Here is a 121,936-nt window from a genome sequence, read left to right on the forward strand (position 1 = left end):
TCCAAGAACCACTACTCTTCCATCGCCACCCTCTCTGCCACCGCCGAGACAACCCAGCAGCACAAGTACCCCTTAACTCTCTCCCCCACCCACCTTTCCTCAAAGAACCACCACCACGACTACCTATATTTCAAAGCTCAAATCTCAATTTCTCCATTTGCTCTCTCCAATTTTCTCCTAGAGATTCTGCAACATTACGCGGGTGTTGGCAGAAATAGGGCCAATTATCACTACAATTTGTCAATTAGCACCATCGTCGGAATGGATCTCAACTACGGAGACATCGTTGGCTATTTACCAGAGGATTTCGGCCTCCTCGAGGAGGCGGAGCCCCTCCTAGAGCTTCTCGATTGGGAAGGCAGCGGAGCCGGAGGAGAGGACGGAGGACATAGGAGTGGCGGCGATGGCGGTCTGGAACCATAGGCATGAAACAGACGGAGGATTCTCGCCTAAAATCGAACGCCTCTGCTCATTATCTTCAGAGATCCGCCGCGCCAGTAAACCCTAGCCTCTTGCCCCCAGATTCGCCGCCTTGCAAACCCTAGCCACTAGAACTAGATCCGCCGCGCCTGCATACCCTAGCCCCCATATCCGCCGAAGAAGAAAGGGGGATGGGTGGCGGCTGTTCGGCCGGATAAGGCAGCGGAAAGGAGGAGGCGACGGCGGCAGACATAGAGGTTTAGAGCGAGAGAGATGAAGGAGAACCGAGAGGGACAGAGAGAGGGGTCGGACAGGGGCGGTCGCGGCGTCGGCCGAAGAAGGCAAAGAGACAGAGAGAGTGGCGCCTGTATGTGAGGGAGGTGGATAGGCCGAGAGAGAGAGTAGAAAATAGATGTGGGGTTTTATTTGTTTCTTATTTATACCTTAATTAAGCTACAATTAATTAGTGTATCTTAAGCCTTAATTATTTTCTTATTTGGAAGTGTGTCTTTATTATTGAGACAACCCAATAAGGAAAGTGTGTCTTCATTAGTGGGACGGATGGAGTATTATTTATGTCCTATTAAAATTTTCTGACCACCGGAAATCGACGTGAACTACCAGAGAGCCTACATGGCATGCCTATGTGGACTGAAAGAAAAAAAATAAAAGAACTAAAATATACATAATTTAAAATGCCATAGTTTTGAATTAGTAAAAGAAAAAAGAAAAAAGACTAAAACACGATTTATGCCTTTTCTTCTCACTATTTGTCGTGCTCTCCCTCTGTGTTGTCCACCGGTCGCCGTCGCCGTCGCCACCGCCCCCACCTCCTCCGGTCTCCTGTGGCCACGGCCTTGCCGCCTCGAACCTCTCCGTCCAAGCGGTGCAACCTGCAAGCACCAAACAGTCAGCACAGCAGCAGTACGCAGGCTCGCCCGCTCCGCCTCCTCCGTCCGCAGTGGTCAGTGCCACGCCACCGCCCTCTCTACCTTTCTCTCTCTCTCTCTCGTCTCCGTCCTCTCTCCGCAGCCCCGCCTCTGGTCCCGTGTGGCCACCCTTGGCCTTGAGACTATCGTCGTCTTCTTCATCAACTAAGCTCGAATCTGCCAACCTAGATTTGCTAACTAAATCGAGAGCTTCTGCTTCTCGAGCTCCGATTTTCTCAGAACCTACATAGCTCGAAGGTGATTCGTCGTCAAGGGGAAAGACGACATCGATAATGAAATTTGTTTGATTTGATTCCAGCAAAAAGCATCCAATTTTGCAAGGTAATTGAAACGAGACATACTAACATTAGGGAGAATTTCAACTTCGAAAATCAAGATCTCGTCGTCTAATCTTCAGATTTTACTAATTGAAGACCAACACCGAAGGAAGGCGGCGATGGAGGTGGCGTCGCCGACGCTGTGGTGGTTCGAGAAGCATATGCAGACGCCGCGATCGAGACACAGAGTCACTTGCAGAGCTAGAACTTGGAGCAGTTTGGAACATCAAAACGATGTCGTAAGGGTTTTTTATTTCTTGCATATGAAAATGATTTTTCCAGGTGGATAAATAATTTCACATAGATAAGCGCTATGCAGGCTCTCCGGTAGTCCACGTCGATTTTCGGTGGTCGGAAAATTTTAATAGGACATAAATAATATTTTTTTGATAGGTTGGGTATCATTTTGATATTATCGTTAGGTTGAAACATTTTTGAGAATTCGCTAAAACGATGGGACATAAGGTGACCTTTAACCAAAATACAATATACTATATATATATATATATATATATATATATATATATATATGTCAATGATAAAATAATATTTAATAGGGGATAAAAAAAAGGGTAAATATCACTTTAAACCCTAAACTATTTTCACACTTTCAATTATATTATAAACTATAAAAAATGTTTTTTAAACCTTGAACTATCTTCTTTATATATTGTATCGTTTATTCATTTTTTACCCTTTAAATTTTTAATTAGTAAGAGCATACAATAACGTTGTTTTGTATGATGTAGATTGAAAAAAGAATCCAAAGTAGTAACATTAATTATATTGCTAAGAGGTTCGACATGAAATTCTCTACAACTGTGCACTAACGTGATGGGGTTGTGGGAAAACTATATGTGGAATTAGTAATAGAATTTTCAAGTTTCAACAACACATTGAATATTTGTCTTCCATAAGGGTTTTAACTCTTCATTTAGTAAAAGACGTGCTTAATTAATCTTCACGTGTTCTCGCTTTTTAACGAGAAATGTATGAAAATTTCTGTTTGCCAATCAAATTTCAGTAATTTTATAATCTATACTATATTAAAAGAGCAGTTTTCAATTTGAAATTGATTTCAAATCAATTTGAAATTGATTTGAATGGCGATTTTGTGATTCCTTCAAAAAATAATGTCATATTATATATACACAAAAAATGGATTAAACTAACTTAAATTAAATTACAACTTACAAATCCCACGTCTAAAAAAATGGAGCATGCACTAAAAACTGCATTTTTTTACGTGCAATGCATTACTAATTTATTTCACACTAATTCAACAAAATATATTAATTACTTAGAAAACACTATTCAAATATATTTATTCAATTTGATTTTCTTTTAAATTCATCAACTTTAATTTATAAAAAAATATTCAATATGGATGTTAAATTAAAGATAATGACGATATCTTTAATTTGATGTAAAAATTATAAAAAATAAATTTAAAACCAATAAGTTATTATAGTTTAAAGTCACCAAATTATTTTTTTCTCTCTCCTCTATCATCTCCTCTCTCATTTCTCATTTTTTAAAATTCACGGTTCTTTCATTCCTTTTTCCATATTTTTTTATTTTATTTTTTATGTTTTTACTATAGATCAGTATTTTTTATATTTTACTATTTATATTTTTATTATATCAGTTTAATGCAATTACAATGATGAAACTTATATTTGTTCATTTTAGAAATCTTTAGCTTAAAAATATTTTTTTAAAGGTCAACTTTATATTAATATTTTTTAAGCTTCAAAATTACTCATTGGAAAATCAGTAATTAGAGAACCATTATCGATTTTCTTTAAAAATAAAAAATAAAAGTAAATTGAAGAGTTTAATTTTTTAGTAGCACATTTATTTAAATTTACTGAAATTGTATACATTTTATTTTGGAAAATGAACGACACATATCTCATGTTAAACCCTTTATTTTTTCACTTTCCAATTGAAAAAAAAAATGTATACATTGTAACTTTATTTTAAAATTTGAGCATAAACAAAATGACCTCATAAATATGCATTCGAAAACTATATTAAACTACAGTTATACTATATGTAAATAAATAGTTTTGTACATCTTAGAATATTATATGATCCATAATGATACTCATTATCATCTATACTTGCTTTTGATATTTCATAATTTATTTATTTATAAATTTATACACATTATCAATTAAATCAATTAATTGCTATTTCAATAATTGAAAATTTGAATGTTTTCAGATTGATATTTTTATTGAGATTATATTGTGAATAATTTATTTTTTATTGAGATCATTTATGTTTATATTTACTTATATATATATATATATATATATATATATTATGTTTAACATTTTTATTTATTTATTTAAATTATCGTTCAATTTCGATGATGGTCGTGCATCGCACGAGCGGGCACATACTAGTTAATTATATATGTGGCGTGTATACAATTGTCTATCCAGCCATAGTGGAGTAGTAGGAGACCATTGAAATTATATTATACAAATAAATCATGACAAAACTATCAGGCAAAAATTTTAATGCGGCCGTCCTAATTAATTAATACTAATTATATTGATATATAGTTAGGGGTTAATTAGAGTTTTAATTATAATGATAATTTAATTAATTTTTATTAAGATTTTAGTTACAGTTTATTTATTTCAATTATAATTTATTATTAAATTTGTTAATCACAATTAGAGTTTAGAATTTAATTAAGATGGGAGCACTGAAGTCTGCCTCAAATTATATATAATTGTATACAAATAAAAATTTGAACAAATTTCAATGTTTTTTTTTAAAAAATAGTGTTGCAATTCATACACTCACATTTACACTAGATGACTTAAACCTCTAACTTATTGATTGAAAGAAAAGTATCTTAAGTTAGGATAATTAGCAAAATTACCAATTGATGAACAATGCATTATCGTCAGTAAAGTTCCACGGACCATAGAAATAACTAGGCCGCGCAGACCCTGACATTTTGGGTGCCTTAGGCGAAAAGGATAATAAGAGCCTTATTGAAGCAAAATTCTAATGATAAGAAGTATCTAATGATAAAAAGAAAAAAAAATGGTCCTCTGAAATTTGAAACTAAAGATGCGAGAGACTGAGAGAGCATAGACATGAGAGTGAGAATTGAGAGACAATTCCATATGTAAGAGAGAAAGAGAAATAATTTTTACATGTTTTTATTTTAGCGCCCTAGGCCGTTGGCCCTTGGGCTTACTTGAAGGGTCGGCCCTGCAAAAACATTGATAAGTATTCAATAAAGATAGGTTGGTAATGTAGGTTCCATGATGATGGAAATAGGGTGTTGAGGAATGGTGGTGAGTCCATATTGTTCCTCCATGCTTATATCTTGATGTCTCATGCCCTTCTCCAATTTCAGCTCAAATCCATGCAACAAATTAGCCAACATTGTTGGAACAGTCTTAAGTGCGAGATTGATTCCCGGGCATTTTCTTCTGCCTGAGCCGAATGGTAAAATAGCAAAATCAATTCCTGTTATCATTTCGATATCTTTTCCTACAAACCTTTCTGGCAAGAACTCTGCAGGCGCATCCCATAAGCCTGGGTCTCTCCCTATGCTCCACGCATTGACGAAAACCACTGTCCCCTTGGATATGTTATAGCCTGCAACGTTGCAATCCTCAATGGCGCAATGAGGGGCTAATAATGTAGCAATTGGATGTAGACGCATTGTTTCCATGATTATGGCATTTATGTATGGCAAGTGAGTCGAGTCACTCTCCTCTACCCATCTATTTCTTCCAATCACATTGTTCATCTCTGCTTTAGCCTTTTCAATAATGTGCGGTTGTTTGAGGATTTCGTGTATAGCCCATTCCACTACAGAAGCTGAGGTATCTGTAGCGGCAACCAACATGTTCTGCCACATTTAAAGACAAAAAAGTATCACCGATTTAAAATATTTAATTAAATTGGGCTCTTTTTTTAGGTTAATTGTCATTTAATGCACTCAACTTTCACCCATTTCCCAATTTTATTTAGCATGATCTTTGAATGTGATGTGATATTTGAAACTTTTATTTATTAAGATACTCTATTGTCAATTATTATGCGACAATTTTATTGTATACATAAATAAATGATGTGTGGCAATCTCAATTCCTAAATATTCAAAAATGCCATGCTAAGGTCTATATTTTCCTAATATAAACTATATATATATATATATATATATATATATATAGGGTGTGGTTCTAGAGAGAACTACATTATTTGTGAGAACGGGAGAACCATCAAATCTAATGCATCCGCTGTAAAAATTAATGCATTTGCTGTTAAAATTAATGCACTAAATTTTTTTTAAAAAAATGCTCCCTTCAGGATTCGAACCCAGGATCTGCATTCATCCAACAAGATGATGCATCCACCGTAGATCTTGATGATCGAATGGCTGAAAATGGTTCTCCGGTCTTCTTTTATTTATGGTTCTTTCTTGAACCTCTCCCTATATATATATATATATATATATATATATATATATATATATATATATCTTAAACTTTTAGTATATTGTATGTCAATCATCAATGAATTTAATAGGAGATGTCATATTAAAAGACAATAAATTATTTGAATTAACGTGGCATGACTTACTGAAGTTGGCCCCTCCATAGTTAGGTTGCTTGGTCTTAGTATTTCTGATTTGATCATATTACCCTCCACACACACAAACACACACACACACACACACACACACACATATATATATATATATATATATATATATATATCTTAGTATTTTCGATTCATTTAGTATTATGCTCCACATGCCAACCCCTAGTAATAGGCCGGTGTAAATTAATTGTGTTAACTTTGCAACATACTGACAAATAGGGGCGAGCAGAACCCGAATCGGCCGAAAAATGACCAAATCAATCGATTTTTGGTCGGTTTTGTTTTTTTTTTTTTTTTATGGAATTGGTCAGTTCAGCCCAAAATTCTTAGAAAATTCGGTTTGTGCGGCCGGTTCAGTTTTTCGAAATTGGTTGGTCGAAAATCGAACCGACTGAGTAATCATTATTATTATTATTATTATTATTATTATTATTATTATTATTATTATTATTATTATTATTATTATTATTATTATTATTATTATTATTATTATTATTATTATTATTATTATTTTTTCTTTTTTTTTACTACCCTAACCCTAAATCTTCTCCAACATATTACACTGCACACACGGAACTTAGAATTCATATTAGCGGCGCTCGTTCTTCTCCAACACATTACGCACCCTACGTCCCTACCCACTCGTCGGCGCCTCCAGCCAGACCACCCCCAGTGCCTCCGGCCAAACCAACCCCAGCCTGACCACCTCCCTCCCGTCTACAGTCCGCACCTATACGGCCCTACCCAGTCGCGACTCGCGATTCCGTCGAAGATGCACCAGTCCAGACTCCAGACAGCCGCAGCTGTCCGCCGCGCCAGAACCGCAACCTTCCACCTTACGCCGCGCCAATCCAGACGGCCGTAACCTTCCGCCGCGCTGCGCCGCAGACTCCAGCCTTCCGCCCTACGCCGCGCCAGAATCCTCCACCTTCGGTTAGTTTCCCGTTCATATGTTCCGTAACTTCCATTTATTTCAGATCTGTTTGCTTATTTAGGTTTGAAGTTAATTGTTGGTGAGAAATTGTGGTCAAGTCTTGTGTTAAATTGTTGTGGGCCTGTGGCTAATTTGTGTTTGAAGTTAATTGTTGGTGAGAAATCGTTTCTTTGCTGTTTCAGTTTGATAATTTGCTTTATTCAATGGGATTTTCTTATTGTTGGCTAATTTGCTTATGTTTGGTGATTGGAGAAGTAATTGTGAATGAATTTGTCGAGAACTTGGTAGAAAATAGAAAGTAGCGAATCATTAATTTATCGATAACTTGGTAGAAAAGAGAGAGTAGGGAATCGCCTTGTCGAAAAGTTGGTAGACTATTGAACTTAAGACTTATTTTGTTTACAATTCTTTGATTTAGATATGTCGCAAGTTGAGGGTTCGAGTGAAATGCCACCACCCCCACCACCATCAAGTGTTCCATGCAAACCCTCGTCTCAACCAACCTCAAAGAAAAGGAAAAGCGATAGGAAGAAGTCGGATGTATGGAAACAATTCACCATATTTGAAGATGATGAAGGAAACAAGAAAGCAAAGTGCATATATTGCGGTAAGCAATACTATTGTGATCCTAAGAAGAATGGCACTTCCTCACTTTCGGCACATATATCTAGCTAGTAAAAATGCAAGAAACTCAACTCTTTTTCGGATGCGATACAAACACAATTGTCTTTGCATCCGGTTCCTCAAGAAGGGGTGTGTGATAATGGGCAAGTTGTGGATAGTTTAAACACTTGGATATTTGATCAGGAATATTGTAGATTGAAATTGGTTGAGATTGTAATCAAAGATGAACTCCCATTTTCAATTGTTGAAGGTGAATGATTTAAAGAATTTGTGAGAGCATTGTGTGCAAAATTTAAAATTCCTTCACGTTTCACCATCTCGCATGACATTTATAAAATGTATACGAGTGAGAAGGTAAACAAAGCAAAGTGTATGTTCACATTCTTAATCTTGCGGTGCTAGATGGATTGAAAGAAGTAGGTCTTTCGATTAAAAAGATTAAAGAAGCAGTGAAATACATTAATAATTCTTGTGCTAGAATTGCAAGATTTAATGAGTGTGTCAAAGAAGAGAAGATTGAAAGCAAAAGTGGATTATGCCTCGATGTGCCTACTAGGTGGAACTCTACTTATACTATGTTGGAGTATGCTTGTAAATTTAAAAAGGCCTTTGATTTATTTGAAGTAAGATATCCTTTTTATGAGATAGAACTTGGGGAAACGCCTCATTATGTAGATTGGAATAATGGAAAGAAAATGTGTCAAATGTTGAACACATTCTATGAGTTGATGGTTAAGATCTCTGGGTCATTGTATGTAACTTCAAATGTGTTTTTCAATGAGATTGCTCAAATGATGATGTTGCTGAAAGGATGGGTAGGAGGGTCCGCCTTAGATGTAAGACCAATGGGGGACAAAATGACAAAGTTTGACAAGTATTGGGGTGAACCAAAATGAACAAGTTCATTTTCTTTGCTGTGATTGTTGATCTAAGGTATAAGTTTAAGTTCTTAAAGTTTATGCTTGAAGAATCATATGGCAAGAAAATTGGCACAACTATGGCGGCTTGTGTGAAGGATTATTTGTATGCTTTGTATGATGAATACAAATCCTTGTATTAACCATCAAATGATGGTGCCATGAAAGTTGAATCTTCTTCACAACAAGGGCATGCCACTCCTTATTTATTGGTGGACAAGTATGAGAAGCAAGTAATGCTTGTGGCTAATGATTTGGATGTTTACTTGAATGTGAAAGAAAGAAAGGTGTCTAATGTGAAGAACTTTGATGTGTTGAATTGGTGGAAGGTTAAGGAACCTAGGTTGCCTATATTCTTGCCAAGCTTGCCCGAGATGTATTGTCGGTACTCGTTTCTACGGTTGCATCCGAGTCCGCTTTTACCACCGGAGGAAGGGTGGTGCTCGATCCTTTTAGAAGTTCTTTGAGTCCTACTATAGAGGAGAGCCTCATTTGCGCCCAAGATTGGTTGAGGAAAGGAAAGGATCCCATTAAAGTTGAAGAAGATTTGAAGTCCATTCGAAAGCATGAAGAAGGTTATTTATATATCAAATGAACAATTTCTTATTATTTTATTTATTATGATTAGTTTGTAACCTATTACATTTATTTTGTAGCTTTGAAGATCCTTGGAGTTGGCATAGATGAAGAATCAAATCAAGCCGTGTAGAGTAAAGATTGAAGAAATGAATGAAACTATTTAACTTGCAAGACTTTGAATTTTTGGAATGTTGGATTTGGATATTTGTTGGATTGTTGAAACTTGGATTTGGAATGTTGGATTTGGATTTTTAATTTTCGATCATGTTTTTGGTTTAAATGTTGATTATTGAATTGTTGAAATTTAATTTAAGGTGAAATTTAATTGTCGGAGCGGTTCGGTCGGCCGAAAACCGAACATTGATCGGTTCGGTTTTCGGCCGGTTAGAAATGTCCAAGTCGGTCGGTCGGGCCGATTTTTTCCAGACCGATCGGTCGGTTCGATTTGTAAAAAACCGGTCGGTCGGTCGGTCGGCCGAACCGACCGATGCTCACCCCTACCAACAAATAATGACATTTTTGCAATGTTCAAAGGTTGTGTTAAAATTGTAAAATATGTTAAAAGTTTAAACATTAATATATGGAAAATTAAAACTCCACATTTTTGTACTGCTTTGTGAGAGAAATTAGTGAGAAATTATTACCATTATCAACGCCTTGACACAATCCATGGTGAACTCAACTCCATCTTCCTCAGCAGCTATCTGCAGCAAAGCATCCACAAAATCTTTCTTGGCAGCGTCGTCTCCTGCCGCAACCCTTTTCGCCAAGTGATCATCAATCACAGAGTCGCAAAATCTATCCATTTTCTTGCGCAAAGCCTTCATTTTCTTGATGTAACCCTGCAAATCAAGGGAATCGAGCCACGGTATCCAATCTCCGATATTGAAGGCTCCATTAAGCAGAAACCACTCACGCACCATCACGCTCACTTCATCCATGTCTACAATGGAGTCCTCCTTGAAAAGCATCTTACATATTATTGATAGAGTGAAACGCAACAAATGCTCCCTCAGCTCAACCGGCTTCCCCGACAGTGATTTGAGACGCGAGAGCAAGAGACGCCGCTCCTCAACGCGAGTGTGCTCGAAGGAACCTATCTTTCGAGCACTCAGCACCTTTGTCACGGCTATCTTACGCACCTCTCGCCAGTAGGGGCCGTAGGGAGAAAAAGCTACGTCCGAGTATTCGAAGCTGACGTGTTTGTAGGCAGCAAACGTAGGCCTCGAGGCGAAGGCCGCATCGTGCACCTTCAAGAACTGTCTGGCCATCTCAGGCGACGATGCAACCACGACTGGGAATTTTCCCAACTTCAGCAGCATGATTTCGCCGTATTTTTGGGACAAATGGTGAAGGGATCGATGTGGAGTCGACCCAAGAAGGTTTAAGTTGCCTATTATAGGCCATGGTTTTGGACCTGGTGGAAGGAGTTTTTGCTCCGGCCGCCATCCTCGTGATTTGATTATTTTTGAGATGAAGGCTGCAGCAGCTGCAGATATTAGGCCTAAAAGCAGCCATGGAATCTCCATTGTAGTGTAGTGAATTATGAGATTTTAGTTTTTAGAGTTTCTCGAATTTTGATTTCTTAGCCATTTTATTAAACTTCTTAACTAAAATTTCTATCAATCCGGTCAAGTGAGAATGCTACTCTTGTGAGGAATAATAATAATAATAATAATAATAATAATAATAATAATAATAATAATAATAATAATAATAATAAATTATTTAATTAAAATAATGCACGAATAGTTGTATTTAGTTAATGTGGTGAAAATTTTGTCTCTCTACAATTGGAACTCATAAATATTCGTGCATTATTAATTTATCTATGAATTTTATTAATTAATTTATTTGTTATTCTCATTTTTCATAATTAATTCAAATATATAATCATAAAATTTGAATATATAATGTTCTAAATTTGTTTTTATTTCTCATCATATTTAGCCATTTTTATTGTATCATTTCTCCATTTTTAATTTATTAATATACAAATTGTTGCAGATAACTTTGTTTCATGTGCTAAACGAGAGTATGTGGTTGAGATGCAATAAAAATTTAAAAAATCATGTTCTGTGAGACGTGGATAAATGCAATCGACTAGATAACAATTGATTGGTTGCGGTGTTTCCGCTGCGGCGGCTGCCCAATTATTTTATCAAAATATCTAAATAATGTAGTCTAGTGCTGGCATTCCTAACGTTAGGCATGAAAAAGACTCATTTTGTGTCATTTTGTGCGGGTGTACGCAGATTCAGATCCTCTGACCCCAATTAAATACTTTTTTTTATCAGAAAAAGAAATTTATTAGAAGAGAAAATGGTACCAGAGGTACCACCAAATTACACAAGAGCAAGAGGAAATACACAAGAGAACCAAGCTTGAGAACTAATTTTCTTAGCAAGTAGTCCAAAAATCTTGTTCCAACTCCACATCCTCACTTTCACTTCTTCGATCACGTCATTGATATCCCAATTCTTGCCCTCAAATACTATGTATTACTGTGTCTTCTTTTAATTTATTATATTTTATTATAATAAAAAATATAGGATATATATATATATATATATTTCTAAATTTCAATTTTTAGTGATAAATATTAATTAGAGTTCATTATATAATAAAAAAAATTAAGAGTGCGACACAGTGATACACACTAAATTGTGGGACAGAAGATCTCATCTGAGGTGTATGTTGGTCTAATGATATAATGATTAATATCTTGGACCAAACCTTTATACAAATAGTATAGATAATATTTATTGATCAAGCAATAAGAAATCAGTAAAGATAGTTTGATAATGTAGGTTCCATAACGATGGAAAGAGGATGTTTAGGAATGGTGGTGAGTCCATATGGTTCCTCCACGTTTATATCTTCAGCCCTCATGCCCTCTTCCAATTTTAGCTCAAATCCATGCAACAAATTAGCCAACGTAGTTCCAACAGTCTTAAGTCCGAGACTGATTCCCGGGCATCTTCTTCTGCCCGACCCGAATGGCAGCACAACAAAGTCAATTCCTGTGATCATTTCGATCTCTTTCCCTACAAACCTTTCTGGCAAGAATTCTTGAGGCACTTCCCACGAGTTTCGGTTCCTCCCTATGCTCCATACGTTGACAAGGACCATTGTCCCCTTTGATATGTTGTAGCCTGCAACGTTGCAATCTTTAATGGCGCAATGAGGGGCTAACATTGTAGCAATTGGATGTAGGCGCATTGTTTCCATGATGATGGCATTTATGTATGACAAGTTAGTCAAGTCATTCTCTTCTATCCATCTATTTCTTCCAATCACGCTGTTGAGCTCTGCCTTGGCCTTTTCAATTGTGCGCGGTTGTTTGAGGATTTCATGTATAGCCCATTCAATTACTGTAGCTGAGCTATCTATGGCGCCAACCAACATGTTCTACAACAATATAAGACAACAATGTTTTTAAGAATTGAGAAATCAACAATATAAGACAACAATGTTTTTAAGAATTGAGAAATTTGTAATTTTTTTTGGGTCGATTGGTGATTAATGTACTAACTTTCACTCATTTTGTAATTTATCACGATCCTTCAAACATCACAATAATATATGTCATCACATTTAATTTCAATTTGTCGTCTCAAAATTAACACCCTCAATTTATTTTATAAATAATGACCAAAGAGTTGTCGTGTCATGCCCTACTGAATTCGTTGCTAGCACAGTTCGACTGCAAGGCCTTAGTACTTTTGACTTGGTTAGTATTATGCTCGACGTGCCAATCCCTCGGGGAATTAATAGAATTAATGGAGCATTAATTTTGCAACATTGAAATGTGATGATATATATATTATTTTCAATGCTTCTAAGATCGTGTTAAATTCATAAAATAGATTAAAGTTCATACATGTATTAACAACTAACCTCATTTCCTACTCTCTTTTTTTTTTTTTTTTTAAAAAAAAAAAAAAAAAGAGAAATTGCGGATATATGTGATTCTATGTCCAACAGTTTATTGTGTATTGTATCTCACTATTAATTTCACTATTTTATAAATATTTTACAAAAATAGAAAATATATTAGTATTATATGACGAACTTTAATTAATATTTTCCAGTAAAAATTAAATTTTAAAAACTTATATATCCTCTAACTTTGGATTAGTTAACCCCAATAATCATTATTAATTCAAAATTTATAAATTAAATATGAAAACTAAACTATAAACCCCAATTTGACTAGTGAACACTAGTTAATTATCCAAATAATTACATATTAAAACCTAATAAATTAAAATAAAGAAATAATTATTTGAAATTATAAAAATAAAATAAAAGTGATACTCGAAGGTACGTAGGGATTTAATATAGAGAAGTTGGAGAGAAACTACAAATGAAATTCAAGATCCCATAACTTTATGTGTGCCACCGTATTCGACTATTATATTTTTTTATTTTACCGATACTTTTTAAAAATAAAATTTATTACTAATATTATGAATTATATAATTTTAATTTATTTTCAAAATTTGATATTTAAAGAAGTTATACAGTCTTCGGAATTTATCAATCCCAATATAATAAAATTATTACCTAATAAAAGAGAAATTAAATGATAAAAATATTTAGATGAAATAAATCCTAATTAAATCAAACTAAAGCAAACGCAATAGAAATTGACAAAAAAAAAAAAAAGAACTGAAAAAATAATTGATCCCAGGTGGAGAAAGTAGTACCATTATCAATGCCTTGACACAATCCCTTGTGAATTCAACTCCATCTTCCTCCTCAGCTATCTGCAGCAAAACATCTACAAAATCTTTCTTGGCGTGGTCGTCTTCTCCTACCCTTTTCGCCAAGTGATCATCAATCACATAGTCGTAAAATGTATCCATTTTCTTGCGCAAAGCCTTCAATTTCTTGATATGACCTTGCAAATCAAGGGAGTCAAGCCACGGTATCCAGTCTCCGATATTGAATGTTAGCCAAAACATGGAGGCTCCACCACCACAACTTTGAGAAAGTTGTTTGCCACCACCACAACTTTGCCACCACCAAAGAGGAAAGTGCAGCCCCATTAACTTTGAGAAAGTTGGGATGTGAGGTGGAATCAACTTTGAGAAAGTTGGGATGTGAGGTGGAATCAACAAATGGAGGCTATAAATATGTGCATCGCAGCAACTTGAAGAGCATCCCAAAATTCACAAAAGAAGTCTTGTGAAAGAAGTGCTAGAGAGTGAGAAAATATTGTGAGAGAAAACTTCAGTGTGAAAGTTAAACACGAGTGATAAAAGTGAGTCGAGAGATAGCCTCTGTGTAGGCAAGATACAAAATACAGTGTGGTATTGTTGTACTCCTCATTTTGTGAGATTCTCTAATATATTGGGGTGGGTCCGTGGACGTAGGCAGTTTGGCCGAACCACGTTAAATATCGGTGTCATTATTTTTCCCGTCTTAGATAATTTATATCTTTGATATTGCTTTCGATTTGATAATGGGTGGAATTATTTGTGTATATTTCCCAACAACTGGTATCAGAGCCACGTTTGTGGCGGTCTGATAATTTTCTTGTGCTGTTACTATTCATCGTGAATAGTGATTTCGTTGTGAACAGTGATTGTTCTTTTGTAATTCTTAGTATGCTCTGTGGTTGCAGTAATTACTGAACCTCCACATCAGAAAAGAATTACTTTGAGAAAATTATCTTGTTTATCAATTGGGAGCAGTTAAGATGGGCGACGGAAAGATTACGATTGAGAAGTTCGATGGTACGGATTTCGGTTTCTGGAAGATGCAGATCGAGGATTATCTTTATGAAAAAGATCTACATCAGCCCCTCAAAGAAAAACCAGATAAGATGGATCCGGACGAGTGGGAGCTGCTGGACAGAAAGGCGATGAGTGCAATACGTTTATCGCTGTCCAGGAACGTTGCCTACCACACGACTGGAGCAAAGTCAACAAAGGAGATGTTGGCGATTCTGGCGGAGATGTACCAGAAACCATCAACTGCAAACAAAGTACATTTGATGAGACGATTGTTCAATCTAAAAATGTCCGAGAGCACACCAGTGTAGAATCATTTGAACGAGTTCAATATGATCACCACACAGCTGAGCTCGGTGGAGATCGAGTTTGATGATGAAGTTCGTGCCCTAATATTGCTATCTTCTTTGCCAGAAAGTTGGGCCGGAACAGTGACAGCAGTTAGCGCTTCATCGGCAAAGGCAAAGTTGCACTTTGACGAAGTAAGAGATCTGATGATCAGCGAGGAGATTCGCAGGAAAGAATCTCCATCTACTTCAGGGTCAGGGACTGCACTGAACACGGAATATCGAGGAAGATCGAAAGGAAGGCAGAACAGGGGAAGGTCAAAGTCCAGAGGAAAGAGCCAATCCAGGACGGATAAGGGTTCAATCCAGTGCTGGAACTGTGAAGAGTTCGGGCACTTTAAGAATCAGTGTAAAGCGCCACCGAAGAAAAAGGATCACAAAAAGACAGCGAACGCAGCCACAACAGAAGATGTAGGCGAGGCGTTGGTCCTGAGCGTGACCAGTCCGATGGAGTCGTGGGTGCTGGATTCTGGAGCGTCTTTCCATTCATGCAGTAATGAAGATATAATTGAAAATTATGTCTCTGGCGATTTTGGACAGGTGTATCTTGCTGATGATGAACCCCTGAAAATCGTGGGAAAGGGAGACGTGCGAGTTGTGACATCCAACGGATCCGAGTTGAAGCTGAATCAAGTCAGACATATTCCTGGACTGAAAAGGAACTTACTTTCAATTGGGCAGCTTGATGCAGAAGGCTACACAGTGACATTTGGCTGCAGTAATTGGAAGATAATCAAGGGAGCTATGATTGTAGCTCGTGGAAAGAAGGATGGCACGTTGTATATGACAACTAACTCCAAAGATTGCATTGATCTTGCAGGAGGAGTGAACAATGCAGATTTGTGGCATTGTTGGCTTGGCCACATGAGCGAAAAGGGGATGAAGATAATGTGTTCGAAGGGTAGGCTGCCTGGCCTGGAAACTGTTGAAGTTGGCCTGTGCGAGGATTGCGTGTTCGGAAAGCAGAAAAGGGTAAGCTTCTCGAGAGGCGGCAGAACCTTGAAGACGCAGAAGCTGGAGCTGGTCCATAGTGATCTATGGGGACCGGCGCCTGTAAAATCCCTTGGTGGCTCGGAATACTACATAACCTTCATTGATGATTCCATTCGAAAGGTATGGGTTTATTTTCTTAAAAATAAATCCGATGCATTTGATACTTTCAGGAAGTGGAAAGCCCTTGTAGAAACTGAAACAGGGCTGAAAGTAAAGTGTCTACGATCCGACAATGGAGGAGAATATGAACTTAAGGAGTTCAAAGACTACTGTGCTGAGAATGGGATTCGCATGGAGAAAACCGTGAGAGGAACTCCCCAGCAGAATGGTGTAGCAGAACGGATGAACAGAACACTAAATGAGCGAGCAAGATGCATGAGGCTGAAAAGTGGGTTGCCTAAGATGTTTTGGGCAGATGCAGTTAACACAGCTGCATACCTAATCAATAGAGGTCCATCAGTTCCATTGGAGTTTCGGATACCTGAGGAAGAATGGACAGGAAAAGAGGTAAACCTATCTTTTCTACGCATCTTTGGATGTGTTGCTTATGCTCATATTGATCATGTTAATAGAAGCAAGTTAGATGCTAAATCTCTTAAGTGTACGTTCATTGGTTATGGTGGAGACGAGTTCGGTTATAGGCTCTGGGATGAGCAGAACCGAAAGGTTATTCGAAGTAGAGATGTGGTTTTCAATGAACAGGTGTTGTACAAGGAAAGAGTGAAAGCATCTAGCCCTGGCAATTCTGATTCCCAAGTAGTCGAGTTAGACATCTCAAACTCGAGTGGGAGCAAGGAGAGCCAGAAATTTGAAGAGGTTCCAGATGAGGAGCCAAGAACCCCACCACCAAACAATCCGCTGCCAAGACCGGTTAGAGAGCGACGTGCACCTGATAGGTACTCGCCCTCTAACTTTTATTTACTACTTACTGATGATGGTGAGCCTGAATGCTATGCAGAGGCAGATACTGGTAGTAATAAGCGAATGTGGAGAGTTGCTATGGATGATGAGATTGCATCTCTTATCTTAAACGGCACTTGGGAACTTGTAGAGCTCCCGAAGGGGAAAAAGGCATTGCATTGCAAGTGGATCTATCGAATCAAGATTGAAGCTGATGGTAGCAAACGCTACAAGGCAAGGCTGGTTGTCAAAGGGTTTGAGCAACGATACGGTATTGATTATACCGATATTTTTACTCCTGTTGTGAAACTGACCACTATTCGTTTAGTGTTGAGCATGGTAGTTGCAGAAAACTTGTTGTTACATCAGATGGATGTAAAGACAGCGTTCCTTCATGGTGATTTGGAGGAAAACTTGTACATGACACAGCCCGAGGGATTCGTGGTGAAAGGAAAAGAAAATCTTGTGTGCAAGTTGAAAAAGAGCTTGTATGGCCTGAAGCAAGCTCCGAAGCAGTGGTATAAGAAGTTTGACAGTTTTATGTTGGAGATTGGCTACGCGAGATGCCACGCTGATCATTGTTGCTACTACAAGAGGTTCGACAAAAGTTATCTTATCCTTTTGCTATACGTTGACGATATGTTGATCGCAGGAGCTGATGCAAAGGAAATGGATAAGTTGAAGAAGCAATTGTCTGAACGATTCTCCATGAAAGATCTTGGAGAGGCCAATCAGATTCTTGGCATGAGGATCAAAAGAGACAAGGTGGCAGGAAAGTTGTATCTTTCACAAGCCAACTACATTGAGAAGGTATTGAAAAGATTTAACATGCAGAATTCGAAGCCGGTGAACATCCCGTTGGGTTGTCACTTCAAGCTGTCGAAGAAAGAGTCGCCATGTACAAAGGAGGAACGTGCCGAGATGATAAAAGTTCCTTATGCATCGGCAATAGGCAGCATTATGTACGCCATGGTGTGTACAAGGCCAGATATTGCACATGCAGTGGGAGTAGTAAGCCGATTCATGGGTGATCCGGGCAAGCAACATTGGGAAGTAGTCAAGTGGATTTTTCGTTACTTAAGAGGTACCACGGACAAGGCTTTATGTTTTGATGGCAAGAGTGCCAAGTTGGTTGGCTATGTTGATGCAGATTTGGCATCAAATGACCTGGAAGGTCGGAAGAGTACAACCGGGTATGTATTTACTTTTGGTGGTACTGCTATTTCTTGGTCTTCTAAGTTGCAGAAGATTGTCACGTTGTCTACTACGGAAGCTGAGTATGTAGCCGTGACGGAAGCAAGCAAGGAGATGGTATGGTTGCAGAATTTCTTGGGAGAACTTGGGAAGAAGCATGAGAATAGTACACTCTTTAGTGACAGTCAAAGTGCTATTTTCTTGGCTAAGAATCCAGCGTTTCACTCAAGGACAAAGCACATTGAGTTGAAGTATCACTACATCCGTCACCTGCTGGAGATGAAGATCTTACAACTTGAGAAGATCCAGGGAAGCAAGAACTCAGCCGATATGTTAACCAAGACAGTTGGCAAAGAGAAACTGGAGTTGTGCTCAACTTCAGTTGGTCTTCTACAGTGAAGACAGTAAGGCTGCTGCGATGATCAAGGTGTGAAGACAGATTAAAATCAGTCTTCAAGTGGGAGATTGTTAGCCAAAACATGGAGGCTCCACCACCACAACTTTGAGAAAGTTGTTTGCCACCACCGCAACTTTGCCACCACCAAAGAGGAAAGTGCAGCCCCATTAACTTTGAGAAAGTTGGGATGTGAGGTGGAATCAACTTTGAGAAAGTTGGGATGTGAGGTGGAATCAACAAATGGAGGCTATAAATATATGCAGCGCAGCAACTTGAAGAGCATCCCAAAATTCACAAAAGAAGTCTTGTGAAAGAAGTGCTAGAGAGTGAGAAAATATTGTGAGAGAAAACTTCAGTGTGGAAGTTAAACACGAGTGATAAAAGTGAGTCGAGAGATAGCCTCTGTGTAGGCAAGATACAAAATACAGTGTGGTATTGTTGTACTCCTCATTTTGTGAGATTCTCTAATATATTGGGGTGGGTCCGTGGACGTAGGCAGTTTGGCCGAACCACGTTAAATATCGGTGTCATTATTTTTCCCGTCTTAGATAATTTATATCTTTGATATTGCTTTCGATTTGATAATGGGTGGAATTATTTGTGTATATTTCCCAACATTGAACACTCCACTAAGCACAAACCACTCGCGCACCATCACTGTCACTTCATCCATGTCCATATTAATGGATTCCTCTCCTTCCTTTCCACTGAAATATTCCCCCTTGAACATATTATAGATAGAGTGAAACGCGACAAATGCTCTCTCAGCTCAACCGGCTTCCCCGACAGTGATTTGAGGCGCGAGAGCAAGAGACGCCTCTCCTCAACGCGAGTCATGTGCTCCAAGGAATCTATCTTTCGAGCACTCAGCACCTTCGTCACGACTATCTTACGCGCCACTCGCCAGTAGTGGCCGTAGGGAGCGAAAGATACGTCTGAGTAATCGAAGCTGATGTGTTTGTATGCAGCAAACGCAGGCCTCGAGGCGAAGGCTGCATCGTGCACCTTCAAGAACTGTCTGGCCATCTCAGGCGACGATGCAACCACGACTGGGAATTTTCCCAGCTTTAGCAGCATTATCTCGCCGTATTTTTGGGATAAATGGTGAAGGGATTGATGTGGGGTGGAGCCAAGAAGGTTCAAGTTGTCTATTATAGGCCATGGAATTGGACCGGGAGGCTGGAGTGTTTGCTCCGCCGCCCATCGTCGTGTTTTGATTATTTTTGAGAGGAAGGCTGCTGCGGATGCAGATATTAGGGCTAAAAGCAACCATGGAATCTCCATAGGTAGTGAAGAATATTGATGTAAAACTAGGTTTTTCAAGAGAATTTATCTGCCTTCATATATAGGGTGCAGTTATAGTGAGAACCACAATTATCGTGAGAACATAAGAACCAATAATATTACTGCATCTGCTATACAAATTAATGCATCCGCTATTAAATTTAATGCATCCGAAAAAAATAATTTTTTGCTCCCTTCAGGATTCGAACCCAGCATCTGCATCCATCCACCAAGATGATGCATCCACCGTAGATCTTGATGATCGAATGGCTTAAAATGGTTTTCCGTTCTTATTTTATTAGTAGTTCTTATTTGAACCTCTCCCTTCATATATATATATATATATATATATATTATATATAGGGGGCCGCTCCAATGAGACCCCCTAATTTTAGTGAGATCTAGGGCACGATCTGGTGCATTTATTTTATCAATCATATGGCTGATATTGTATCTGGAGGGTGATTTTTTTTCGCAGGGTTCGAATCCTGGAGGGAGCAGAATATTTTAAATTTTGTTATTCATCAGTATATACTGCATTGTTCATCAGTATATACGGCCTTGTTCATCAGTATATATATCTTATTCATTACGAATTTTTTAAATTTTATTTTTCATCAGTATATGCATCTTGTTCATTAGATATACGTTTTGTTCATTAGTATTATATGTCTTATTCATTGTACTCATGTTACACGAAAAATAGGGGGTCTTACTGGAGCGCGCCCCTATATATATATATATATATTGTTGATATATAGGATTACTAATTTGATTCTATATTTTCAGAGTCTTCCATTATTATTTTACTTTATACATATATGTCATGGTATAGTAATTAGTAATTATATCTTTAGGTAAAATATAGCTAGATGTCAAGACTCAAGATTTTGTTTGTGTGCATGATGGCATTTGCGGACTTGCAGTAGCCAAATTAATATATATACTGGCTTAATTACGACAGAAAAGTTTGAAAATATATTTCTATTTTTACTATGCTTAACCTATCGATAACTATGCATAATATTTATCAATAGATGATTCTAAACATAGCTTTTATTTTACTCACTATATAGCCTCCTATATAAAAATAAAAATGAAAATTATTAATCAATTTACTAGTTTATCTCTATAGCCCCCAATTACAAATTAAAATGTATAATTCTATCTAGAACACCTATTAATTTGTTGTGTAAATGTATGAATTGCGAAAATTAAATTTTTTGCTACCTATGAGATTCGAACTCAGGACCATGAATTCATTCGACAAGGTGATGAATCAACCGTAGATCTTGATGATCCAAGGGCTGAAAATGGTTCCTATTTTATATTTTAAGAAATGTTTTTATTTTAGCCTCCCTTATATATATATATATATATATATATATATATATATATATATATATAGGGGTGGGCTAGAATAAAAACACTCTTAAGTGTATAAAATATAAACGTTTCTTAATGTACGAATTTTATGTAGAACACGTATGAATTTATCCAACAGAGTTACGAATTGCGAAAAATAAATTTTTGTTACCTTTGGGATTCGAACTAAGGACCACGAATTCATCCAACGGGGTTACGAATCAACCGTAGATCTTGATGATCTAAGGGCTGAAAATCATTTATATTTTATACACTTAAGAGTGTTTTTATTCTAGCCCTTCCCTATATATATATATATATATATATAGGGTTAGGATCCTGTGAGAACTCATCTTTTATCTCCGGCGAAAAAGGTCAGAGAGAGAAGAGGCGGCGACCGATGGCGGTCGCTGTCGCCGGTAAAGAAGAAGAAGAAGGAAGCGTCGCCTGAGGCCAGCCACCGCACCCAGGACCAAATTTCCCCCTATCGATAGGGGTCCACCTTAATCAAAAATAAAAAAAATTATTTAATCTAACGGTGTTAACGTCCGTTAAGTGGCGGGTGGGAAATTGGTTCGATTTTGCCACGTTGAGGTAGTAAACAACGTTTATCCTAGCTATAGGGTCCTGTGCGCGATAGGGACGCCATCGATAGGGGGAATTTGGTACTTAACCCTATATATAACTATTACCTATAAACTATTTAAGAGATTAAAACTTACTAATGCAATAAATTATATTACTATGATTATATTATAATTAATTTTTTGGGATTATAATTGATACATAATCATAATGGTTGATTAATGGGTTAATTACGCTAAAACACACGAACTTTTGCTCGATTTTCAACTTTTCCATATACTTTAAATTTTGCATGCATTTCCCTGAATTTAGGCCCGCGTTCAATTTTTTCATAATTTTTGTGAATCCCTAATTGTAAAGCTGACATGGCATTTTTTGCTTGAAAGAAAAGTTGATGTGGACACGCCGGACGGGATATTATATGACGTCGTTCTAAAACACACGAATGACGTCGTTTTGTGTTGTTTTATCATCTATTTCGTGAGATTATGTTTTTGAACTCCAAATCAAATGAAATTCTGAGAATTAGGGTTCTCTCGATCATTCTCCTCTCATAACAAGTACCATGGCTTCTGCTAGATCTTTCTCCTCCGGCGGTTCGGCCATGGCCGACACGACCAAAAAGTGTTACTGCGGAAGCCGCGTTGTGCTTAGCACGTCGCAAACACAACAAAACCCTGGACGGAGGTTCATATGTTGTCCGAAGAAAGATGTAAGTGTCGATTTTCATTAATGGGTTTAGTTTAAGTGTCGATTTTTACAATGTAGAACCCTATTCTGCAGATTAAGGCTCAGTGTGTGTTTTTCGATTGGGTTGATCCTGAGACTCCGATAGGAGAGGCAGAAGAAGAAGATGATGGTGAATCGAAACTAACTTTCTGGATTGACGAATACTACCGACAACAACAGTATCTTGAAGCGGACATGATGTGAATCCGGCAGTTGGAGGTTGAGATTACGCATCTCAAAGAGAAAGAGAAAGACAACAAGAAGCCATTCATCAACATGAAGCAATTCATGTATTGTGCTTGTTTTGGAGTGTTGGTTTATGCAGTTTCGATGTCACTCATTGCCTAGAAATGGTTACTAGATTAGGCTATGGTTAGTGCTTGAACATGTTAGTGCTTCAACTTGTTGTTTAGTATCCTATTTTCAGATGCATATTGTATTGTCCAATTTTCAAGTGCAATGGACATTCAATTGTTGGTAATGAAAATATGAAAATCTGCATATATACTTGCATGTTCAAATTAAATTCAAATACTATGCTGGAATCTTGTATTAGACACATTGGCATCTTCAAAATAAATTATGGCCCCATTCATATAATATGGAATTTGTAGACATCAACAAAAGAAAATACAAAATACATAGTAATAGGAGTCTCATAAGTTTGAACTTCAAAAATAAGTTTCTGATCTAACTTTGGACATTTAAAACCACTACTAGTCTCTGGACAGCTTCAACAGTCAGTTCTTGGTTTGGGATTGTTGGGTTGGCACTTGAGATGATAGTTTTTCCCCTCTTGGCACTTGATGCACTATACTCCCGGAGCAAATGTAGGAGTTTCCTGTCTCCTCTCCCACAAAGTGCCCTACACCCTTTGATGCCTACAACAAGCATTAGAAACATAGTTAGAATCAACATTGAATCAAACAAATTCTGCATGATTGGAAAATATGAAAATGATGCTTGTACCTGTCCTCGTTCCATAGCTAGGGTCTTACTCTTACTCTTCTTCTTACTCTTACTTGCTCCACTTGAGTTCACACAATCTTCTGGCCTAGGGTGCTTCCTTGGTCTTCCTGGCTTTCTCTTTTCTGGCTTCTCTTTCTCCACAGTCTCATTCTTACACTCTCTGGAATTATGAACTGCCTGAAAATAATTTTGGCATGTCATAACAGTCCCTACCCTAGTCAGTCTAGAAGGATTTTTGGGATCCTTCTCATCCTTATCCCTTCTCCTATTCTTCTTTGGCCTCCCAGGCATCACCTTCACTTCTGGAGGTTGAACTGGATAGCCTACTGCCTTGGGCCATTGTCTTTCACCATTTATTGGCTCCAATGGATATGAATATGCTTTCAAGTAGGTCTCAGTGGTCAGGTACTTGTGGACATAATTGGCTGGATCTTTTTTCATGAAATGGACAGCAGAAATGGCATGGATACATGGGATGCCAGTGAGCTCCCAAACTCTACAGCTGCATGTTCTTTCGGGTAAAGAAACTATGAATCTATCATCCTTGTTCTCAACCTCAAACTTACCCCCTAGCCCAGGGTGAGCTGTACAGAACCTAGCCAAACTCTTCAATTTTTCAACTTTTTTTCTAGCAGCAGGTGTTAACACATCAGACACACTTTCAACATGTTTTAACTTCTTAAATTGTCTCTCCCTAAGATCACTTCTTATTTCTTCCAACATATCTATTATATGTTTCCCTCTAGCATTTAGTATGTACCCATTAAAGGTTTCAGACACATTATTATCTACCATATCACTCACACATGCAGTAGATATAAAGGCTTTACAGAACCTGGATGGGTCTCTCTCAATGAAATTCTCATAAGCCATCATGTTCTCTGCCTTCAACTTGTCCATTGATGCATCCCACTCCTCCTTGTATGAACTTCTAACACCTTCCCAGAACATGTGCTTTAGAGTTACTCATATGAACTGCTTTTTCCAATTCATATAAACATGGCGTGCACAGTTCCTATGCTCAGCAAAAGGAGTCATTTACAGCATTTGTCAAACCCTACAACAAATTCAATAACACTGTAATGTAAGTAAATGTAACCTGAACCATCTGTATATGTAACACTGTAATGTAAATTCAACAAATTCAGTATATGTAGAATTATTTACCTTTTGTTAATCCGATATGAATTTGTAACCTGAACCATCTGTAACACCAAGTTCTTCAAGCAACATAGAGATAAATCATGCCCAACATGCCTCATTTTCCACTTCAACAACCGCCCAAGCAATTGGATACATCTGGTTAATTCCATTCTTTCCAATAGCACAAAGAAGTTGCCCTCCTAGATGAGTCTTCAGGAAACAACCATCTAGGCCTATGATGGGTCTACATCCCTCCACAAATCCCTTTTTCAGAGCACTAAAATCTATATACAACCCTTTAAATATTGTACCATCCCCTACCAGTAATTCAAATCTCCCTTCTCTGTCAACTTTCATAAGCTCAGATATACAACTCCTCAGCTTTGCATAGTGGCCAGTCACTGATCCTTTCAGTGTCTCCAGAGCATAAGCCTTAGCCCTATATAATCTGCCATTAGGAATAGCAATATTGAACCTTCTTTTGACATCACTTCTCAACTCCTCCACCATCATTTGAGGCCTTACTCTAAACACCTCAATGTATTGTTCACCAATCCACTTGTAGCTTGCTTATCTATTCTGGACAACTGCGCAAGTTTGATCATCACCAAACACTTTAACTACAAGACTCTTCTCCTTCTGAACAGTGCTTGCATATACCCTCCACATACAAGGCTCTTCACAATAGGCCTCACATTGCTCTTTGTTGACCCTCCTGAAATGGATAGGATGCCCTTCACTATGCTCCAACTAATTAATGTCTTGCATTGAAAACCATCCTCAAATCTCATTCCTAGTACTAATTGCAAATCCATTTTGGGATCATATACCACCTTAGACTGCTTATTCCTAACTAATTGCCCTTCAGAATCACTACTATCTGAGTTCTCAGCCTCAAGTGACAATTCATTATCTGACATCTTGTCCTTCCCTTCCCCAGAGTTAGCCATATTATCTCCCAAGACACCTAAACCCTCTCTCAGATTCACCCTAGCTTGTTCATATTCATCATCATCAGAACCTAATTCCATATCTCCTAGACTGTCTTCAGATTCCACTAACTCCTCATCTTCCTCCTCTGGGCAATAATCATCATCATCCTCATCAGTGCTCCATTCTGCTGCATCTGTCAATTGGGAGTAAAGTGACACAACATCATCTTCCACATCTCCCTTTTCCCCTCCCTGTTCTACTTTACCCTTTCCATTGTCTACTTTCTGCCCTCCCACATCTACCTTCTTTTTAACCTTCTCAGACTTCCCCCTCCCTTATCAACACTACTCTTAGTAGTAGTGATTGTCTTTGTCACTCTCTTAGTAACCACTTCAGTCACAGCCTTAACCACTTCCATCTTTCCATCGTCTACATAAACAGAGATAGATCGGCAAGACCTGGTGATATGCTTCAACATTTGCATCACATGCTTATCCTCAGTCAATTCCATATAAACAAGAGTTCTAGGGACCTTATATGCTAGACATTTCAAAGAGACCTATCCTAATTTCTGTACTTCCTCCTCCAAATCAAGATAGCCAAACCTATCTCTATCTAAGCCATATCTAGGTGCCAATTCACCACCAGAATACAATCTGCTGCTGGTTCCTATGCTAGCGAACTTCCCTCCGTGATATATACACAACCCAAATTCATCGCTGCATTGCCAAAGAAACACAAAAAGAGGATTTAGGTCGAAATGGACTTGTAGATTTCAGAACTTCGAAACTCAACTAAACCCTAGACGCTCTCATGGACTAAGCAATAGGCGATGAAAACGAAGAAACAAATTAAATGAGTGAAGCCCGTACATGTCGTCCATTTTTCCCTCCAAAATCGAAATACCGAATCGCGAGATTCTCGAGCCTTCAACTCGCGATTCTTCTCGTCAACATTTGCTTCTCAGCACAACAACAACTTCTCGTCAACGTCTCATTTTGTCAAAGTTATCGTCGTCTTCTTCGCGTCAAAATCGCCTCCACAGTGCAAGTCAACAATGGTGAAATTGAATTTACAGCGAGAACAGTAATATGTTTAAGGTAAACCAGGACTTTTCACCTTCTAGCATGAAACGACGTCATTTAGGTTATTTACTATGTAAAACGACGTCTTTTAATATTGCCCGCAAAACGATGTCATCGTCTATACTGCCAGGTAGGAGACACATCAGAGACATGTCAGCTCGGCACTTGGCCGGAGCAAAAATTATGGAAAAATTGAACGCGGGCATAAATATCTTAAAGTCTATTTTGATCAAAATTTAAAGTATATGGAAAAGTTGAAAATCGAGCAAAAGTTCGTGTGTTTTAGCGTAATTAACCCTTGATTAATCTTAAATTTCAAATGTTTTACGTATGTTGATTAAATATTCAAGAAAGAAAGAACAAATTAATATCTTAAAGTCTATTTTGATCATAAATTTTATCAATATAAATATTTTAATAATATTATGAATATTTATTGAACATTTTATTTAAATTTTATACGAAATTAAGAATAAACAATTTATTTTTTAAAAAAAGTTATTTCTAAATATAATAAGATAATTTTGGCGTGAAAACATAACTTACTATTTATATAAGTGATTGTGCTTTTATATAAGGGTAAATATCTGTTTTTGACTCATGGTTTGAATGTTTTCTCAAATATATCCTACCCTAAGAGTAATTACAAAATAATACCTATCATTTCACTTTTTTCTTAAGTTGTGGTCCATGAAAATAATTCAATTACCGATAATTGAAGTATTCCGTCAAAGTGCCATATTAGCAATACGAGTCAGAGGGTGTTTTAGGACAATAACTTAGGTTGATTTGGAAATTAGGACAATAACTTTCGGATTTGTAAAAATATGACACTAATTAATAAGCGTTGCATCTGCAGGACATTTATGAGTCAATTATTGAATTTTGGGACTTTTTTGCACGAACCAAACACATGACAACCTGCACGGAGGGGTTGATTATGTGGCAAACACGTCATTTTTACGGCTCCAAATAGGATGTCATGTGCTTGGTCCATGCGGAAAAGTTCGAAAATTCGATAATTGGCCGAGAAATGTCCTGCGCGTGCAGCACTTATTAATTAGTGTCCTATTTTTACAAGTTCGAAAGTTATTGTCCTAATTTCCAAATCAACCTAAGTTATTGTCCTAAAAAAGCCTCTGACTCTTAGCAATACACTTAAAATTATAAAAGAAGAAAAACAAACGCATATATAGAATAAATAAAAGAACATTTTCTTCGTTGCAGTCTTGAAGAGAAGTTGCCATCATATGCTCTGCATTTATTTGTGGGATATATATGTCATGAGTTTTAAAATAAATATGACACTTGGACAGCTGAACCTTCGAATTAGGGATGTCAGTGGGTGGGTATTACCCGGACCAGAACCAGAACCGTTCATTACCCGTTGAGCTATAAAGCAACGGTTCTGGTTCTGGTTCTAGACCCGACCCATTTAGACCCAAAACCTGACGGGTCAGATACGACCCGACCCGTTTGTTATGGGTTCGGTCCGACCCGACCTGTTTTGCCGCCACCCCCACCCACCCCCACCACCTCCCCCCAATTTTTATTTTTTTATTTTTTTTTAATTTTTCCTTCCCAATCCCACCCCATCCCGCCACCCCCACCCATCCCCCACCCAAAAAAAATTTTTTTTTTAATTTTTTTTAAAATTTTTCCTCCCCAATCCCACCCCAGCCCCGCCACCCCCACCGAAAAAAAACTTTTTTTTTTATTTTTCCTCCCCAATCCCGCCCCAGCCCCGCCACCTCCACCCACCCCCCACCCCTCCACCATTTTTTTTTTTTTTATTTCCTCCCCAATCCCACCCCAGCCCCGCTACTCCCACCCACCCCCCACCCCAATTTTTTTTTAAATAATTTTCTCCGCAATCCCACCTCTTCCACCCCCCACCCCTACCAAAAAAAAAATAATTTTTTCCCCATCCCCACCCATCCACCAACCCCCTCCCCTTCCCTCCCTTTTTTTAAAATTTTTCTCCCCACCCCTTTATGGGTCAAGAATTTGATTGAACAATGAAAACGGCGTGTATCATTTTGTAATTTTTTGTTATCGTTTATTAAATAGTTCGATCTATTACATTAGAAATTATGTAACAAAAGTGCAAGTGTTGATCGAAAGCTATAGAGCCGAACGACATAAATATAATTTTAAAAATGGGGGAGGGGTTGCGGTCGGTGGGGTTGGGGTTGGGCTGGATAGAAAATTTTAAAAAAATAAAAAAATACTCCCTCCGTCCGCCAAAATTATGTCACAATTACTATATCGGGTGTCCGCCAAGATTATGTCACTTTCCTTTTATGGCAATGGTCCCACCACCCTCCTTAATATTTTATCCTTACTAACATTCTTTATTTACAAAAAAAAATCACTCAAAATTCAATATCAACCACTCATCTCATAAAGTGGTGGGACACTTTCTCCACTACATCAAAATCATCACCAATTTTATTAAATTCCGTGCCCAAACAAATTGCCATAATCTTGGCGGACGGAGGGAGTAATTTTTTTGGAAAGGGGGATGGGGAGAAAATTAAAAAAAAAAAAACAAAATTTTGGGGGTGGGGTGGGGGTGGGGGTGGGGGTGGGGTGGGTAGGGGTGAGGAGAAAATTTTCAAAAAACAAAATTGGGGGGTGGGGATTAGGGGGGTGGGGTGGGGTGGGTGGGGGTGGAATTGGGGAGTAAAAATTTTAAAAAAAAATAATTTTTTTTTTGGGTGGGGTGGGGTGGGCGGGGCAAGGGTGGGATTGAGGAGGAAATTTTTTTTAAAAAAAATTAATTTTTTTGGGGGGGGGGGGGGTTGGGGGTGGGATTGGGGAGGAAAAATTTAAAAGAAAATTTTAAAAAAAATTGCAGGGGTCGGGGCGGGGGAGGGGGGGTCGGGGGTGGGTGGGGTGGGTGGGGGTGGCGTGGCTGGGGTGGGGTTGGGGAGAAATTTTTTTAAAAGAAATTAAAAAAAAATTGGGGTGGGGGTGGGGGTTGGGGGGTGGGTGGGGGTGGCGGGGCTGAGGTGGGATTGGGGTTGGGGATGGAAAAAAAATTTGGACTTGGTGTATGGATTACTGGGTATTATTGGGTCAATGGGTCTTATTTGGCTCATGGGTAATTAACCTACTCGGACCATTTGAGTTTATCACTCAATGGTTCGGATCTGATCCGGATCCAATAATTAACGGGTGGTTCCAAATTCAGAACCAGAATAATTTTAATGGTTCTGATTCGGGTAATACCCACCCACTGACATCCCTACTTCGAATAGCTCTTCTCTTTCTGGATTGGGAAAATAAGACCAAATTAACTAAGAAATGAAAGTTGCTGCAGAATCGGAAAAAATGCGTCCACATCAGACCTTTTAAACCGTAATTTAATTAGGGATCTTCCACTTTTTATTTTTTATTAGTACACGTTATTATGTAGGAGGTTGGTATTGGCTATTTGGAACTGCCATAGAAAAAAAAAATGAAAGATGTCATGTGAAATTTGTGGTGAAGTGTAATCAAAGTTTTGCTTATAGTTCTAGATAAAACGTTAATTGCGTGTAAATTTATAGCTTTCAGCGTTATTATTTTTTATTTTCTTTTTAATTCTAATACACGTTTGGTTTGGTGGATATTTTAGTGTTTTCATATTTAATATTAAATAAATACATAAATAATCTCAATTGAATCTTCTCTCTATAATTATCCACGGCTCTCTCAAAAATCGCCCATCTCTCTCTCCAACCATTTCGCCCATCTCACCCTTTGCCGGTGCTACTCCGTCGATAACCCTTACCACCAACGTTGCTTCGTCGATGTTGCAAGTTGCACAACTTCCTAAATAAGAGTAAGAACATCCTCAAATTACAAGCTCCAATTCAATTTCATTGGACTTTTAAATTTATAAAAGGTCGTGTATTCGTATTATTTTTTACTAAATAAAATATTATGGTGTCATAGTTATATTATATACCATAATTATTCGTACCAAACGAGCCCATACAATGATAGGGGTAGAATTAACTACGAACTATGAACATATGACAAATTCTCACTAAAACATACTCCATCCGTCCCCCAAACATTTTCCTAAGGAAAGGTGGCATGAGTTTTAATAAAAGTTAGTTGTGTATTAGACGACTAGAGAATGAGTCCCATAAAAAATGAAGATGGTAAGAATAATAGTGAATGCAATTATTTTCAAAAGTATGTTAGGAAGATGCTTTGGGAACGGATGTTTGAGGGACAGAAGGAGTATTAAATGTGATGTAAAAAATAATGAATTAAAAAAATCGTATATAAATTTTGAGCTTTCGTGGATTTCAAACTCGAGATTAAAAATTCATTCAGTAAAATGACGAGTTCATCTGAGACATTGACAACCTAAAAACTAAAAATAGCTATTAGTTTATATTTTAAACTTATTTATTATATTATCCAAATCCATACGATAAAATGTTTTAAAACTAGTTTTATTTTATTCCATCTCAATTCAAACTATCCCAACATTTTGGACTTTTCTTTAGACTAATCATATTATTATTTGCCCATAGCAAGCTGATAACGATAGGGTTGCACTTACAGCATCATGCCCTCATTTTGGCATTTCCCTAAAATATGTGTGAGTGTGATGTATATATATCCCAACAAGCAGATTATTGATCACAAAACATTAAAAATATGCAGAGCTTCCACGAATTTCTATTAGGCCTAATACTTATAGGCTATAAGTTATAGCTGCATTAGCCTTGCTCTCAAGAGTGATCTTCAAACGGCCCTCGCAACGAAAACTTCCACCGGGGCCGAAGCCATGGCCGATAATAGGCAACCTAAACCTTCTTGGTTCTTCACCACACAGATCTCTTCACTCTCTCTCCCAAAAATATGGTGAAATAATGCTCCTAAAGTTTGGGAAATTTCCAGTTTTGGTAGCATCATCACCTCATATGGCCAAACAGTTCTTAAAGGTGCATGATGCGAACTTCGCCACAAGGCCTTCGCTTGCTGCTGGTAAATACACTGCCTACAATTACTCGGACATGACATGGGCGCCTTACGGCCCTCACTGGAGACAAGCGCGTAAAATCTTCCTCTCTGAGGTGTTCAATGCAAAGAGGCTCGAATTCTTTGAGCCCATTCGAGTTGAGGAGAGGCGTATCTTCCTATCCCGTTTGCATTCCCTGTCAGGAAAGCCAGTAGTGTTGAGAGATCATTTATCAAACTACGCGCTGTCCAACATTAGTAGGATGGTGTTGAGAAACAAGTACTTCAGCGAAACAGAAGATGATCATCATCACAACTCCATTTTCAAGCTTCATGAGTTGCAAGGAATGTTGGACGAGTGGTTTTTGCTCAATGGAGTGATCAATATAGGAGATTGGATTCCTTGGCTTAGTTTCCTCGATTTGCAAGGGTATGTTAAAAGGATGAAGGAATTGCACAAGAAACTGGATAAGTTTATTGAGTTTGTGATTGATGATCACCAAGGCAGAAGAGCTGCAGAAAAGGGCTTCCCCCCGAAAGATGTGGTAGACATGTTATTGGTAATGGCTGAGAAACCTAATCTTGAGGTTAAACTCACAAGAGATTGTGTTAAAGCATTATTGCAGGTATATATCATCCCATTTTGCCTTGTACTAGAATTTTTTGAAATGTTTATGATTTTTTACTTAATATTATAGGACTTGCTAAGTGGTGGTACGGACACCTCGGCTACAACAATTGAATGGGCTATGAACGAAGTATTGAGGCATCCTGGAGTAGCTGAGAAGGCGAGAGAAGAACTAGACAGAGTAATTGGAAGGAAGAGATGGGTAGAAGAGAGCGACTATTCTGAATTGCCTTACATAAGTGCCATAATTATGGAGTCATGGAGGTTGCATCCACTAGCTCCACTGCTAGCACCCCATTGCGCGATGGAGGACTGCAAAGTTGCAGGATACGACATACAAAAAGGGACACAGGTGCTCATCAACACATGGAGCATAGGGCTGGATCCCAACGCATGGGATGCCCCTCAAGAATTCCTGCCAGAAAGATTTCTTGGAGAAGATATAGATATGACAGGAAGTAACTTTTCCTTCCTGCCATTTGGCTCCGGCAGAAGGAGTTGCCCAGGATACAAGCTTGGACTCAAAATTGTTCAAACAACATTGGCCAATTTGCTGCATGGTTTTGAGCTGAGATTGGTTGAGGGAATGAGGCCTCAAGATATATGTATGGAAGAACTGTATGGACTTACTGTTCATCCTAAAGACTCTCTTCAACTTATCATGGAACCTAAACTCGCACCCCACCTTTATCAAGCTCTTATTGGTGATGAGTGAATGTTGCGTTGCAGATTTTTTTCTGGTCATTTAAAAATAAAATGAAAGATGGTGCCATTGGGCATTGATTAGATGATATAAATATATTATCGTTGTTATTGATTTGAATGAGATTCATTCTAACATGAGTAGTTTTATAAAAGTGGTCATTATTAGGTATTGAATAGAACATGATCACATACACATCAAAGCGTAAAGGTGAGAAGGGATTAGGTTCAGCTTGCGCAACTGACAGTTATTCTTGCCCAATTTATGTGGGCTACTTATACCATAAAATGGGCTCATTCAGTTGGAAGGCCCAACATGCCATGAATAGATGGCCCACCACGATGGAAAGGTCCAAGTCGGTTCGTCCCCAATTAGCTCGATCATGCTTCAGGTTTTGGAAGAGGAGTGCGTATGTGTGTGAAAAAAAAAAAAATCTGAATTTTTGAAAAAAGGTCAAAGGAACATGTAAATGTTGGAATTCGGGCTCCGAAAGTTGGAGTCAAATGTTGTGCGGATTTTAAATCCTATCCACGAACGAATTATGTTTAAATTTCACTCTATTTTTAATTTATTTATCCTATATTTATATGCGCATATTTCATGTGTCAGTACAAGTACATAGTCCGATATTAACAAAACAAATTACACTCCTAAGTTGGATCAATTTCAACTATAATTAGAGAATGAGCGATAAATTGTAGTGGTCAAATTCCGCATAAGTCCAACTATAAAAATTGCGTCATTAAACCCCTTAAGTTATGAGATTTTGGTTTTTTGAGCACCTTAAATTTTGTATTCTATTAGCCTTCTTGTTTTAACGGTTTAATTACTGATTTCTTCCAAATTTTGTGGGCTCATTTTTGTTTAGTTGCATACAAATTACTGCAGATATACCTTAGTTTCACGTGTACTACATAAATTTTAGACGTACATGCAAAATGAAATATGTGGTTTAGATGCAATAAAAATGAAAAAAATCTTGTTGTGTGAAATGTGGTTAAAAGCAATCGACTAGAAGATAACAATTGATTGGGTGCTGTGTTTCTATGGGCAAGTCAGTTATTTTTATCAATTGGATACTATTTCACCACTAAACGCCGTCACATATATATGAGGTTGGCCCGTGTGATGTGAAAATTAGAGTGAAGATGTTCAAGAAATTATCACAGTTTTGCCTGGTGGGTTCAAGATTTATTTTTGCAATATTTAAAGGGCGTTTATTTTGATAGATTAGCCTTGATTGATAAAAATAGTAAGACTTAATTAATCCCCTGTTTATTTTGATGGGTGCAACTTTGGAATATTCTAAGGCCCTTAATTTTTTCTATACTTCAAATTTATTTTAATTGTTTGATTCTTGAAAATGATGGGATTAGAGATATCTTATTATTCAGGATAAAAATACTTAATCATACGTATAATTAATTATACAAAGTAAACATCCCTTAAATGAAAAATATGCCTTACCCACTCGTGAACAATATACCGTTTAAAGAACATTGTGTATGAATTTTTGACAAAGATTCTCAAGGACATGCAATTTTAAAGTTAGTTTGCTGGGCAAGTGTGTGGTTGGTGCAGTTAATTTGAAGATATATTCATTTGGAAAAACATATATAATTAGTTAAAGTACGTAAACTTCTTTTATTATTACAGAATTAAAAAACTTATCATGCATGTTGGCAGCTTCAAGAAATACATTGGCATGTCGATTATTTTTAGCACTCTAACGCCTCATTTTTCGTATAATTAAATGCTCATGCTCACGTAATAACTAGGCATGATTTATAAGACTTAAAATTTAATTAATAAAAAATAATTAAAGAATATAAATTTATAGTTAATAAAATTTTGGGTCTCTACATCCTTACCAAGTAAAAAAAAATTCGTCCTCCAAATTACTCACCTAAGTCTAAGCAATGAGGGTATCTAGATCTAATGACATCTTCTTTTTCCCATGTAGCTTCGTTATGATCATGCCTACTCTATTGGACTTTGACTACAGGGGTTTCTTTATTTCTTAACGTGTGAATGTTTCTATCCAAAATGACTATCGGGTGCTCTTCATAAGTTAAGTTCTTATCAAGCTCTAGCTCAACATGATTCACAATGTTGCTCGGGTCGTGCACGTATTTTCTCAAAGACAAGACATGGAAGACGTTATGTATCGAACTCAAACTTGGCGACAACGCTACCTAATATGTTACCTCACCAACTCTTTCAAGAATATCAAAGGGTCCTATGTAACCAGGTCTTAGTTTTCCTCCTTTTCCAAACGATTTATTTTCACCGCTTACCCTCAAGGGCGCGCTGTGTTTCCTCAACACACTTTACATCAGCTTTTTCACAAAACCTCTTTGTGATAAATGAATGTGAAGCACCAGAATCACATTTCACATTTCACATCGACATAAGAAATATACCATAAAAATGGATAGTCATATATCTATATTCGGTTTTATTCATCTTCCAGTTCACTTCGTAGACTTCCTGGTTCCACTTATTTATGATATCGTGGATGAAAATTTCAAAATCAAGGGTCTTCTCTCCATTTATCTTTGTGGTACAGTTATCCATGGCCTTTAATGCAGTCCAATGCAATATTTCAAGTAGAATGACATGAATTTTGTCTGCAACAGAACAATGATTCGAGGTGCAATTAGCAGCTTTCATTTTCCTCCACAAGTTCAAAATCATCAACAGTTGTACTTCCAGTCCAATGTTAATATCTCATCTCCAATTTTTGAATTTGTTCAACAATTTTCATTCGCGAGTGGTGGTTCCCCTAGCTAGCCAAAAAATTTCATGGAGCCCGGCCTCCGCAACTGATTCTAGCAGTTTGGTAAACTCTAACCATTTAAATTTTGAGGACATAATTAAGAAAAATAATAACATCAGTGAGATAACTTTATAAACATAGACATAACCCCAAAAAATAATCCTCAAACGAGGTCCAACAATGTAATGCCTAAAAAAAAATTAATAATAAATAACGCAATGTTTTAATAAAAAACTAGTAAACACCATCAATTCCCAACTGACAACTCTTCGTAGAGTTGCTTGCCATAGATGGGGTTGAAGCCTTGGCTTTCTTCCACGGCCTTCTTCCCATGAAAAACGGTTCTCAAGTTGGTGACGAGGATGTTTATGTATCGCTCAAAGGAGGTCTTTTTGATGCATCCCTCGGAGTGATCAAAACTAACTTTAAAAGTTTCCAAAGCAAAGTATTTCAGTCGAGGGTCAATCATTCCTACCACCTTGTTCATCGCATTAATGTCACTCGACACTCCTCCCTCGGAGACGTAGTCATCCCATAGTGAAATTCATTGATCAAAACTATGGGATGACTACGTCTCCAAGGAAGGAGTGTCGAGTGACATTAATGCGATGAACAAGGTGGTAGGAATAATTGACCATCGACTGAAATACTTTGCTTTGGAAACCTTTGAAGTTAGTTTTGATCACTCTGAAAGTTGCATCAAAAAGACCTCATTTGAGCGATACATAAACATCCTTGTCACCAACTTGAGAACCGTTTTTCATGGAAACCTTTGAAGTTAGTTTTCATTAGCAGCTTTCATTTTCCTCCACAAGTTCAAAATCATCAACAGTTGTACTTCCAGTCCAATGTTAATATCTCATCTCCAATTTTTGAATTTGTTCAACAATTTTCATTCGCGAGTGGTGGTTCCCCTAGCTAGCCAAAAAATTTCATGGAGCCCGGCCTCCGCAACTGATTCTAGCGCAGTTTGGTAAACTCTAACCATTTAAATTTTGAGGACATAATTAAGAAAAATAATAACATCAGTGAGATAACTTTATAAACATAGACATAACCCCAAAAAATAATCCTCAAACGAGGTCCAACAATGTAATGCCTCAAAAAAAATTAATAATAAATAACGCAATGTTTTAATAAAAAACTAGTAAACACCATCAATTCCCAACTGACAACTCTTCGTAGAGTTGCTTGCCATAGATGGGGTTGAAGCCTTAGCTTTCTTCCACGGCCTTCTTCCCATGAAAAACGGTTCTCAAGTTGGTGACGAGGATGTTTATGTATCGCTCAAAGGAGGTCTTTTTGATGCATCCCTCGGAGTGATCAAAACTAACTTTAAAAGTTTCCAAAGCAAAGTATTTCAGTCGAGGGTCAATCATTCCTACCACCTTGTTCATCGCATTAATGTCACTCGACACTCCTCCCTCGGAGACGTAGTCATCCCATAGTGAAATTCATTGATCAAAACTATGGGATGACTACGTCTCCAAGGAAGGAGTGTCGAGTGACATTAATGCGATGAACAAGGTGGTAGGAATAATTGACCATCGACTGAAATACTTTGCTATGGAAACCTTTGAAGTTAGTTTTGATCACTCTGAAAGTTGCATCAAAAAGACCTCATTTGAGCGATACATAAACATCCTTGTCACCAACTTGAGAACCGTTTTTCATGGGAAGAAGACCGTGGAAGAAAGTCAAGGCTCCAACCCCATCTACAGCAAGCAACTCTACAAAGCGTTGTCACTTAGGAATTGATGGCGTTTACTAGTTTTTTTTTAAAACATTGCTTTATTTATTATTAATTTTTTTGAGGCATTACATTGTTGGACCTCGTTTTGAGGCTTATTTTTTTTTGGTTATATCTATGTTTATAAAGTTATCTCATTGATGTTATTATTTTTCCTATGTCCTCGAAATTTATTTAGATGGTTAAAGTTTACTTCTTCTTGTCACGTAAAATAATTAAAGATTAAGTTTTGCGCGCCTCGTCTAAAATGAATTATAAAATCATAATTAAAATATGTTTAAATCAATGAATGCACGTGAATATGGATCTATATATAAACAAGATCTTTTTCTACCAATCTTTGTTAATAAAATACTTATACCTATATAGATATTCAAAATATGTATTTAGGAAAAAAAAAGAATTTAATATGACTTAGTAGATACATATCCTAAGAGAAATCGTAACTCTTATATATATATATATATAATATATAAATATGACTATTAATATATATACATTTGAACATTAAAACAAGACTATAAACAATAAATATATATATGCGTAGAAAACTTCTAAGTAGATATTCATGCTCAAATAAATAAAAAGCTAGACATATATATATAGGCCTCTCATGCTACAGTATATAATATGTATATAGATAGCTCACCAAAGAAAAGAAAAGTAAAGTCTCTGCGTGGTGATTCCTATGCATAGTACATATACAAGCAAAACTTTAAAAAGTGGGCCATAGGCTAAAAGAATGCAACTTAAAAGTTGAATTATAACACACACACACACGTATACTTATGCTTATGCATTTAAAGGCAAAATTGAGAAAAGGGGTCAAATTGTGGCAGACTTACAATTTATATATGGCGATGAAGTGAAATAGCAGATAACAATTTCAGAGGAGAGGAGAGAAAGATAATTGGTGTGAGGAGAATGAAAGAAATGGTTGTATTTATACATGCTTTGGGAGGTTATTTAGAATAGGAAGAATCAATCAGTATCAATCTTTCCATAGTTGGTCTCTTTTTGAAAGGAAAGGTGAATTAGGGTAAATCAATTCATGGTTCTTCATTCACGCAGCTAAGGAGAAGGGAAGTTAGGAAAGTTGTAGAGATTTTTAGTCAATTACTTGGGGCTTAAACAATGGACTTCTCTGAAAAATTAAGAATTGGGCTTCAATAGGTATAGAATTTATAAATCATATAAAATATTCAATGCAAACTAATAATAATAATGGTACTGAAAATATTTATAGTAACAAGTAAAATAAATAATGATTTGAATTTTTTATAATTAAATGCTCGTACAATAATTAGGCGCCACTTATAAGACTTAAATTTAATTAATAAAAAAATAATTAAAGAATATAAATTTGTAGTTAAAAATATTTTGGGTCTCTACAGCTTTCTTGGACAAGATTTTAGCCATTAAACTAATTTGATGTGGTAAATTATAAAGTTAATTAAATAAATACATGGTTCCAAGTTCCACATGTGCAAGTTAATTCTGTGAGGGCAAAAAAAAAAAAGCTATATTGTGACAAGTTATATGCATGCATGGAAATCTTTTTAATGGATGATTATATGCTTCCTTCACCCCACTTTGATAATTTCATAGTATTTTTTTTTGGGACGTCTTAAAATATAATTTACTTTCTAAATTTAAATTGTATTAATATTTTTAATACTAAAATAATTTATTTTTTTTGATAAATTAACAATTGGACAAAGAAATTTAAAAATCGTGCCATAGTAGACTTGAACTTAAAATTTTTAATCTTGAACATTAACCATTCTACCACTCAGTCAACACACACATACAAATAACATTATTTATTGATGATGATACATGAAACAATAAATAAGGACAAAACGGAACAATTATACACCCCCTTCTGTACACACATTGCCACTAATGGACCCACCACTTTTTCATTTTAATTGGTCCATTAGTGACTATCATATCATTTTGTCTAAATTGTAGGAACCTTTCCCCATTCATCAAATACTAGCTTTTACTAAAATTTGTGCCGACTCCTTTTATGAAAACGTTTCATGGACGAAGGAAGTATAAATTATAATTTTTAAACAATATTTATTGAGTATTAATTATGGATGAAACTGCCTTTATTAAAAACTTTGATGACAGGGAAGTTTAAGAAATTTACAATGCTTAGGTGGCATGTTCGTCTTGACGCCTCTGTATAGGGGTGGACTATCATTCATTTATTGATCTCTCATCTGACCACATAACACGATTCTTTATGATATTCATTGCAGAAAATACTATTTCAATTGTAACTATGGCAACCGAGTAGGGTATGGGTATGCGTGGAACCGTGGGTTTGGGGTTTGGGATTGGGAATTGAGATAAATATATTTGTGGGTTTTGATATATATATATATATATATATATATATATATATATATATATATAGGGTGAGACCCCCTAATTTTAAAGAGATCTAGGGGACGATCTAGTGCGTTTATTTTATCAATCATATGGCTGATATTGTATCTGGAGGAAGATTTTTTTTCGCAGGGTTCAAATCCTGGAGAGAGCATAATATTTTAAATTTTGTTATTCATCAGTATATACTGCATTGTTCATCAGTTTATATTGTCTTGTTTATCAGTATATATGTCTTATTCATTACTAATTTTTAAAATTTTATTTTTCACCAGTATATACATCTTGTTCGTTAGATATACATCTTGTTCATTAGTATTATATGTCTTATTCATTGTCCTCATGTTACACGAAAAATAGGGGGTCTCACTGGAGCACGCCCCTATATATATATATATATATATAAACTAATAAAAACAAGGGTTAAGTACCAGATTCCCCTCTATCGATGGCGTCCCTATCGCGTTTAGCCCCCTACCGTCAGGGGGGAGAGCTGCCCACTACCTCAACTTGGCTTTATCGCACCAATTTTCCCCCGCCTTTTAACGTCCGTTAACGGACGCCCGTTAAAAGGACGTTATAATAAATTAACTCATATATAATTAACTCTTATATAATTATATAATTAACTATATACTATTAATTAATTAATATTATTTATATATAATAAATTAATGGTTAATTAATTTGCTTGATTGAAGGGTTGTGGTTTAATTGTGGGTACTTGGTTAGTTGTCGTTGCGCTTTGTTATATTATAATTAAGTCCTTCAGTTCGAGGTCTCTATTCCTTTATTTTTTGGGCTCAGGAAATGCAGGATCTATTTGAGGGCGATGGTTAGACTGGAGTTCTCGAAGTATTCTCACTTTTCTGCTGCGCGTTTGTCATTTTTGTTGATTTTCTAGACGAGTACTCTTTTTCCTCTAGCTCTGAGAGGTTTTAATGAGGCTCGGCCCTTAATCTCATTCCTGTGCTTTCAAGGATTTTAGGTTCTTTTTTTTCTTTGAATAAAATCTTATTTTAATAATAATAGCCATTAACTCAATAAGGGTTCTAAAAAAAGCAATTTAATTTAGTCATTTATTAATTAATATATTATATATAGTAGACCCTATTTCTTTAGCCACCTAAGCATATCCAAAAATATTGAGCCGCCACTAGTTGTAGCCTATAGGAAGCAGATGGAACAAAGGTCAAATAGTATTCATTATAGTTAAATGGAGAAATCGACAGATGCTCATGTCATTAATATACATAATGCTATTGCCTAATGAAATTGAAAGACATGCATATCTCAAGTGCAAAATTTTGGGGAAGCTGGATTTCACCAAATCTGGGCCATTCATATATCATCAATATAATTCACATATATATGTGTACACACAAACACAAGATATCCATATATATCATCTTGAATTATTGATGAAAATATTTAGCAATTACTGAGAAACTAATTTAGTATAGATGGGCAGGAAGTGTAGGTTTCACAATGATAGAAACAGGGTGTTTTGGATTTGTGGCGAGTCCGTACTGTTCCTCTAAGCTTACATCCTCGCCCCTCATGCCCTCCTCCAATTCTACCTCAAATCCATGCAACAGATTAGCCAACGTTGTTCGAACAATCTTAAGGCCGAGGTTGTATGCCGGGCATATCCTCCTGCCCGACCCAAACGGCAATAGCGCAAAGTTACCTCCGGTCATATCGGTCTGTTTCCCCATAAACCTCTCCGGCAGGAATTCCTCAGCCGCATCCCAAGTGTTGGGATCCCTGCCTATGCTCCATGTATTTATGAGGATGCTCGTCCCTTTTGATATGTTGTATCCTGCAATATTTTTGTGTTACATCTCATACTTGGTATATAAATGCATGTGATAAGAAATTAATCTCTTATACCTGCAACGTTGCAATCCTGAATCGCGTAATGGGGAGCTAAAAACGTAGCAATTGGATGCAAGCGGAACGTCTCCATGATGATGGCATCAACGTACGGCAACTGAGTGAAGTCATTCTCCTCCACCCATCTATCCCTGCCGATCACTGCATCCAGCTCTGCCCTCGCTCTCTCAAATATGCGCGGTTGTCTGAACATTTCGTGTAAGGCCCATTCCACTGTTGTGATTGAGGTGTCTGGGCCGCCAAGTACAACGTTCTACAATAATATATGTAGAGAGAGTGCAGTTATACATGAAACAGTATGAATTTTCTAGGAAATATGTGTGAATTAAAAATAAAAAATGTGAGAAACTAGTACCATTATCAATGACTTGAGAGAGTCCCTTGTGAGATGAAGTTGAGCATTAGGATCCTCAGCTAAATCTAGCAAGGCATCAACAAAATCTTTGTCGGAGCCGTCTCTTCTTCTAGCTATGTGATCATCAATCACATACCCAAAAAAACTGTCTGATTTCTTGCGGAAAGCCTTCATTCTCCTAACGTAGCCCTGCAGATCAAGAGGACCGAGCCACGGTATCCAGTCCCCGATATTGAACACTCCAGTGAGCACAAACCAGTCGCGCATCATCTCCGCCATGCCACCATCATCTATAATCGAGCTATCGCCAACATATTCATTCGTCATAACCATCCTACAAATTGTCGACATAATGTAACGCGATAGATGCTCTCTGAGCACAACCGGCTTCCCCGACAGGGCTTTGAGACGTGAGAAGAAAGAACGCCTCGCCTCAACGCGAATTTGCTCAAACTGGTCCAGTTTTTTGGTGCCCAAGAGCTCCGACATCAATATTTTACGCGCTTCTCGCCAGTATGGGCCGTAGGGAGAGAAGGACACGTCAGAGTTGTCGTAGCTGATGTGCTTGCCGGCGGCAAGTGCGGGAGGCCTCGACGCGAAGGCTGCATCGTGCACCTTGAGGAACTGCTCGGCCATCTTGGGTGATGATGCCACCACCACTGGAAATTTTCCCAACTTTAGTAACATTATTTCGCCGTATTTTTGGGATAAATGGTGGAGGGATTGATGTGGGATTGAGCCAAGAAGGTTCAGATTGCCTATTATAGGCCATGGTTTTGGACCGGGCGGCCCGAGTTTTTGATCAGTTTTGAATACTATCTTTGAGATGAAGGCTATTGCAAGAGCGGAAAGTAGGGCTAATAGTAACCAGGGATTTTCCATTTGTGAGTGAAAATGTGATGCTGGATGTTTTGCAGAGAAGTTGTGGGTTTAACTGCGTTTATTTTTTGTTCACGAAATATTGGATACTTATAGTCTCTCTCTGTGTTTATTTTATTTTACTGTACACATGTTTGCTGCGTAGCGAGGTCGGTATTGGCTAAAACAGAGTGAAAAATATTTTTTTGTTTTGGGTGATTTGTAATTTAGAAAAATAGACCTCAACTGTGGGATGTGACATTTGTTGTAAATGGAGTAAGAAAACGAGATTTTCCTCGGAGAAAATGTTGAATACATTTTCTATTCCAATGTCTAAAGTCTAAACAAAAAAATGTAGTTTATCGCGTGAAATGTATTGGTAACTACTCTTTCTTTTTGATCTACAACTTGTAGCGTTGATTTTGTCCAGCTGGAGGGTACGTGTAATGTAAATTATTAACCTATATCTATATCTATAATCTATGATCTATAATACATTAAAAAAAACAACTTTCAATTGAGAATCACTTTCAAAATTAAATGACAATTTTATAGTTATAATAAAATTAGAGATTTATTTGTAAATTATATTTTTTCTATTATTTTCTTCTTTTATCTTCTTATTATTTTTTTTGTTTTATTTCTTTCTAAATTTATGAAATTTGATTAATCAAATTATAAAAAAAAAAAAAAAAATCTATCTCCTCTCTCATTTTTTGGGAATAAATATATTTTCTAATTATTTTCTATTGTTATTTTTATTTTTATTTTTACTTTTTAACTTATATCTTTTTTTCTTTTTACAATATCAATTTTTATTAATGTAATTTTTTCTTAATTTTTTTATTTTTTAATATTCAACTCAAATGTATTCAATTAAAATTATTTTTTTATTATATTTACAAATATGATAATTGAGTTTATATCAATTTTATATAAATATAGACTATAAAAGCGTATTTCGTGCATTGCATGGGGTGCAAATACTAGTTATATTAAAAAGACAATTTCTAATTTGTAATCAATTTCAAAATTGAGTGACAATTTTGTAGTTATAATAAAATTAAGAATATACTTTATTCGTTCACGAAATATTTTCCTAGTTTTTCATTTTCGTCGGTCTACAAAATATCATCTTATTCATTTCTTGAACATAATCTTATTAATTACTCCCTCTGTCTCAACTTTTAGTATCCATGTGGGAGTGACACGAGTTTTAATAAAGTGGTTGAGCATGTTGTGAGTGGAATAAGAGTCTCACCTTTTATATAAGTGTTAAAATAGTTAAAGTGAAGCAAGGGTCTCACCTACTTTTACTAAAAAAATAAATAAATACTAAAATGAAGGACGACCAAAAAAGAAAAGTTTGACACTAAAAGCTGGGACGAAGGGAGTATCACTTTTAATATTTTCACATATTTACACATATGATAATAATGGACCACTATCAACCTACTAGTTATCACCCATTTTTCTAATTTGTAGCATCTCTCGTCCACTCACTAAACACACAAATAGCTTTTCTTAAACAATGTACATATAATAAGAGAAGATATTTTGTGGATGAAGCACTGCAACAAAATGTTCGAATATTGACATGATTTTTGACAAATAGTGACAATTACAAATGCTACTAAATAAAATTGTGACATGTTGAGCTGAGTAGCTATTATGCGTGCCACAATAATAAAGACATGTCGCTAAATTTAATGACATTTGAAGGTGTAACTATTTTTGTGACATATAAAAGTGTAGTTGTGACATTTGAAGGTGTAACTATTTTTGTGACATATAAAAGTGTAGTTGTGACATGTGAAAGTGTAATTATTTTTTATGACAATATATATTACTCCCTCCATCCCGTGAAACTTGAGATATTTTTTTTCGGCACGAATTTTAAGGAGTTGGTATTTTGTGTGTTAAGTGTGGTAGGTGATAAAATGAAAATGTGAATAAAGGAAAAAATTTATGCCATATAAGAAAACGACTCAAGTTTCGCGGGACAACCCGAAAAGGAATACTGCTCAAGCTTCACGGGACGGAGGGAGTATAATTAGTTCTTTAAAAAATATAATAACTTTTGGCGACGAATGAGCAAACCTTCTTTTCCTGTGCGTATAATAACTTTTTTTTGTATGCATATTTTTTTCTTCTTCTTTTTCTCAACTAGTACACCCATCCGTGCGATGCACGGCGAAATCGAAATTAAATAATATTTTAAATAAATAAATATAAATATTAAATAGAATTAAAATATAAATAAATGTAAAATATGGTTTAAAAATAAAATATCAATTACTCAATAAAATTTCGAATTTAAAAACGTAATTTTCAACTATGTATAAAGTATAATGATAATTAGAGTTATTAAATAATTTGAAATTATTTGATAATGAAAATTAATATACACATTATTATTATAGAGTATTCCACATAATAATAAATAAATAAATAGTTTCATAGACAGGCATAAATAAAATTTTAATAAAGGGAAAGAAAATAAAATATTTTAAAGTTTTAATAACCTATTCGTTTTAAATTCATTTTTGATGATTTTTATATTATATTAAAGATTTTGTTACGAATTAAACTTAAGATGCATATTGAATATTTTTTCATAAATCAAGTTTGATGATATTTAGAAAAGAATTAAAATTATAAAAACTTTAATGAAAAAATTGATGGGAAAAAAGAGAGAAAAAACGGAGGGAGAAAAGGGAGGGAAAAAACTCATCTTTTATATATATCATATAGATTTTATATCTTTAAAATTCGTCTTAGCCAAGATACAATAGTTCTCATTTTTTTTGAATCTTTGGAGCAGTTGCCGCTACAGTCACAATCATGAACGTTGCTGCTACAGCCGTTGTTGCCGTACGAGACAACAACCAACAACAACAACGTGCTGACGGCCAGTATCAACACAACAACAACAACATCAACTTCACAATTTTCTTTCCGCCAATTCATCACGACTTGTTGGCTTCACTAGAGTAATGGAGGGGCACGAGTTCAAAATTTTTTAGACCAATATATTACGATTGTTTGCAAAAATAGATCAATAGTTTTTAACTTTTTTAGAATTTGATCATTTTATTTTAAATTTCGAGATTTGTGACCATATTTTGGATCTAATTGAACTATTTTACACTTAATATGGGCCAAAATGACGTGGGCCATATTTTTGCTATATTAAGTGCAAACTAATCCGATTAAGCCCAAACATTGTCTACGACCTCCAAATTTTAAAATAAATTATTCAATCCTAAAAAAAATGGTCTATTTTCGAAAATCGCCATAAGATAAGTGGTTTAATAAAAATTTGAACTCGAGGGGTGGGGTAGTTGGTGGGTTTTGATTCTTTAATTTATCATTTTATTTTAGTTTTATATTTTCTTTATATTGAGTAGTTGGTGGGTTTATGTTGGCTTCTTATATTTTTTTAAAATCAAACCGCTATCATTCTTTGTTTTTAAATCATACTTTGTTAAAAGCATTAGCTAAACCTTATAGGCAAACAAGTTCTGGATCGATAGAAACAACTGGTTCTCTTATTTTATTTTTGGATGACGCGAAAAACTTGTAGCTCGTACTAACGACACATTATACTCATACATCAATAATAAGAGCTTAGTAAAGATGGGGTGAGAGTCTGGGTTCCATAATAAGTTGAAGACACTCTTTAGGATGTACAGTGAGCCCATACAGTTCCTCCACACAAATATCTTGAGGCCTCATGCCCTCAACCAATCTCATCTCGAAACCATGCAACAAATTAGCCAACATTGTTCCAACAATTTTAAGTCCAAGCTTGTATCCAGGGCATCTTCTTCTGCCGGAGCCAAATGGCAAGAGGGAAAAGTTACTTCCTGTCATATCTATATCTTCTCCAACAAATCTCTCTGGCAAGAATTCTTCGGGGGCATCCCATGCCTTGGGATCCCGCCCTATGCTCCATGTGTTGATGATCACGGCCGTCCCCTTTGCTATGTCGTATCCTGCAACTTTACAGTCCTCCATCGCGCAATGGGGTGGCAGCAATGGAGATAGCGGATGCAACCTCCATGACTCCATAATTATGGCATTTATGTAAGGCAATTCAGAATAGTCGCTCTCTTCTACCCATCTCTTCCTTCCAATTACTCTGTCTACTTCTTCTCTCGCCTTCTCAGCTACTCCAGGATGCCTCAATACTTCGTTCATAGCCCATTCAATTGTTGTAGCCGAGGTGTCCGTACCACCACTTAGCAAGTCCTATAATATTAAGTAAAAAATCATAAAATTTTCAAAAAATTCTAGTACAAGGCAAAATGGGATGATATATATATACCTGCAATAATGCTTTGACACAATCTCTTGTGAGTTTAACCTCAAGATTAGGTTTCTCAGCCATTACCAATAACATGTCTACCACATCTTTCGGGGGGAAGCCCTTTTCTGCAGCTCTTCTGGCTTGGTGATCATCAATCACAAACTCAATAAACTCATCGAGTTTCTTGTGCAATTCCTTCATCCTTTTAACATACCCTTGCAGGTCGAGGGAACTAAGCCAAGGTATCCAATCTCCTATATTGATCACTCCATTGAGCAAAAACCACTCGTCCAACATACCTTGCAACTCATGAAGCTTGAAAATGGAGTTGTGATGATGATCATCTTCTGTTTCACTGAAATACTTGTTGCTCAACACCATCCTACTAATGTTGGACAGCGTGTAGTGTGATAAATGATCTCTCAACACTACTGGCTTTCCTGACAGGGAATGCAAACGGGAGAGAAAGATACGCCTCTCCTCAACTCGAATGGGCTCAAAGAATTCGAGCCTCTTTGCATTGAACACCTCAGAGAGGAAGATTTTACGCGCTTGTCTCCAGTGAGGGCCGTAAGGCGCCCATGTCATGTCCGAGTAATTGTAGGCAGTGTATTTACCAGCAGCAAGCGAAGGCCTTGTGGCGAAGTTTGCATCGTGCACCTTTAAGAACTGTTTGGCCATATGAGGTGATGATGCTACCAAAACTGGAAATTTCCCGAACTTTAGGAGCATTATTTCTCCATATTTTTGGGAGAGAGAGTGAAGAGATCTGTGTGGTGAAGAACCAAGAAGGTTTAGGTTGCCTATTATCGGCCATGGCTTCGGCCCCGGTGGAAGTTTTCGTTGCGAGGGCCGTTTGAAGATCACTCTTGAGAGCAAGGCTAATGCAGCTATAAGTATTAGGCCTAATAGAAATTCGTGGAAGCTCTGCATTTTGAGGTGTTGTGATCAATAAACTGTTAAAACAAATTATATACTAGACAGTTTGTTTTAATAATTTGGTTAAAAAATGGTGCAAGGGATAAGCATGCACTCGATCGGTTTATTCAGTCGGTTGTTTTCGTATTTTTAATCGACTCAACGTATACTTCCAAACCGCACCGTGTTTTTCAACCTTTAGAATTGAATGTGCAGTCAACGGAGTATTTTAAGAAATCATTTCATCGTATACTTGGCAGGCAGTCTGATGATTCATTTCACGAATCACAATATCGAAACAAAAAAAATCAAGATAATCTATAAATAAAGGTTCAATTGCCGAAAATAATGCATCGAGAAGGGGCGAGAAAAAGGGGTCAGTTACGGTAACGGCACCCGGAAAATCGGATCGGAAACCAGTAACCAAAAAATTGGTGTTTGATTTTAAACTTGAAAATAGGGGGAGAATCATTTTTTGCCTATTTTTTCCCGTCCTTTCCCTACTTTTTTCGATTCTAGTAAGGATGTCAATCAAACCAATTCACCGAATTTTGAGCTAGCCCTATCGAATTACGGGTTATTCGGGTACGGGACTAATCGGGTTGTAAATTTTCAACCCTAATTCTAAATGTTCAGGTTTCGGGCTAGTCGAGCTCAAAATTTTATTTAAAAAAAATTAACTAATATATTTCTCTTGACAATATTATATTTGTAATAAATAAACACATGCATAAATAAGTAATATGCAACATCGACTTACATAATAACTAATATACAGGTCTTAGAGATATAAAGATGCAATATTATTATTAAATAAGTATCATTTTTTTTATTTTTACATCTAAATGTATTTTATTTTAAGTATTGAATTAAAAATACAGAGAAGTGAAATGATGGATATAACAATTAATATTGAATTTATAATATTGAATCAAAATTCATTTTACAAACTTTTGGGAAAAAAAATCTTATTATACAAATTTTCATAAGCAGAGTAATGAAATAGAAAATCAAATAACGAGAAAAATTCCATATAATCAAGCGAACACATTTTTTTCGAGTCAGCCCTATAGGGTTTCGGGTTAATTTCGGTACGACCCTATCGGGTGCCAGACTATTTGGTTACGGGTTCATCGGATTGTAATTTTGATCGGGTTGAAAATTTTCAACCCTAACCCTCTCGAATTGACGGGTTAATCGGGTCAGCCCACGGGTTTCGGGCTAGATTGACATCCCTATTATCTACTCTACCTGTTTAAATCAAACGCCAACTGTATAATAAAATTCGACGGATATCATATTTTACTGTAATTTATAATCACTTTATATTATTTTATAATTTTTTTAAGTGTATATTATTTTATAGTTTTTTTTTTTGAAAAAGTGTATTATTTTATAGTTATAGTATATGAATAGTTTATATAAATTATTTTTTAATTAATTTAATTTGATCGAATAAATTGATGATATATTTCAAATGATACTAATTTCAATCATTTTCACTAATTAAATATTAAATTTTGATGGACAACATAAATACCATGTTATATCAATTTTCATTTGATGAAATTTTATAAAAGGTTGATGTGAGATTGTAGATCTTAAAACAATAATAAGGGCCTGTGTGATAGGGAATATAAGACTTGATTGTTTATATTTCTGCATTATTTGCATGTTTGATAGGCTATATCTGCTATAGCTGCGGCCCACAGATAAGTGAAGGCCCGCAGTAAAGTTACTGTCACACTTAGAGGGTGTTTGGCTAAGCTTATTTTAAAGAGCTTATAAGCTCTTGGAGCTTATAAGATGTTTCAAGAGCTTATAAGATGTAATTTTTAAGAGCTTATAAGTTGTCAAAGTGTTTGGATAATTGAGCTTATAAGCTAGAGAGAGAATTTTTTTGCTAGAGAGAGAGAATTTTTTTTAGAGAGAGAAAATCGAAGAAAACTAAACTTAAATGATATATGATGGAAATAATAAATTATAGTTGAAAAATATTTGTAAAAAGATTTTTCATATGAGATTATAAAAAAATAAGTTTGGGTAGAGGAACTTATTTTTTGGGGAGCTTATAAGCTCTTGGAGCTTATTTTTGGAGCTTATAAGCTGTTGAGGAGCTTATTTTGTCAAACACTTTGAAGGAGCTTATAAGCTCTTAAACAACTTATAAGCTGTTTTGAGGAGCTTATAAGCTCAGCCAAACACCCTCTTAGTAATTGTGCACCTACACTTAGTAATTGTGCACCTGCTCCCCCCCCCGAGTTCCCCAATAGCTTCGTCAACAGTACATGATATTAATTTTGCCATCTTCCAATTTTGGTCTCCCTTCCGTCAAAGAAAAAAAAAATTGGCCCTCCCTTATCTCTCTCACCGTCCTCCTCTTTCCTTCCCTCAGCCATGCTGCCGTCTCCCTTCCCTTCAAACTCGGTCACCTCTGTCGCCACCAGCCGCCACCACCACTACAGTACCACCCCTTTCCGTTTCCCACACATCTACCTCTCTCTCGCATCCCTCTCTGAGAAAGTATGAAATTCAACATATCGGTTCACATGATCACGAGTTACCCACGAAAAGTATGCATATTTCGGCTACCACAAATAAAGATCGACATCTGTCGCATTACGAAAAGACAAATAAAACATTTAACGTAGTATCATCTATACACTAAATGTTCAATCGGGTCAACCCGAAGAACTCGTACAAGTAACTACTACAGTAGTATCTATACTTAGAAAAAATATCAACATACTTCAACAAACAAGTAAATGCATAGAACTAAAGCATGCATGTTTCAAACACTATTTCTACAAATGAAAAATCAAAGCAATACAAGAGCACAATACGACATAAACTATGAGTACTCATGTTTAAATTATTCGAAGAACATTCGAAGAAAGGGAGAAGAAAAACCTGTTGGGAAATATACACAAATAATTCCACCCATTATCAAATCGAAAGCAATATCAAAGATATAAATTATCTAAGACGGGAAAAATAATGACACCGATATTTAACGTGGTTCGGCCAAACTGCCTACGTCCACGGACCCACCCCAATATATTAGAGAATCTCACAAAATGAGGAGTACAACAATACCACACTGTATTTTGTATCTTGCCTACACAGAGGCTATCTCTCGACTCACTTTTATCACTCGTGTTTAACTTCCACACTGAAGTTTTCTCTCACAATATTTTCTCACTCTCTAGCACTTCTTTCACAAGACTTCTTTTGTGAATTTTGGGATACTCTTCAAGTTGCTGCGATGCACATATTTATAGCCTCCATTTGTTGATTTCACCTCACATCCCAACTTTCTCAAAGTTGATTCCACCTCACATCCCAAATTTCTCAAAGTTAATGGGGCTGCACTTTCCTCTTTGGTGGTGGCAAAGTTGTGGTGGTGACAAACAACTTTCTCAAAGTTGTGGTGGTGGAGCCTCCATGTTTTGGCTAACAATCTCCCACTTGAAGACTGATTTTAATCTGTCTTCACACCTTGATCATCGCAGCAGCCTTACTGTCTTCACTGTAGAAGACCAACTGAAGTTGAGCACAACTCCAGTTTCTCTTTGCCAACTGTCTTGGTTAACATATCGGCTGAGTTCTTGCTTCCCTGGATCTTCTCAAGTTGTAAGATCTTCATCTCCAGCAGGTGACGGATGTAGTGATACTTCAACTCAATGTGCTTTGTCCTTGAGTGAAACGCTGGATTCTTAGCCAAGAAAATAGCACTTTGACTGTCACTAAAGAGTGTACTATTCTCATGCTTCTTCCCAAGTTCTCCCAAGAAATTCTGCAACCATACCATCTCCTTGCTTGCTTCCGTCACGGCTACATACTCAGCTTCCGTAGTAGACAACGTGACAATCTTCTGCAACTTAGAAGACCAAGAAATAGCAGTACCACCAAAAGTAAATACATACCCGGTTGTACTCTTCCGACCTTCCAGGTCATTTGATGTCAAATCTGCATCAACATAGCCAACCAACTTGGCACTCTTGCCATCAAAACATAAAGCCTTGTCCGTGGTACCTCTAAAGTAACGAAAAATCCACTTGACTGCTTCCCAATGTTGCTTGCCCGGATCACCCATGAATCGGCTTACTACTCCCACTGCATGTGCAATATCTGGCCTTGTACACACCATGGCGTACATAATGCTGCCTATTGCCGATGCATAAGGAACTTTTATCATCTCGGCACGTTCCTCCTTTGTACATGGCGACTCCTTCTTCGACAGCTTGAAGTGACAACCCAACGGGATGTTCACCGGCTTCGAATTCTGCATGTTAAATCTTTTCAATACCTTCTCAATGTAGTTGGCTTGTGAAAGATACAACTTTCCTGCTGCCTTGTCTCTTTTGATCCTCATGCCAAGAATCTGATTGGCCTCTCCAAGATCTTTCATGGAGAATCGTTCAGACAATTGCTTCTTCAACTTATCCATTTCCTTTGCATCAGCTCCTGCGATCAACATATCGTCAACGTATAGCAAAAGGATAAGATAACTTTTGTCGAACCTCTTGTAGTAGCAACAATGATCAGCGTGGCATCTCGCGTAGCCAATCTCCAACATAAAACTGTCAAACTTCTTATACCACTGCTTCGGAGCTTGCTTCAGGCCATACAAGCTCTTTTTCAACTTGCACACAAGATTTTCTTTTTCTTTCACCACGAATCCCTCGGGTTGTGTCATGTACAAGTTTTCCTCCAAATCACCATGAAGGAACGCTGTCTTTACATCCATCTGATGTAACAACAAGTTTTCTGCAACTACCATGCTCAACACTAAACGAATAGTGGTCAGTTTCACAACATGAGTAAACACATCGGTATAATCAATACCGTATCGTTGCTCAAACCCTTTGACAACCAGCCTTGCCTTGTAGCGTTTGCTACCATCAGCTTCAATCTTGATTCGATAGATCCACTTGCAATGCAATGCCTTCTTCCCCTTCGGAAGCTCTACAAGTTCCCAAGTGCCGTTTAGGATAAGAGATGCAATCTCATCATCCATAGCAACTCTCCACATCCGCTTATTACTACCAGTATCTGCCTCTGCATAGCATTCAGGCTCACCATCATCAGTAAGTAGTAAATAAAAGTTAGAGGGCGAGTACCTATCAGGTGCACGTCGCTCTTTAACCGGTCTTGGCAGCGGATTGCTTGGTGGTGGGGTTCTTGGCTCCTCATCTGGAACCTCTTCAAAATTCTGGCTCTCCTTGCTCCCACTCTGTTAGCCAAAACATGGAGGCTCCACCACCACAACTTTGAGAAAGTTGTTTGCCACCACCACAACTTTGCCACCACCAAAGAGGAAAGTGCAGCCCCATTAACTTTGAGAAAGTTGGGATGTGAGGTGGAATCAACTTTGAGAAAGTTGGGATGTGAGGTGGAATCAACAAATGGAGGCTATAAATATGTGCATCGCAGCAACTTGAAGTGTATCCCAAAATTCACAAAAGAAGTCTTGTGAAAGAAGTGCTAGAGAGTGAGAAAATATTGTGAGAGAAAACTTCAGTGTGGAAGTTAAACACGAGTGATAAAAGTGAGTCGAGAGATAGCCTCTGTGTAGGCAAGATACAAAATACAGTGTGGTATTGTTGTACTCCTCATTTTGTGAGATTCTCTAATATATTGGGGTGGGTCCGTGGACGTAGGCAGTTTGGCCGAACCACGTTAAATATCGGTGTCATTATTTTTCCCGTCTTAGATAATTTATATCTTTGATATTGCTTTCGATTTGATAATGGGGGAGTTATTTGTGTATATTTCCCAACAACTGGTATCAGAGCCACATTTGTGGCGGTCTGATAATTTTCTTGTGCTGTTACTATTCATCGTGAATAGTGATTTCATTGTGAACAGTGATTGTTCTTTTGTAATTCTTAGTATGCTCTGTGGTTGCAGTAATTACTGAACCTCCACATCAGAAAAGAATTACTTTGAGAAAATTATCTTGTTTATCAATTGGGAGCAGTTACGATGGGCGACGGAAAGATTACGATTGAGAAGTTCGATGGTACGAATTTCGGTTTCTGGAAGATGCAGATCGAGGATTATCTTTATGGAAAAGATCTACATCAGCCCCTCAAAGAAAAACCAGATAAGATGGATCCGGACGAGTGGGAGCTGCTGGACAGAAAGGCGATGAGTGCAATACGTTTATCGCTGTCCAGGAACGTTGCCTACCACACGACTGGAGCAAAGTCAACAAAGGAGATGTTGGCGATTCTGGCGGAGATGTACCAGAAACCATCAACTGCAAACAAAGTACATTTGATGAGACGATTGTTCAATCTAAAAATGTCCGAGAGCACACCAGTGCAGAATCATTTGAACGAGTTCAATATGATCACCACACAGCTGAGCTCGGTGGAGATCGAGTTTGATGATGAAGTTCGTGCCCTAATATTGCTATCTTCTTTGCCAGAAAGTTGGGCCGGAGCAGTGACAGCAGTTAGCGCTTCATCGGCAAAGGCAAAGTTGCACTTTGACGAAGTAAGAGATCTGATGATCAGCGAGGAGATTCGCAGGAAAGAATCTCCATCTACTTCAGGGTCAGGGACTGCACTGAACACGGAATATCGAGGAAGATCGAAAGGAAGGCAGAACAGGGGAAGGTCAAAGTCCAGAGGAAAAGAGCCAATCCAGGACGGATAAGGGTTCAATCCAGTGCTGGAACTGTGAAGAGTTCGGGCACTTTAAGAATCAGTGTAAAGCGCCACCGAAGAAAAAGGATCACAAAAAGACAGCGAACGCAGCCACAACAGAAGATGTTGGCGAGGCGTTGGTCCTGAGCGTGACCAGTCCGATGGAGTCGTGGGTGCTGGATTCTGGAGCGTCTTTCCATTCATGCAGTAATGAAGATATAATTGAAAATTATGTCTCTGGCGATTTTGGACAGGTGTATCTTGCTGATGATGAGCCCCTGAAAATTGTGGGAAAGGGAGACGTGCGAGTTGTGACATCCAACGGATCCGAGTTGAAGCTGAATCAAGTCAGACATATTCCTGGACTGAAAAGGAACTTACTTTCAATTGGGCAGCTTGATGCAGAGGGCTACACAGTGACATTTGGCTGCAGTAATTGGAAGATAATCAAGGGAGCTATGATTATAGCTCATGGAAAGAAGGAGGGCACGTTGTATATGACAACTAACTCCAAAGATTGCATTGATCTTGCAGGAGGAGTGAACAATGCAGATTTGTGGCATTGTCGGCTTGGCCACATGAGCGAAAAGGGGATGAAGATAATGTGTTCGAAGGGTAGGCTGCCTGGCCTGGAAACTGTTGAAGTTGGCCTGTGCGAGGATTGCGTGTTCGGAAAGCAGAAAAGGGTAAGCTTCTCGAGAGGCGGCAGAACCTTGAAGACGCAGAAGCTGGAGCTGGTCCATAGTGATCTATGGGGACCGGCGCCTGTAAAATCCCTTGGTGGCTCGGAATACTACATAACCTTCATTGATGATTCCACTCGAAAGGTATGGGTTTATTTTCTTAAAAATAAATCCGATGCATTTGATACTTTCAGGAAGTGGAAAGCCCTTGTAGAAACTGAAACAGGGCTGAAAGTAAAGTGTCTACGATCCGACAATGGAGGAGAATATGAACTTAAGGAGTTCAAAGACTACTGTGCTAAGAATGGGATTCGCATGGAGAAAACCGAGGAACTCCCCAGCAGAATGGTGTAGCAGAACGGATGAACAGAACACTAAATGAGCGAGCAAGATGCATGAGGCTGAAAAGTGGGTTGCCTAAGATGTTTTGGGCAGATGCAGTTAACACAGCTGCATACCTAATCAATAGAGGTCCATCAGTTCCATTGGAGTTTCGGATACCTGAGGAAGAATGGACAGGAAAAGAGGTAAACCTATCTTTTCTACGCATCTTTGGATGTGTTGCTTATGCTCATATTGATCATGTTAATAGAAGCAAGTTAGATGCTAAATCTCTTAAGTGTACGTTCATTGGTTATGGTGGAGACGAGTTCGGTTATAGGCTCTGGGATGAGCAGAACCGAAAGGTTATTCGAAGTAGAGATGTGGTTTTCAATGAACAGGTGTTGTACAAGGAAAGAGTGAAAGCATCTAGCCCTGGCAATTCTGATTCCCAAGTAGTCGAGTTAGACATCTCAAACTCGAGTGGGAGCAAGGAGAGCCAGAATTTTGAAGAGGTTCCAGATGAGGAGCCAAGAACCCCACCACCAAGCAATCCGCTGCCAAGACCGGTTAGAGAGCGACGTGCACCTGATAGGTACTCGCCCTCTAACTTTTATTTACTACTTACTGATGATGGTGAGCCTGAATGCTATGCAGAGGCAGATACTGGTAGTAATAAGCGGATGTGGAGAGTTGCTATGGATGATGAGATTGCATCTCTTATCCTAAACGGCACTTGGGAACTTGTAGAGCTCCCGAAGGGGAAGAAGGCATTGCATTGCAAGTGGATCTATCGAATCAAGATTGAAGCTGATGGTAGCAAACGCTACAAGGCAAGGCTGGTTGTCAAAGGGTTTGAGCAACGATACGGTATTGATTATACCGATGTGTTTACTCCTGTTGTGAAACTGACCACTATTCGTTTAGTGTTGAGCATGGTAGTTACAGAAAACTTGTTGTTACATCAGGTGGATGTAAAGACAGCGTTCCTTCATGGTGATTTGGAGGAAAACTTGTACATGACACAACCCGAGGGATTCGTGGTGAAAGAAAAAGAAAATCTTGTGTGCAAGTTGAAAAAGAGCTTGTATGGCCTGAAGCAAGCTCCGAAGCAGTGGTATAAGAAGTTTGACAGTTTTATGTTGGAGATTGGCTACGCGAGATGCCACGCTGATCATTGTTGCTACTACAAGAGGTTCGACAAAAGTTATCTTATCCTTTTGCTATACGTTGACGATATGTTGATCGCAGGAGCTGATGCAAAGGAAATGGATAAGTTGAAGAAGCAATTGTCTGAACGATTCTCCATGAAAGATCTTGGAGAGGCCAATCAGATTCTTGGCATGAGGATCAAAAGAGACAAGGCAGCAGGAAAGTTGTATCTTTCACAAGCCAACTACATTGAGAAGGTATTGAAAAGATTTAACATGCAGAATTCGAAGCCGGTGAACATCCCGTTGGGTTGTCACTTCAAGCTGTCGAAGAAGGAGTCGCCATGTACAAAGGAGGAACGTGCCGAGATGATAAAAGTTCCTTATGCATCGGCAATAGGCAGCATTATGTACGCCATGGTGTGTACAAGGCCAGATATTGCACATGCAGTGGGAGTAGTAAGCCGATTCATGGGTGATCCGGGCAAGCAACATTGGGAAGCAGTCAAGTGGATTTTTCGTTACTTAAGAGGTACCACGGACAAGGCTTTATGTTTTGATGGCAAGAGTGCCAAGTTGGTTGGCTATGTTGATGCAGATTTGGCATCAAATGACCTGGAAGGTCGGAAGAGTACAACCGGGTATGTATTTACTTTTGGTGGTACTGCTATTTCTTGGTCTTCTAAGTTGCAGAAGATTGTCACGTTGTCTACTACGGAAGCTGAGTATGTAGCCGTGACGGAAGCAAGCAAGGAGATGGTATGGTTGCAGAATTTCTTGGGAGAACTTGGGAAGAAGCATGAGAATAGTACATTCTTTAGTGACAGTCAAAGTGCTATTTTCTTAGCTAAGAATCCAGCGTTTCACTCAAGGACAAAGCACATTGAGTTGAAGTATCACTACATCCGTCACCTGCTGGAGATGAAGATCTTACAACTTGAGAAGATCCAGGGAAGCAAGAACTCAGCCGATATGTTAACCAAGACAGTTGGCAAAGAGAAACTGGAGTTGTGCTCAACTTCAGTTGGTCTTCTACAATGAAGACAGTAAGGCTGCTGCGATGATCAAGGTGTGAAGACAGATTAAAATCAGTCTTCAAGTGGGAGATTGTTAGCCAAAACATGGAGGCTCCACCACCACAACTTTGAGAAAGTTGTTTGCCACCACCACAACTTTGCCACCACCAAAGAGGAAAGTGCAGCCCCATTAACTTTGAGAAAGTTGGGATGTGAGGTGGAATCAACAAATGGAGGCTATAAATATGTGCATCGCAGCAACTTGAAGTGTATCCCAAAATTCACAAAAGAAGTCTTGTGAAAGAAGTGCTAGAGAGTGAGAAAATATTGTGAGAGAAAACTTCAGTGTGGAAGTTAAACACGAGTGATAAAAGTGAGTCGAGAGATAGCCTCTGAGTAGGCAAGATACAAAATACAGTGTGGTATTGTTGTACTCCTCATTTTGTGAGATTCTCTAATATATTGGGGTGGGTCCGTGGACGTAGGCAGTTTGGCCGAACCACGTATGCAGTTTGGCAGATACTACCAGTATCTGCCTCTGCATAGCATTCAGGCTCACCATCATCAGTAAGTAGTAAATAAAAGTTAGAGGGCGAGTACCTATCAGGTGCACGTCGCTCTCTAACCGGTCTTGGCAGCGGATTGCTTGGTGGTGGGGTTCTTGGCTCCTCATCTGGAACCTCTTCAAAATTCTGGCTCTCCTTGCTCCCACTCGAGTTTGAGATGTCTAACTCGACTACTTGGGAATCAGAATTGCCAAGGCTAGATGCTTTCACTCTTTCCTTGTACAACACCTGTTCATTGAAAACCACATCTCTACTTCGAATAACCTTTCGGTTCTGCTCATCCCAGAGCCTATAACCGAACTCGTCTCCACCATAACCAATGAACGTACACTTAAGAGATTTAGCATCTAACTTGCTTCTATTAACATGATCAATATGAGCATAAGCAACACATCCAAAGATGCGTAGAAAAGATAGGTTTACCTCTTTTCCTGTCCATTCTTCCTCAGGTATCCGAAACTCCAATGGAACTGATGGACCTCTATTGATTAGGTATGCAGCTGTGTTAACTGCATCTGCCCAAAACATCTTAGGCAACCCACTTTTCAGCCTCATGCATCTTGCTCGCTCATTTAGTGTTCTGTTCATCCGTTCTGCTACACCATTCTGCTGGGGAGTTCCTCGGTTTTCTCCATGCGAATCCCATTCTTAGCACAGTAGTCTTTGAACTCCTTAAGTTCATATTCTCCTCCATTGTCGGATCGTAGACACTTTACTTTCAGCCCTGTTTCAGTTTCTACAAGGGCTTTCCACTTCCTGAAAGTATCAAATGCATCGGATTTATTTTTAAGAAAATAAACCCATACCTTTCGAGTGGAATCATCAATGAAGGTTATGTAGTATTCCGAGCCACCAAGGGATTTTACAGGCGCCGGTCCCCATAGATCACTATGGACCAGCTCCAGCTTCTGCGTCTTCAAGGTTCTGCCGCCTCTCGAGAAGCTTACCCTTTTCTGCTTTCCGAACACGCAATCCTCGCACAGGCCAACTTCAACAGTTTCCAGGCCAGGCAGCCTACCCTTCGAACACATTATCTTCATCCCCTTTTCGCTCATGTGGCCAAGCCGACAATGCCACAAATCTGCATTGTTCACTCCTCCTGCAAGATCAATGCAATCTTTGGAGTTAGTTGTCATATACAACGTGCCCTCCTTCTTTCCACGAGCTATAATCATAGCTCCCTTGATTATCTTCCAATTACTGCAGCCAAATGTCACTGTGTAGCCCTCTGCATCAAGCTGCCCAATTGAAAGTAAGTTCCTTTTCAGTCCAGGAATATGTCTGACTTGATTCAGCTTCAACTCGGATCCGTTGGATGTCACAACTCGCACGTCTCCCTTTCCCACGATTTTCAGGGGCTCATCATCAGCAAGATACACCTGTCCAAAATCGCCAGAGACATAATTTTCAATTATATCTTCATTACTGCATGAATGGAAAGACGCTCCAGAATCCAGCACCCATGACTCCATCGGACTGGTCACGCTCAGGACCAACGCCTCGCCTACATCTTCTGTTGTGGCTGCGTTCGCTGTCTTTTTGTGATCCTTTTTCTTCGGTGGCGCTTTACACTGATTCTTAAAGTGCCCGAACTCTTCACAGTTCCAGCACTGGATTGAACCCTTATCCGTCCTGGATTGGCTCTTTTCCTCTGGACTTTGACCTTCCCCTGTTCTGCCTTCCTTTCGATCTTCCTCGATATTCCGTGTTCAGTGCAGTCCCTGACCCTGAAGTAGATGGAGATTCTTTCCTGCGAATCTCCTCGCTGATCATCAGATCTCTTACTTCGTCAAAGTGCAACTTTGCCTTTGCCGATGAAGCGCTAACTGCTGTCACTGCTCCGGCCCAACTTTCTGGCAAAGAAGATAGCAATATTAGGGCACGAACTTCATCATCAAACTCGATCTCCACCGAGCTCAGCTGTGTGGTGATCATATTGAACTCGTTCAAATGATTCTGCACTGGTGTGCTCTCGGACATTTTTAGATTGAACAATCGTCTCATCAAATGTACTTTGTTTGCAGTTGATGGTTTCTGGTACATCTCCGCCAGAATCGCCAACATCTCCTTTGTTGACTTTGCTCCAGTCGTGTGGTAGGCAACGTTCCTGGACAGCGATAAACGTATTGCACTCATCGCCTTTCTGTCCAGCAGCTCCCACTCGTCCGGATCCATCTTATCTGGTTTTTCTTTGAGGGGCTGATGTAGATCTTTTCCATAAAGATAATCCTCGATCTGCATCTTCCAGAAACCGAAATTCGTACCATCGAACTTCTCAATCGTAATCTTTCCGTCGCCCATCGTAACTGCTCCCAATTGATAAACAAGATAATTTTCTCAAAGTAATTCTTTTCTGATGTGGAGGTTCAGTAATTACTGCAACCACAGAGCATACTAAGAATTACAAAAGAACAATCACTGTTCACAATGAAATCACTATTTACGATGAATAGTAACAGCACAAGAAAATTATCAGACCGCCACAAATGTGGCTCTGATACCAGTTGTTGGGAAATATACACAAATAACTCCCCCATTATCAAATCGAAAGCAATATCAAAGATATAAATTATCTAAGATGGGAAAAATAATGACACCGATATTTAACGTGGTTCAGCCAAACTGCCTACGTCCACGGACCCACCCCAATATATTAGAGAATCTCACAAAATGAGGAGTACAACAATACCACACTGTATTTTGTATCTTGCCTACACAGAGGCTATCTCTCGACTCACTTTTATCACTCGTGTTTAACTTCCACACTGAAGTTTTCTCTCACAATATTTTCTCACTCTCTAGCACTTCTTTCACAAGACTTCTTTTGTGAATTTTGGGATACACTTCAAGTTGCTGCGATGCACATATTTATAGCCTCCATTTGTTGATTCCACCTCACATCCCAACTTTCTCAAAGTTGATTCCACCTCACATCCCAACTTTCTCAAAGTTAATGGGGCTGCACTTTCCTCTTTGGTGGTGGCAAACAACTTTCTCAAAGTTGTGGTGGTGGAGCCTCCATGTTTTGGCTAACAGAGTGGGAGCAAGGAGAGCCAGAATTTTGAAGAGGTTCCAGATGAGGAGCCAAGAACCCCACCACCAAGCAATCCGCTGCCAAGACCGGTTAGAGAGCGACGTGCACCTGATAGGTACTCGCCCTCTAACTTTTATTTACTACTTACTGATGATGGTGAGCCTGAATGCTATGCAGAGGCAGATACTGGTAGTAATAAGCGGATGTGGAGAGTTGCTATGGATGATGAGATTGCATCTCTTATCCTAAACGGCACTTGGGAACTTGTAGAGCTTCCGAAGGGGAAGAAGGCATTGCATTGCAAGTGGATCTATCGAATCAAGATTGAAGCTGATGGTAGCAAACGCTACAAGGCAAGGCTGGTTGTCAAAGGGTTTGAGCAACGATACGGTATTGATTATACCGATGTGTTTACTCCTGTTGTGAAACTGACCACTATTCGTTTAGTGTTGAGCATGGTAGTTGCAGAAAACTTGTTGTTACATCAGATGGATGTAAAGACAGCGTTCCTTCATGGTGATTTGGAGGAAAACTTGTACATGACACAACCCTGTTCTGCCTTCCTTTCGATCTTCCTCGATATTCCGTGTTCAGTGCAGTCCCTGACCCTGAAGTAGATGGAGATTCTTTCCTGCGAATCTCCTCGCTGATCATCAGATCTCTTACTTCGTCAAAGTGCAACTTTGCCTTTGCCGATGAAGCGCTAACTGCTGTCACTGCTCCGGCCCAACTTTCTGGCAAAGAAGATAGCAATATTAGGGCACGAACTTCATCATCAAACTCGATCTCCACCGAGCTCAGCTGTGTGGTGATCATATTGAACTCGTTCAAATGATTCTGCACTGGTGTGCTCTCGGACATTTTTAGATTGAACAATCGTCTCATCAAATGTACTTTGTTTGCAGTTGATGGTTTCTGGTACATCTCCGCCAGAATCGCCAACATCTCCTTTGTTGACTTTGCTCCAGTCGTGTGGTAGGCAACGTTCCTGGACAGCGATAAACGTATTGCACTCATCGCCTTTCTGTCTAGCAGCTCCCACTCGTCCGGATCCATCGTAACTGCTCCCAATTGATAAACAAGATAATTTTCTCAAAGTAATTCTTTTCTGATGTGGAGGTTCAGTAATTACTGCAACCACAGAGCATACTAAGAATTACAAAAGAACAATCACTGTTCACAACGAAATCACTATTCACGATGAATAGTAACAGCACAAGAAAATTATCAGACCGCCACAAACGTGGCTCTGATACCAGTTGTTGGGAAATATACACAAATAATTCCACTCATTATCAAATCGAAAGCAATATCAAAGATATAAATTATCTAAGACGGGAAAAATAATGACACCGATATTTAACGTGGTTCGGCCAAACTGCCTACGTCCACGGACCCACCCCAATATATTAGAGAATCTCACAAAATGAGGAGTACAACAATACCACACTGTATTTTGTATCTTGCCTACACAGAGGCTATCTCTCGACTCACTTTTATCACTCGTGTTTAACTTCCACACTGAAGTTTTCTCTCACAATATTTTCTCACTCTCTAGCACTTCTTTCACAAGACTTCTTTTGTGAATTTTGGGATACACTTCAAGTTGCTGCGATGCACATATTTATAGCCTCCATTTGTTGATTCCACCTCACATCCCAACTTTCTCAAAGTTGATTCCACCTCACATCCCAACTTTCTCAAAGTTAATGGGGCTGCACTTTCCTCTTTGGTGGTGGCAAAGTTGTGGTGGTGGCAAACAACTTTCTCAAAGTTGTGGTGGTGGAGCCTCCATGTTTTGGCTAACAAAACCAACCACAAAGAACTCTCCAAAATCTTCTCTTTACTCCTTTCTCCAAGCTCTTAATCTCCAATGCTAAAAATTATTTGGTGTAGTAAAATGGGAGACAAGCTCCCCGTTATATAGAAAAACAAAAACTGGGTTGGTTGGGAAAGAGAACAGGCTCCAAGCATAAATTCAAATACACCTATTAAAATCGTACATGACCTAGTCAACCAAGTACAATATCAGCGAAGAGGCCATGGGTTGCTCCCAAACTAGAAGCTAATTTGCATTTAATTCATGTTTTTTCCCAATCTTTTCCTAGAATACCTATTGACAAGACTCAACGTGATTATTCTCACATCACTGTTTCTTGATAAAATTGATACACGTGTATATATCTATATGCAATATACACGTGTACTGCTACAAGCGAGATAGTATGTAGAATCCAATCTAGACCACACATTTTGTACATGTGGCGCATCAAGATTGTGGCAAATAGCTTCTAAGGTAAAATCCGCGCAGGGGTAAAATCGATATATAAGTTTTGAATATTTAAAAAAAATGCTTTTTTTATTTAATATTTTTTGTTATTTTTTTTAGATTTTTAGAAACAAACATGTTTTCCATGAATAAAATTTCACACAAAAATATATAACCCTCCACAACAAAATGCATTAAATTGTACAAAAAAGGCGTATTTTTCGACAAATTTGATTTTCTTGCTGCTGACCCACCCCACCCACCCACCACCCCACTCAAAAAAAAAAATTGACCAGGGTAGTAGAAAGTGGTGTGCGTGGGGTGACGAGAAATACCAGAATTTTCAAATAATTCAATGCATTTTTTATACAATTTAATGCATTTGTGTGTAAACTGTTATGCATTTTGTGTAAAACTTTATGCGTGGAAAATATGTATGTTTCGAAAAATCTAAAAAAACAAAAAAAAATAATAATAATAATAAAAAATAATAATAATAATAATAATAATAATAATAATAATAATAAATTGCTTTTTTTTATGTATCGGATCTTTTTTTTCGATTTTACCCCAGCGTGAATTTTGCCTTAGAAGCTCGTGTCATATGATACGCCACATGAACAAAATATGTGGTTCAAATTGAGTAATACATACTACCTAAGGCTTGACCGCTTGAATACTACATGATCTCATTCATATATATATATATATATATATATATATATATATACACACACACAACAGAACAGAAGATTAGTCAAACAATACACTTAAAGTCATAATTTGCTCCATCTTCTTTAGCAAATCCCCGATATACCACGACAATTCAATTAAAATAGTATGCTCAAATACGGAACGTCTTGACTGATCGAGCTCCTCATCACTCACATACCAAGAAGCACTGCACGCACAGAGCGTTAGTAATACTTGGACGATCCCACATCTTCCCTTGAGTTTGATCTCAGTGACAGCATAAATAAGAGCATGATTCTAGTTTCAAAAAAAAAAAAAACATGATTCTAAAATTCAGACGTGTGGTTGGAATCATCTCCAACATGTAGCTATTTTTTCTTATGCGGAAAAATATTGCAAATTAGGCACAAAATTTATATATAATACTCCCTCTGTCATACTAAAAGTTACATGTATTCTATTTTTGGGATGTTCGAGTATAAGTGGCATGTTTTCATAAAATGCAAAAATTAACTCTTAAAAAAGTGTAGGCTCTACCGCATTGAATCAATTTACACATTCCCCTCAATTTATGTGCTCAAAAGTTTTGAGTCACTTATAATGAGACGAAGAGTGAATAGAAGAGGAATTGTTTTTAACTCCAAATTTTCTCTCTTATTTATTCTTTTTTCTATTTTAATTCTTTTAAAAATCGTTAACTTTAATTCATGAAAAATATTCAATATGAATATTAAATTAAAAATTACGAGAACATGTTTAATTTGATGTAAAAATTAAAAAAAAAATTGAAATAAATAAATTACGATCGTTTAGTGTCAAAATTAATTTTTGGTAGCTCTTACTTATCTCTAATGTTGAATATCATACTTGTTTTTCATTTTGTTTTCATCGGTTGGTAAAAAATAAGTAGATGCCATTTTTTTCCTTTCAATACAGTTTACATGATTATTTAATTATAATTATTTTAAATTTAAATATTTTTAAATCATACTCCATCCGTCCTAACGAAAGTGAATCGTATTTTTTTTTTTTGGACGTTCCAACGAAATTGAGTCATTCTATTTTGAGAAATAATTAGAAAATTTACCTTATTTCTTCTTAACTAAAGTAAATAAGTCGTTGCTCCTCATTTTTTCCCAACTATTTCTTCACAAAAACACACGCAGACACACTAAAATCAACACATACAACCGTCAACTTCTCCTCATCTCCGGCGATAGCGCCACCCCCCGGCACTCTCGCCTCACCACCGACGCCTCTCAAGTCTGAACCTCTCTCTGATTCATCTTCTCATCTACGTCTGAAGCCCTAGTTTCCCCAAATCTCAGCCTTCACCCTCTTCAACCTCTGGCGACAATAGCAGCTCCTCTCAACCGCCATGCCCCAGCCACCTGTTTTAGCACTAAGCCGGAGCGTAGAAGGCAGAGATTTGGGCCGCAGAGCGGGCCCTTGGGGCCCAAATAGGTTTCGGGTTAGGATTCTTGATTCGGTGAGCTAGAAAATGTAGGAAATATTCTAGGGGAAATGTGTTTTGGGAAATTGATTAGCATTTGAGTAAATATGGAGCGTTGGATTGCTGCTTCAGATTATTATTATCGAACTCATTTTTCTTTTAATGTTTTTTTGTTGATTTGTGATTTGGTGGATTAGGAAGAAATTAAGAAAGTGTGCGGGTTAGGCCGACGGCATAGCTGGCGAGGGGACGCTAGGGATTTGGGGGATGAGAGGAGGAAGGCCGTTTAGGTGGGGGGGCGTTTTTTATAATTATTTTTGAATTAATTCTTTTAAAAAAAATCATTAATTACATGTATAATAAGTTTATTAAAAAATAATCAAATTAGTTAAAAAATAAATTTGACCTCAAATTATTTGAAAATCACTAATTAAGTACTCCCTCCGTCCCAAACGAAATGTCTTGTTTTCCTTTTTGGGCTGTCCCAAACAAAATGTCCTATTTCCTTTTTTGGCAATACACTCTCTCTCTATACTTAATATTTAAATAATTTTCATAAACCCACTTTAACTACTATATACACATTTCTTAATCTCCGTGCCGAAAAGAAATAGGCCATTTCGTTTGGGACGGAGGGAGTATTAATTTTAATATGAATTTGTAAATAAAAAGTTAGTTATATATCTTAAAATTAGAATTTAAAATATTACTCTATAAATATGTTTAATTACGCAAACAAATTATTTATTATTTGTTGTTATATTTTACTCCCTCCGTCCCACTATTGTTGTCCCAAAACTTTTGAGCAAGGTAATTAAGAAGGTGTAAAGTGATAAAAAGTGGTAGGACTCACATTTTTTAAAGGGTTATTTCTTACTTTATATGGAAATGGGACAACAATAGTGGGACAGCCCAAATAGAAAAGTGGGACAACAATAGTGAGACGGATGGAGTAATTTTTATATTATTCGTATTTTCCTAATTTTTTAATTATTTTTAAACTATTTAAATATGAACTTTATATAATAATGCACGTTGAATTTTTAAAAGCCCAAAATTGTTATATTCAATTCTGACTATTAATTTTGTTATAATGATAGTTTAGTTTTATTAGCTCAAAATAAAATTGACTTAAATTAGTTACTTTACAATTAAGTTATTATTATATGTATTTAATTATTATTATTATTATTATACAATACTCATTGAGTTGATAATATTATTATTATACACTATTTTAAATTAAATATTAATATTTAAATTAACATAATTTTTTTATTACCAATTAATCTAACTCATAAATAATGACATTTTCATATTTTTACATAATTTAAAATTCTAAATATAAATAAATATATTGTGTGATACGGTGCACAAGAAGACGTACTATTAATCATAAAAGCAAAGAAAAAACAAAAGAATTGTTTACCCACCTTGTCACTATGTGACTCTGGTTGGAACTACTATCAAGTAAAATATTTTTCGATGTAATATTTTCGAATACAGGTACAGAGATTAGGGAAATATTTATATTAAAAAGTCAACCTTAATCCAACTCAAATAAAGATTCTACCTAAACTAACTGTAACACCAACGCGTGATCTATGTTCAGGACTTTCCAGCTCCATAACTAAACCCAAAAAAGCATGGATCCAAAAAAAAACACTCATATCAAGCAGCTTTCAATATTTTATGAATAACTAATTAGACTGAAAATGAATTACAAGAGAAAATATATTTTCAACTTTTTACGGTGACAAGGAGGTCTAGGGATCAAATCTTTGCAATAATTAGTGTAAATTCTTGTAATCACACACACACACATATATATATATATATATAATCAAATCTCATATTTTCCCACAAACACTATATTGTTCTTCAACTAAACCATTTATGAAACGTTTTATTTGAGTAATAAAAGACATGATTAATAAAAGAATCTAACTTAATCAAGTGTTCGATTTGCATGATTGAGTCCATGATTGATAACTCGGGCTGTATCTAATCAATCAATTGAGTGATTATTTATCATCTCAAAATTGGATGGACTATTTAATCGCCCCTCCAGTCTTATCAATCTTATTATCTCATCCATCAAACCAAATGAACCCTTGCACCTTTATCAACATCTCCAATTAATAATGAAAGAGACACATACCTAAATGTTTAATGGAAGCATGCCGAGCCATTTGCTAGCTGCAAGTTCCTTCAATAACAGCATTCACTGCTGGGGATATGCGGGAACTCTCTTCGAATTATACGTTTCAAACAAGTACGAAACGATCTTCTTGTAATCTCCGATTTCCACGCCGGTGTTGTGATCAACAAGGTAAGGTACCTACATTACATTCAGTTTCAGAGCTTCTGAGCCACAAATCAACGTGCACCGGTGCATGTTAACATAATGGTAGTAAAGTAATGTGGTGTTTACTTTGGATGATAGGATAGCTCAGATAGATAAAAATAATATAGGCTAATTAACCACATACTTTGTGGAATCAAACAATTTTGAGCTCGTTTGATCATGTAATCCTCATTCATATGTATTCTCATTTCTCAATCTAATTTATCACTAAGGGTGTGTTCTTTTTGGTTGTAAATTTATCATGAGAAAATGAGAGAAAAAAACACTCTTTAAATCACTCATTTATTTTCCCTCATTTTCTACAAAAGAGAATTTCACATTTTTCATTCTTCATTTTCACTCCAAGGAAGGATAATATTATCACACCAAAAATGGAGTGATAATATTATCCCTCTTTACAATAATAAAGGAGAAATGATAAATGGAAGAGTTCTCTTTTATAGAAACCGCAGAAAAGAAATGAGGGATTTAAAGGGAGAACTTTTTTTATCTCTCAATTTTTAATGATAAATTTACAATGAAAGACAACACGCACTAAAGTAAGTTAATATATAGTTGGATAGATGTTAGTTACTTGAGCTCCATCTTAATAGGAAAATGTAAAAAAACTAACGGGAGAATGGAAAAAATTTTGGGGTTGATCGAGCCACTTTTGCAGTTTCTTTTCACTACAAAAAATGGTTCTAGGCACTATCAATATTACATAAAGCTGACCTCTTTTGATCCGGAGATCTCGTTGAGCATTCTTTTTCGTATAGACCCTTCACCCACACTCTGAAGAATATAAGGAAGTTCCAGTTCACAAAGTGCTTCACGAACAATTCGAGCATACTGCCGAAAAAAGATATGCATCATATTGGTCCAATCTCATTTCAGCTTTCAAGTGATTGGAGTAGCCATAGACTAGACACACACACACACACACACGCACAAAGGGAGAGAAAAGAAATCGTGTAACATCAATGCTTACGGGATTATTTTCATATGAGAAGAGCTCCAATTTTCGAGGAGGTGATTCTTTTACTGAATTTTCCCACAATGTCATTCCTCTGCCAGCTCGAAGTAGTGTCGGTACCCATCCTGTGAGCAGTGTGCTGCATATGGAAGTTAAATGATGTGAGATGATGTGAGAACAGAAGTAAATATAATGCACTTAAAAAGAATGAAATTCCCGCTCCTCATGGGATTTGAACCAAAGTGATGCACTCATCCAACAAAATGTTGCATACCCTAAACCCTCACAATAGTTATAGTTCTTATATGAACCCTTTCCTATTATATAATACTCCCTTCGTCCCATTATTTAAGACACACTTTCCTTTTCGGGCTGTCCCATTAAACAAGACACATTTCTATTTTGGGCTAAAATTAACATGAATTAATTAAGGTTCTATAGAAACCTAAATCCTAACTCTTTTCTCTCACCTACCAATAGTTTCTCTCTCCAATGGTTTTTCTCTCTCTTCACAGCCACCCATCGTTTCTCTCTCTGTTACAGCAGCCATGGCTTCCGGCCCCTCTTCATCTCCCTCGCTCATCTCACCGTTACAGCAGCTATGACTTCCGGCCCCTCTCCATCTCCCTCGATCATCTCACCCTCCTCCTTCACTCCCTCTCTTTCTCACGCACCAGTCAACAACACTCATCGACGGTCGTTTATCTCTCTTTCTCCGGCGAATCAAAGTGACGGCAGGAAGGCCGCCGCCCTTGCAATACCTTTTGGGTTTCAAATTTGCAGATTTACTTATGTTTCATGCCTATGAAGACCTTGATTTTGGGGATTATTTCTGATTTGAGGGTATGAATTTGGGGATCTCAGATCGGAGGGAGCAGGGGCGAAGGGAAAGGGGGTGACGGGGACAGCGGTGATGGCTCGCCGGATCAAAGGCTAGCTTTTCTGTTCTTTTCAATGTTTCTTTGATTTTTCTTTAACGGATGACGGGGAGAGCGATTTCAAGGTTTACTTTTCTGGGTTCTTTAAAAATGACTGGTGGTGGTGGTCGGCGGCGGCGGTGGTGGTCGGCAGTGGTTTGAATCAGTTTTTGGTGTTAAATTTTTTGGATAATTTGCGATTTCTAGTTTTGATTTTCTGGGTTTGATTTTCGGAGGTGGTGGTGGTGATGGTCGGCGGTGGCGGTGGTGGTCTAGTTTTGATTTTCTGGGTTTGATTTTCGGAGGTGGCAGTGGTGATGGTCGGCGGTGGCGGTGGTGGTGGTCGTCGGAGAAGATGAGAAAGAGAGTTGAGAGTTGACAGTAAAATAAATAAAGCCCCTAATTAACTCCTTAATCAAATACACTAATGATGTGGGCCACTACACTTTATTCTCTAAATTACCTCACCTTAACCTCCGTGCCCAAATGAAGTGTGTCTTCATTATTGGGACGGAGGGAGTATTACATAAGTATTCTTTAATTTTAAAAGATAAGAGGGATATAACACTAACACGTACAATGCCGACTTGAATCTAATTTTGAGAAGTTTGGTAAATAATGCAACTGGCCGAAGCAATGAGGAAGAAATGAGCGTTATGATGTGACTTGAATCTAAATTTGAGCTTTTCAAGATTAATACTTATGTTCATTTTCGGGCAAGTAACATTGTTCTGTGCTTTGTATCATAATGCAGCCAATGTTGGAGATTCACCGTGTTTCTCCATCTTGTTCCGACGAGAGTTGTTGGTGCTGTATTGGATGGGCAACAGTCTCGCCGTAAATTTTAGGAGAAGGGGATAGGGTAAATCAGGGTTGCAGATCGGGGAACAAGAGTTCCTGTGTTTGAAGAGAGAGAATTTTTTATTCCTTTTCCACCTTGTTTTGATGCTTAGGTAGAACAAATCCATGTATAATCCACCAAAGAATTTGGCAAGGTGATTCATCATTCTGTTGCCTGATTCTATAACGCGGGGTACAAATCAAATATTTTTCAAAGTTAGGGGTTTTTTAAGTGAAAATGTAAGTTGGAGACATTTTCTAGAAAATGCTGAAGTTAAGGACACAAATTATGATTAACCCTATTTTTTTACATAGGATTCTATGTTAAAAGGTCATCATGGAGAAAAAAGGGGGAAAAAAAATACCTCTCCAAGATGCCAAATGACGGACTCCTATTTCCTCCATATTGTTGAAATAAGTATTTAACAATGTCGCCTGCAAACACAATAATCAACGGAGTAATTAGATGCGACATCCAAGCTAAATGAATCTCAAAATCCAATTTTAGATCCAGGAACGAGATAACAGAATTTCATAGGCCTAAAAACAAAATCCTCCAAATCTTTATTGTGAAAGTTCAACAAAAAAAATACTCTCTCCGTTGCATTTGAATAGGCCTCAAAGTAAAGTTTGGGCACAGATGTTTTGTTTTTTTAAGCATATCCAACACGGATGTTAAGAAACAAGTAGTTTATAATAAAACATGAGAGATAATCTAATTTCTTTATAGGGTATATTTGTCAAAATAAGTAGGAGACAGAACTAATTGTGGATAAAATGAAATAATTATTTGTGGTCACAATGGCATTTGATGTAAATAATGAATTATGTTGGGGTGTTTGTTATATATCCATTTTAAGTACTGGCCTATTGAGATGGGACGTCCAAATAAGGCAAGGTGCCCTATTGAAAATGGGACAGAGGGAGTATCATTTATACTTGTACTACGTTTGAACTTTTCTATAATTGTACACACACGTATGTAAAATTACAAATTGATACCTATACTATCAATGTTGCGAACAATTCTCGTCTCTAAAAAAAACTTTGCTAACAATATCCCCCAACATTTTATTTCGGCAACTGAGTGCTGACTAACCACGCTAGAAATACACCTATGTGAACACATCAAAATAAAAATAAGAAAGGAAAAAAAAATAGACGAACGTTGTTTTGGGAGTGCTGATTGGGATCAGTCGCCAGAAATCAAATGATAAAATCAAACGATAGGGTAAAATTATATTTTTCCAAATAAATATTATTCATTCACAAAAATAGCCTAGGATTACATGCAAATAGCGGCATTAATACAAATTACTAGGTTTTCTCACCGGTAGGATTAAACATTGCCAGAATCTAATTATAATAATAGGAGTTTTCTATGAGAACCCTTATTTAAATTGAGAACGTGATAACCATCTTTCAGCCCTTCACCTTGATGGATGAATGCATCACCTGAGTTCACACCCATAACGGGCGAAAATTTTCATGTTTTTTAGTGTAGTTAATTTCACTAAATTACTTTAGACAACGTTCTTACGTTCTCACGAAAAATATTTTTCAGGGAAACCAACCCCTATAATAATATATCCAATTTTTAGATGGCTTTGGCAAAAAAACCAGCTTCTTACTTACTACTTTCATATATTGAAGTTCCAGTGTTCAGGTCTACGAGGAAGGGAAACCTGCATAGGAATAAATTGCTCTTGTTAGGAAATGAAGACATGTTAATCTTAAATTAAGTATTTAAGAATCAACTAAACGTGAGGTTAAAACAATGCAATCTTACTGTTCCCTGCCACCAAGTCGTTTGACCATTGCCCTGTGTCTTACTGACCCTTTTGGACATGGAAAGATCTGCACGAATTACAATCGAATATGAAAATTTGACCATAAGCAATCACTCATGATTTTCAAAGGTACATAAAGATAAAAGGTAATTGTGCCTAAACACAAGAACTTTCACCTAATTCTCACTTTGCACGTGAACTAAAAATTTTGCATTCAAATACACAAACTTTAAATTGTTTTGATGTTTCACATGGTTGTCAATTTCCGATGAACTACTGCCATTGTGGCTATCTGAAGTGGCGGCATATTAATGTCAACAAGACAAGCTAAAGTGGCGTAGACATCTAACTACATCGTTTAACACATAGGCCATTTAAGCAATGTAGACATTCCAGGCATTCACTTTAGCATTAATTTGGTGGCAATTGGCTACCATATAAAAAATCAGAATAATTGAAAGTTTTTTCCAAGAAAAAAATTTAGTTCATGTGCAAAACAAGAATTAAATGAAAGTTCATGTATGTAGGCGCAATTACCTTTAAAGTTACATAGAAGTGCAAAATGGAATATTCTGTTTGATAAAGACACTGAAAAAGAAAAGCATATACTCCGAACGGAAAGTTTGTATTATGTACCTCTACGGAGAGATCTAGCTCGGTAATGGCCTCTCGGACCCTCCTACAGAATGGGCATGCCTCTGTTGACAATTCCTACAAGCTTCAGTTAGTCTGAAGTTAAGCGAAGTTACTAAAAGCAAAAGCAAACGAGAAAGTTCGGCCACCTCATAACAGGAAAGAGAACATACCGAATTCATATAGTTGGAGAGGCAGTGAAGGATTTGCTCTCTTTTCGTTGTTTAAAACAAGGGGTAGTGATCTGGAGCCCCACAACAACCTTGCTAAAGTAGATAACGAAGATGTAGCCTCCTATTACAAGGCAAAAGAATTATTGAAACACAAAAATAACATCTAAGTTCTAAGTTTCTAACTAATTTCCAAAGAAAGTCAAACCCCAAAAAAGTTCACTGACTTCAATGATGCTGAAACAAATCAATAAGCTGAATTTCCATGAAAATTGGTCCGATTTTTCTTACTAAGCTCAATGTAAGAAGAATAAGTACACAAAGCTCCCAGAAGTCGTATTTTCGGATTCTTTTCTTCCCCACTCTTTCTCTCCTTAGTATTGTTGTATAAATTTCCTCTTGTTCTAAGTTTTCTGAGTATGATTGCAACTGATTTCTTCTCAAATTAACAAGGTATAAGAGATCAATCACGACCAAAAACAACAAGAATATTCCAACAGAATGTACTAACAATTAGAAATACCTGAAAAAATATGATGAAACAATTCTACACACATTTCTTATGATATTAATGCAAACAAAGATGGAGCTGCAAATTAGATTGCTTTTTACATGAATATAATGTTCCCATAACACAAAATTCGTATATCAATCATATAACAAAATGAAATGCTCGAGATACCTCTAGTAGATAGTTCCGCTCTGCAGACGGATCTCCTGCCTGCAAGATGAGAAGGGTGTAAACAAGTAGAATCAAACTAAACATACAACTATTCAAACTTGTTTGAAATTATATACTAAATATTGTATTTGAGTTTGTTCGATTATACATTGACTCCGAGCTTTAATTGAGCTAAACCTCGCATAGCTTAATACTTTTATGCTCAACTAGAAATTAAAATTTGGGTTAGTTATAATTTATAGCCTAAACTTTCAACGAATTTCAGTTTGTAGCCTCAACTTCGACTTATGTTTTGTATGTCGTGAACTTTGAAAATTTGTTTAACGATACCCGTATAAAATTTTCAGAGGTTGGAAGTGGAATTTTCCGGCCAAATGGGTTGCCGTTTTGGACAATCGATTGAGGGAAAACATTGACCTCACAACAAGGAGTATATTGGTGGTTATCATTTTCTGGCTTGCATGTTGCCCTCAACTGATCGTCCAAAATGGCAAGTCCATTTATGACCGTCTAAAAATTTTAAATCGGTCATATTAAATAATTTCTCAAGGTTCAAGACATACAAAAAATAAATCAAAATTGAGGTTGCAAAGTGAAACCGCTGAAAACACAAGCTATAAACTACAATTAATCCATTCCTTTAAATTTTATCAAACACAAACTTACGCTCCATTTTATTTTATATGCTTATTAAATCAAGCTCAAACAAGCTTTTAACGAACAATCAGGGATCAAATATCAAATTAACTAGTTTACGTCTCAGGTTTAACAACAGACAATTAATCAATACAAGAGGGTTTTGGCTAAGCTAATTTTAAAGAGCTTATAAACAAAGAGTTTATGAGATGTTTCAAGAGCTTATAAGATGTAGTTTGTCAAAGTATTTGGATAATTGAGCTTATAAGTTAGAGAGTGAACTTTTAGTTAGTGAAATAAAATCTTTGTTAAAGAGAGAACATTGAAGAAAAGTGGAATTAGAATGATACATGATGAAAATAAAAAATCATGAGTTATTTTTGTAAAATGAGAGTTGCTTAAAAATAATTAGAAAATCAGTTGGTGTGGAGAAACTTATTTTTTTTTGGAGTCTTAGAGTTTATTTTTACATCTTATAAACTCTTTAGGAGTTTATTTTGCCAACACTTTTTGAATGTATAAGGAGAGAGCTTGTAAGCTCAGCCAAACACTCTCATTAATCAGCAGCATAAACCCTAAACCTTAAAATTCAATTAGAGGCCAAATTTCCCGGACAACCACACAATTTTTAATCAATTAAATTATAATTACTTACAGAGAAGAGCTTAAGCAAGGGGCAAAGGAAAGACAGTAAGCTAGTTGAGGGGCCGCCGCCCCCATTGTCAGGAGCACCCTTTTCTTGAGAAAATTGGGCTTCCTCTTCCTGATTGGCGGAATTTCTGACACGAAGTCTGTTTCTTTTGCAAGAATCGACATTCTTATGATAATTTCCACGAGAAACTGCGAGCTTGAATTCGATAAGGGTTGAAGGTGGTATTTGAGCTCTAGCAAAAGATTTTATGCTTTTGTTGGAGTTTATGTGTAATTTTTCACGGATTGAAGATGGGTTTGAGGAAAAATTTGATGAGGAATGCATTTTGAAGATATGTGGAGGTTGTGAGACTGTTATACTGAGCGAAAGATTGCGTGTTAGTGTGCATTTAAATGGAAAAAGATCCCTGCTGTGTACTGCACCCTGCTGTGGATCAAAATAGGAAGAAAATAAGAAAATAAGGAAAAATAAGAAAAAAGTACCTTATATTTTCTATTTTTCTCCATTACGGCGTTACTTCATTTTTAATATTCATGGATCCACTATCATTAGTATTACTTTTATCGCAATATATATATATATATACATTATTTTATGTATTTTAATATATGATATTTTATTTTAATAAAAATAATATAATTATATGAATAAATTAATTTATTTAAATAATAAAATATAATTCTAAAATTATACTCCCTCCGTCCCACTAGACTTGGCACTTTTGAGTTGGGCACGGAGATTAAGAATAAAGGGTTAAGAGTGTAAAGTAGGTAGGGTCAACTTATTTTATGTGAGTAGAGAAAGTAGGGACCACATACTATTTTAGGAAAGTGTCAATTCTAGTGGGACAAACAAAAAAGGCAAGTGTGCCAAGTCTAGTGGGACAGAGGGAGTATAAATTAATATAATTATGCTAAAAAAATTTAAAATTGAAACACACATAATATTGAACAGAAAATTCATACAACACACACAACTAAAACTAAAAATACAAATAAAAAATTCAACAGTTACACACAATACAGTCACAGAATCAAAACAAATTATAGTGGATACAATATAACACAACTAATTATCATATTTCCATTTTTTCAGTATCTTCTCAAATTACTTTTTATGTGCATGAAGCTGCATTGTCGTCGGTACCACTCCCATCTACGTTGCTCATCCTAGAGGGGTCTGGAAACATAAACCTATGCGAAGGATGTCCTTAGGGGGAAACTCTAGCGGGGGATATCCCATATCCATATGGCTGAAACCCCTAAGGCGGATGCCCTTGGAATGAAAGTTGACATGGAGGGACTGATTGACTAATCAAATTGATAGAATATATTGAGGATTCAGCATATTTGGCCAAGAAAAAATTAAATTGGGACGAACGTCAGAATTTTGGGAAGGATTGTCAGAATTATGAGAAGAGAAACTTGAATTTTGAGAAGTGGAATTTGGTGCATAGGGATCAAACCAATTTTGAAATCCACTCATGATGTTCTTGAAATATTTTAAGAATAAAGAAAATTGAGAAATAAAGAATAGAGATTTATGTAGAAAACACATGAAATTGTTGTGATATTTATAGCAAAAATTTTATTCGTTGATATTTTGACTGTTTTAATTTTAAACGTTACAATCAAATAAATTAGAAAGATTACAAAAAAAAAGCTATAACAAATTGAGGAAATAACAAAATTTGGAAAAAGAAATAAAAAGAATGAAATAAAAGTAAAAAGAAAAAAAAAAGAAAATGACGAAAAGTGAAAAAGGAGGAGAGAGAGGAAGGCTATCAGCTAGCTGTCAGATCACATGCGCGTTGCCCAATGAGGAGGGGGCCACCGTGTCAGCCAAGTACCAGCTCCAACCTTGCTACCCATTCCCTCGTTAGTACCTCATTTATTGCTCTCCACTATGGTGATAGTCGGTTTTATCATTGCCACCTATAGATAAGGACCCTCCCATAGTGGATGGCCTAACTCGCATTGAAAATCCTCTTTTGCATGTATAATTGAAGGACATGTTAGATTTGCTTAATATTAAATTATACTCCCTCCGTCCCGCTATTCATGGCCTGTTTCTTTTCGGCACGGGAACTAAGGAGTCTTTTGCATGTATAATTGAAGGACATGTTAGATTTGCTTAATATTAAATTATAGTCATATATTTTATGTAAATTTTAGTATTATCATGTATAAATTATTTATAAATACTCCCTCCATTTACAGAAAATAGTTTTAGAAAATGACGATACAAGTTTTAATAAAAATGATTGAATGTTTTGTGAATGGAGAAAGGGTGTTACTTAAATGGTAATATTAATAAGGATACACCACTTACATAGACACCCCCATCACGTCCAGTCCCCTATATTAGACATTAGATCAATCAAGCCCCCGATGTCCAAATTTCGGGACAATTAACACATCCTCCTAACGGTCGTTTAATTCCGTTAAGTATTTTAATTTTTTATTTTATTGGTGGTGGGACCCACCACTGATTTCGGTGCAATTAAGCCCTTCCACCCTTTCTTCTTCGCCAAGCTCGCTGAAAAATTAAAATGCTGCAAATATTCATTATAATCTCTGCCACGTCAAGTGCAGTCGGGTGATTCGAAAGTCCAATGTTGCAGTTGTTGAGCCGCTAGGTTCACCTGAAGGTCCCAATGCTATCTCATGCCTCTTCTTCGATGCAACTAATCTTATGTTATCTTGTGGCTCTTCTTCTACATGCTTCAACTGCAGAAGGCTAAAACCTACTACAAACTAGCCATAAGGAAAGCGACAGAAATTCCACCACCACCTACGAGCCATGGTTGACAAGAATCAAGAACCCTCGACTCTGAGGCTGCCAGCGGTGGTCGTGGATCTACAGTGTGGACTCCCCGAGGATACGATGGCGCTGCTGCCGGAACCACTATGTGGAAGTGAGCTCATACGTGAACAACTGTGGGTTGTGTGGGATCAGGTGCCGTTTCACATGGCAATGCTGCGGCCGGATATGCGTTGATACAAATGTAAACCCTTTCAACTGCGGAACATGCTATCACAAACGCCGATTTCCTAGCTTCTGTGTTTATGGAATGTACGGTTAAGCGCATCCGTTGTCGCTGTTACCTTTCCCTTTCTCGATGGGCCTGCATCCTCCCAAACCCCACCCCGCCCAGGCACTCGCCTGTGAAGCCCTCCCCACCTAAGGGTAGTGGAGGCGCTCTCCTCCAGTTCTCGCGACTTCATAAGTTTGCAACGTTGGGCTCTCGAATCGCCTGACAACACTTGACGCAGCGGAGATTATGATGGATATCTATCGCATTTTAATTTTCTGGCGAGCTTGGCGAAGAAGAAAGGGCAGAAGAGTTTAATTGCACGGAAATTGGTGGTGGGTCCCACCACTAATGAAAAATAAAATAAAATACTTAACGAAGTTAAACGGCTGTTAGGGGTGAGGGTTTAATTGCACTGAAATTGAGACATTGGGGGCTTGATTGATCTAATATATAGTATAAGAGGCTGGACGTGATAAGGGTGTCTATGTTAGGGTGTATTTGATACTTAACCATATTAATAATCATAATTAATTGTATTGTGAGTTAATTAATTGTATTGTGAGTGGAGAAATAGATTCACCATGTGGGGTTTTGACAAATAAAGTCACGAACTATTTCGATATTGCAATTTTACCTTGATTTTTTGAAGTATGATGAATTAAATCATCACATTTTCAATTTTGTAATTTCGCCCTCGAAATTTTTTTCCGGTCACTAGTAGAGTAACTCCATATTCAACCCCACACGGTGTCATTTTCGATTTTATATTAAAGTATTGCACTGAAATCGTGTATGAAGAGGATATTTTGGGGGCGGGGTCCAAATAAAATTTCAGATGATTAAATAGAGGTAATAATCCATATATATATATATATAGGGGAAGGCTACGGTAAAAACACTTCTTAAAATATAAATATAAACGTTTTTTAATGTACGAATTTTATCCAACGAGGTTACGAATTCATCAAACATAGTTACGAATTATGAAAAATAATTTTTTGCTACCTTTGGGATTCGAACCCTGGACCACGAATTTGTAATACCCCGTTTCCTCGAGCTAAGTTTAGAATAATTTTGAATTTAGATTTAAGATGATTCACGCCGGATATAAAGAAAAAGAATTTATTTTAATTCCAACAAAAATGATTTACAAAAGCATTTGTAAATTTAGTTATTAAGTTTATATGCATTGTATATTTATTTAATTTAGCATTCAAGCATTTACACGAGCTTTCAATTTGCGAACTCTGAAGAATTTTACAGTTCTCATAATTCAACCCTGATGTTTAATTGTCCAATCAACACCCCATCTCACCCCATACCCTATGTTCCTAATAGCCATCCTATACCATGATTATTTTTTTTAGCATACATGTCTTTATGCAGGCAATCAAATCATTACATATCTTAGCAAATCTTATCCCAAATTTTAGCAGATCTTATGCAGGATCTTTACAGCTCCTTGCAGGATCTTTACAGCTCCCCAAGACTCCTCTGTTGTTTCAAAGATATACAACAGCCAAGCTCTCTCTCACTTATTCCACCAAAATATTTTCGCAAGGCCCCTTCACCAAATTTCTCAACCTGCAGCAAGCTTCTTTCTACAGCAATAAGAATCTAAGTTCTTTTCCTTCTTGATTGTGCAGTAACAACTCCCTAGCAAAGCAAAGAGCTTCAAAGGTTCAATTTTTTTTAAAACCATACACTGCATATCTCTCTCTCAAATTCTTTACTCTGCTGAGCTTTTCATCTAAATTATTCATAGCATACAACTCCAGTAAAACCAACACATTCACAAGCATATATGTATGTACATTATATATATATACATCAGAGCATGATTATTTTTTTTAAAATAAGAGAAGAAAGAAGAGTAGAAATATTTTGAAACATGTCGATAATTGAAGTTTTGAACTTTGTTCTTGTCTGTCGGATCTGAGTGTTTGGAGCGTTTGAGTCGGGAAAACTGAGGGTGTGTAGTCGACGGTGGCAGCCAAGGCTGCTGTAGCCGGAAGTTTCAAAGAGGGAGGGGTGTGCTGACGGTGGTGGCGTGGAGCCATTGACCGCGGCTGCCGGACCTAGAACAGGGGAAGTTGAGAGAGCAGAGGGAGTTCAGGGAGGCGGCAGCCTTGCTGTTGCTGTCGCCAAGGAGGAGAGAGAGCAGGGGGAGAGATCGGCGAGAGTGGAAGAGGGAGGCCAGGGCGCGGCAGCCTTGCTGTTGCTGTCGTCCGGCCACGGACGGGGGGGAGTTCAGGTGGCTGGTCATTGTAGTCGCCGGGTGAAGTAGCAGCGGCGGTGGGGTCTGGCAGGACCGAGAAGGAGAGAGAGAGGGGTGATGGCCGGCGGCCTTGGTGCCGTCGACCTGAGGAGGGAGATCCGAGCGTCGTCAGCGGCTGTCGCTGTTGCTCTGGCAAGCTTCGGCGGCGGCGGCAGCGGAATTCCGAGGGAGAGGGAGGAACGGGCAATTGAGAGAGAGCCGAGGATGGCGCGGCTCGTCGCCGCTGCTCCTCCGGCGAGCTTACTTCTGGAAGAGGGAGAGAGAGACCAAGTTCTTGGCGTGCGTGTGTGTGTGTTCTTCCATCTGAGTGTGTGCGTGTGTTTGTGTTAGTGTGCGTGTGTTTGTGTTAGAGTGTGTGCGGCTGAAGGGAGGAAGGGGGGGAAGAAGGGAAGGGTTTGGGCTAGGGTTGGGTTTTGGAAATTGAGTTGGGTTAGGGCTTAGTTTAAGTGTTGGGCCGATAGTTGGGCCTTAGTTATGGGCCGATTTTTTTATGAGTATTTGGGCCGAGATTTTTAATTAAATGGGCTGGGTTATTTCTTAATTTTGGGCCGAGTCAGTTGGGCCGATTTTCTTTTATTAAGCTGGGCCTTTGATTATTTTAAATCATGGGCTGCCCAAGTATTTATTTAATAGGATTTGTGTAGATTTTATTTAAAGGAGCTACACTATTATAATTAATTAGACTTATTAAGTTTAATTAATTATTTTCAAAGAGTAAATTTTCATAATAATATCATATTATTATTATGTGCATATTTTAAGTAAATTACTTATTATATGCTAAGCATGACATGAAATTGCATTATATTTTGCAATAAAAATATTTATGATTTAATTGGTTTTATTTATAATTCCAATTATTAAAGAAAGATGAGTAAGAATATTGTTGGTGTTCTTAACTCAAGAGAAATGTTTTCAATTATTTATTTATTAAATTTTGAAAACCCGGCTAAGTGAATCATAGAATATTAAGCACTACACCATGACTTAAGATTAGAATTCAAGGAGACCTATTGAGAATAGAATTCTTGTAGGCTTTGAGCATCAGGAGGATTAGCACTGCTATTCCGATTCAGAGATAAGGTTAAACGACAGGCTTTGCCTAGACAGGTGGGCTTACTTTCCAAATGTACAAAGTATGATTGAGTTATTAAGCTCTAAATGTTTCAATGAAATGCAAATTGTTTATTTAATGTAATGAAAACTGTTTATCCAATAAAATGTTTATGTGCACTCTGCTCTGTTTAAGGCTCGCGCAGTTAATCAATTGAGGTTCTCTTATGACCTAATACGTTGTTTGAGAATTGTGTACACTTGTTAGTTGACTCGGTGGGTTGATCTCCATCGGGCTCTAACCAGAGGCGTTATAAGGGTGCTCGGCTGGATGTGTTCCGGAGCATGAGAAATATCAGACCTGCCTGGGTAGCGTCCCGAGGTCAAAGTAAACTTGTCTGGGTTACGCCCTCAGTTCAAGTCAGCGGGAGACAGAGATCCGTCGGTGGCTAGAGGTCCGGGATCACAGCGAGTAACAGAAAGGGAGTGTGACATGTGCGCACAAATGAAAGAAAATGTTTTAACATGCTTAGAAGTACTTCTTTCAATTTAAAACCTTCTAAGTCATGTCAAGTATGATTGGATAAACTGTCTTTAAGAAAATAATGAAATGTTTATGAAAATGCATGCCCACTAAGTACATTAGTACTTAGCCCAAAAATACTTTCAAATGTTTTCAGGTTGGCTGGCCGGTGCTGACGGGACGGAGCTGAGGCTAGAGATAAATTCCTATGTTAGACTTCCGCTGTAGCAATTACTCATATCAGTCTTTTGTTTTCCCAACTTAAGATCTTCATGTTAAATTTCAAATGATATATCTGACCGAGCTTAGACTCTTCACTACTTAATTTATGCCAATGAATGTCAGTTGTCAGAAGCATGAAACAAAACTTGTGATCCAAAGGGGCATAGCCCGACTTTCTATCCTATTTCGGGTTTTTACAAGGTTGTTCCTTGTTTATTTCTATGAATTAGTTGCACCTCGATTATATTTATTCATTCAAGAATTGGGGTGTGACAGAATTCATCCAACAGGGTTACGAATCAACCGTAGATCTTGATGATCTAAGGGCTGAAAATCATTTATATTTTATACACTTAAGAGTGTTTTTATTCTAGCCATCCCCTATATATATATATATATATATATATATATAGGGTTGCGCTAAAATAAAACTCAAGCTTAGCCTATAAAATAAGACTAAATATAGACGCTTGATCTGTTTGTAATGGACGGCCAGATTTTATTGAGATGTAATATATGCCATAATTGCAGATTTGGAGTAGGGGATAAGAAAGTAATTACCATTTTTCTTTAACTATCATCTCCATAAATAAAGGGATCACGTTTCCATCATTATCTCATTCCATAATCTACGAAAATGGAATCATCTCCATATGTATAATCTTCTTGTTTTGATGATTTCGAATTTAGCGCACCATGATATATATACATGTCATGAACTAAATGAAATCAGAAAAAATAATTCCATAATTCATACAAAATAATTCGTCCAGAAAAAAGATTCCATAATTCATACAAAATAATTCATACATAAATTATAAATAATTCATGCAATCAGATTATCCCAATACATAAAAATTTCATAAATAAACAAAAAACAATTCATGTAACAGAAAAAAATTCATACATAAACTAAAAATAATTCATGCAACAGACACTGAATGATTCACACACAATTGCATCATATTCATGTCGAGTTATAAAGATTATACATGGAGCTTTTTTTATAATTAAATTCATGCACAAACAACGAATGATTCACACAAGATTGCATTATATTCATGTTGAGCTATAAAAGATTATACTGGGAGTTTTTTCAGATTTCATATCGAGATGAATTATATTTGAATATTTTCTTATACCTGTACGAATGTTTTATTTGCACCCATATGATTTTTTATTTATTTATGATATATATTGGTTTATTTTGTAGACAACATAATTTTCTTCGCCTTGAATATTTACTCTGTTGAATAAACCAATATGTAATCATTGCAAAACTTAAATTTTCTATTTAATTTATGCTAAAGAATCGGAACCGGGTAGGCAAAAGATTTGGAAGGTCAACCTCCTATGTCAATAATGCCCTTACGTCACCAACGATTCTGCTAATTTATTTTATTACATGAATTATACAACCCATTCAAGATGTTAATCCAGCCGTCGATTGTGTATAATCTACGGTTATAATTTAGTCTTATATTATAGACTAAGGGAAGTCCATTGAATAGCACTACCCTATATATATATATATATATATATATATATATATATATATATTTAATTTACAAATATTGAAATCGTACGTAATTTTGTATTTATTAAATTAAATATATAAATTTGTGTTTACTTACGTTTTTAGATGATTATAGACTTATAGTGAAAGCATTTGAATTGTGAAAATTAATTTGGTCGACGTTCTCCCAATTTAATTTGGATACCTGAAAGTTTCTATTTTCCGTTAGACGATTGAATTTGTTTATATCTAACACATAAAATAGAATTGTACTTTCTAATTCACAAGTGAAAGCAAGAATTGAAGATGATAAGAATTTCATAGCATTTCATTGTATTAATAATAAAGAACAAAGTATATGTCGTAATGATTGAAACATGCTAGCCAAATATATGAAATGGATAGCATTTCAAGAAAAAATAGAAATGCTATGCTAATGGGTCATTTATAAAAAAAAAATGACCAAATTATTATTGAAAAAGTTTGTAACTCTTCCATGAAACAATGATCTCGTGAGCTCCTCCTATTGGTGCCAACGTCATGATAGTAATGCCAATCAACATTGAAATCTGAAATTGAATGAATATAATTAAATATTAAAGTTTGCTAAAGAATTTGAAATTCTTAAATCTTAAAATATACTCACCCAACATAGAATCCAATGGAAGCTCCATGGTTTAGGTTTTTGGGTTTTTAGCCAAACAGCACAAGGCATCTATACATCGAAAAAAAAAACATCATAAATCATCAATTGAAATAAAAATATGCAGATCTTAATTTTTTTTTTAAGTTTTAAAATCCCTTTAATTCAATTTACATAAAACATAATATAATATAATATAATATAATATAATATAATATAATATAATATAATATAATATAATATAATATAATATAATATAATATAATATAATATAATATAATTACTCACAATATAAGATGTGCTTGCAAATGCTAGTCCCCCGAAAAATCCTAATAATCCTCCAAAAAATGGGAGGAGGATTGCCATAAATGCGGTGAACACTGCAACAAACAAAAAGAACATAATTTAAAGATTTATAACATAACAATGGAGAATTTAAAGATTTATTTTAGTTGACATTTTTTTCTATTTCATATTTATTTCCCTTCCTTTCCAAATATTCATAATGGTTTTTTTTTTTTTTTGCAACAAATATTCACAATGTTTTTGTGCGAGTACTTCTCAATTCTCATTGTGAGTCGGTGTCAAAGTTCAAATTCAAATTGGAATTCGAATTCGTATTAAATGACAGATTTGCAAATATAGATATCCCTATCACAATGAGACAATTTCACTCAAAGACTTTTTATTTTATATATATTTACTTTTAAAGTCTAAATAAACTCTAATTAAATGAGCAGATAAATCATAATAAAATCAGTTTAGAAAAATTACCAACATATGCACTGCGTGCTACAAGGCGAAGGGGTCTTCCAGGAGTGCAATGCCACTTTGTGACTAATGTAGATTCAATTTTGTCAAAAATAGGCATACCGAACACCTAAAGGAAAATAAAATCAAGAATTCGAATCAATTCAACATTTCACGTTCAGTTTATATTGAAAATTAGTCGAAGTCGAAATAAAAAAATGGTGACTGAGAGTTACCGAATATACAAATCTTATCGGTTATTCTGTTAATCGAAAAACGAATCGATTTAACCCGTAATTGATTTATTTTAAAATTCTTTTATGTACTTGTCGACATTTTCAGATCATGTTTGTTCCAATCCAAACTTTTTTCAAAACCCTAAACCCTATAATCATAAAATTGAAAATAAAATGGATACCTGATAGCTTCCAATAACATGGATGAAGACCATGAAATTAGCGGCACTAATGAGCCAGTTGGGGTGCTCCAAAGAGAGAAGCACATCATCTTCCACTAGGTTTCCGAAGGCCCAAAACCCCGATATCGCGACGGGGAAGTAGCACAGCGCTACGATGAGATAAGCCACGGTGACGCCCTTCGCCATCGGCTTCTTCGACGGGTTCCCAAGGGACGAAGGAATCGTCGCCTGAATCTCCAACGCCACGCTGTGGCCCGCGAAGGCAAAGGCAAGGACACCTAAGCTGCTGAAGATGTCGAAAACGATCTTCACCGTTGACGTCGATCGGAAACCGTAGTGAACCACATGGTGCTCGCCGAAGCCTTTCCATAGGGACGCGCCGGTCGCTATGAAGGAGTAACTATACAAAAAATTATGTTCAATCAAACATTATTTACTCAGATATTCATAAATTCAATAAAATGGATACTACAACAATTTCACGTTTCAGACTTAATAAATTTCTTATTATTATATTTTTCAAATTAAATTACTTACGAGTGCAATAATTTGAGCTAACAAGCTTCATTAAATAATTTTGAACCAGCTTTTATTAAAGCGAGATCTGACTGATCAGCTTATTTGCATGCAGCCCTAGCCTTCAATTTCGAAAATCAAGCAATAGATATGGCTAAGATATTATGTTTAAAAAAAATTGGAAGTGAATGGCTAAAAAAAAGAGAACTCTCTATTCAATTGAACAAATTTTCTCTCTCATTTTTAGTGCACTATTCGTTAGTCATATTTTTTTTAGTAAAATAAATTGCATAGTTTTTATGAAAATAAAAAATAGTTTTGAAGTAGTCAATCCTAATTTTCATTGAAATTAAAAATATTAGTTATCCTAATAAATACTATGAAAATAATGAACCCTTAGGCCTTAGCTATCATGATCAATCATTTACTTAAAAACTGAAATTTAAAAGATAAGAGATGGCCATATACGCTTTTATCATACAACTATGACCTTACCCAACCTGATCTGATTTTGCTAGTCAAGCATACTAATATCCGGCATCATATCTTAGTAGGTTAGTTTATATTATTAAAAACTGGCAAATCGTAGCTAAATTTTCACCTGATGGACATGACGGCGGCAAGAAGAGAGACTATCTTCAAGGAATTGAAGTTGGGAGATTGAGAGAGTACCAATTGAATGGCAGCAAACATCAAGATGTAATAAGTCTTTCTAAAATCAGCTTGTGGGGTGATGAGAGCTAAACTTTTCTGGAGCGATTTCCCTCCGGTGACCATGTACACGATGTCGGATCCCACTTGCACAATCAATTGTTGCGGCATCACCATCCAGAACCCTAGGTATTCTCCGAAGGCGTGTTGCCCCAGCTCCGTGAACCGGTCGAACCGCTTACCCGACTCCGATTCGTGGAGCTGAATCAGGAGCCACACCGTGTACCACGTCACCAACCACGCAACGGCTATAGCAACGATCCCGGGGATCCTGTACCCAACAAATTAGGGCATTCCACAATATCAGTCATGCCGTTAGATGGCAGACATATGTGAGACCTCACCATTTTTTTCTTAATATTCTTATAAAATCATGGTATTATTAAAAAAATTGTGCGAATTTGTAGGTATAATCTCGTATCATCAAATCGAAACAATTGTCTTCCAAGAAATCTTGAAGTTGCAAATTAAAAAATAAAGCCCCATCAAGATTTTTTTTTCTATTATGATATCATACTATGACATATATAGTCGTGAATTTACCAGCCGAGTCGAGCCAAGACGAGCGGCAAGCCGAGGACGCCGGCGCCGACCATGGCCGTGACGCAATGGAAAGCGGAATACCACCATTTTGCTTTACGAGATGCCGTTATGGGCAGCCAACTATTCAAGTCCACCTCCGTATTTGGCCGCGATTCCGCCTATAATGCAATTCAACAATATTGTATTTGAACAAATAAATACACGATGCTAAAAGATTATGACATTTATTCAAGGAAAAAACAAGCGTAGATATACGGTGCATATACGTAGAAAACAACAAAAAATAATTACCATGATGATGAAGAGTCGAAATATAGTGGTGCGGAGTTGAGTGAGATGAAGATGATGACTGCTTAGACGACATACTTATATAAATGTGGAGAGTGAAAAACGGTGTTTATGGTATCTTAGATCCTGATTTAGTGAAATCCTATATTGAATCAGTCCTAAATCTGATGATTATCCAAAAAAACAAATAAAAATTCAAATTTGAGAAAAATATGGGATACTTATATTGCAATATTTGGACATTTAACTACCAATTATTTGAAAAAGTTAAGATATAATAGGGGTTGGCACAATGGATAAGTTAGTCTGGCCTATAACAGAAAGATATAATGAAATGTCAAATGTCTACGTTCTACGTTTAAAGATGAATACATAAAAATAATATAGATTAATCGAAAATTTATTAGAATAAATTCATGAATTTTAGGTTTATTCGGTTATCTAATTTTTTGAATACTTAATCAAATCTTTTATCAATCTTAAATAAAATGAATACAAATAAAGTAAATGCCACCTTAATGTATCATTTATTAATTGACTAATTGCATTATATATATATATATATATATATATATATAGGGGCGCGCTCCAGTGAGACCCCCTATTTTTCGTGTAACATGAGTACAATGAATAAGACATAGTATAATACTAACGAACAAAACGTATATCTAATGAACAAGATGTATATACTGATGAAAAATAAAATTTAAAAAATTCGTAATGAATAAGACATATATACTGATGAACAGGGCCGTATATACTGATGAACAATGCAATATTTACTAATGAATAACAAAATTTAAAATATTATACTCCCTCCAGGATTCGAACCCTGCGAAAAAAAATCACCCTCCAGATACAATATCAGCCATAGGATTGATAAAATAAACGCACCAGATCTCAATATGTAGTATCCACTCCCCTCATAGTATATATTTCCAAATTTGGACCACAACGGGGGCACGAGGAGCGTGCCACATGGCAGCAGCCTCCCAAGACCTTCCAAAGCCTTCCAAGGCCAAAAACACGGAGGGGTAAAATGGTCATTTCGGAATTTTAAAAAAAATTAATTTTTTTTTACCAAAAATTCATTTTTTCCCCCGGTCGTCGTCAGAATTATGCACATAACTGAACACTAATATGCATAAAGGTAAACACAACTATGCATTACGTTGGATAGAAATATACATGAGAAAGTATAAGTATGTAAACCCTCTAGTGTCTCACTGTCGAATAATGCTATGCATATTTCTGTTTTTCTTTATGCATATTCTTGTTGAAGTATATGCATAGTATTATGCGACACCGTCAGGTAGCTCTCGCCACTAGTCACTTGACGGGTCACATACTGATACTTTCCCATGCATCTTTTTATTAAGTGTCATGCATATTTGTGTTTAATATTATGCATATTGGTATAGAAAATGAATTTTCAGTAAAAATAAAATAAATAAATTATTATTTCCCAAATGACTATTTACCTTGTTGCCACGTGGCGCGCTCCTAATGAGCCATGTGGCCCTCATTTGTAGAGGACCGCTAGGAACTATATACTATTATAAGGGAGTGGATCATATTGATCCACTCCCTATATATATAAGGTTAAGTTCCATAGAAACGGATATATAAGTAGAGAATACAGAAACATTGAATATGTCAGTATATGAGGTTGAACATACCAATAATTTTGTTGAACGTTTGGGGTTTTGGGGGTTCGAACCCTGTATACGTTCAACACAAGTCTCGTTGAACGTTAAACGAACGGACACTGACCGTTAGATTAGACAAGATCAACACATGAGATTTTGGTCTCCTTTCTCTGAAAATATTTGTGTTTCTATTGAACTTTCTCATATATATATAGGGGTGGGCTAAAATAAGAACACTTTTAAGTGTATAAAATATGAACAAATCCTATCCATTGGATCTCGGTTGATCTTATGGCTTGAAATTTGCATAATCAGAATATAATTCGTAACAAAAGAATTTCAAATTCGTGCATAGAATATAATTCGTAATAAAAATACTTTCAATTCGTAATAAGAAAAACGTATGAATTGCAAGGGAAACAGTTACAAATTTCGGATCTCCATATAATTTGTTTTGGGCCATTAATGCACTATGATCTAATTGACAAGATTTGTTCCTATTTTATACACTTAAAAGTGTTTTCATGGTAGTCTACCCCTATATATATATAGAAGGAGAACCGCTTCCGACAATAGCAAGTTGTGTTTTCCCGTCAAATCACCTTACTATTTTTTAAAATAATTATTTTTTTATTTTATTTGTTTGTTCATTTTGTCTACTCTATATCATACAAATATATTTTTGTTATAATTTTTTTCACTCATAGTTTTATGGTTTGTAGTTTTTATTTCAAAATGAGTTTGTAGTCTAACTCGACTCTATAGACCATATCAAATACGGTAATAGCATATTTTTTAAGTAAGTATGTAATAACATATTTTTGTCTAAATGATCATAAAATGTTCAGTAAATGTATATAAAATATTTAATAAACATAAATAAAATTATCAAAATATTAATATAGATAAAATTTATGATCATATATGAACTTTTAACATATGTATTTATTTATTCTTTCTTTCATGAACATCTAGTCAACAAGTATAATAGAATATTTGAACATTTAAGATTAATCAAGCCACTATATCTATATCTATATAATATATAATAACAATTACATATTATCGTAATTAATAACTTTTATTTTCAATTATTTTTCATATATAGTTTCTAAAAATGATATGTACAAATTGTATATCTTACTTACATATTGATAATTTTGAATTGACAATTAATAATGAATGTTATAATGACATTAACTCATGACAAAAAATTTAATAATTTAATTAAATGTTATAACTTCTATAGTGGCATGTAATAAACTTAAGTATATTTACTTATATACAATTAATAATAAATTATGTTATATAAATTATATATTTCATACAATAAATGTGTATATATATTTATTGATTTTAATCTATAATAGATAGTTATTATAGTCAATGTTCATTATCATAATCTAATATATATCTATATAATAGTATAAAACAGGCAAAAACATCAAAATAATGCAAATCATACTCCCTCCGTCCACGAAAAGATGTCCTAAGGGAGGGTGGCACGGATTTTAAAAAAATTTATGTTGTTTATTTAGTTAGTGGAGAAAGGGGCCCACAAATAAGTGACGAAGAAAGGGTTCCACAAATTATTACTAAAAATAAATTAGAACATCTTTTGTGGACGGACCAAAATGACAAATTATGACATCTTTTCGTGGACGGATGAAGTAATTATTTAAACAAAATTACTCATAATATCAATATTATTGACAAACATGGTTTTTGTATCTCATTTATGTATGATTTGTTGTCATTTTCCTTCATGTTGTGCTTGTGAATGCTTGTTTGTGTCCCAATTTTGTGTTTTGTTGAGATTTGGTGCTTTGGTATAGTTTTGGAGTGATTTCAGCAAAAATCAAAGATGAATTGGAGAATTGTGAAAGCATGAGGTTGAAGTACATCTCGAGAGAAATCCGGGAGCGCAAACAACAATCTAATCGGAGCTCGGACGAAAGAGAACGGGGCCGAACAAGTCTGCTGCGCACAGAGCCCCACGATCGCAGCCTGACGGCCGTGGGAAGGCAAAGACCCGCAGTCACCAACCGCGGCTGCGAGTGGAACCGCGGCTCGTGTGTACCCGAGTTAGAATGCCACCGCGATCAGGGCTGCGGCCGCAGGCCTGATCGCGGTCTCCTACCTTCTTTAGCCACAATCCGTGCATTTTTCTCCTCTTGTGGGACTCAGATGCGAATTTCAGCCTAAAACCCTCTTTCACCTTCATTTTATACATCATTCATCACCTACACACATTGAACTCAACCCCAATTCTCCAAACCAAACTCTAGCCTCCATTACTACACTCAACGACCAAGATTCGAAGGCACTGAAGAAGAGAGTGGATTGAAGCTTAAATATTTCATCATTAAATAGGATTTGTCACTCACTATCTCATTCATTCATGGTTTCTTTTCATTTAGGTATTTTGTTTGTGATTATGTTAGGCTAAAGCCTCTTTTGATTTGGGGATTAGACTAGATTGATTTTGTAATGGATTGATTCTTCATTTGATATATATATATATATATATATATATATATATATATATATATCTTGATTGGGATATATATCTTTTCAAACCCTAGACTTATTTATTGTATGATTGGTTGACCACCTTTTGTGCATTTCTCATTTGTGATTTGAATCGGCAGAGGATAATCATAATATATTAGGAGTTTGAAACATATCAACTCAATCCGGAAGGTTAACAGGAGAGTTTGTTGGTCTTTTGTGCTCTTTGGAGTTATAGGTTAGAAATTGACCAGGGACGAAAATTATGACCCGTAATCTACTGTTACAGTCTTCTGGGAGAGGGGCTAGAACTAGTGGGGAGACCACTCTAGAGATGATAGATGCCAGCGTAATTTGAGATGTTGGGGAGAATTGGAAGGGATTGGAATTGAGAGAGATTTGGCGTGATTTCAGAATTGGAGCTGGGGTTTCTCCAACTTAGCTCATCTGACTTCGATGATAGAACCGATGAAGATGATCATGTAAGGCGCAAAATCCCTAGATTTTTTTTTTCAAGAATTGCTGGCAAAATTTCCCGATCAGATATTGCATTTGAACTGAAAAGGTGTAACTGAAAGAAAAAGATGTAACAAGAAGAGAAGAAACCTCACGTCCTAGCTCGAATTTCTCATGGATGGCGTTAGTTGATGAAACAAGTATCAACACCTTAAATAAAAACGATAAATAACGCTAAGATTTACGTGGTTTGATCATGAAGATCTACATCCACGGGAGGTTGTCGGAGTTTTCACTATATATGTGTGGGATTACATTTACAAGATTGAGAGATAAAAATAGAATCCTCCAAGTTTTTAAGTAAAAATCTTATTTATAAGCATCAAAGTAAACCTAGCACTTGGGCCCATTAACTCAAACAATTAGGTCCAAACCTTGTTACATTAATTTGTGTCTAGGAGTGATTTGTTAGAGTTGGCGCTTGGCATAGCTGGAATATCAGGGCCAAGGCAGAGTTGAGCCGCCAATGCGGGAAAAGGATTGAGCTGCCAAGACTTAGGGAGAGCAACCGAGATAATCCCTTTTTTGTCTTATCATAGTTGTTAAGTTAAGAATATAAGTCTTGTGAGAAATATCATCAGCCATGTAGCTTATCTCTTGAGTGATCCACCATTTTCTACGTATTTATTGATAAAGTCAGCCCTGTCAAGTCAGTGTTGCACCAAATATTCAAAATAACAATAATAATAATAAACAAAAAGAGAAATTTGATCCATGTCTCCGGTATGAAGATAATTATGATGCTACAATCCAGCTCTGTTATTTACATCGTTGAAATCTTGACTCTTTTGCCCTCATTCATATATTTTATTCATTAGACCTGACCCAAAGAGATGTACGAAATATTGTCCTCATCATATAATATTAGAAAACTCATAAAATTGAAAGAAAAAAAAATCTAAAGCGATGTCGTTTTACTCACTGATTTTAAAAGAAGCCCTAATTTTCTCATAATCTTTGATTTCCTCATAATTTCTCTTATTCGACCACAAACACATAAAGTAAAACAAAGTCTTACGGCTGCACGAGGACATATACTATGTTCCTGTGTCTCTTTCAGTGTGTTAAGTTTGAATTAGAGCAGGGATCTCATGCCTACAAAGTAGCTGCATTTCAGGATAAGGGCACGAACTCGAGGTTGAGTTTGAGAAACTAGCCATGGCAACTCTAGAATCGCAACATAAACGACTCCAACTGAAGCGGTGAACAAAGAATTCTACCAAAATCAATGGTTGGCGAAGAATCCTAATCTTGTAAAGAAGAACCCTAATTTGTAGGTTGCAAATTCAATTTCTACCCTAATTAACAAATTCCATCTCAAATTACAACAAACGAAATCTATTGGAAAAATCAGACAAATCGTGAAAGTGGTGTATTTTATTTTAAAATTGAAAATTTGTGGAAAACATATAAATAACTGGAAGTTGGTGTATTTTATGGCAAATAACCCTTTAGTTTATAAGTCTCATCGGACGACGTTGCCATGCTAACAATTCTGGATGTCGGATAAGCTTTAAATTGAGCGAAATTATAATTTATGTGAAAAATTATAATCAATTGAAAGACTATGTATTATATGATAACATTTGAAAGTCATGGTCAAAACCAGAATTCCTCAAAAATTTGTGAATTTTTGGCGTAATTTGCCCTAAAATATAAAACATAAATTATAATATATTCTTTTAATTTGTTATATATATACTATATTAAATTATATAATTAATCTTAAATTAAGTATATATAAGAGATATAATAGGCAAATTAAATATGTAAAAGAAGGCTTTTATAATAGGTATAAATACAAACTTCTTAGGTTAGGAGCTTAGTTTGTGACGGAATTATTTAGTAGTTTCCGGTCTTTAACTATTCTTCTGTCTAGTTGAATCGGCATAAATTATGTAAGCATTACTTGTAGGGCCCACCGAAACGGCGGAAGATAAAGATCCTAAACTCCGCTAGCTCGAGTACAGAGTGTTGCATTGCGCCACTTCACTCACTCTCTCAGTCTCTCTTATCACTCCATCTCTCTTTATCTGTCTCAGTTCCAGCAAAACTATGGGTCTGTGGTGTGTGCATGCCAGAAGCAGTGGATTTATGCTGACGAATTTGTTCCCGGAGAAATCCGTTTGCTGGAGTTCAAAGAATTATTCGATGAATTCGGAGCTCCGTTCGTCAAAGCCGGAATTTGTGCCGAGTAATTGCAGGCGTCGATCGGTTTCAGCTAGAGCTATGGCGAGAAGGAGCTCCGGAAATTCCAGTAATTCTAATTCGAATTCCTCTTCTAATTCTGGTAAATTTTCTTTCTTAATCATATATTTGATCAGTGAGGAATTTTATAATGCTGATATGCAAGAAGGTGTTTGATCAATTGACCAGCTGATTTTTTGAGCGGAAGATAAGCTGTTGCTTCTATGAAGTTCTTTCAGTAGAGAAATTTGGTGATCGCTGTGTTTCTTTTTATTGTCTTGTGTGGGATGCTGTGTGTTGTGAGAAGCTATCAAGATTTTAATCTGGCTTCAGTGTTTGTTGGTAGCATAAAGTCTGAAAATTTTCGACTGCAAGAGTGCTAAAATTGAAGGTTTCAAAAGAAATATAAAGTGTAAAGACTTAAAATAATAAGAGGCGACTGCGCCTGAATGCACAAACTTTTACCCAATCTGGTTTTGTATCTGAACTAAAAAAAATTCCTTCAAATACACGAACTTTCAGTTATTCTGATTTTTTTCATAAGTTTTAATTTTCAGCAAATTAATGTTATCGTGGCTAGCTGAAATGACAAAGTAATGCCATTGTGACTAATTAAAGTGACGTAGGCATCCAACTACATTTTTTAGTACATCAGCCGTTTAAAGCCATGTTGACATTTCAGTCATCCACCTCGGTATAAATTTTGGGGCAGTTGACAACCATATGAAAAATCAGAACAATTGAAAATTCGTGTATTTGGAAGCGGGATTTTTAGCTCATGTGCAAAATGAGAATTGAGTGAAAATTCGTTTATTTAGACGCAATTACCCCAAAAAATAATGACATAAAAATAATTAGGTGGTGCTTGAGCTCACCCCAACTCCGCCAGTGTGTAGAAGTTCCTCCAGAAGTATGTACACATAATTACATATGTATAAATAGTAGAAGCTGCTCCATTTAGTTCATGATTGAGTGAATGGAGTTAGACTTGATTCATATAACTGTTCTTTTTTCCCGACTGATTACTTTAGAAGTCATGATGTTGAGGGAACTGTGAATTCGATTATGTCAAACATAATTACAGCTTTGCAACAACAGGCTTGATGGACACAGCTATTAGCTAAGTGGAAAATGGATAGATGTCACAATGTCTATGTATTAAAGTATTATCTGTTGATAAAATTCCAAGTATGTTGTAATCGTTTTTTGCATTTGCTGCACTGGCAAACAGTGAAGGTCCTTATGATCAAAACCTACTTTTTACATGCAAAGATCTGTTTTTTCTTACAGAAGAAAATATTTACAGCAAATCTACTCGTAAACATTCTCCATTTATCAAACTAATGTTTATTTATCTCCTCTGCTTTTAATTTACAAAGTTAAACCGAGCTGAAGACGCTTAGGGAACCAAATGCACCATTTTTCTGCGGATCAGCATACTCGATTGTTTGAAGTTTGCTTGCAAGAGAGATGAATTCTGCAGGATGATATGACTTAACCATCTTTATCGTGTCTGTACTCTCTATTTCTCCCATAGCCTTGGCTTGTATGCTCAAACAAACTATATTTTATCTTTTGTGGCTAATCCTTTATGACAAATATCATTCAGTGAGGCATCTGAAACACTTGTGGACTTGTAACATTGGTTTTGTCTTTGCAGGAGGAAACAGTGATAATTTGAAAGCTGGAGGAGATGGAAACGATCCAATCGAGAAATCTGATGATACAAGCTCACGGAACCCCCAATGTAAACCCTTGGATTGGAGAGAGTTTAGGGCGCTGCTCTATTTTCTGGAAAGGGTATTTATCTTTCCACTTGACGTCATTCATTGTTGAGGTTTTCAGGACCTCTGCTGTGTGCTGATGACCTTCAAACGTTACAGACTTTTAACATTCTTAATAGGAACCATGTGCTTTAGATAAATGCTAAATTTGGTATAGAAACATGAATTTGAATTTATAAAATGTTGTCCTTAAAGTTCGACTTTTTACTGAAATATTATTGCAGGCTGAAAAAGCTAACGTTCATAGCCAAGGCGAAACATCACCCAGTCTAAAATCTCTTCCCTCCAAGTGGGCACACCCTATTTCAGCGCCCGAAAACGGCTGCCTCCTTATTGCTACGGAAAAGCTAGACGGAGTCCGCTCCTTTGAGAGGACGGTAGTACTTCTTCTCAGATCTGGAACCAGGAATCCACAAGAGGGGCCATTTGGGGTAGTCATAAACAGACCCCTTCACAAAAAGATGAAACATATGAATCCCACTAACATTGCGTTAGGGACGACTTTTGCCGACTGTTGTTTGCATTTCGGAGGACCCCTCGATGCCAGCATGTTCCTGCTGAGAGCTGGGGAAACTACTGGACTTGCTGGTTTCGAGGAGGTGATTCCGGGGGTATATTTTGGCTCCCGGAATAGTTTGGATGAAGCATCAGCGATAATAGAAAAGGGAAAACTTCTGCCTCAAGATTTTAGATTCTTTATGGGATATGCGGGATGGCAGCTGGACCAGCTAAGAGAGGAAATTGAATCTGATTACTGGCACGTTGCTGCATGTAGTGCGAACTTGATATCTTGGGAATTGCAGGATTCTCCCTCCGACAATTTGTGGGAAGAGATTCTGCAGCGAATGAGGGATCCCTACTCGGAGTTGAGCCGCAAGCCTAAACAAGACATCTAGTGCTTTTCTGAGCAACTTAAACTTGAATTTAAGATCATGGACGGAACATGCTCAAATGTACAGTATTCGACTCAAGAGTTCGTATAAGAGTAATTTTATTGTTTTGTTTCTCTCCCTTCTTACTCTATATGAATGAAAGTCATGTTTATAAATGCAACTAACTAGAAATACAAGATTGTGACAAAACCTTTACTAGGAAACTTTTCGAAATTTAAGCTACACTTTTGTTGGCATGGATTATTCAGAATTGTGTGTTTTGGTTGAATAGTTACACAGAGAAAATGCTGTTTTGTAACAGTATATGACATCCTACACTTAGAAATCTATATTTTTCTAGTTAGAAACTATTTATTTAAGAATAAGATGATTACATTTTCTACAGTGTTAGAAAACTTATCCTGCCCTGCCCAAAATATAAATCTCCTCATAGACTTGTACGTTTTACTTCAATTTGCCGACTAGCATTGAACCCTACCTTAGCCAGCTTTCCCTCCTTCAGCTAGTTCGACTCTCATCTTCTGCCCGCAACAAATTATGCTTTGACATTAATCCTTTTAAGGCAATTACTTCCATATACATTTCATTTTAGTTTTTTTTTTGTTTGCTGCATTGTCTAGTAGATCTATTCTCGATAATTGCAGCTCATCTTTCATCACTTTGTCTCAATGTTCACATTTGACCTGACTTTGTCAAGCTTCGCCTTGCGCACGGCTGCTTGGATTTGCCTCTCATGCTCTTTGAGCATGTCCTCCATGTTCCCTCCAGGAGGCATTAACGGCCCCGAGTAAATGATCCTGTTTCTCTTGGGCATGTATCCCTGAAAAGATCAGACGGGTCAAGTATCAGATACGTTTTATAAAACATGGAAGATAGGCTATGTTTTGGGAACATACTGTTGAGTCGTTATTCAATCCCCTCCGCCCATTCTTTGGATGGAAGTCTGAGGAGTCTACTATAGGCTGACGAAGCTCGGTTCCCTGTCTCATGAGCTCTGCAGGATGCTGGTGGCGCAGGCCGTGGACTGAATGATCGGGATCTTCGTTCATCTTCTTGTTCCAAGAGTATCCTGCTGCATTCGGGTGGATCACAGACTTGGACTGGTGAGTACATCCATTCTTAACTCTGGGAGGCACAATAGGGAAGCCATTTCCACTGTCTGGATTATACTGATAATGCGTGCTCGTGTTTGGTTTTCCCTGTTAAGAGAAATTCCTCCATAATCTCGAGTTTGAAATTGCAGGAAAATAAAACATGTGAAAACAGATAGAGAACCTGGCCCTCTGGAATAGCCTTCTGTATGCTTGAAATCTTGCTTGCATTATCTTCTTTACCTCCTTTACCGCTCTCACCTCTTCGCCTGCATTAGGACCAAAACATAGTTTTCTCAGAAAAAGCAGTGCTCCCTGCTGAGAGAATAGTGTGTGTTTTATGTGTTTTTGTTTTTGTTTTTTTGTTAGCAGTCTTACCTCTTGGCTTCTTCGTCTCTAATCCTGGCCTCGAGCTCCTTACTTGAAGGGTACCTCGGCAGTTTAGATGGCTCACAGGGCAGAGGCTTTGATGTGAAGAACTGCAACCAAGAGATGTCCTCATTTTAGCACGAGCCAAGGATTCAGTTGCACGTTTTCTTTAACCAGAGGTAAGGAAAAAGTAATATATATACCCCACTCTTGAGTGCGGAAGAAGCAGTGCCCCGTTCCTGTGGATCTATCGAGAGAAGGACTTCGAGAAGAGCCAAAGCAGACGAGGGTAAGTCCTTGAACGTCTGAGAAAGGCTGCGCTTGTAGACGCGCTGCGTTCTAAAGCTACTAGCGAGTGGTAACTTGGTCTTCTTCCAGAAAGCTTCTGTTGGTGAACCACACAGCTTGAATATCTTGTGTGTTTGTTCCACCTGAAAAAAAAGGAATTCAATTTTTATTATTATATTAAGTTTGTTTTTGATTTGAAATCTTTAAAAAAAATACCTCTGTTCTTCCAGGCATGATAGGCTTCCCAGTAAAGAGTTCAGCAAGAATGCAACCAACGCTCCACAAATCAATGGCTGCTCCGTAATCCGTCGCTCCCAACAACAGCTCCGGAGCTCTGTACCAGAGAGTCACGACACGGCTCGTTAAGGGGTGCTTCTTGCTGGGGTTAAGGATTGTGGCCAAGCCAAAGTCCGCGATCTTGAGAGCCCCATTGCTGTCGACGAGGATGTTTGCACCCTTGATATCGCGGTGAAGGATGCCCCGGCTATGGCAGTGCTCAAGGCCGTGTAAAATCTGCTGCATATAGCATTTGATCTGCATACGGAAGTAGTCAGTCGAATGCATGCATGCCTAGTTGGTGGTTGAAAGGTCACGAGTTTTACCTGTGGTTCGGTGAATTTGACCTTGGTCGATGCTAAAAGTCCGGCAAGATCATGCTCCATGTACTCAAACACGAGGTACAAACTCCCCGACACGCTCGATATCACGATGGCTTCGAGCCTCATCACGTTCGGGTGGTCTAACCGGCGGAGGATGCCGATCTCCCTCGCCATGAAACGAACACTCTCCGGATCCATCTGAATGAATCTCACTTTCTTCATCGCTACAATCCTGTCGGTCTTGAGATCGCGAGCCTTGTAGACGCTACTATACGTCCCTTGTCCGATCTGCACAGTTAGGTATAGGCGTGTTAGCAAACCAACGTCGTGCAAGCTCCGACGAGTTTAAGGGGAAACCCTACTTTCTTTAACTTCTCGTATGAATCCGCGCTCCGCGGAGCCCATCCTTTGACGGCCTCACCGGCAGCTGAAGTGAGCCAAGGCGGCCACCCTGCGGCCGCTGCCTCCCCTTTGGCGCCTTGGGGAAGACTCGTGATACTCGAGACGGGCTCTTGCTTCCCTCTTCCTCTCATTGAACCCAATGTCAAATGCCTACTGTGTCCGCTCGCGGGCCTATCGATGATCTTATCCTTGGGGTTTTGTTCGGCCGGAACAGAACTCGAGCTCGATTTTAACAAGGAGTGCGAACGCCGGGAGCCATCGTTGCCTTTCACTGTGACCTCCTCCGGTGGAGTCAGCTCAACTGGAGATTTGCTTCTCTCCTTCTCTTTCTTCGCTTCATGTTCGGCAACGTGATCGTTAACATCGGTTCCTTTTGAACATAGGCACCCCATAATATGTATTCCTTATTTTCTCTAAAATTAAGACAAAAATAAAAATTCTCAACGCATGATGCCCTCGAAAAATCTTGATGATATGTTGCACCTCTTGAAAATTCAAAATTGTTTCCGGAAATCCCAAAATCTGTTGAATGAAAAATTCGAAAGGGGAAAGGAATATTTGAGAATAGACAAACTATCTTCAACGAAAATGAGAAAAGGGTTTGAATTTCAAAAGCCTAGACCAGAATTTAGCATTACATCAAAAAGGTTTTACATATGTTTTTGGATAAATGCATATGAATATATACACGAATATATATTGGAACTATGCCTATATGATTTGATGCAAGAGTTCTGGTCAAGGTTTGGAGGTGCCTAATGGGAGATTTTGGGTTCCAGAAAACACTTTTTGTTCCTTGGAATACTATCAACACTTCCTCTTCTTCCCTATATTTTCAAATAAAAAATATTAAAAAAAAAAACAAAAACAAAAATGGTGTAATCAAATCTGTTGATTATTCAACAATGGCAAGAGAGAAAATTACGGGACATGTTGGCATCTAAAATTGCGTGCGACCATTTAAGAAACTCCTACAAGTCATTTTTCACATACTATCAATTATAATATAGTTTCAAAACTGAATTTAATCTTTTAACTTAAGTTGTCATAAGCTACACTATGCTCAAGATACTTTTTCCCATAAGTCGACTTCTCATTTCAATTAAAACAATCATATGAGTGTCATAATTTAGAATTTCGAAAAATATATTTGTCCTCAAGGTGAAATACTTTGGTTGTTTGGTTTCTGAGATGGACGGTTTAATGTACTTTCTATTTTTGGGCCAATTAATAAATAAAAGTGTTGATGATGCAAAATATTTATTGGGGATAGTAAAAATATTAAGGGTTAATTATGTCAAAAATAATGAATTTTTGGTCCATTTTCAAACTTTTCATGAACATTTTTTTTAATCAAAAATTTTCTGAATTTAAGGTGTTGAACATTTTTTCCTTGATTCCTAAAAATCCCCAAATTCATAGCTGACATGGCATTTTTAAGTGACCTGAAATATGACATGGCATCGCCGGATGGGAACCAAAACGACGTCGTTTAGTTGAGGGGTAAAACGACGTTGTTTTGAGCCCCAACCATGCCTCTTAGCCGGAAAACTGAAGAGACGTCACCGGGACCGCTCGCTTGGCGGTGGCAGCCTCGGGTCTACAGCTCGCCGGAGTCAGGGACGGTCGGATTTAGCAATAGAGATGAGAGCTGGACTCGATTTCGAAGGGGAAAGAAGACATTAGGGCACGAATAGGGGAGGGAAGACCTCGGTCACGAAGAAGAGTTGGGAACGCATGGAAATGCTGCGATGGCGATGAATTTGATGGAGAAGCTAGGGCACGAATTGGGGAGGAAAGAATTTCTGTTCAATTTGTGAGGCCGAACACGATGAGGGCGGCGGCCGAGTGAGGTCGGGTGGCGGCTCCGCGCGAAGGCGGCGTAATCTTAGGAGGCGCAAACCCTAGAGAGGCGCGAGGTTTGAGGGAGAAGAGGAAATCGAGGTATGGCGGCGCGAGGTCTACAGCGACGCGAGGTTTGTAACGGCACCCACCTCTGGTGGATGGCGGTGGTGGAGGAGCAACCACCTTTAGCGGCGGTAGAGGAGCAGCCATGTCAATTTTTTTATTTTATTTTTTTGTTTATTATTTTCCATATGTCAATTTTCGGTCCACATAAGCGCCATGACAGCTCGTATTGCTTAAAAATTGCCATGTCAGCCTGGAGCTTCACTGGAGGAAAAAGTCATGGAAAAATTGTTCAACATATTAAATTCGGGGAATTTTTTATTAAAAAAAAAGTTCATGGAAAATTTGAAAATGGACCCAAAGTTCATGATTTTTGGCGTAATTAACCCTTATTTTAATAAATTATAGTTAATTTTAACTGTTTCGGACAGAATAGCCTCCACTCTTCACTCTTAACGTACAAAAATACACGGGCTCTATGTTTTCTTTGTTGTCGCTCTCTCTCAAACTCTAGTTTTTCCGCTAAACCTCGACCGCTTTGAAGCCTTAATCCTCCCGTCGCGTCGTCTAACTGTTTTTTCTCTTTTTATCTCTCTCTCTCCGACAACATTTTCTCCAATTTTGTTCATCGTCCCGTCAACATCCTTTTATGCAGGATCTGGTGAAATATAAGTTCTATGAATTCCAAATCTACGGAGGGTTATGAGATACAAATCTAATCTAAGAAGATCTTTAATGAATCGTACCAAAATCTGTCGTGTTAGCCAGCGAAATGGATGATCTAAACCTACCCATAAGTACCATCTATTCTTGGAATGGTAGACATCTGTTGGACATATGCGCAGGACGAATGGTACAAAATTTGCACTTTTGTACCATTCGTACCACATGTACCAACGGATACTTTTTGGAGCTGTGTCTAAGACTCTAAACCAATCTCTAGGCTTCCCCATAATGTATGTCCGGAACTAAGATTTATCGGCGCAACTAGTGGTATTCATTTCTAGTAATCGTAGATTTAGTTCCGGCATATGTTATATTTGCTAGATTTCATTTTATTATATTATTTTATGAGATTCTTACTTGTATTTGTAATTGGATTTGTTGTAAAATAAAGAAGATGAATAAAATGTTGTTTTGAATTTGTGTTATTTCGTATTATGCTCTATTGAAACGTACCATTCATCCGAAGTATGTCCTGTCAAATGTTGGCACGAATGGTACTAAATGACATATTCGCATCATTCATCCCAAGGTATGTTGTACCAAATGTTGGGACGAATGGTACGAATATGAACTGTTCGCACCATTTGTGCCAAGTTCTGTCTCGCAATTATTGGCACGAATAGGTCATTTCGTACAATTTTTTGTCACGGTCTGTCACGCCAGTAATTGGGACGAATGATATGAAATAATTCATTCTCTCTATTCTTCCCAATATTTGTCTCTCCAGAACTTGGAACAAATGGTACAAAAGGTCTCATTCGTACAAAAAAAAAATGGTTAATGTCGTTAAATACCCTAACTATTTTCATTTTCGCGTTTTGCATCAAATTCAGAAAATCTGCCACATGATACCCAAACTAAGCTATTAAGCGATTTATGCATCCGGCGAACTAACTATATCTACGTGTCAATATTTTAAATGACATGGCTTAAATTGGTTGACGTGTCCATGACATGGATTTTTATTTATTTATTTGTTTTTTGGTTCACCTTCTTGCACACTGCACACTCATGTTCAGATCTCTCTCTCAAACCTCGCCGTTGTGGCTTTCCTTCCGGCGAGAAGCCGCCAACAGGGGTCATCATTCGACCGCTCTCTCTCCGTTCTCTCTGATTTCCCCCTCGCCCATCTCTCAACTCGTCTCCCTAAAAAACAAAACACACGCACACTCTAAGGTCGCCGCCTTGGCCCTCCCTCTCTTTACCTCTCGCCTGACGAACGACATAAATGATCCGCCGTTGACAAGATCGTCCCAAAAGAAAACCCTAGATCCCCAAATTCCATCCATCCTCCTTCAATTACCAGCGACCGCAACGGATCTCTCTCTATCTATAGATAGCGAGAGAGGTGTGAAAGGAATAGCCATAAAGCGCTGCCGTCGCCTAACCCTAGTCACCCCTCCGTTCTGGCTCTCCACTGCTCAACCCCGGCCACTGCCGCCCCATTTTCTCCCCTCTAAACTCCAGTAAGAAGCCGCCCAATGGACCACCCCTGCCCTTAGATGAACAGCAGCAGCAGAGCCGCCGTCGTGCACCCTAATCGTCCCTTTGTTCTCTCTCACTCAGTCTCTCTGTCAGATGAGCGGCAGCCACCCCTATCCCGACGCCCTAGCCCCACACTTGCATGAACAGCAGCAATAACCCACAAGTCTCAATTGGTGGCCTAAATTGAATTTCAGCAAAACGACGTCGTATTGTGCTTAATTATTTAAAAGAAACGTGAAGCGAAAGGACGACGTTTTGACTATCGAAAGTTATTTACACGTAGACATTTTCAGCTGCCAAGTCAGCTTCAATTTTGCCGGAAATTTTCATAGAGTACAAAAGCCGCTTCATGGCTTAGTTGGGGTATCCTGTAGCAGATTTTTTGAAATTGATGCAAAACGCGAAAATGAAAATAGTTAAGGTATTTAACGGCAACCAAAAAAAAAATTGGGAGTTTTTGTCCCTAAAAACAAATCCATAAGATTTCAGTTTCTACCAACAAATCCAAGTACAATTGGTTACACACATACCTTGATATGCATGTGTTTGAAAATTCAATTTGAATACTAGATTTCTTTAAAAATACAGTAAAATTTCTATAAATTAATAATTTTGGTACCTAAGGATTTTATTAATTTAGAGAGATATTAATATAATGATCAATTGTTAATTTATATAGTATTTTCTTAATTTCAAAAATTATAATTTTAAATCAAGTTATAATGGTTAAAAATAAATAATAGATAATATTTAAATTAAATAAGTGCATGTGAATTCAATGTGGCTGATATTACTATAGATCCTAATAACGATCAAATTAAAAATGATTCAATAATAAGTTCATATTTTAACAAGTTATTATAATATTCATAATTGTAATATAGTATATTTTTTTTTATCAAATATCATATTTATATTGTTTACTCTATTAAAATAAAATAACATTTACAATGTACATTCTCACTGTTAATACCTCAAAAAATGTGTGAGAATTATACTCCCTTCGTCCCTTAAATAACTTTCTATGAGGAAGGAGCAGGCCACAAATTTTAAGATGAAAAGGTAAAAATATGAAAAATAAGGATAAATGAAGTATTGATAGTGGTGAAAAAGTATGGATAAATAGGATAATCTTGCTGTCTCAATTCAATAGGTTACAAGGTTTGGGTACGGATGTTGAAAAACAAATATTTATAATAGAATAGAAAATAGAAAGTATTTTTTTTTTAGAATATATTTGTACAAAAAATAGGAGAGAGAAATAAAGAAGAGATAATTATGTATGAGACACAATAATATTAGGGTAAATAATGAGTTAAGTGGAGATATTTATTATGTATTGAATTTTTATTTTAAAAAATAATATATTAAATAGAATGTTCACATAAGAAAATATAATTTATTAAATTGATGCGAAGGGAATACTATTAATAGTGAAATATAATCTAAAAATAAAATAAAAAAATGTTAGGAATGATCAAAAAGAAAAGTTAAAAAATTATTTAGGGAGGAAGGGAGTATCTTATTTGGGTGCTCTCAAAAATCAATTCCAGTAGTCGGTCAATACGTTGCCTGCGCAGAGAAACACGTGTTGACAGTTCTTGTGCATGCAGCAATGGTGTTCATCTTCCACCACTAAATGTCAAGAATCAACCACCACCATCTCCACCACCACAAACCCTCCTTGCTCAAATTCCTCAAAGAAAAGTAAAAAGAATAAGTTAATCTGTTTCACAATCTGGTAATTAGTTGTAAATAAGAATTAAATTGATGGAGCTGATTAATAGAGTGTTGAATTTGGTGGCGCCGCCGGCAAGCTTGATGATGCTGGCGTTTGCATGGCCAACTCTCTACTTCATCAGCAGCTGCGAGTGGATTTACAGCACTTATTTCCACAGTGAGGCCATGGAAAATAAGGTCGTCGTCATCACCGGCGCCTCCTCTGGGATCGGAGAGGTAATTCACTGCCTCAAATAATCTAATGTTTATTCCAATTTTCACACCATTTATGAAACGTTGTAATTCTCATATGTACCTCTAAAATGACATTTTTACCAATTTTAAAATGTAATTGTGTGAAAATTGTAAATTCGGATAAATGTTGTGTTATATCTCCAGAAGAATAAGGTAGAACCAATAAATGAGATGGTAGGTGGATTTATGCCTCTTATTCCCAAGAAGAAGAAAGAAATGTAGTTTTTCAGTTTATATATGTTGCATTTCAAAATTAACTTGTGTATAAATTTGGTACACTTCTTGAACTCCATAGGCCATGTTTTTAGACAGTGAAACCATGTAATATTTAAATTAATAATAAACAATTTAAAATCGTCGGGTTGACAAGCTCAAGTATTGAGAATTCTTGAATTCCAATAGAAATTCAGATTAAGTTCACTCGATAATCCAATTTTCCTTCAATTTCGGAGAAATTCACCTAGAACACGGGCTATGCTCATGTGGATTTAGTTATAGTAAAAATTTAATTTATAGTAAAAAAAACTATGAACCTTGCATTTAAGCACTTAACGCATAAAGTAATTGCACTTTCGTAGTCCTTGATTGCGCATTCGATCATAATCCATGCTGCTCCTGTTACTGGCGAACTCTGCTTCTATGCAATTGTTCCTAAGCCACACAAACAAAAGGCAAACTGCATTAAGAAACCCGATGATAATATTCATTATTGAATGATCATACAACAATGTTTACATCTATCTTGATTGCATCACTACAAAACCAGTATATATAACAATGGTTTCTTCTGTATGAACAACAGCAAATAGCGTATGAATACGCGAAGAGAGGGGCCAATCTCGTGCTGGTCGCGCGAAGAGACCATAGGCTACGAGCAATAAGTGAGAATGCTAGAAGGTTCGGGGCAGCGCATGTGTTGACAATAGCTGCTGATGTTGTCAAGGAAGACGACTGTCGGAGATTCATCAACGAGACCATCAACTGCTACGGACGAGGTAAGCTACTGCCTTCCTACCACGACCATCGCTAATGCCCCATTGTTTAACCCATTTGACCTTGATGCAGTGGATCATCTAGTGAATACAGTGACATTAGGGCATACTTTCTATTTCGAGGAAGCTACGGATTCAAATTTGTTTCCCATCATAATGGTAACGAGTAATATATGTCATCGTTTTGTTTTTGTCACAACGAGCAAATTGCAGCTGTTGGTATGTGTTGTGCAGGATATAAACTTTTGGGGCAATGTGTATCCGACATACGTGGCGCTGCCGTATTTGCGTGAGACCAATGGTCGTATAGTAGTGAACACTTCAGTGGAAAACTGGCTGCCTTTGCCTAGGATGAGCTTGTATTCTGTAAGTTGAACTCTGTTGATAGGTTTTAGCAGATGAGAGGCGAGAGATCCTCTGTTTCAAAATGATGTGGATTAGGAAATGGAATGTCGTTTCGGAACAGAGGATCTCTTGTTTGTGAATTTGGATGGGTGTGATTCTTTTCCTTCGAGATACTTTATTCAAAATGCTACGAGATAGAAAATGGAGTATCGTTTTGATAGAGGATCTCGTTTGTGATCTGGATTTACTATAAACAGTTATTTTCTTTCAAGATCCTCTGTTTCAAAATGTTATGTAATAGGAAGTGGAATGTCATTTTGGAATCTAGATTACGAGAAATTATACTTTTCCTTCTCACTCTAGGCTGCCAAATCGGCCCTCATGAACTTCTACGAAACACTGCGGTTCGAGCTGAAGGACGAGGTGGGGATAACGGTAGCCACGCACGGTTGGATCGGGGCGGAGATGAGGAGGGGCAAGTTCATGATGGAGGAAGGCGCCGAGATGCAATGGAAGGAAGAAAGAGAAGTAAGATCATCAATGTTTCTTGAATTTTTTCTTTGATCAACCAAACAAACATAGGAATTATGTATTATTGTGTGATCGTTGCGATGTTTTGAAGGTCAATGTACGAGGCGGCCCAGTGGAGGAGTTCGCGAAGCACATTGTCTCAGGAGCGTGCAGAGGAGATCCGTACGTGAAGTATCCGAGCTGGTACGACGTTTTCTTCCTCTACAGAGTTTTTGCACCCAAAGTCCTACACTGGACCTTCCGCTTCCTCTTGACCGACGGTGGGGTCGCCCGGACAACCTCCTTCATCGGCACTGGACGGCCCCTTCTGGAGCCGTCCTCGCCCCAGAGGATCGGAAGTCCTCTGCTCGAGGCATCCTCCCCGCGGAGATTCCCTGAGGGAGTTTCCAAGGCATCCAACAGTCGGAGACTGTCGTTCTCCGATTGAGTGATTCATAAATGTTTTGCTTTGTATTTGCCTTTTACTTGTGTTGCTTAGTAGGTTGTGCATTAGTCATTAGTGGGTTGAACTGTTTTGTGTGGTTGAATATCTAAAATTGACTTCAAAAAGACACAATTCGAATAAATTAAGACCATATATTTTAAATGTGTAGAAAATTTATTAGCCAATCGCTGTATAGTATACATTATTACAGCATCAATAACACTCATTTCGTCTCCACCAACTCCAACACAAGTTGTCTGAAGCTGACCGTATTTTTGACTAAAATCCTCCTCCCTCCAAAATGAAAAGGTAAGGTAATTGTTTTCGGGTGTGGTGATAAAATAATTAATATTTAAGGTCAAAGGTTTTAAATTTGAGTTTATTGTAATATGGTCTTTAAATTTAATTATTTATTTATAAAGAAAAGTTAATTGCGTCTAAAAGATATGGGATGTTTACCAAATTTTAGTTTTTATATGTAGTTGTAGAACTAAAAATTATATTTTCAATTCTACAAATTTTTAATTGTCTTGATTTTTTTCACATAATTATCAATTACATTTAAATAAGTGTTGAGGTGGACATCCGAAAGTCTACATGACTTAAATAACTGATGTATTAAATGGCATAGCTGGATACCTAATCACTTCAAGTGGTTATATGATGACGTTAATTTGTCACTTTAGTTATTAATTTATCACTTTAGTTATTAATTTATCGAAATTTTACGATATCATTAATTTTTCATTTCAACTAGCTATAATAGTATTAATTCACTAAAGAAATTATAATTACGTGAAAAATCAAAATAATTAGATTTTATGTATTTAAAGGTAGAATTTATAGAGAACTTCGACAAAAGTTGTGTATTTAAAAACAGAGCAGCAACCAAACATTCTTGGTGCATGCAATGTAGCGTGCATGAATTTCACGTAATGAATTCTTTTCCACAAGAAAAAGTTTCCCTTGCAGATTGCATGGATCACAGTTCATATATACTCCATATAACTAGAGATAATCTTCTACTGAAATATTAAAAAATCCATCGCTTTTTGGCGACGATTCCATCTGTTGCCAAGAACTCTGATCTTGCATTCCTCCTCCGATGTTTTCGCTCCTCCTCGAATCGATGAGCCGCGCGTCGGTGGCTAGTCCGGCGTCCGACGCAGCCTTCTGCACCGACCGCGGCGACATTCCGGCGCCGGCGCCTGCGGGGAGCACCACGGGGTGGAAGTTGAGATTCTGCGGCGACGAGTCCCCTCGCAGGCAGTAGAAGGCGACGTCGTGGGCCACTGCGGCCGCCTCCGCGGTGGCGTAGGAGCCCAGCCACAGGCGCTCCGGGGTGCCGGGGACTCTGATCTCCGACACCCATTTCCCCCACTTGCGGCGGCGGACGCCTTTATACTTCTTCTGCGACGCCCCACCGCCGTGGTAGCTGTCGTCTGATGAGCTGCTCATTTTTTACTTTTTTTGGTTAAGCTGATTTTGTGTGTTTTGAATTCTGACCTGTTGGAGTTGAAGAGGTAAAGAGTTTATATAAGTTGAAGAATTGGAAAGTCAAATTGGTTTTTATTATTATTTTAATTGGATTTATTTTGTGGTGTGATTTTGGTGTGGGAAGTCAAGATTTTCCATGGTCAAAGTAAAAGGGTTTCATTTATTTATTTTTTGAGATTGATTGATTAATTAATTTAAGCAAGTTGTTGAGATTGATTGATTAATTAAATGCATTGAAGAAGTTGGTTTATATCAATGAAGTTAGATGTCGGCGTTTTATTTATTTATTTTTTGAGTTGATGTCGGCATATTTATAGTATTGTATAAAATAAATAAATAAATAAATAAATGCCAAGTGATTTTTTTTTTACTTGGGTGAGTTGGGGAGGGGGAGCTGGTGGGGTTTGAACTCGGGATCTTACTGTGCACACACAGGAGATCGCACCGCTTGGTGTTCCCTTGAGGATAAAAAAAAAAAAAAAAGTCAAGTGATAGAATTACTTTATTGAACGTAATTTTAACTTTGAATTAGTGTACTTGTTATTGATAATGAACTTATTATTTACTACTCCCTCCGTCCCACCATTTTAGTCCCCTCCCACTTTTTACACATATTAAGAAAATGCATTTAATTTATATATTTTTATCTTTTATACCCTTATTTATTATTTTCACACATCATTTTCACATTTAAGTGAAGCATTAAATAAGGTTAATTTAGTAAAAACAATATTTTTATATAGTACTCCCTCAGTCCACTAATTGTTGGCCTAGGAGGCAAAACACGAATTTTAAGAAAAAGTGTAGTGAGTGGAGAAAGGGACCCACAAAATATATTGTTTATTAGTTGAATGGAGAAAGAGACCCACAAAGTGTATTGTTTATTAGTTGAGTGGAGAAAAAGTGTATTGTTTATTGGGACCCACCAATTAAAAAATTATAAAGACTTACTATAAATGGGTAGGACATAAATTGGTGGACGGACCAAAAAGGAAAGTAGGCCAACAATTAGTGGACGGAGGGAGTATTAATTAGAAAAGTGTACTATCTTTTCGGGACATCTCAAAATGGAATAAGGGACTAAAATGATGAGACGGAGGGAGTACTGGTTAAGAATTTCCATCTTACAAATATTGATAGTTGGACCCTTCGGTATAAATTTACCACCTCCACTTGAAACGCCTCGTGTACTTCTATTTGAGTTGTTTTATTTTATTTTGATATGGTTAAAATATATACTTCATCCTTCCATAAAAGATGTAATCTTATTATTTTTTTATTTATTCACGAAAATTATAATTTTTTAAAAACTATTCTTTATATTTTAAACTTTATTCATACCTTACAATTTAGAACAAATAATTCAATTATTAATACTCCATTTAGAGGGCATTTGATTTGAGTGAGATATAATTGATAAAATAATTCAACTTAAATAAGTGTTTGGTTTGCATGATTGGACATGTGATGGATAATTAGGGAATGAGATTCAATGTATCACACTTTATGTCCCATTTTGTGTCTCACTTTCAATTTTCTTTATTTTCTTATATATTTTTTCTTCAATTTCAACTTTATATGCTTTAGTTTAATTTTGTGATTATTAACTAGGGTTTATTTCATCAATCTAGGGTATATAATTATATTTTACTTATTTAATTTCACTTTTATTAGTTAATAATAGGTTGATAAATTCAAAGTCATGGTATATACTTTTAAAAATTTTAATTTTTTAAAATAAAAATTAAATATAATTCATAGTATCATAATAAATTTTATTTTTATAAAAAATATTTTTAAAATAATAGATATAAAAATGGGAAACAGTGGCACACATAAAATTGTGGGACACTGAATTTCATCCCGGATAATTAGCCCGTACTCTAATCACACAATTGAGTGATTATTTATCACCTCAAAGTTGAGTGGATTATTTAATCACTCTCCAATCCTATCATTAATTTTATTTATTTCATCCATTAAATCAAACGCCCATTTGACACATTAACTTTGGTGGGTTCATTTCTTTACTTAATTTTTGTGTATCAATTTCTCCATTTTACATGCATCTTCTAACTATTTATTAATAAAATTCGTGCCAGAAACTATACTATAATTTTATAGACGGAGAAAATAGATACTACTAATTCTACTGTATTACTTTTTCTTTAAAACGAATTCTACTCTATCACTTAATTAATTGAATTGTATTAATGACCCCTCTTAAAAAAAATTATTTGTATAAAGGGGTAAGTTGCAAAACTACCCTAATATTAATGGTGGTTAACATTTAATGGTGCAATTACACTCGCGAAATGAATGGTCATGGTCCTTCTCGTATGTTGAGGAGATTGTCTTAAAACTTTTTGATACGAAAATTAAGAAGAATATGTAAATAGGTTAAAAATATCAATAATGCTATTTGGACAAAATTTGTCCGAACAAAATATGATGAAATACTTTATAAAATAAATTTATTTAAAAATTTTGATTCAGTATAAAATAGAATTTAGCTAGTTTTATTGTTTTCTTTATATTGTAATTTTTTAATAACATTTTTAATTATTATTATTTTTAAAGTACACAAACTACAAATAAAATAACAAAAAATAAAAGAAATTGTTAAAAAATTACGAAAAAATTACAATATGTAGAAAACAATAAAACTAACTATACCCTTCTAAACTTGAATCAAATTTTATAAATAAATTGATTTTTAAAAAAATTTAACCTTATTTTTGTCCGGATAAATTTTGTTCAAATAGCACTACTCTAAAAATATAAGGTCTACACTTTTTTAAAAGTTAAAATATTTCTATTTATAAAAACATGTCACTTAGTTATAATAGGAAAATTCAAAATGGAATACAAGTTACTTTTAGTAGGATAGAGGGAGTATATAATTAGAGGTGTTAAAATTATTCCGATTTAATTTTAAATTAGGTTGAACTTTAATTTGATAAATTACATAAGTAAATAAAAAAATTAATTAAAATTCGCGCGGTGAAGGATCGGATGAATTGGATTGGGTCCCCGCATGCAGTTGAAATTGAAAAGGCCATAATTTGGAGAGGCTTACAATTCCAAAAAGTTGATTGGAACAATTTTTCATTGACCTGACAATTTGATAACTCTAGATATATAGTAATATGGAAACTGAAACAATTTATTTGCCGGCATTGAAATGAAAGAAAATATTGTTCACTTCTTATACTATATCTTACTTTTCAGTTTGGATGTCTTACCTTTTTTATTTATGATCAAAAGTCGAAACCAACACATGAAAATTTATGTTACGCAAAATTGCAACATCAACTCTACTGAGATTATTCCTTATTTTAATATCTTGACCACACGAAAATGACTCACGTGTGCAATTTGCCAATAATAATAACAACAATAATGGGTCAAAATGCAGATTTGGAGCGTATAATACGTTTATGGCAGTTTTCGTCATGCGTGACGTTATTTGATGTGGTCGGCGATACCTTTATAGACCAAATTAATGTTTGAGTAGAGAAGGTCCAAATCGTTGGTTTAGTTTTAAATATTTATTGCCCAATAATTTATTTTCTTATGGAATTTTGTAGTCATTGTTTATAAATAAAGTTTAAATAAAATCTCATTTTTAGCACGTTAGACTTAGTCCAGTAGCATGTATAAATACACAGATGTCAGGCTTGTCAGCAATATATGTGCTATATTTTTTTAATAATAGTAATACATAAATAGTCGAGATCTCAAACTTTTTCGACTATGATGGGACACTTCAAATCAAATAACATTAATATTTTTTTCGTATCAAAATAACATTAATATTTTAATTAGTGATTTGATGGTGGTTTATGGTTGGCCTAATGTCATGTTGTTAGCCATTATTGCACGCGATATAGTCAGTGCATCTATGTCAAATAGTATAATTAATACTATACACATTACAATTTTTATTAAGTACTCCTCAGCCGTCTCCGTTTTTTATTAAGTGTCCTCAGCCGTCAAAATACACATATCAATAAAATAAGCTATTTTACATTTGTAACCTTAGTAATTATCATAATAATTGTATATATACAACTAATTATTACATTCATACAAATATTAAATAAGGATAAAATATGAAAAATGTCATAAATATACTCTTAAATTTTGAAATGGGACATTTATTGAGAAACAAAAAATGAGCTAAATAGGGCACTTATAAAAAAACGGAGGGAGTACTTATTTTGGTCAACGTCTAATTGCCTATACTAATAGAGAAACCATGCTTAGGGATGGCAATGGATCATGGACCCAGTCCAGATCTGCGGATCCAGATCCTTTTTAGAGGATCTGGCTTTGTAAAAAATGGACCCGATGGATCTGGACCGGATTTGGATCACTTCTAAGATTTGTGGATCTGGATCTGGAGCAAAAGTTTTAAGACCCAGATCCGGCCCGCGGATCCAATGATATATAAAAGTACTTATATCTTAATTTAAATTTTAGTTATTATTATTATTATTATTATTATTATTATTATTATTATTATTATTATTATTATTATTATTATTATTATTATTATTATTATTATTATTATTATTTCAATGTCAAAATAGAAGAATCCTCTCGAAATGGCCCTGAAGTTTCTGCCTTTCATGCTTCCCCCCAGAAACACTATTTCAAGTTCTTCTCCTCCCTTTTATTTCCAGGACTGTTGATTCCGGTGCTGCCAGGTTTGCCGTACGCATATTTTACTCCTCATCAATAACTATAATAAATTTTTGTTATACATTAATACCTATAACAATATCTTTAGCTTTTTAGTTTAAAAAAAATCCATTTATATCTAAATTTCTTCAAAATTGTGATAAAACATCTATTGATGTTGATATATAATTATTATTTAAATCTATTATTTTCACGCACGTCGAACGTGCCCGGTCACAATAAAAGTGTCATGTGGACTCATGGAGCATGGATGATCGAAAATTTTAGTAATTTGTAGTTATCGAAACATTTCGGGATTTTTCCACACGGATTTCATTAGGTTTGGATTATGATCCCCTAATATAATTTGTATTCCTTAGTTGTTAATGTATTCACAAGATTAACAGTATAGAGATTAAATTAAAATAAAAGTAAAAGTCAATGTATGCTAGTACAAAAATCATCATCCTTTACATGTAAATAAGTTGAAAAGGTAATGTGAAAGTAATAAATTGAATTCCTATAATGTTTGTAGAATTTATTGCGCAACTCGTTGAATTAGTATGAGACATGCTATATCGTGGTTGACGCGATAACATGCACTCCCTATTCATTATTTCACTCAACGAAATACGACATGGACGATGAAAGCACTTTATATTTTCCTTTTTTTGGATGTTTATAATTATTATTATTAAATTGGGATTTATTATAAAAGAAAAATCCCTTGAAAGCACAAAGACGCAGACTAAGGGACAAAGCTCAAAAAGAGAATGAAAAACTATGGAGCAAACAAAACAGAAGGAATCGAAACAACTTAATGCATGAAATCATGAAAATCATCCATTTCATCCGACCAACGTCCCTGAACGACCTTATTCATTGCATTCATACTGGGCCTATTGGTAAGGTCGACTACAAACTCCCTTGGCTTGTATCACATTTCCTTCGCATTTCTAAGTCTACTTTTAATGCAGCCTTCCGGAATTGCATGTACAGACTCTCTGCCCTTTCCTAATCCCTTTGGACGGCCACGTCCGCGCTTCTGCTCTGAGAGTAACTGCATTCCTTGATCCTTGATCACTACAAAAAAACGTACGATTACCGACGGCATTTTGCCGTCGGTAACAAGACACGGCTGCCGGTGATAAAGGTTACCGGCGGCAACTCGCCGTCGCTAATCGGCTCGTCGGTAACGCCATTACCGACGGCGATCGGCTGCCGCCGGCAATTAACGGCGGCGAAGCCGCCGGCATTTCCGCCGTTGAACGGCGGAGAGTTGCCGGAAAATTACCGACGGCAAATGCCGTCGGTAATTAGCGGCGGCGAGATCACCGTCGGTAATTTCCACCGAACGGTGGTGGCGCACACGCCGGAGTTGTTCAAGGTATTACCGAGGGCAAAATGCCGTCGGTAATTACCGACGGCATTACCGACGGCATTTGCCCTCGGTAATATTTTTTAATTTATTTTTTTATTTTATTTTATTTTATTTATTTATTTATTTATTTATTTTATTGTATATCCACAATTTATTTCGGTATTTATACAGTATTGCATAATTTAGACGAACTTCCCAGTCGGTCACCCATCTTAGTTGTGCTCTAAGTCAAGCACGCTTAACCTTGAAGTTCTTTTCGAATGGTCACCAGTACAGAACACTCGTATTATTGATATATATAGTATCTATTAATTCATTTAAAGTCTACTTCAATATACAATATCATATATATTCATAACCTTAGAATATGTCGAGATGATATACAAAAAATGTTGTTAATTACGGATTTGGCTCGTTTCCGTTCTTATTTTTATGTCGGAAAAATATTTATTAATTAATTTATTATTAATTTTTGATTTTTTTTTATCAATCTAGTTTATACATCATTCATAACCTTAGTGTTGATTGATGAGTGAATCACTAATCAAATTAACATTCTTAAGTTATAATTATAAGATTCTTACTAGGAATCTTGAATTCTTAGTAATAATCTTGGATTAGTGATGATTGATGAGTGAATCACTAATCAAATTAACATTCTTAAGTTATAATTATAAGATTCTTACTAAGAATCTTGAATTCTTAGTAATAATATTAGATTAGTGTTGATTGATGAGTGAATCAGTAATCAAATTAACATTATTAAGTTATAATTATAAGTTTCTTACTAATAATCTTGAATGCTTAGTAATAATATTAGATTAGTGATGATTGATGAGTGAATCACTAATCAAATTAACATTCTTAAGTTATAATTATAAGTTTCTTACTAAGAATCTTGAATTCTTAGTAATAATCTTGGATTAGTGATGATTGATGAGTGAATCACTAATCAAATTAACATTCTTAAGTTATAATTATAAGATTCTTACTAAGAATCTTGAATTCTTAGTAATAATATTAGATTAGTGTTGATTGATGAGTGAATCACTGATCAAATTAACATTATTAAGTTATAATTATAAGTTTCTTACTAATAATCTTGAATGCTTAGTAATAATATTAGATTAGTGATGATTGATGAGTGAATCACTAATCAAATTAACATTCTTAAGTTATAATTATAAGTTTCTTACTAAGAATCTTGAATTCTTAGTAATAATCTTGGATTAGTGATGATTGATGAGTGAATCACTAATCAAATTAACATTCTTAAGTTATAATTATAAGATTCTTACTAAGAATCTTGAATTCTTAGTAATAATATTAGATTAGTGTTGATTGATGAGTGAATCACTGATCAAATTAACATTATTAAGTTATAATTATAAGTTTCTTACTAATAATCTTGAATGCTTAGTAATAATATTAGATTAGTGATGATTGATGAGTGAATCACTGATCAAATTAACATTATTAAGTTATAATTATAAGTTTCTTACTAATAATCTTGAATGCTTAGTAATAATATTAGATTAGTGATGATTGATGAGTGAATCACTAATCAAATTAACATTCTTAAGTTATAATTATAAGTTTCTTACTAAGAATCTTGAATTCTTAGTAATAATCTTAGATTAGTAATAATCAATGTTTAAATTTTCACTTGTATTTCAATATATATTTGATTTTAATGTTTTTGTATTTTTATCTTTGATCAATTTATTAGATGATAAATGAAAAAAAAAAAAAAATTAATTACCGACGGCATTTGCCCTCGGTAATTAGTATTTGCCGTCGGTAATTAGCGGCGGAAAAATACCGTCGGTAATTTTGGCCGGACGGCGGTGGTGCTATCGCCGGATGTCACCGGCGGTGGTGATTAGCGGCGGTCGGTTGCCGCCGGTAAATACCGACGGCAATTACCGTCGGTAATAAATAATATATATTTATATTAATATATATTTAAATTAGCGACGGCGTAACCGCCGCTAAATAGCGGCGGCCCGTTTTGCCGTCGGTAATGCGCCGGTAATAGTCAAAAGGCGGGTCGCCTTTTTTGCCGCCGCCGTGTCGTCGGTAATTGCCGGCGGCGGCGCCGCCGGCGGTAGTTTTCGTCGCTATTTACGCGTTTTTTTTGTAGTGGATTAACCTGCTCCTCTAACCGATTTATACGATTCGCAATATCCTCGGGATCGGACTGCTTATCCCCATTCACCTCCTTAATTGGAGAGTTAACATGCTGGCCCTTGAGACCTTCTGCCCCAACTACCAATTGCTGAGATTCTCCAATCTCGCCTGAAACTGAGGACTTATTAGCGTCACCCACATCCACATCGCCTACAACATCTGCAATGATCGTCTCCTCCTCTTCAGAGCTACACTCATGGAGAGGCTTGTCATAAACCGAATTCTGGACCGGTTTCGCGATGGCCTCCAATAAATCTGGTCCTGTCATCGTAGCCGCATCCGTCCCATGACTTGAATCCTCAATAGCAAGAACGTTAAAACTATTGCCTTTAGTAGGAGAAGTTGCCCTCAAAGCCGGAGAACCAACAACCGACACCGGTCCCCTCGGCGTGAACTATTGTTGCTCCGTCAAAGGAGCAGCCTGCTGCTGCTCGGTCTCTGGCTGAGATTGTGAGCCATCTGCAGCCTCCTCTGAGAGTAGCGCAAACCGATTTTTATCCTGAGTTCGTGGGGAAAGTTGCTGCTTCTCCTGCTGAGTATGTCCCGAAGCCGGAACCACCTGCCATTGAGGACCCTCCGGCACCGGTCTTTTGAGTGAAACCTTAATGCCTGCTTCCCCAACCTGTTTCTTGCGACATCCATCCGACGAGTGCCCCGTAACCTTACAACGGCAGCAATACAAAGGCAAGTTTTCATAAACAAATTCAACATGGAATGAAACATCCTCTCCATCAATGAGGAGATTTTCAGGAAGAAAATGGGACATATCTAATTCGACCAATATGCGTGCATATTGTCCAAAAACACGGTCAGCCGAGGCTCCATCAATTTTCAAGGGATGGCCTAAAAATCTTCCGATACCAGCAAGTATCTCCGGCTTCCAGTATTCAATCGGCAAATAATGGATTCGAACCCAGACATTAGTCAACGATGAATTTTCCTTAAATGGATCAAAGTGTTTCGTCCATTCCCGAATTCGCAGAAAACCCTTCGTCAGATCCCAAATAGGCTTTCCCTTAGCTATGGCTTTATCTTCCGCATTCATAAAACGTAACGTAAAGTACCCCTTTTCCAACGGAATCAATTGCCAATCTGCGGAGGTTTGCCACAAACGCCGAAGTTCCCCTTTGAGTTCCATAGCAGTTCGCGGTTGATCCCCTTTCTGCAATAGTAATCGTCCGGTGAGAGCATGTTTGAAGTCTTGCACACCCTGAAGATACATCTCTCGAGGGACTTTCAAAGAAAACTGTTCCCCATCCTTCGTGGGACGCAAGGCATGGTAACGGTGAGCGGGGAGGTCCTGGCGTTTCGTCGGCCTATTCAGAGCAATATTAGCATAAGTCTTTGCCTCATGTGCCAGCGAGCGAGCCTCGCCGGACTGGTTTGCCGAAGATAGCCCAGCAACTGATTTAGAAGAAGCCCTTAGACAAGGGTTATCGATCGTTTGGCCAAGAGTTCCGCTTCGTGGACGACCCTCGTCGAACTTACTTGAAATCTGCCCAGCGACAGCACTGGAAGGGATGAGCGGGTGCCCTAGAGTTCCTCGTCGTGAGACAGCATCGAAGTTGGATGACACAACAGGGAGATTGAGCGCTCCCTTATCTCCGGTCCGCGGCGAACGGGCGGCTGACTCCATGGCAACCAAGGCTGGCGGCGCTAGGGTTCAGGTGTGGACATCTCTGCGGCTCTAATCCAAGATGTTTATAATTATAACTAGTGCGTAAGCTGTCGAAATTCGACGGGAAATTATTTTAAATTATTATTATTATATATATATATATATTTTTTGGTACGATCCCCAAAATTATGCATATCCTATTTTTAGACACTACCTCAGTATCCCACATATAATTCTTACAATTTTACCCTTTCAACTTACACTATTTACTCATAATCTATTTAACAATATCCTCACCGTGGGATCATTTCTCCATTATTATTACTACAAACTTCCATGCATAATTTTGGGTGACGGGGGAGTATTATTTTTGTATAAATAATTATTTATATATAAATTATTTTAAAATTTATTTAATTTAAGGTAATATAGTTGAAATTATATTAATCTGAATCATATTCCTCAATTAAATGTTAACCTTTCGTTAGAATAATAAATATTCTTTTTATATAAATTTTTATTTATTAATATTTTGGAAAAAAATGTCAATATTGAAGATTTTATTTCATCTTAGCATTATCTCGTCTGAACCATCCTATATGATCATATCAATTATCATCATCTAAAACCCGGAAGACGACATCTAATGTTTAAACACCAGACTTTTTAGCATCATCTCATCTAAACCTTAAAATACAAGAAATGAACTTTTATGCGTCAATTTTTTTAACATCACTATTTGGAGGTTTAAAAATCAAATTTGACTTGTGAGATTGTATGATTTGGAGCTTCTAATATCATAACTAACTTGTAAACATCATTTTGTATGGAACTTGAAAAAATCTTGACAAACTTTTATGCATTATTAGCTTCAAATATATTAATTGGGTTCCAAGAATCATCTCCTTTGGAGTTTGAAATAACAAATTTAACTTGTGAGTATTATCATTTAATTGGGTTCCGAGAATCATCTCGCTTGGAGCAATTCAAATTATATTAGTCTCAATCATTCCGCTAATTAAATATAGGTTTTTTATTTGGAGAGCAATAGCTTCTTCTTGTATAAGTTTTATTTTAGTGAAACCTTATAAAAAAAAAATCAATGTGAAATGAGGTGATTTATATGAATTCTTCACTCGATTGAAATTATTATAAATTTAATACATAATTAAAGATTTCTAATGTATTTTGACATCATATCCTCTATTGTTCTTTATCTAAATTCTTCATTTATACATTACTAATTTCATAATTTATCTACTATTATTATTATTATTATTATTATTATTATTA

At 36.7% G+C, this 121,936-nt stretch overlaps 11 protein-coding genes, 2 long non-coding RNA genes and 1 pseudogene across 16 annotated transcripts; 5 read left to right on the top strand and 9 right to left on the bottom strand.

Moving 5' to 3' along the window:
* Positions 1-4,810: 4,810 nt before the first annotated feature.
* Positions 4,811-11,050, bottom strand: LOC131010272 (trimethyltridecatetraene synthase-like). Its single transcript, XM_057937723.1, has 2 exons — positions 10,030-11,050; positions 4,811-5,576 (listed from the first exon to the last, which is right to left on the bottom strand). Exons 1-2 carry the CDS (start codon positions 10,912-10,914, stop codon positions 4,950-4,952), a joined length of 1,512 nt encoding a protein of 503 aa, XP_057793706.1. The 5' UTR covers positions 10,915-11,050; the 3' UTR covers positions 4,811-4,949.
* A 1,023-nt stretch (positions 11,051-12,073) lies between these two features.
* LOC131010273 (cytochrome P450 71AU50-like) lies at positions 12,074-20,285 on the bottom strand (annotated as a pseudogene).
* On the top strand, positions 14,344-19,532 carry LOC131010274 (uncharacterized). Its single transcript, XR_009096520.1, has 2 exons — positions 14,344-14,587; positions 19,236-19,532. It is a non-coding gene; the product is annotated as an uncharacterized LOC131010274 (long non-coding RNA).
* A 3,375-nt stretch (positions 20,286-23,660) lies between the features above and the next one.
* Positions 23,661-25,542, bottom strand: LOC131009751 (uncharacterized). The gene is made up of 5 exons (XM_057937160.1): positions 25,147-25,542; positions 25,057-25,094; positions 24,932-25,011; positions 23,890-24,827; positions 23,661-23,801 (listed from the first exon to the last, which is right to left on the bottom strand). The coding sequence occupies exons 1-5, from the start codon at positions 25,540-25,542 to the stop codon at positions 23,661-23,663; spliced, it is 1,593 nt and encodes a 530-aa protein (XP_057793143.1).
* A 6,019-nt stretch (positions 25,543-31,561) lies between these two features.
* Positions 31,562-33,373, top strand: LOC131010275 (trimethyltridecatetraene synthase-like). Its single transcript, XM_057937726.1, has 2 exons — positions 31,562-32,641; positions 32,714-33,373. Exons 1-2 carry the CDS (start codon positions 31,928-31,930, stop codon positions 33,356-33,358), a joined length of 1,359 nt encoding a protein of 452 aa, XP_057793709.1. The 5' UTR covers positions 31,562-31,927; the 3' UTR covers positions 33,359-33,373.
* An 8,223-nt stretch (positions 33,374-41,596) lies between these two features.
* On the bottom strand, positions 41,597-43,481 carry LOC131010276 (trimethyltridecatetraene synthase-like). The gene is made up of 3 exons (XM_057937727.1): positions 42,527-43,481; positions 42,169-42,424; positions 41,597-42,097 (listed from the first exon to the last, which is right to left on the bottom strand). The coding sequence occupies exons 1-3, from the start codon at positions 43,406-43,408 to the stop codon at positions 41,730-41,732; spliced, it is 1,506 nt and encodes a 501-aa protein (XP_057793710.1). The 5' UTR covers positions 43,409-43,481; the 3' UTR covers positions 41,597-41,729.
* Positions 43,482-46,927: 3,446 nt separating this feature from the next.
* Positions 46,928-48,629, bottom strand: LOC131010277 (trimethyltridecatetraene synthase-like). Its single transcript, XM_057937728.1, has 2 exons — positions 47,715-48,629; positions 46,928-47,638 (listed from the first exon to the last, which is right to left on the bottom strand). The coding sequence occupies exons 1-2, from the start codon at positions 48,627-48,629 to the stop codon at positions 47,015-47,017; spliced, it is 1,539 nt and encodes a 512-aa protein (XP_057793711.1). The 3' UTR covers positions 46,928-47,014.
* A 1,610-nt stretch (positions 48,630-50,239) lies between these two features.
* Positions 50,240-76,529, bottom strand: LOC131010278 (uncharacterized). Of its 4 annotated transcripts, none has more exons than XR_009096522.1 (12): positions 76,103-76,529; positions 74,812-74,850; positions 74,133-74,253; positions 73,963-74,024; positions 73,326-73,393; positions 73,172-73,221; positions 71,902-71,971; positions 69,795-69,918; positions 69,539-69,655; positions 68,618-68,797; positions 50,839-51,129; positions 50,240-50,352 (listed from the first exon to the last, which is right to left on the bottom strand). XR_009096522.1 is itself a non-coding variant. In XM_057937729.1 (10 exons), the coding sequence occupies exons 1-10, from the start codon at positions 76,421-76,423 to the stop codon at positions 68,681-68,683; spliced, it is 1,089 nt and encodes a 362-aa protein (XP_057793712.1). In that variant the 5' UTR covers positions 76,424-76,529; the 3' UTR covers positions 65,064-68,680. The 4 variants fall into 4 exon arrangements, 1 of the variants encoding a protein (XP_057793712.1); XR_009096523.1 differs by having other exon boundaries at positions 50,839-51,225; XR_009096521.1 differs by lacking the exons at positions 50,240-50,352; positions 50,839-51,129 and adding an exon at positions 67,878-68,086.
* LOC131010279 (uncharacterized) lies at positions 53,853-54,357 on the top strand. Its single transcript, XR_009096524.1, has 2 exons — positions 53,853-53,976; positions 54,010-54,357. It is a non-coding gene; the product is annotated as an uncharacterized LOC131010279 (long non-coding RNA).
* Positions 76,530-85,048: 8,519 nt separating the features above from the next.
* On the bottom strand, positions 85,049-88,726 carry LOC131010280 (lysine histidine transporter-like 5). The gene is made up of 8 exons (XM_057937730.1): positions 88,601-88,726; positions 88,310-88,467; positions 87,657-88,037; positions 86,540-86,939; positions 86,146-86,251; positions 85,660-85,751; positions 85,375-85,443; positions 85,049-85,297 (listed from the first exon to the last, which is right to left on the bottom strand). Exons 1-8 carry the CDS (start codon positions 88,601-88,603, stop codon positions 85,199-85,201), a joined length of 1,308 nt encoding a protein of 435 aa, XP_057793713.1. The 5' UTR covers positions 88,604-88,726; the 3' UTR covers positions 85,049-85,198.
* A 6,367-nt stretch (positions 88,727-95,093) lies between these two features.
* Positions 95,094-98,292, top strand: LOC131010283 (uncharacterized). Its single transcript, XM_057937732.1, has 3 exons — positions 95,094-95,563; positions 97,121-97,260; positions 97,469-98,292. The coding sequence occupies exons 1-3, from the start codon at positions 95,329-95,331 to the stop codon at positions 98,138-98,140; spliced, it is 1,047 nt and encodes a 348-aa protein (XP_057793715.1). The 5' UTR covers positions 95,094-95,328; the 3' UTR covers positions 98,141-98,292.
* Positions 98,293-98,315: 23 nt separating this feature from the next.
* Positions 98,316-101,736, bottom strand: LOC131010282 (probable serine/threonine-protein kinase At1g09600). The gene is made up of 8 exons (XM_057937731.1): positions 100,847-101,736; positions 100,488-100,772; positions 100,102-100,419; positions 99,801-100,028; positions 99,607-99,707; positions 99,413-99,497; positions 99,034-99,336; positions 98,316-98,957 (listed from the first exon to the last, which is right to left on the bottom strand). The coding sequence occupies exons 1-8, from the start codon at positions 101,276-101,278 to the stop codon at positions 98,793-98,795; spliced, it is 1,917 nt and encodes a 638-aa protein (XP_057793714.1). The 5' UTR covers positions 101,279-101,736; the 3' UTR covers positions 98,316-98,792.
* Positions 101,737-106,754: 5,018 nt separating this feature from the next.
* LOC131010284 (11-beta-hydroxysteroid dehydrogenase B) lies at positions 106,755-109,506 on the top strand. Its single transcript, XM_057937733.1, has 6 exons — positions 106,755-106,961; positions 107,782-107,974; positions 108,045-108,130; positions 108,206-108,337; positions 108,680-108,844; positions 108,939-109,506. Exons 1-6 carry the CDS (start codon positions 106,776-106,778, stop codon positions 109,272-109,274), a joined length of 1,098 nt encoding a protein of 365 aa, XP_057793716.1. The 5' UTR covers positions 106,755-106,775; the 3' UTR covers positions 109,275-109,506.
* A 561-nt stretch (positions 109,507-110,067) lies between these two features.
* Positions 110,068-110,789, bottom strand: LOC131010285 (ethylene-responsive transcription factor ERF020). The gene has a single exon (XM_057937735.1). The coding sequence runs from the start codon at positions 110,727-110,729 to the stop codon at positions 110,280-110,282; it is 450 nt and encodes a 149-aa protein (XP_057793718.1). The 5' UTR covers positions 110,730-110,789; the 3' UTR covers positions 110,068-110,279.
* Between the last annotated feature and the right edge of the window lie 11,147 nt (positions 110,790-121,936).

The sequence above is a fragment of the Salvia miltiorrhiza genome, chromosome 2, assembly GCF_028751815.1.
Source record: "Salvia miltiorrhiza cultivar Shanhuang (shh) chromosome 2, IMPLAD_Smil_shh, whole genome shotgun sequence".
Lineage (NCBI taxonomy): Eukaryota > Viridiplantae > Streptophyta > Magnoliopsida > Lamiales > Lamiaceae > Salvia > Salvia miltiorrhiza.

Bases quoted from the DNA above. Each gene is read 5' to 3' on its own strand.
- LOC131010272 (XM_057937723.1), bottom strand. From the start codon at position 10,914: ATGGAGATTCCATGGCTGCTTTTAGGCCTAATATCTGCAGCTGCTGCA. The intron at 5,577-10,029 runs GTAATAATTTCT...TAAATGTGGCAG, and splicing joins GTGTCAAGGCGTTGATAATG to AACATGTTGGTTGCCGCTAC.
- LOC131009751 (XM_057937160.1), bottom strand. From the start codon at position 25,542: ATGGTGGAGGAGTTGAGAAGTGATGTCAAAAGAAGGTTCAATATTGCT. The intron at 25,012-25,056 runs GTAAATAATTCT...TTTACATTACAG, and splicing joins TCATATCGGATTAACAAAAG to TGTTACATATACAGATGGTT. The intron at 23,802-23,889 runs GTACAAGCATCA...TGCTTGTTGTAG, and splicing joins TAGCTATGGAACGAGGACAG to GCATCAAAGGGTGTAGGGCA.
- LOC131010275 (XM_057937726.1), top strand. From the start codon at position 31,928: ATGCTCCTAAAGTTTGGGAAATTTCCAGTTTTGGTAGCATCATCACCT. The intron at 32,642-32,713 runs GTATATATCATC...TTAATATTATAG, and splicing joins GTGTTAAAGCATTATTGCAG to GACTTGCTAAGTGGTGGTAC.
- LOC131010276 (XM_057937727.1), bottom strand. From the start codon at position 43,408: ATGGAAAATCCCTGGTTACTATTAGCCCTACTTTCCGCTCTTGCAATA. The intron at 42,425-42,526 runs GTACTAGTTTCT...ATATTATTGTAG, and splicing joins CTCTCAAGTCATTGATAATG to AACGTTGTACTTGGCGGCCC. The intron at 42,098-42,168 runs GTATAAGAGATT...AAAATATTGCAG, and splicing joins TCAGGATTGCAACGTTGCAG to GATACAACATATCAAAAGGG.
- LOC131010277 (XM_057937728.1), bottom strand. From the start codon at position 48,629: ATGCAGAGCTTCCACGAATTTCTATTAGGCCTAATACTTATAGCTGCA. The intron at 47,639-47,714 runs GTATATATATAT...TTAATATTATAG, and splicing joins GTGTCAAAGCATTATTGCAG to GACTTGCTAAGTGGTGGTAC.
- LOC131010278 (XM_057937729.1), bottom strand. From the start codon at position 76,423: ATGCATTCCTCATCAAATTTTTCCTCAAACCCATCTTCAATCCGTGAA. The intron at 71,972-73,171 runs GTAAGTAAGAAG...TTGTGTTTGCAG, and splicing joins AACTTCAATATATGAAAGTA to GCGACATTGTTAAATACTTA. The intron at 68,798-69,538 runs GTCAGCTTTATG...AATGTAATGTAG, and splicing joins AGATCTCCGGATCAAAAGAG to GTACCTTACCTTGTTGATCA.
- LOC131010280 (XM_057937730.1), bottom strand. The intron at 86,940-87,656 runs GTGAAAATTTAG...TTTTTTGTATAG, and splicing joins GCCGCCGTCATGTCCATCAG to TTACTCCTTCATAGCGACCG. The intron at 85,444-85,659 runs GTGAGTAATTAT...TTCGATGTATAG, and splicing joins TTGCAAGCACATCTTATATT to ATGCCTTGTGCTGTTTGGCT.
- LOC131010283 (XM_057937732.1), top strand. From the start codon at position 95,329: ATGGGTCTGTGGTGTGTGCATGCCAGAAGCAGTGGATTTATGCTGACG. The intron at 95,564-97,120 runs GTAAATTTTCTT...TTGTCTTTGCAG, and splicing joins GAATTCCTCTTCTAATTCTG to GAGGAAACAGTGATAATTTG. The intron at 97,261-97,468 runs GTATTTATCTTT...ATATTATTGCAG, and splicing joins TGCTCTATTTTCTGGAAAGG to GCTGAAAAAGCTAACGTTCA.
- LOC131010282 (XM_057937731.1), bottom strand. From the start codon at position 101,278: ATGGGGTGCCTATGTTCAAAAGGAACCGATGTTAACGATCACGTTGCC. The intron at 100,029-100,101 runs GTATTTTTTTTA...CTTTTTTTTCAG, and splicing joins TCATGCCTGGAAGAACAGAG to GTGGAACAAACACACAAGAT. The intron at 99,337-99,412 runs GTTCTCTATCTG...TTCTCTTAACAG, and splicing joins AGGCTATTCCAGAGGGCCAG to GGAAAACCAAACACGAGCAC.
- LOC131010284 (XM_057937733.1), top strand. From the start codon at position 106,776: ATGGAGCTGATTAATAGAGTGTTGAATTTGGTGGCGCCGCCGGCAAGC. The intron at 108,338-108,679 runs GTAAGTTGAACT...TTCTCACTCTAG, and splicing joins CTAGGATGAGCTTGTATTCT to GCTGCCAAATCGGCCCTCAT. The intron at 108,845-108,938 runs GTAAGATCATCA...GATGTTTTGAAG, and splicing joins AATGGAAGGAAGAAAGAGAA to GTCAATGTACGAGGCGGCCC.
- LOC131010285 (XM_057937735.1), bottom strand. From the start codon at position 110,729: ATGAGCAGCTCATCAGACGACAGCTACCACGGCGGTGGGGCGTCGCAG.